At 38.2% G+C, this 144,179-nt stretch overlaps 1 protein-coding gene across 2 annotated transcripts; it reads right to left on the bottom strand.

The window, feature by feature from the left end:
• Positions 1 to 27,211: 27,211 nt before the first annotated feature.
• LOC149218835 (uncharacterized) lies at positions 27,212 to 111,154 on the bottom strand. Of its 2 annotated transcripts, none has more exons than XM_089384158.1 (4): positions 109,560 to 111,154; positions 51,863 to 53,358; positions 29,978 to 30,404; positions 27,212 to 29,679 (listed from the first exon to the last, which is right to left on the bottom strand). In XM_089384158.1, exons 1-4 carry the CDS (start codon positions 110,212 to 110,214, stop codon positions 27,665 to 27,667), a joined length of 4,593 nt encoding a protein of 1,530 aa, XP_089240284.1. In that variant the 5' UTR covers positions 110,215 to 111,154; the 3' UTR covers positions 27,212 to 27,664. The 2 variants fall into 2 exon arrangements, with proteins under 2 accessions (XP_089240284.1, XP_089240285.1); XM_089384159.1 differs by having other exon boundaries at positions 51,863 to 53,355.
• Positions 111,155 to 144,179: the final 33,025 nt, after the last annotated feature.

Below are 144,179 nucleotides of genomic sequence, written 5' to 3'. Positions count from 1 at the left end.
TTATATATATATAACAGAGTACCCGAGAGCTCGGAAGGAGTATTAGTAACATGAATACCTAATTATAGATAGATAAGGTAGCCTAGTTAACATGAATAGCACACCGCTGACATCAAAGATAATCTCTCTCACTCTTTGGCTCTTGTTGTGCATTTCATAAAAACTAAGCATCACATTTGTATTGAGGATGCTTCCATCCTTGCTAAGCTTTCTCATTATCATCATAGAAAGTTTAGAGAATCCATCGAGATAGAGAAGCGAGCCGCCAACAATCTTAATAGAGATAACGATTAGAAAATTAGTAGGAATTAAATCCCTGCTCTCTCCTCAAAAGATTCTTTTGCCTCCTAATTCCCTCCCTCTGCCTCCTTTATCCTCTAGTTTTTAGTTTTAATTTCCTTTAAGTTTGATTATTGTTTTTAATTATTTTTCTTCTTTCTTCTTTTTCCTAGCTAATTTTTCTATTAATTTTATTTAATAATATTGGTTATTTATAACCATTTTTTCTTTAATAATATTATCCTTTATTTTCTATTTTTTAACTTGATTTTATATTTTTATAATATTTTTTTATTTTTTTATAGTTTTATTTATTATCGCACTAGCTATTTAGTTTTAGTTTTATTTGCCTATTAAACCTTTATAATATTAATTATTTTTATTTATTTAGTCTTAATTCATTACCCGTCAATTATCCTTAATACAATTAAATAATTATTTATAATATTTATTTATTTTATTTTTACAATTATTTATTTTAAATTATTAATATTTATAATTTTTATGTGCCCATTATTATCCTTAATATTATTATTAATATTATAATAATTTTTCATTATTATAATTACTTGTATTTATTAATATTATTTATTGTTATAAATTGTTATTATTATAACATTAAACTCTTTAATAGGATCATTTATTATAATTACTTGTATTTATTAATATTATTTATCGTTATAAATTGTTATTATTATAGCATTAAACTCTTTAATATAATCATTTATATTTATTTATTGTTATTAATAATATTTATAATTATAGTTTTATCTTTAATACTATTTATAATTATAGTGTTTATTTATTGCTATTATTATATTTATTTATTTATTTTAATTAGTAATATTTTGTTTTTAACTATAAAGATTTATATTTTACGTTTCTCATTATTATTATTAATATTATAATATTTATTTACTATAATTACTTGTATTTATTAAATTTATTATTGTAAATTATTAATATTATTATAATTATTTATGGTTATTAATTGAATTTATTATTATTATTATTATTATTATTATTATTTTAATGATTAATATAGTTGACTTAAGATTTTGAATTATCTTTTAGCTCTTTGACTTTTTCCCTTTTTATACTATGGTTGCATCAAATTTTTTCATCTTATCATCTTGATGATGAACCACATTGGTTGGTTCGAAACGCGTCACCAATTAATACTTTCATGTGATCGATCCAAAGACAGATATCTAATTAATTAGTCGTAAAAAGTTTTGATGCCTAAAATTAAATTAAATAGATGTGCAGTATCAATCCTCGTCCAAACTATTGACAAGGTTGTCTCCATTCTTCATCACCAACTAATTACTAATAGACAATTATATACACATATAGAAATATAACACAACTACTGTAACATTCACTAACATTGTCGTCCAAATACAAACACACAAACCACTCAAAGCATCCAAACACATACATACAAATCATTCAAGGAAAGCAACAAACTAAATTAAAGAAGAGAATGATATGGTCATGTCAAGAAAAAAAACACAATGTAAATTTCAAAGTATGAAGTTTATCTCAAACATATAAATAATAATGATAATCTAAAAATGTGACATTGCTACCCTCAATTGAAACCAACCTAAATCCATCTAACTCCAAATCTATCATGCGTCGAGAGAGATCAAATCCCTCAAAGTGTAAACCTTTCCTCAAATTCTACACTCCAAGTAGAAGCCTTGCACCTCAAGGGATTTGATCCCTCTCAACGCATGATAGATTCGAAGTTAGATGAATCTAGGCTAATGTAGCTTCAATGAGGATGTTGCACTATATCTTAATTTTTAATAGTATAAGAATCTTTAATATTATTATGTTGTTTTTGTATGTACAAAAATTTGTGAATGATTATTATTTAATTTTAGAATATTGAAGGTATAAAATATTACATAAATTTAATGGTATTATTTATTATTTATATAGACTTTGTCTAGTTTTAAAGTAGGTTTTTTTTAAAGTGATATTTTTATTTGATGTTTAACTTAGTGAAGTACTTGGTATGTTGTAATTGATTTAACAAGCTAGGTAGAGGGTATCAGTTCCTAAAAGTGACCTTATTTAGTGTTTTATACTCGATACAAAGTTTCCAGGTCCCATGATCCTTTTTTGGCACTATAATGATAGGTGGCCCACAAGGTGAGGCACTTGGTCAAATTATTACCTATTCTAGTAGTTTTTGCAATGGTTTCTTTACTTAAACCATTTGTGGTATGAATTTTCTATATAATGCTATGTTTGGCAATGGGGAATCAAGTAACAATTAATCTCATGTTCCACTTCCCTCTTAGGTGAGCTCTTTAGACTTTTGGAACACTTCTCTATATACCAAGAATACCTCCTCCAATTAATGTTTATATGCTTTAGTACATCCCTCTAGAGATGCTTTTAACTTTAGCAATTCATTTCCTTGTTGATTTTGTCCTAAAAAGAGCAATAAAAAATTTCTAATTGAATTGATTAGAGTCTTGGTTTGATTAGCACTTATCAAAGATATCTTGAATTTACCTTTTTCTACATTAATAATGAAATATTTTCCATCCTTGATTAAGTGATATTGGTTTTCTCTCCTTGTGGATATCACACCCTTCATGCACATATAGGGGATTTTAAACACTACACCACATGTCAAGTGGAACAACAACAACCTTCAATTCATTCATATAATTTGCATTTACAGAAAATTTGATCTTACACTACTTAGTGGCCCTAAACATTACATTTGTATTTACCCGTGCCAATGGGTGTGGGTGAGGTTAGTCATGAGCTTCTAACCCAAGCATAGACACTAAGATCTAGATCATTATTACTCATCACCATGGTAGGGGTGAGGATGATAATGAACTTGCAATCCAAGCTTGGCATATTCTCTGCTACAAGATTGGCCTATGAACCAAAAAATCAAATAGAGCTTCCACCTTTCTCAGCTTGACCTAGATTTTGATATGTAAGAGTTTAGTCATATTTTTCACTTCCTTGGATGGAGGCTACTTATGTTCACCTCATTTTTCATTGTAGTGTAGAGAATATTTTCATCTATACAGTGTGTTGTGCTATACCCAAATTGCCTAAATCTGTGACTTATATGTTCTTTGTCTTGGTCTCCTAGTTCTTCAGATTTAATGCTAAATGTAGCCTCCAACAATTATCTTCCATATAACCATGAAAGTTACAATGGTTATAGTTGCTAATTAGATCATTGTATTGATGTACAATCATTTTCATCTTATCATTTCCTTTCCACTTTGTGTTTCCTTCCTTTGGAAGCTTTTTTGTTATCTTTATACTAATTAGAACCACTTGGTTGTCTTTCTTCTTCTTCATTTCTAGACATGGTGCTTGCACATAGCACTCATCAATGGTCTTAAGTTTAACATTAGGGGAATTTTGAGGTCAAAAAAGGGCCTCAAAACAAAAAATGTACTAACAAAATTTACTTTGAAAGAACCAATAGGATTCAAGAAAGTGATGTCATCCCCAGGGAAAATATTTTGGAGGGAAAAAAGAAAACTATTTTTTAATTCTATTTTTGACTTATCTTTTTGTAAATTCATTCAAATTTCAAAATTAGAAACCCATTGGATGCAGAATTAAATTTCACATCCAACAAACTATCTTTTAATTGTATTTTTGACTTATCTTTTTGTAAGTTCATTCAAATTTCAAAAGTAGACACCCATTGGATGCAGAATTAAATTTCACATCCAACAAGTGCCCACTTTGGATAGTTCCGAGTAGATCCACATCGAAAAAAATGAAAATACATGAAGTGCGATTTTTCCATGTATTTTCAATTTTTTTCAATGTGTATCTACTCAGAAGTAAGCATAGTGGGTACTCGTTGGATGTGGAATTTAATTCTGGATTGAACAGTTGTCTACTTTTGGAATTTGAATGAACTTATAAAAAGATAAGTTAAAAATACAATTAAAAAAGTAGTTATGTTAGGCTTTTTGTTTAAAAAATCATGTGTCTTGTTTTATTTTTTTAACTATTGATTTATTATTTTCCTTAGCATACCCATTTTAGACTTCAAAATTCCCCTAATGAAAGCATCACTTGCATCCTTAGACAAATAAGGAGACTTTCTAGATACTCGAGAATTACATCTAGGTGTTGGGTAGATAGTTCCAACATAATAGTTTGTTTTTAGATCTCAATGATGCACTTTTATACGCTTTGCCCATACTTGTACCAAAAATAATGCCAATGGATTAGACCATCGGTCATCTTCATACCCAATAGGGTAAAATTGGGACTTAGTGAGGATTTTAAACACCTTCCACTTAGTTATTAGTGGATCACCCTTTGGTGTGGTCATCTTCGTGTAGCTTTACCTCTAAGTTTATGCTAGGCCCTCTAAATATTACAACCATTGATCCAAGTTAACAACATTAATCTCACCACACTAATAGGGTTTGATGTCCATTTTTGCTTCTACTTTGAATAGAGTTTGAGAAGAGGCATTGTTGGAACTTGGTCCCTCTTTCTCCAGTGCCTTTTTTTACTCCACTTGATTCTTCCTTGTCTCAAAATTTCATGTCTAAGACAAGTTCTAAGGTGGAGATACCAAACTCCCCAAAAGGTCCAAACTTGCTCTCTAGTGTTGCCATGAGGATTGTCACGTTGTGAGATATGTTAGCTATTTGTGCTCTGAGCATTACACTGTTATTATACTTATCTGCCATGGTAAGGGTTTCAAGGAGCCAATTTATGGATCCTACAATTTCCCACAAAATCCCCAAAGAAAATTACTTGTACACCAATATGATCTATAAACTGTTATGGATCTTCCACTAGAACAAATCATTGCAACATATCTCACAAGTCTTTGCAAAAAAAAAAATCATGTAGTGTTTCACTTTATGTTTGGATTTATTATTACTAGTTTAACACGCAAAACATTGAAATAAAATCCAACATTGCAAATAAAATAAGTTAAAACAAATACCACAACATCCACATAATTAATACAAGATTTATTGTGGGAAACCCCATATGAGAAACATCACTGAATAGGTGAGGACTATGCCTTCCTTTCTTCTTAAACAAGACATATGAATATAAAGAAAGATGAACTCTCTATGGAGTTGATAATGATAGTGTAGCCTATATAGCTACCACAAGATCTTCTACTTACTTTATTTTTGCTCAAATGCCCCACTCCCTTACTTTACTCAATATGGATCGGTGAGCAATACAATTAGAATGGAACCCCTTCATTTCCTAGTAGCCTTGTGTTTAACATGTCATAATAGGCATTTAGGGTCTGGATTAGGGTTTTGGGATGCCTCGTCTCCCAACTAGGGTTAAGGTTTTAGAGCCTCTAAAATATTCTTGAAAGCCTATATCTCATTAGCTCCATATGTATGAGTATTAGGCATTGACATCCACTCCCTCAAATGGAAAGAAGCATGTAACTGCAAGGAGATCAAAACAAAGAAAAAGGCATGTTGTGGGCCCATGTAAGAAACTACACAAGAAAACTAATGCATAAGGATTTTATAAGACCAAGTGTATAACTTAAACAGAATTTTACTCCTTACAATGTTTAAGAAGTGTGTAACTAAAGGAGATCAAAGCAAAGAAAAAGCATATTGTGGACCCATGTAAGAAACTACAAAGAAAAACTAATACATAGGAATTTTACAAGACTAAGTATATAACTTAACTAAAATTTTGCTCCTTACATGTGTTGGTTGAACTAGCTAAACATTCAATACCTAATACATAAAAATTATAATTAAAATGAGAAGTCAACAATAATCACACCAAACTAAAACTCTAAATATACAAACAAAAACAAAATTAAAAAATATAAAAATACATATTATAAATCATTCGTTAAGTAATAAATAATAAAGTAACTTATTATATATTTAAATTATGTAGATTTCCGGAGGCATCATGTTAAACCAAAGTTTTTGCTTATTTTTTCAGGGTATTATTCCAAAAAAAAAATACAAAAATACAAAAATTAATATGATATTATGTAAATTTACATAATTTAAAAATATATATTTAAATATTTTTTATTTTTTTTATTTCAAAATAAATCAATATATACTAAATTTACATAGATATAGTTTAAAATTTTAAGATTTTGATATGCAGCCGAGACCCTGCCCACTACCCAGTTCAGTGACCATTCAACTTTTTGGTTTTTTTTTCATGTTTACGAAAGATCTAATTTTCTCTCTAGGGTGGTAAGATCGAGACAAAGGCACTGCGATAATGGCAATTCGAGCAGCATGTCCAAGATGAACATGTATTTCCTGCTATTTTTTTTAGGGCCGCCATTGTTGAGACATCCCTTGATAATCACTCACTCCAGCGGTATGGATCTCGTTGTTTTATATGATCTTAGGGCCGCCATTGTTGAGACATCCCTTGATAATCACTCACTCCAGCGGTATGGATCTCGTTGTTTTATATGATCAAGTCAAATAACTTATAATAGAGTAATCACACTACAGATATATTGAGTAAAGTACATTTCATATATATTTTCTTATTTAATAAACTTCCCTTACAGCATTGTTCAAGTTTTCTAATTGCAATATTGGCAATAACATAATTGAAGTTTTTGAACTTATGATGGTATATGTTTTTGAACTTATGATGGTATATAAGAAAAGATTTATTTATTTTTATACATTTGGTCCGGTGATTTTTATTAAAAATTAGAAGTATTATAATGCTTGTATTTTTATCTAGTGACTTCGTATTTTAGGAGACGAAATCTGAGAATAAGTTCACTCAAAAAGTCAAAATTACATCTGGTCTGTAGGACATCCCCTTATCCTTATCAGAAGCAATATTATATAGCTTTTCAATTATAGTCACCATTAACATAAGGAGTTACATAACCAGTGACTGACTAAAAAAGGAAAACAAGTAGAATGAACTTCAAAACAAGTTTTGGAACCCTGATGGAAATAGAAAGAAAAGTGGTTGTAGTGACTGTAAAAACAAAATTAGAGGCCCTTGAAGACCCAAGGCAAGACATGCTGGAATGTGGGAGTATTCGGCAAGAGCATACCATCACGACTAATCATAGAGGATGATCGGTGAGATTGGTGATGCATTTCCTTGAGAAGCGTTAGGAGTCGGTGGAACCCTGGTCAACGATGGAGCATAAATAACCGCAGGGGCATCATGGTTTGTAGTAGAGTAAGTGTCTGTTAATTTTAAGATAACAATGGTATGTTCTATGCTTAGAGAAATTTTACTTCAATTTCTTTATTAGCCCAATATCAATATCCAGTTCAGCAATCACATCATCATGATAGTAAAACGCAGATAGAACATAAACAATAATAGAAGAAGACAAGCCAACACAAGAGGACACAAGATATGGCAACAACGAGGGACAAACCCCAATGTGGGGAAACCCTTGATCAATTCTTCTTATAATTCTTCAAAAGTTCAGCAAAGAGAGAGAGTACAATTTACAATATTCACTTGCCCAATTTGATCAGTCAAAATAGCAGAAATAGAAAGCCCTAACCAGAAAGTCAACGTTGGTCAACAGGGCAGATTTATTCATCAATTCAACTTAGTCAAACCCAATCAACTTCGGCCTCCAATAGCAAGTCTAATCAGCCCAAAACAGTCCGAAAAAGTCCAATCAAAATTGGTCAACAAAAGTCAACCCTGTGGTTAGCCCTAGTACAGTCAACGCTAGTCAAACAAGAGGTCAGATTGCCTCGATTCTTGTGCCCATATCTGTGGCTTGCTGGGACATAATTCCTTCACCTAAAATTGCACCAAAAATAGGTCAACACTTGGCCGATGCAATAAAAAAAGCCTCTGAAATTTTCAGTCAAATTTGGTCAACACTGAAACAGAAAAACCCTTCCTTCCCTTCGCACATGTAGAGAGTAGCGTCTAATTTTCTCACCCAATCAAAGTAGGAGAGAGAAGATGAGTGAGTGAAGTGTGTCCAAATGAGAATGAGGCAACATGTATTCATAGGCTAACATTGAGGATGAATAGACGTGATTATTGGGCTTCAGAGCCTACATGAGTTTGTTGGTCAACCTTGATAGTTTGTCCAGAATCAAAATAAATCCATAACTTCATTTGTACATGTCAGAATGGGATGATCTTTAGATCAAACCTACACCTCTCGGGGAGAGGAGTCCAAAAAAAATATGAGATGCCTCATATGAGTTGTCCAATGTGAAGTTTGGCCCTAGTTGCCAAATTTAATACTCCCTCTCAACTAGAGAGAACTTCACCTGCGAAACTGTCTGACAACCTGTACCATCACGGTCTCTGCTCTTCTTTGCTCTACTATGTTGAACTATGAAAAAAGAAAAAATGATTGAGAATGTATAATACCATTCTCCATTGACCTGAAGTTAGTCTCCAATAATAGAGAGTGTGTCATTCCACTCTTAACCAACCCGAAGTCAGTTTCAATTGATCCCAGATCAATATCAACATCCTAGCATAGGGAGTACGATAGTACACAATGCGTCCATCAGTAGTACTATGGTCTCTATCCTCATTTCCCTACTCATTGGCCAAATGAGAAGTACTTCCCATGAGTCTCACACTACATGGGTAGGATGTATCAGCAGGAGAACGTGAACCACTCATCCTGCTCATATGCCATAGGAGAAGGTGAACCACTCATCCTGTGCATATCTCAACCATCATGGGGTATCACAGGGGAAGGTGAACCACTCATCATGTACATTGTGCACCACTAAGGGAAGGTGAACCACTCACCCTATGGTCGCTCATCGCTCCAAGAAGTGCCCCAAGCCCCCTGGAGCTCCTAGAGCTCAATATCCAAATCAAACAAGACCCTCATAAGAGGGTCTCTCCACGAATCCAAGTCGTTCACGGAAGGTTAATAATTTAACCTTCACCAGGGGCTTCGTAAGAATATCAGCGACCTGATCATCATTCCCAATGTGTTGGAGTCTTATTGCTCCTCGTTGTACCATATCCTAGATAAAGTGGTACCTAATATCAATATGCTTGGAGAGGTCATGAAACACGAGATCCTCCGAAAGACGAATCTCACTCTAGTTGTCGCAGAATATCATGCTAGTATCCAGAACATGTCCAAACATCTCACTAAAGATCTTCCTCAACCAAAACCTTCACAGGAGGCCAAACTAGCAGCAACGTATTCAGCCTTAGTGGTGCTCAAGGCAACTGACTCCTACTTCCTACTCATCCATGATATCGAAGCAGAACCTAGAGAGAAGCAACATCCAGATGTGCTTTTACGATCCACCACATTGCCAACACAGTCTGCATCAGAGTAACCATGGAGCCTCACATTCCTGGCAATGTATTTCAGTCCATAAGTGATTGTGCCTCGAAGATATCTCAAGAGATTCTTGGCAACAATCCAATGTATGTGATGAGGTTCGACCATAAACTAGCTCAATCTATTCACTGCAAAACATATGTCTTGACATAAGTTCACCAAGAACATCAGGGCCCCCACGAGTTAACGATACTCAGAAGGATTTCCCAAATTGGGCCCAACAGCACTTCTGCATAACTTCTTGAAGTTAAGTTCCATCGGAGTAGTCATGGACTTGCAGTCCACCATCCCAAACCTTTCAAGTGCCTTCACAATATATTTTCCTTGAGAAAGGAAAATCTCGCCTAGCTTTTAGTAGACCTCCAACCCTAGGAAGTAATGCATCAGTCCTAGGTCCTTCATTTCGAATTTGAAAGCCAACTCCCTCTTACATTGATGAATAAGAGGGTTTGCACCTGTCAGAAAGAGATCGTCCACATAGAATACCAAGATGAAAGGTATATCATTCTCAACCTTAAAATAAAGGTTCGGATCAGCTTCATTTCTTGTAAATCTCAACTTCATAAGATAGATATCAATCCTCTCATACCAAACCCGAGGTGCTTGCTTCAACCCATAGAGGGATTTTTTCAACCTGCATACATGTGACTGACGATATTGAACTTCGAACCCCTCAGGTTGTTCTCCATAGACTTCATCCTTAAGTGAACCATGCAAGAAGGCAATATTGACATCCATCTTATGAAGATTCCATCCTTGCGAGGCAGCAAGGGCTATAATCAAATGGATGGTGGTGTAGCGGGAAACCGGTGCAAATATCTCATCATAATCTACACTTTCCTTTTAAAAGAAGCCTCGAGCAACGAATCTGGCCTTGAACTTTTCAGTACTTCCATCAACTCCATGCTTGATCTTGAAGAGCCATTTCGAGGTGACAACGGATTTGTCCTTAGGTCTAGGGACCACTTCCTAGACATCATTCTTCATAATTGACTCATACTCTTCATTCATTGCATCCTTCCAAACCTCGTGTTTGGCAACTTCTTCGAATGTGCAAGGGTCAGATTGAACAATGGTGCTCATAGAAGTTAAGTACCCTTGGTACCTATTCGGCTTCTTACTTTCATGAAATGTCCCCCTAGGTGCAACATGTCTCTCGGCATTTTCGAGAGTCTCCCTAAGCCATGAGGGTCTTATTTTCAAGGAGGAGGGCTCATGAGGGGGTGGATCAATGGGATCCATTGGTCCTTCAGCATCGGGTATCTGTTCATCCTGCGGTTCTCCCTGCTTTACGGAATCTGCTTCTTTGTCCTTCCTTGGAAGAGGAAGGTTACTAATCTTCCCAAGGGCAGCATCCTCATCGAAAGTGACATCATGACTTATCTCCACTTCTCTTTGACCAGACACATAAATTCTATATAACTTGGAAGTTTCATTGTAGCCCACAAATGTTCCTTTCTTCCCAGAGGCATCGAATTTGCTTCTCTTTTCTTTCGGAACATGAAAATATATAGGGCTACCAAAAATTCTAAAGTGAGAAACATCAAGTTTCTTACCGATGAAAACTTCTTCGGGCTTTTTGGAGTCCAACGCTTGATGGGGACATCTATTTTGAACATACACAGCGGTGTTTGCAGCTTCGGCCCATAAGAACTTTGGAAGGATTTGATCATGAAGCATGGCACGAGTGGCTTCTACGATAGAACGGTTCTTCCTTTCAGCAACACCATTTTGCTCAGGAATATATGCGGTAGTAGTCTTGCTATCACTTGAGGGGAATGGTCCCCTTGTATGCTTTCTTTCAGCACACCCCTGACAAACACCTTCATGTTCAACTTTAACTTTGGGCATACCTGTCACCATCTTCCTTGAATCAGGTAGAGCCTTATAATGTAGATGAACAAACCTTCGATGCCATAATTCAGATTGAAGTGATGTCTCGCAAGACATAGATCCCAATGGGATTCATCTAACTTGATCTAGGCTATCAACCCTAAAGCCAAGTGTAAATGCATCTTTGAAATTTTTATTCCACACACATACCTTTCCATCGATGAATGCCACCTTGAATCCTTTGTCCTCCATCGCCAAGATAGATACAAGGTTCTTATTTAGATCAAGTACATATAGTACTTCTTGTAGATGAATGGTGTTACCTTGATTCAATTGAGGAGTAACATTCCCAACTCCCTTTACGGGATAGGTGATATTGTCTCCAAGAATAATTTCTAAATTTTTATCCCTTTCAATCAGATTTGAAAGAGCTTCTTTATACCCGATGAAGTGCCTTGAGGCACCACTATCAATCAACCAATTTCCCAGAGTGTCCGGAGGAGATGCAGTAGAAAGGGCAGATATAAGATAGAATTATTTTTGCTTGGTATCAACAACATTAGATTCATCCTACCTAGTGTTTCTTGATCTCTTGGGAGGGTGACCATTTCCTTGATCGGGAGCACGAGCATTCCTTTTTCCTTGGTTGTTGAATCTGCCATTCCTTTGATTGTTGTTGTCCCTGAAATTGTTGTTGTTGTGATTGTCATCATCATGAGGTGTATCCCTTCTATTGGGACATTCCCTGGGATAGTGACCAAACTTGTAGCAAATGAAGCATCTTCCCTTCCTTCCATTTTTGAAACTTGACCTTTCTTGAAATCGCCTCTTTAAACCTGCGTTGTTCTTCTTTTTAGCATGAGCGGAGAATGCAGTAGAATCATTCCTATTTGAAGGAATATCTAGTTCCATCATCCTTGTTTCTTCTTGAGAGCATCTAGTCAACAATTCTTCAAAACCTGGAATTTTGTCATTATTAAGAATAGTAGTGTTGAACACATGCCATTCTCCAGGGAGTCCTCGAAGGGCAATGAGGGTAAGCTCCCTATCAGCAATAGCTTCTCCAATTGAAAGAAGATCATTTTTTATCTCTATAATCCTCATGAAGTAGGATTGAATATCTTCATTTCTTCTTTTCTTTATATCCTTCAGCTTGTTCTTGAGGAAAAGAATTTGATTTACATTGCTAAATTTGAACATGCCCACCAACTTGTCATATATCTGCTTTGATGTGTTCAAATCGGAAATGTAAACAACTAAATGCTTATGAATAGAATCCCTGATGATTTTCTTGGCTTTGACTTCACCCTTCTTGTATTTGGTTTTAGCAGCAGTCGGTGCATTAGAAGGAGGTTCTGAAATCTTTCCCTGCACATAATCCATCACATCTTGTTCTTCTAATGTCAAATCAAGAGACATCTTCCATGCATGATAATCAAACTTATCATGAAGCTAATCATCAGACTTGAAGTAGGATGTGGAAGCCATCGAAACTTGTCTTTGATCAGTGATTGCTCCTCTTGGTGATTGCTCTTCTCACTCTTGCTTGGGCTTTGTCTTCACCTCAGCATTGATACCATGTTAATTTTAGGATAACAAGGTATGTTCTATGTTTAGAGCAATTTTTCTTCAATTTCTTTATTAGCGCAATATCAATATCTAGTTCGGCCATCACATCATCATGATAGTAAAATGCAGATAAAACATAAAAAATAACAGTACAAGACAAGCCAACACAAGAGGACATAAGATATGGCACTAGTTAGGGACAAACCCCAATGTGGGGAAACCCTTGATCAATTCTTCTTATAATTCTTCAAAAGTTCAACAGAGAGACAGTACAATTTACAATATTCACTTGCCCAATCTGTTAAATTGGCAACTAGGGCCAAACGCCATGTGGGTCAGCTTATTTATGGCAACTGATATTTTTATTGGATCCCTTTCGTCGAGAGGTGTTGGGTTGATCTAAAGATCATCCGATCCCGATAAGTATTTATGGAGATATGAATTTATTTTGATTATGAAATTATTATCATGCTGACCAGCGCTTGCGTAGGCTCAAGGAGACCAAACATCATGTCTATTCAACCTATACGTTTTAGTATAAATTGGCAAGGACTTTAAGTCATTTATATACACATTCTTCATGTGATCTCCTCTCCAAATCCTGGGTTTTTGGTGAAGGAGATACACTAATGAAGAATGCCCTAGCTGCAGTCACAGTCAACGTAATACCCTGATTCATGGAGATATATATACGTTGAAATTGCACAGCATGGAAATCTATATATACACACATCATTCAAGGGATTCATATGTGGTCATATGTGTGAACAACATGGAAAACGCAGATACGTTGTTTATGAAGAGACATCTACATGCTGTCACACAATTATGTTGATCATGACATTTATACGCAGGTCATAAACAATGAAAACAAATACGTTGGGTCATGAATCTGCAAGCAAATGAAGATACCCTATCCGCAGTTTAAGAGATACGTGGACTCATATATATACGCATCAACAAAAGACATATCGCAGGGACACAACGCAGCATCATGGCATTACACGTTGTCATGAACACGCAGGCATATAGTTAACGCAGGCACACAACGCAGCATCATGGCATTACACGCTGTCATACAACGCAGCAATATTACACACTGTACATGGATTACACGCACAACAATCAGCTCAATGCACAGTCAAGGTGACACACAATTCACACGTTGTCATGGAAAGATCTGATATGACGTTAATGATGACACGCAGCTCATACGCAGGAAACCTGATACGCTATGTTGAAACCCTACAAGGAAAACAGATGCGCTATTCATGGTGAAACCCTATAGCAGTAAAGGGTAACTATGAAGCCGCAGTCATAAACAGATCCACATTTCTATATGGGATAAATCTAGGATCTAGATCAGCCTCGGCATACCTGTAATAAAAGATGATGCCCTCGGATGGATAGAGAAGATAAGTCAGTCTTCACTATGACATACATAGACAACCTCAACAAGATGTATCGACATACATAAAGAAGGAGACTATATCATCACAACATGAGGTAGTCCCATCATACTTCGAGGAAGAGTGATAATGATCCTAGTCTAGATCATGACTGAAATTGATCATACATAGATGTGATCTCATTATCTCGAAAGAACTCAGGGCAGCATGATGATAGATGAGACAGCATGATGATGCAGCATAATGGGGATGAGCAGCATGATGATGAATAGGGCTGCATAATAATGGAAAATGCAGAATAATGGGCAGCATGATGATGAAGGCAGATGAGATGGTGCTCCATTGTAAGGTGCAGCTAATGGACGAAATGGATAGTTGAAGCCGTCACCTTGGAGAATCAGTTGAAGCAGAATGTCTTCAACTAATCTCATGTATCATTGTTATAGGAGATGATCTATGCTCTGATCTAGATAAGTCAAAGGGTTGACTTCTGTTGTAAATGTATTATCTATCTCTCTCTCTGTTGAACTTTGAAGAACATAAAAGAAGAATTGATCAAGGGTTTCCCCACACATTGTGGGGTTTGTCCCTGGCTAGCGCCACATCTTGTGTCCTCTTGTCTTGGCATGTCTTCTGCGATTTATACTTATGTTCTATCTGTAGTTTACTTTAACGCTGATGTAATTGCTCACTGTGAAAATTTTAATAAATTGCTCTAGCATAGAACATACCTAAAATTAACATGGTATCAGCGCTGAGGTGAAGACAATGCCCAAGCAAGAGTGAAAGAGCAATCACTGAAGACAGTTGGGACAAGACAGAAGGATCAATGGGTTCCTTATAATTCACCTAGAGTGAAGTTGAAGCAGAGAACGTTATCAGAATGACGCAGTGAAAGTTTCTGATGGCATACCTAAAGATCACTTCATTGGGAAGTTCGGATCTAAGTGTGGATGGAAAGGTAGATGTCTTGGTTATGAGTTCGGCCCTTATGCGATGGAGTGTCTGAATGACAAAGATGCAGGTCATCAAAGACACGGCTGACTTTTCAAGGAAGCAATGAACCCCAAGTAAAAAGAATCAAATATTGTTTCTGATAAAGAAGTGTTATCTTGTATTGGCCCTCTCCTTCAGATTCTTTGGGAATCTGGCATATTGATTGTAGTGCTTCAAGGCACTTCATCGGATAGAAGGGTGCACTCTCTAATTTGGTAGAGATGGAAACAATCGTGGTATTACACTTGGAGTCGATGCCACCTATCCCGAAAATGGAATGGAAGTCAAAGGTTTTATGGTGGCATTCGTCGATGGAAAGGTACGTGTTTGAAAATAGAATTTTCTAAAGATGCTTTTGAGTTCAGGGTTGTATTAAGTTATAGGAAATCCACGAGTAGGACCATGTGCATTGTCACATAGCACCGGAGGTCTGTGAATCAGATGGTGACAAGGAAGCCTGAATTCAAAAAGAGCATAAAACCACATGTTTGAGATGTACCGAAGGAAAATCTTACAAGGTGACCATTCCCCTCAAGTAGCAGGGCCACAGGTTTGAAACAACTCGTGGAGTTTTGAATGGGAATCTCATGTAGACAGGTGGAAGAAAGCCCTCTATGGCTTGAAGCAAATCACCCCAGGCATAGTATGAGAGAATCAACAACTGTCTGATGAAGCTGAGATTCACTAGGAGTGAAATCAATCCAAACCATTACTCGAAGGTTGTGGATGATAGACCTCTCATACCAGCACCTATGTCTGACAGGTGCAGACCCTCTCATTTGTAGGAGACAAAGGGAGTTGGATTCCGTATGTGTAATGATAAACTGCAAGCCTGTGACTACCTCAAGGATATTAACTTTCAGAAGCTATATGGTAGTGATGTCAGACCAGATTTGGGAAATGCCTCTGAGTTTCATAAACTCAATCACGTTGATGTTCTTGGTGAACTTCCGTCTGGACATATGTTTTGCAGTTAGCATGGTGAGCTCATATTTGGTTGAGCCTCACTGGATTGGTGCCAAGAATCCTCCGAGATATCTTCGGGGCACAACCTGTCATGGATTGAGATACACTGCCGAAAATATGAAAACTGCATGATTATTCGAACGCTGGGTAGGAAAGCATTGTGGAGGACAGGGAAAATTTTAAGAACCCCCCCTAAATTTATAAATATAATAAATGGGCGAATATCCATGGTATATAGGAAAAATGGAAGGCGATTTTATCAATAATATAATATGTATATATAATTTTTTGGCGAATCTCTCACTAGACATGGCGAATATTTTACTCAATTATAAAATCTTGTAAGATCTTGGCGAGTCTTTCACTGAATAATAAAACTTTGTAAAGTCCTAGTGAATCTTAGCATAGGCTACATGCTGGTTTAATTTCCCCATTTAAATAGGCTACATTCCAGGTGAATACCATGGGTCAATACCATGTGCCATTTTGGTGAATACCATGGGTCAATACCATGTGCCATTTTTATTTTTATTAGAATATTTTACTCAATTATAAAATCTTGTAAGATCTTGGCGAGTCTTTCACTAAATAATAAAACTTTGTAAAGTCCTAGTGAATCTTAGCATAGGCTACATGCTGGTTTAATTCCCCCATTTAAATAGGCTACATTCCAGGTGAATACCATGGGTCAATACCATGTGCCATTTTGGTGAATACCATGGGTCAATACCATGTGCCATTTTTATTTTTATTAGAATATTTTACTCAATTATAAAATCTTGTAAGATCTTGGCGAGTCTTTCACTAAATAATAAAACTTTGTAAAGTCCTAGTGAATCTTAGCATAGGCTACATGCTGGTTTAATTCCCCCATTTAAATAGGCTACATTCCAGGTGAATACCATGGGTCAATACCATGTGCCATTTTGGTGAATACCATGGGTCAATACCATGTGCCATTTTTATTTTTATTAATTCTAATATTAGGGTTAATAATGGTTTTTTGCATGGTATTAATAACAATCTAGTCCATGGTATTTGTCCCATAGTATTTTGGTCATAGGTTCACCTAAATATAACCTATTTTTTAGTGTTCGTAAATATAAGGTGACTTATGGAGTAAATATAAAAAAATGTTTTATTTGTTTACCATACCTCTAGTTTATTTATATTTTTATTAATTTACCATAACTCTTTTACAAATATGGTATTTGGCCCATAGGATTCGCTTAAATAAAACCTCTTTCTTGAGCCTTCATAAATAGAACGAGGGTTATGGACTAAATATAAAAAGAGGTTTTATTTATTTACGATACGTCTAGTTTATTTATATTTTTATTTATTTACCATACCTTTTGAGTAAGTATAAAAAGACGTTTTATTTATTTACCATACCTCCACTTTACTTATAGTTTTATTTGTTTACACCCTTACATTTATATAAGGTGACTTATGGAGTAAATATAAAAAATGTTTTATTTATTTACCATACTTCTCATTTATTTATATTTTTATTAATTTACCATACCTCTTTTATAAATATGGTATTTGGCCCATAGGATTCACTTAAATAAAACCTATTCTTGAAAATGGGCGAATGGATTCACTTAAATAAAACCTATTCTTGAAAATGGGCGAATGGAAGGTTGTAAGTCCTAATTTCAAGGGCTAAATTTAACTTTTTTACCCTCTCCCTTAAAATAAGGTGGGCTATTTGAGGTGATTTGTAAAAATGTACTATGATACAAAATATTCGCCCACTAAAAATTTAAAACCCCTTAATTTCGCCAAAGGGCGAACATTCGCCCCTAAAATTATCCTTGGTGGAGGATCACTAGAGCACTTCTCAGTGCTGGTTCTCTTTGAATTCTGCTTCGATATAATGGATGAGCAGGAAGCAGAAATCGGTTGTTATAAGTACTGTCGAGATCAGATACATAACTACGAGTATGACCTCATATGAAGTTCCCTGGCTGTGGAAACTCTTTAGTAAGTACACATGATGAATACCACTGTGATTCTATGTGACAACCAGAGGTGGGACTCGATTATTAAAGAATCTCGTATTCAATGATTTCTCTAGCAGATAGACATCAAATACTGCCTTATCTGGGATATGGTAAGTCGATGAGCAAGGAGGCTCCATCGCACTGAGATGATGTACAGGTCAGAGCCCCGGGGAAAGATCAAATTTGTGATTTTCCCGAACGACTTGGAGTCGTCAAGAGACCTTTGTAAAAGGGTCCTGCATGTTGCATACATTGAGCTCTGGGAGCTCTGGGGGGCTTGCGGTTCTTACTAGAGCAACATACGACCACAGGATGACTCACCCTCCCTTGGTGGTGCGCACTGGAACAAGATGATTCGTTCTCTTGTGGGACAGGATGATTCGCTCTCTTGTGGAACAGGATGATTCGCTCTCCTGTGTAGCAGGATGATTAGTTCCCTGTGAGGCCTGGATTGATGTGTTCTCCATGGCGATTGTAGCAGGATTGATGTGTCCTCCTGTGAGGCCTGGATTGATATGTTCTCCATGGCGATTGTAGCAGGATTGATGTGTTCTCCTGTGAGGCCTAGATTGATGTGTTCTCCATGGCGATTGTAGCAGGATTGATGTGTTCTCCTATGAGGCCTGGATTGATGTGTTCTCCATGGAAATTGTAGCAGGATTGATGTGTTCTCCTGTGAGGCCTGGATCGATGTGTTCTCCATGGCGACTGTGGCAGGATTGATGTGTTCTCCTGTGAGGCCTGGATCGATATGTTCTCCATGGCGATTGTAGCAAGATTGATGTGTTCTCTTGTGAGGACAGGATTGATTAGTTCTCCTGTCGAGGATCCTACCCATGCAGTCTGGGACTCACGGGAAGTACCTCTCATCTGATCAATGAGCAGGGAAATGAAGTTAGGGACCATAGTTGTACCAATGGACGCATCGTTGTATCTACCGTAGTCCCTACGCTAGGATGACCTCCATTGATCTGGGATCATTGATATTGGTCTCAAACCAGTGGTAGGAGTTGTACCATACTATGACGCTAACTTCGGTTCGGTTGAGACTGGTCTGGGACCAATGGTACATACTCTGAGACTTACTTCATGTCAGTGTAGGACTAGTCTGGGACCAGTGAGAGTGGTACACACTATGACGTTGACTTTGGGTCGGTTGAGACTGGTCTGGGACCAGTGGCACACTCTCTGAGCCTGTGACACTGGCTCAGGACTAGTGGTAGGATTTGTACCATACTATGACGCTAACTTCGGTTCGGTTGAAACTGGTCTGGGACCAGTGGTACATACTCTGAGACTGACTTCGTGTCAGTGTAGGACTGGTCTGGGACCAGTGAGAGTGGTACACACTATGACGTTGACTTTGGGTCGGTTGAGACTGGTTTGGGACCAGTGGTACACTCTCTGAGCCTGCGAAACTGGTCTGGGACCAATGGTAGGAGTAGTACCCACTATGACGCTGACTTCGGGTCAGTTGAGACTGGTTTGGGACCACTGGTACGCACTCTGAGACTGACTTCAGGTCAGTGGAGAATGGCATGAGACATTCTCGATCAATTCTTCTTCTTCATAGTTCAGCAGAGCTAGTAGAGCCAGCTGAGCTGAGCTGAGTAGAACAGAGCAGAGCTAGCAGAGTTGAGCAAAGCTAGCAGAGCCAGCAGAGTTGAGCAGAGCTGAGCAGAGTTGGGCAGAGCAGTGCAGGGCATTGATGGCAGAGATAGTACAGTCGGACTTATGGATCATCGGATGGAATTCTCCCTAGTTGAGAGGGAGTGTTAAATTGGAAACTAGGGCCAAACTCCATGTGGGTCAGCTTATTTATGGCAACTGATATTTTTATTGGATCCCTCTCGTCGAGAGGTGTAGGATTGATCTAAAGATCATCTGATTCCGATAAATATTTATGGAGATATGAATTTATTTTGATTATGAAATTATTATCAAGTTGACCAGCGCTTGCGTAGGCTCAAAAAGACCAAACGTCATGTCTATTCAACCAATACATTTTAGTATAAATTGGCAAGGACTTGAAGTCATTTATATACACATTCTTCATGTGATCTCCTCTCCACGTCCTGGGTTTTTGGTGAAGGAGATACACTGAAGAAGAATGCCCTCACTGCAGTGACAGTGAACGTAATACCCTGATTCATGGAGATATATATACGTTGAAATCGCACAGCATGGAAATCTATATATACACACAACATTCAAGGGATTCATATGAGGTCATATGTGTGAACAGCATGGAAAACGCAGATACGCTGTTTATGAAGAGACATCTACACGTTGTCACACAATTATGTTGATCATGACATTTATACACAGGTCATAAACAATGAAAACAAATACGTTGGGTCATGAATCTGCAAGCAAATCAAGATACCCTATCTGCAGTTTAAGAGATACATATAAGCATCAACAAGAGACATATTGCAAGGACACAACGCAGCATCATGGCATTACACGTTGTCATGAACACGTAGGCATATAATTAGGCACACAACGCAGCGTCATGGCATTACACGTTGTCATACAACGCAGCAATATTACACATTGTACATGGATTACACGCACAGCGATCAGCGCAATGCACAGTCAAGGTGACACACAATTCACACGTTGTCATGGAAAGATCGGATATGACGTTAATGATGACACGCAGCTCATACGCAAGAAACCTGATACGCTATCTTGAAACCCTACAAGGAAAATAGAGGCGCTATTCATGGTGAAACCCTGTAGGAATAAAGGGTAACTATGAAGCCGCGGTCATAAACAAATCCACATTTCTATATGGGATAAATCTAGGATCTAGATCAACGTCGGCATACCTGTAATAAAAGATGATGCCCTCGGATGGATAGAGAAGATAAGTCAGTGTTCACTATGACATACATAGACAACCTCAACAAGATGTATCGACATACATAAAGGAGACTATATCATCACAACATGAGGTAGTCCCATCATACTTCGAGGAAGAGTGATAATGATCCTAGTCTAGATCATCACTGAAATTGATCATACATAGATGTGATCTCATTATCTCGAAAGAACTCAGGGCAACATGATGATAAATGAGACAGCATGATGATGCAATGTAATGAGGATGAGCAGCATGATGATGAATAGCACTGCATAATAATGGAAAACGCAGAATAATGGGCAGCGTGATGATGAAGGCAGATGAGATGGTGCTCCACTGTAAGGTGCAGCTAATGGACGAAATGGATAGTTGAAGCCGTCACCTTGGAGAATCAGTTGAAGCAAAATGTCTTCAACTGATCTCATGTATCATTGTTATAGGAGATGATCTATGCTCTGATCTAGATAAGTCAAAGGGTTGGCTTATGTTGTAAATGTACTATCTCTCTCTCTTTCTCTGCTGAACTTTGAAGAACATAAAAGAAGAATTGATCAAGGGTTTCCCCACACATTGTGGGGTTTGTCCCTGGCTAGCGCCACATCTTGTGTCCTCTTGTCTTGGCATGTCTTCTGCGATTTATACTTATGTTCTATCTGCAGTTTACTTTAATGCTGATGTGATTGCTAACTGTGAAAATTTAAATAAATTGCTCTAGCATAGAACATACCTAAAATTAACACAATCTAATCAATCAAAACAACAGAAACAAAAGCCCTAACCAGAAAGTCAACGTTGGTCAACAAGGCATATTTATTCCTCAATTCATCTCGGTCAAACCCAGTCAACTTCGGCCTCCAACAGCGAGTCTAATCAGCGCAAAACAGTGCGAAAAAGTCCAATCAAAATCAGTGAACAAAAGTCAAACCTGCGGCCAACCCTAGTACAGTGAACGTTGGTCAAACAAGAGGTCATATTGCCTCGGTTCTTGTGCCCAGATCTACAGCCTACTGGGACAATTTCTCCACCCAAAATCACACCAAAAACAAGTCAACGCAGTCAAAATGGCCTTTAAAATTTTCGGTCAAATCTGGTCAACGCTGAAACAAAAAAAACCCTTCCTTCCCTTCGCAAGTTGGAGAGTAGTGTCTGATTTTCGCACCCAATCAAAGTAAGAGAGAGAAGATGAGCGAGTGAAGTGTGTCCAAATGAGGATGAGGCATCATGTATTTATAGGCTAACGTTGAGGATGAATAGATGTGACTATTGGGCTTCATAGCCTACATGAGTTTGTTGGCCGACCATGACAGTTTGTCCATAATCAAAATAAATTCATAATTTCATTTGTACATGTCAAAATGGGATGATCTTTAGATCAATCCTACACCTCTCAGAGATAGGAGTCCAAGAAAAATATGAGTTGCCTCATATGAGTTGTCCAGTGTGAAGTTTGGCCCTAGTTTCCAAATTTAACAGTGTCTGATCCAGATACCACAACTTTCTCCACTCGTGCAAGTCTAGTTTCAATGTCATCTAAGCTTAAGTGAAGGTTGCGAAGAATCCTTTTGATATATTCCTAGCTTGCAAATAGTTTATAATTGTGGACATGTTATTCCCAAAGGACCATCTAGAGTAAGTGTCCGACTATTGATGCAAAGTTATAAAATGAAGGAAATAAAGACGATGTTTTCTGAAACGCTGCGGATCCGGAATCCACTTTAATTGATCACCTATAGCTTCAGAGTCTGAAAAATAGTACCTTTCACCAAATTCCTTCAACTCCAGCAGGAGAATCTCTCTCCTGACGTCTCGAAGGATAGAATTGAAGTAATTCACCATAGATTCCCAACTAAAGAGTTGACGTCGAGAGGAAGAAGAACATGACTTGGCATGCATTACCTAGGAGCCATTAAAGCCAAAGTATATACAGTAAAGGGACAAAGGAAATTACCCAAGACCAAATTCTTTTTAAGGTAAGGAAGACCGAGACCCCAAATACGAGTGAACCATTAAAAGAAGTACGACAGAATGGATAATTAATCACTGAGATATAAAAGTCAACTGAGGACGGCAAGAACCCTCAATACACACCACCTCCACAAACGGTATGAGTAATTCAATGAAATTTTGATAGTTTAAGACGTCAAAAGCAATGAGTGAAAACTAGAATCCACGACGATAAATAGCGGACTCACCCTATTATAGAGCCAAGTCACCCTGTCAAAACCAGATAGAAAACGAGCCAGAGTACCATACCCCACATACCAAGACTAAACAGTGGAAGGATATACCAACAGGTTCAGACCCCTTGGAGCGACGACGAAGACAGGACTGCCACCAATTCAAAGAAAGGCCATGTTTTGATGTTATGAAGAAAAAGCACAAAGAACATTGACCCTCCCAAAGATATGTGGAGCCAACAATTAGGGTCCCAAAGAGAAAGCGTGATACCTACAGAAAGCCGAAAACCCAAAGACTTGGCATAAACGAGCCAAATACGAAGTGAAATAATGTGAGGGAAAGACATATACCAAAGGTCACAGGGGTTGGCGAGACCCACTTCATCACCCCAACAGACATAACCACTTTGCCACCCGCACGTGATCTTCATGCAGCTATAAGGGTCTAGAGATAATACAAATAACATCGCCAGAGGAATAAGACCAATGATTACGGGGTCACCAGAAGGACATATGGCATGCCTCGCACACCCTTGAAGATCTCCAAACCACCCAACCATCACGTCCTCATCAATGGGCTCAAAGATTTTGATGTCAAGGGTTTCAAGACAATCCTCCAATCGATCCAACAAGCTAAAATTCATTACATCTGCGTGAGTACCAGTGAGGCAAAACGTGCTATAGTACATCCCCATAACACCTACCATAGGTATGGATTTATAGTGACGGAACTCATTAGTGAAGTCTGGGAACTGAATTTCCGACACATACCACGCATTGTAGTTTAAAGGCCAAGCGGCAAGGCTAAACCTGCTATCTATGTTAGCCGACCCTCGTGCCAATCTCTATTCTAAACATAACAATAATACCCGTTGTCAATAATATTCCAAAGAAAATCACCCCATCAAAAATATCATATAAGAAAATAATTAAAAATATATTAAAGTTAAATTTGAAAAAATTACATTTACCAAAAAGCTTGTATGCCTTGACAAATGACTAATTATAAAAAGGTGTAGGGAATTTAAAGAAATAATATGAAAAAATTATTCCTTCAAAGTTGCAAAGATACAAAGTAGTATTATTTTTTAATTAATCACTCTGTTTAAATGAATTTAGTTAAAGTTCCTTTGGCACGTCCCTTTACCTTTATATTTATAATTAGAAATAGATCTTTAAAAATATATATATTTCTTTTTACAACTCACCTTTGTTTTAAATAAATTTAGTTAAAATTCATTCAGAAAGTCTCTTTACCTTTATATTTATAATTAAAAATAAATATTTATCCACTAATAATAGTATTATTAAATTAAAAATAAATTTAAAAATAAAAAATAAATATTAATAGTATTATTAATCTTAATAAATATTTTGTAAGTAAAAATAATAATAATAAATCATGTATTTATAAAATAGAAAACTGATATATAAATATCTTAACCAAAATTTATATAAGTTTTAAAGAGTTAAATGGAAACCAGAACCATATAAATTCATTTTAAATAAAAAGCACTCAATGGATGGACAGGGCGTTGCAGATCTCATGAATAGTTATTTTGCATCCAGGTGATTTTATGATATTCTCAAACCACAGTTCAGGCCTTAATCTGTTGTACCGCCAGTTCAAGGATTGGCCGTAGTCTGTTGTACATTTGCTATGAGAGCATTTCTCTGTTTCATTATACATTGGAAATCAGTTTCATGCATTGCAGTCACTTTTCTATATTTTAATATTTGCATATGCTGATTTTAATGCTCAATTGGGGTCTAAGGTTATCATATGCATTGAAAAGTACCGGGCTGGGAGAACAAACACAGTAATTAAAGTGCATCTGCCTACCTCGCTGGATAGTCAAACCCTGTATAGGTCAGAATCCAGCAGACCAAAATCTGTGTCCTTCAAGTTGCCATGGCAACGATTTGGGTCAGACTAGCAAGGACTGAGATCACAATCTACATTGCTCAAATTGTTGTTAAAACGATTTGGGTGCCTTGGGAGATATGTCATAAAGGTTATCATATGCATTAAAAAGTACTGGGAGAACAACACAGTAATTAAAGTGCATCTGCCTACCTCGCTGGATAGTCAAACCCTGTCTAGGTCAGAATCCAGCAGACCAAAATCTGCATCCTTCAAGTTGCCATGGCAACGATTTGGGTCAGACTAGCAAGGACCGAGATCAGAATCTGCATTGCTCAAATTGTCATTAAAATGATTTGGGTGCTTTGGGAGATGTCATAAGGTTATCATATGCATTGAAAAGTACTGGGAGAACAAACACAGTAATTAAAGTGCATCTGCCTACCTCGATGGATAGTCAAAACCTGTATAGGTCGAATCCATCAGACCAAAATCTGCGTCCTTCAAGTTGCCATGGCAATGATTTGGGTCAGACTAGCAAGGACTGAGATCACAGTCTGCATTGCTCAAATTGTCGTTAAAACAATTTGGGTGCCTTGGGAGATGTCATAAGGTTAGCATATGCATTGAAAAGTACTGGGAGAACAAACACAGTAATTAAAGTGCATCTGCCTACCTTGCTGGATAGTCAAACCCTGTATAGGTCAGAATCCAGCAGACCAAAATCTGCGTCCTTCAAGTTGCCATGGCAACGATTTGGGACGGACTAGCAAGGACTGAGATCACAATCTGCATTGCTCAAATTGCCGTTAAAACGATTTGGGTGCCTTGGGAGATGTCATATTACTTTGATATCACAGTTTACAAATGTTGATATTACAGATTCCAATCATTCAAATTTTTATGGTGGAATTCAGCTCAAGTTTCTGTGAGAAATTTAAAAATTTAACATATATAGATGGATACATATATCGCTAACAAACGAACAAACAAACTGCCAGAATAAGGGGCAATCTCAATACCATTTATCTCACCTCCATTTTCTCTGATCAAAAAAGAAGAGTTTGTTCCCTAGCAATAAACGTAGGCCACAACGTAGACATGCAAGTGGAAGGGGAAATTCTGATTCCCGTGGCAGGCAAGTTGGTTAATGCATAAGAGCCGGTCTTCAAAGGGAACAACCACGGAAAATAGTTGCTAGATTCCCATAATATAAGATTATTTTTTCATTGCAACGCATAAGTTTTGCAAGTTGTGTACCAAAGTGAAAAGATTCAAGCTGCTAAAGATCAAACAAGCTTCACAACACTATGCTACAAGGTAGTTTAAATTTGAGCGCTGGGCAACTGTTGGACGCCATTAGTTTCCAAACAATGCTACGAAATCACATGATCTGAATAAGTTTTTTCATTAACACGTATAAATTTTGCAAGTTGTGCACCGGAGTGAAAAGATTCAAGCTGCTAAAGAACAAACAAGCTTCACAACACTATGTTACAACTTACAAGGTAGTTTAAATTTGAGCTCTGGACAACTGTTGGACGCCACAAGTTTCCAAACAATGTTACGAAATCACATGATCTGTATAATGAATTCAGAATAGTGTTCCAACTGGCCAATAACGGAAATCCAACTTATTTCTCCACCAAGTTTGAACTTCGAAGCAATATGAACATAAATAAACTCTCTAGGCAAACTAAATGGTTGACAATTGTGTGAGAACATAACATCAGAACCACTTTATCACATCAGATCATGACAAGAAACATTACAAACTACGGCAAACCAGGAACAAAGGACAAATGGTAGCAGGGAATCGTAGAAAATAAATTTGACTATATGTTTCTCAACAACCCCCACAAATAAGTTTCATATAATACGTGTCTCTTGGTGTCAAACCTTGCCTGAAAAAAGGAAAGAGAAGGTGAACGGAAATGACGATTAAATTTGATGACTTATTACATAGACACAGCAAACTAGTATTATATACATATAAATGTCATTCAAGTGTCTCCAACCAGCTATACTTCACAAAGAATACAAATATTCAAATGCTTCGCCCTCTTGTAGATCACAAAGATATACAAAATATTTCAAATAGTTCAGCTACCCTTGCATACATTGATATAACCCAATTTTAAAAGAAACAACTGATAAAGATGAACATTTATGTTATGTTGCAGAAGAATTGTGACCAAAGATGAACTTCATCTTCATTAAGAATCACGGTGTCTGCCACATTTTCCCTGACTATCAATATCCTTCTTAAGAATCACGGTTTTGCGACATTTCCCCTGGCTATTAAAATCCTTCTTGAGATCCAGGCATCTACTTTACAACTTTGAAAATTGAATATTCATCATGGAAATATATGTAGTCAGAAATCTTGCTCATTTACTTGTTCCCAACTAGATTCTGATTCAGAAGTAGTCTCCCCTGACATGGGCATGGAAATAGCATTTTCAAGCTCATTTTGACAACATACGAATTCATGATCCTTGGGGTTTTCAACCTTTGAACCATTGTCAAGGAGAATGTTACTAGTTTGACCCTCAGTATCCATGAAAAAATTGTTTTCTTTAGAAACTAGCATCTCAATTTCTGCATACTTTGAAGACAAAGCTTCATTTAGATCCTCCACATGTGCACACTTTTCTCTTTCTATCTGAAAATTGTCGGCCAAAGAAGAAGAAATGCTTCCAGTTCGTGGAAGTAAATACTTGACCTCATCATCTGAAGGCTTCCACGTATCACTGATATCAGTACCCATGAATATTGAACTTGAAAAATCACATGGACCAACACTTTTACTGCTTTTCAATTGATTTTTTCCTAAGGAAAAGCCTCCACTCTCACACTCTTGTAATGGGTACGGAGGTCCCCGTTTTCCAAACAGGTTAACATAACCATCAGCATAGTCAGCCTCATTCTTTACCCATCCAAAAGCATGGCTCCTTAACATTGAATAAGCTTCTCCATCTAAAAATGAACTTTGATCAGTGTATTGCCATTGTCCTCCAAAAGAATCAATTCTAAGGCCCATATTCAGCTTGCGACTTAAAGCATCTGATTCATCAATTGGTTTCTTTTCCAGAATATCATTGACTTGAGGTTTGGACAGATTTGGTTTCTTCAAATCAAAGCTACTACCATATTCTTCTAAAATTCCCAATTCAGTCAGAATACCCTCCATGTGCTTAGCATCTTTCCTTGCATGTGGTTTCCATGTATTTTGATCAGAAATGGTAAAGCTACTATTTGGAATAGCTGCCCCATGACTTTTGTCCTCTGAAAGAAGAATGACTCCATGCTTCTCAGTTATTCCATTTTTATCCATCTCCAATGCATCATCCATAACTGGATTTAAATTTAAATCAGCCGACCCACTTTTCCCCTTCCAAGTATGTATGGCAGTGTGGTCACTTTTGTTCTTTGAAAAAACCATGCCTCCATGCTTCTGAATTGTTTCATTTGAATCTGTCTCCAATGCATTATCCATGATTGGATTTAAATTTAAATCAGCCAACCATATTTTTTCCTTCAAAGTATGCACAGCAGCGTGGTCATTTTTGCTCTTTGAAAGAAGCATACCTCCATGCTTCTGAATTATTCCATTTGCATCTGTTCCCAATGCATTACCCAAGACTGGATCTATGTTTATTTCAGCCGACCAACATCTCTCCTTTGAAGTTTGTAAAGCAGTGGAGTAAATTGTGTTCTTTGAAAGATGCATGCCTCTGTGATTCTGAATTATTCCATTAGTATCCGTCTCCAATGCATTATGCATGACTGGACTTAAATTTAAATCAGCCAAGCTATTTTTCTCCTTCAAAGTTTGTACAGCAGTGTGATCACTTCTGCTCTCTGAAAGATAGATGCCTCCATGCTTCTGCATTATTCCATTTGCATCTGTCTCTAATGCATTATCCACTTCTGGAATTAAATTTAAATCAGCCAACCCATCTTGCTCCTTTGAAGTTTGTACAGCAGTGTGGTCACTTTTGTTCATTGCAAATAGCATGCCTCCATGCTTCAGATGTATTCCATTTGCATCTGTCTCAAATGCATTATCCATGAGTGGAGTTAAATTTAAATCAGCCAACCCATTTTCCTCCTTCAAAGCTTGTACAGCAGTGTGATCACTTCTGTTCGTTGAAAGAAGCATACCACCCTGCTTATGAATTATTCCATTTGCATCTGTCTCTGATGCACTATCTATGACTGGATTTAAATTTAAATCAGCCAACCCTTTTTTCTCTTCCAATGTTTGTGTGGCAGTATAGTCAATGTGATTTCCTTTTTTATCTAAATTCACTGGCACACAATTCCCAGAACTTGCAGCCTCTCTGTTTGCAGAAGTTTCACTCTCTCTATTGCTAAATTCCAGCGTACCTGTCCAAGTATTGGAAATCATCAAATAAATGAGGAAATATACTATGATATCCAAACAGAGATACAAGTGAAAATTGGACACAGAATGCAAGTGATTTAGGATCTCTAATTCTCAATAAGCAACAAAGATCTAAATGGTGGAGCAGATCGAAACTAGCAGATGCAGACCTGGAGATCAATTACCTGTAATGAAGATTCTTGGTCAATTTTCAAGTGCATTTAAAATATTATCAGTGCAAAAGAGGAAAAAACCAAATTGTAAAGTAAGTAGATAAACACATTTGGAGAAAGTTGTCACCTCTGTTTCTCATCTTTAGCTTCTCCATTTCAAACTCCATTTTGATCAGTTTCATCTCAAACAACATGGAATCCACTGCTGCTTCAGCATCACTCCACAGACTCTTGTAGAGACAAATCCTTTCATCCCTTTCCTTCAGTTCAGACCTAAAATCTTGTTTCAAATTCTCCAAGAAGTTTTGCAGCTTATTGTGCATCATCTCAGAACACTTTACTTGTTCAGATTGAGAAAATCTCATGGATGTCAAACCTTTTTCTGCAGTGTCTGCCATATGAGACGACACAGATTCTGAGGAAACTTGAGTGTTTGTTTTTCCAACAGAAATTCCCTTGCAACTAGAAGCAGAGCATGCTTCAACTTTTGTTGATTCTTTCCTTGAAAAATCCACATCCATTTTACAACTGCTGCATCTATCCGACTTGCAAACCTGAAAATCAACTTTCAATTTAATCACTAGAAAGAAATGCAGAAAGATTTTAGAGAAGATCCGCAGAAGCATAATTTGATGGAAAACACCAAAAAGGAAAAAAATAATAATATTTTATCTTAAAAGATGCTTACTTGTTATTGTGAGCCCCACAAATGAGAAAATAGCAATGTTACATTTATTGTTATCAGGAATTTATCACCGAGGGTCCAAAATTTAAATTATTGGCAATATCAAGGAAAATATCAGAAATTGTATTATTATTATTATTATTAGTATTAGTATTATCCAATTTTAAGGTCACGCCCAGGCCAGACACCAAATTGGTGTATGAGAGCGCCTTGTTTGTGGGGCAAGGGACCCACCTCCGCACAGCGATTTGACTGCTAAGTCTACGAAGGCATACATACTCTACCTGCCTCTAGTTTTGAACCTGAGACTTCTTAGGAGGAAACACATACTCTTAACCATTAGGCCCACTCAAGCTGTATGGAAACTTTAAAAGAATTCAAAAATAATCATTTTTTCCAATTTTGTTAACTTCTAAAGCAACATCAACATCAAACAAACACATTGCCAAATAAATATGAAAACAAAACTGATAGATAAGATGTATCAGATGTCAAATGGTACATCAAATATCGATACTGAATATGACATCTGTCCAAAGTCATAAGTTTTAATAGGATGATACAAAATCACATCAAAACAAGATTAAACATATCTCATGAGATGAATCATGTAGATGAAAACAACATATTTCCCCTTGTTTGGTTGATCAAAAATGGTCATAGCACTCTCAACAATGTTATCAGAATTGGATTGGCCAACCCCACAAAGTTGATCTGAACCAGAACCAGAAAAAACTTGACTAAAAGAATAGTCGACCAAAAAATACATAAAATATTCAAATTTTGAAAATAAAAATTTATATTCATGTGCATCCATATGAATCCAAACCCTCAAGTTTCTAATGTACATAGCAAGGGTGCATGTACATAGCAAGGGTGCATATAACCAAAATAGCACCAAATGCAGTCCATCTCTGAAACAAAATCCATCAACAAAGAGGCTCTAAATGACTCTAGAGTCCAAAAATTAGCATGCTACAACAAGTAGCTATGTAACATCAAAATCATTGCCTATATTAGGATACGCATCATCAATATCACCCTTTAAATATTAAAAAAAGATAGAAAAAGCTTAAGCCCTTTGGGGGTAGCTCACTTGGCAAAGCATGTAACCGAGTTATGTAAAATATTATGAGGTCCTTGGTTTGACCTCCCCCCGCCTATTAACCTGTGTCCACATTAGGGGCATGCGTGGTGCACCTAGTGGTTATAGGGGTAACGGATGGAATCGACCCTACAACTACAAGACTGCCCCAGTTGTCAATTCCACTAGTCAAAATAACAACAACAACAAAAACTTAACATGCCTAACCAGTGATTTTGCTTGAGTGAAAGGTACAATTTTTACTAGGGTCATGACAAAGGAGTTCAACTCAATGCCACCAACATCGAGGTACATAGAGGACTTGGTACTCTTGATTAAATATTAGTTCCATACCCTCATACAAGACAACATCAAATGGAAACATTGTCATCTCGCCAATCTTGGAACACTGAAAATTATTAAGTCGGTAGAATTTTGAATGGGATTTACATTTCTACTTTCTCCATAGAACCACTCTCAAACATTCTGAAACAATTAATGGTAATGGACAAAATTTAAGTAAAAGGATGTCTTTTTACATTAAGAATTTAATATTACCATTCACTACTAGGGTACATATCTCATGAGATGAATCATAAGAAATGAAAACAATAGATTTCCTCTTGTTTGCTTGATCGAAAATGGTCAATGTATCCTTAGAACGCAATTCTCTAACACATTTTAAAGAAATGGGGGTTAAATGACCAAAAATTTGGTTGGATAATATTGACAAAGACAGAGCAATAGTAGTTTCAAATTATCGCAATAATTAACAAAATTATCGTAGTAATTTGAAAGGGGGAAAATACCATGATAAATATTGCAGATATTATCACAATAAGTGCAACATTGGAAAATAGCAAGAAAATAAGAATGAATTTGCTAAGGTTCCAATCTAGAAATTGATTTGACAATATAAACAGACAAGATGGAAAGGACGTTTAGCCATTAAACTTAAGTCCCACAAAAAACTAGCAAAAAGAATCTATTACTTTGAACCAATGGGGCATTTGAAGATAGAATTTTGTCAGTATTTGTTCATTATGTAGCTCGAGCAAATACCTCTGCATGGGCCTTGTGTCTAGGCATGTAGAAGTCGCCTTAGTGAATAAATTTTAATCTTAGTCGTTGATCTCAAGTGAGGGGAGATCTAATCTCAACTGTCAATCACTTTGAGATTAGGGCTATGATTAGGGTTTTGGCTCAATGTAAAGTTATAAAAGAGGAGATAGACACACAACAATAGTACAAGATTGAGAGCAGCATCTCAGTGAGTGGTGTGGTGGGTCCGAGGGAGTGTAGAGGGGCTAGAGATTTAGATTTGTAGGAGAGATCAAGCAACAATCTGTTGGATCATATCCACATTATTGTATCTGTATTTTCTTAGGTGGGTCATTATCCTAGGACAAGAGCCCACGTAAATGTGGATTTCTTAATAAAAACTTGTTGGGAAAAAAAATTGTGTATCATTGGGATTGAGATTGTTATTTGCTTCCGATGAATATTTTGTTAGGAACATAGTTGTGTTTATTAAATAAGTTTTGCTAGGAATTAAATAGCATGTGTTTGGTTCAAGGAAATCTAACATGGCATCAGAGTTGGAACTCTAAAGAAAACCGATCTCAGAGTCACAAGTGCCAAGTCCATACTAGATCATTGGGCCAGGTTCGGCAATGGTCATACGAGCGAAACAAAAACAAAAATAATAAATAAATAAATAACAAAACAAATTAGGGCTGAAGAGAAAAAATTTTAAAGGTTGAGAAGTTTTTCTAAGGCACAATTCATAGGAGAAAAAAAGAAAAAGGGGCACGACGTTGTTATTAAAAATAAAAAAAGGAAATCGAGGGGGGGGGGTTCGATAGCCCTATTGGTCCACCGAGTCGATCACACGGGACAAAACACAATCGTCACGGCTCGCTGCAAGGGATTGTTGATGCAAGATAAAGTCAGTGGCCAATTGGGCAAGGCTACACGTCCACAAATGAGCCGAGGGTGAGCCTTTGAATTCGTGGAACAAGACGCAAAGACACAGAGGTCATGGAATGAGATGCGGAGAGACCCAACAGATATTTGTCAAGCAAAGCGCTCAACAACGACAAAAAAACAACACAAACGGACTCAAATTCCACTATAATAGAAGCATAGGCAACACAGTGGTGAAGGGAGGGGTAACGCCGCCAGTCGCCAAAGTGTGGACAGAGTGCGGGCAAGGTTGCCAACGGTTGAGATTCTAGCAACAACATCATAGGACCTTGTGGGGCAATAGTTCAAGCCAAAAAGGACAATAGAAAAGTCAGTGTTCGTCGTGGGTGTTGTAGTCGACAGAAGATTTGTCGAAAGGTCAAGGCACAAGACCCACAGGTACAACAAAAAAACTCATGGGCAAAATTGTTGCCCGTTGATGCAAGGCAAGTCGTAGAAATTAGCTAGCAGGGGCAGCACAGCGTGTGAGAGCGAGTTGGGTTGGGCAGAGTGCCAAGTGTTTAGTTGGGTCGCTAAGCAGAGGAAAGAAGAGTCAGGACTGTCGAACAGCCACCAAAAAGCCAAGTAGTAGTAGTTGCAAATCCAAACAACAGGCTAGAGGCATGGTCGAGGCCCACAAGAATTTGAAAGCAATACCAATGATTGTCAGAGGTCAACCTTCAAAGGAATAAAGGAAGACCATACCAATCAACAGCCAGAAATTTTCAGTGATTTTCCAATTTTGGGATGGCAACTAGTCTCCAGTTTTAAGATCACTTGGATAGGTTCTCTAACTACAACATCCAAAAGGAGAGGATTGCATTGGTGTTAGAGGAAAATAAAATATAGGATTTTGTACAACAAACTCAAATTCATCCTACCAATGCAACACTTCTCGTCCCCCATAACAAGAACAACGTGAAAGCTAGAAGGATTATCCCAGACAGAGGGAAGGACCACATTATTCCGCAAATAGCTGAGAAGAAAACCGCTAGATAAATGTGGGAGGCATTGACTAAGTTATACCAAAGCAACAACCAGAACTGAAAAATGGTGGTGAGAGAGAAACTGAAGGACACCAAGATGTCCAAGAATGAGGTTGTTTCCTCTCATCTCACTCAAATTTCTCAAGTACAAGATGAGCTTGTTGCTGTAGGCGAGATAGTTTCAGACTTAGAACTAGTAAGGAGTCAAGACAGCGCCGAATGGATTCATAGAGCAATGGGATACCTTGGTCAGAGGAGTCGTGGCATGGGAGAATCTCCCAACTTGGGATAGGTTGTGGGATGACTTCACCAAGAGGAGACTCGTGAGGAGGCTCTTCATGGCAACTAGGTAAAAGATGAAAGGGATGAGGAGAACGTTGCTCTTTCAAGTCATGTAAGAAAGGGAAAGGGCATTGCTAAACTGAAGAAAGGCAAGAGAGGATCCTTTCAAGATAGGAAGAAGAAAGACATGACCAAATCAAGTGCTTTGCATGTCACAAACCAAGACATTATGCGAGCCAATGTCCAGACAGAAAGAAGGGCAAGGGAAAGACAGCCACTACACAGATGGACGAGTTGGATAAGAAGTTCGAGAGGAACTTTGCCTTGGTGCCATGCCTCTCTATAACTATCATGAGAGATGCATGGTTTGTATATAATGGAGCGTCTCGCCATATGACGAGAAAGAGGGAGGTGTTCCTTAGTGTTTCAAAGATGAATTCAGACATGCATGTGAAAGTTGGTATGAGTACCATACATGCGAGGAAAGGGGTTGGAACAATCTTATCCCAACTAGAATTAGGAGGATCTCTAGAAGTGGAAGAGGTGTTATATGTCCTAGAGCTAAAGATGAACTTGCTTTCATTCTTAGTTATGGAGGACGAAGGGTATGATGTTGAGTTCCAGAAAGGACAAGTATTAATCCATTCAGAGGGAGGAGCTACCAAGGACACAACAATCAAGCTTGGTTTCGGGAAGGGTAAGATGTATCGCTTGCAAGGCCAGTCTACAAGCAGATTCAAGGGGATCTTGGATCAAGGATCAATGTTAGTGTCAGAGATTGAGCAAGAGGCTATGAAGTCTGAGTTAAGACCAAGGACTCAATTTTCTAATATGGAAGATGGGTAGGAGGCCTCTTCCAAATCTATCAAGATCAGCTAGTATGAGCTAACATTGATGGATGCTCAGTAGCAGCCTCCTAGGAGCATGGCTGGGAAAAATAGGTCGTTAGATCAAATTCCAAAGTAGGTAGTAGGGAAGGCTACCAGTTCAGAGGGAGCGGCTACAGTAGCAGATGATGTGGTGGGATTGAAGACAAATCCAGGTGGAGGAAGTTCTTCCAAACGTACCTCCCTCGCTAAGAGGGAGTGTTGATTTTGTAGCTCGAACAAGTACTTCTGCATAGGCCTTGTGTCTATGAAATTTTTGAACTTTGTTGCGATTATGTTTTATTCAATAATCGCCGCAAGTATTTTGCAAATAATCAAAATAGATAGGCAAATAATAACCAGTAATTGTAACAGTATTTAAAATTTCACATGGTATCAGAGCGGATCCGAGGGCAGAAGGAGAATCTGTGCAAAACACAGGAAGAGAAAGCGAGTATTTCTACCCACCTTGAATTCTTCAATTTATTTGAGTTCACTGAATTTCCAGATTTTCCACAGATGCCCGCAACAGGATTGAGAGGTCAGGACAGGTTGGATGGAGCCTCCAACTTTCGTGTTTGGAAAGCCAGGATGTCGTTCTTACTGGACAAGTATGGTCTGAAGGAGTTTGCAAAGAACATTGTTGTCGTTCCAACAGATCCACAACCACTAGCTACCTACAAGAAGCAGAATGCCAAAGCAAAGAGAATGATTCTTTGATGGAGTCAAGGATCATATTGTTCCACATATCGCAGAGAAATGGACAGCAAAGGAAATGTGGGATGTGTCATAAAACTGTACCGAGATCCTACAAAAAATACGAAGTTGATTCTCAGAGAGAGGTTGAGGACCGTCAAGATGCACAAGGGTGAAGACGTAACTTCATATCTCACTAGAGTTCCACTTGCCAGAGATGAGCTTACTGCAATAAGTGATAAACCCAATGATGAGGAGGTGGTGCAAATAGCACTCAATGGATTTACCAAGGAGGGGTGTTTCTATCCAAGTAATCAATGGACGAGATAAACTTCCAGATTGGGAACAACTTTGGAGCGACTTCACCTAGGATGTGCTTAGGCTTAGCTTGGTTAGTGGGAGTAGTAGCAGTGACAAGACATTGAAGGTTGAGAGGGAGCAAGAAAACAATGCCCTAGCAGGAAAGGGGAAAACGAAGAAGGGGTCCAGTAAGGGACAAGGATCGAAAGGAGAGAAGAAGAAGAAGGACCTTCCAAAGGTCAAGTGCTATGGTTGTCGCGAGTTTGGCCATTATGTCAGCAATTGTCCTCTCAGGAAAAAAAAGGGCAAGAATCAAGTTGCAGCTTCAGTAGATGCAGATGAGCTCTCCAACAAGATGGAGAAGGAGTTTGCATTGATCGCTTGCCTGACTAGCTTGACCTTCACAGGGTGTCTAGTACATAGACAGTGGATCATCATTTCATATGACAGGGGATAGAGAGTACTTCTCCAATTACAAGGAGGAGGACGTCAGGTTCCATATCCAGATGGGGAACAATTCCAAGTGCAACCCAGTTGTCAGAAGGATTGTTCTATTTCATAGGGAGAACGACAAGTAGATACCTGTCCATGATGTGTTGCATGTGTCAGGCTTAGGGATGAATTTGATCTTCATATCAGTCCTTCAGGATAATGGACACAGTCTCATCTTCAGAGGGGCTACATTGTTGTTATAGCACAAGGATTTGAGGTCACCTATAGCAGTTGGGGTGAGGATCGATTGGTTATACAAGTTGCAAATGGACACACCCAAGGCATTAGTTAGCAGCGGTAGTCCAAGGGACCAGAGTGAGCTATGGCATAGGAGGATGGGCCATATTTATCATGGAGCACTCTGGTTGCTTCGTGAGATGGTGACAAGTGTTTCGTAGGTGAGCACAGAGCATGATGATGTTTGCAGAGGATGTGTGTTAGGGAAGTTTGTGAAAGCATCTTTTCCAAGGAGTGACAGTAGATCGCAGGGGATTCTAAACCTTGTGCATTAAGACATGTGGGTTGATGTCGACGAAGTCTCTCAGAGGGTATCAGTACTTTTGTACTTTTATTGACAATTTCTCTAGGAAAGACCTGGATCTATTTCTTGAAGACCAAGGATGAGGTCTTCAGTTGCTTTCAAGAGATCAAGGCTCTAGTGGAGAATGTGACAGGCAAAAAGATCCGGACTCTTTGGTCAGACAATGGAGGTGAGTACACCAGCAAGGAATTCTAAGAGTTTTGTACTGAGGCAGGAATCAGGTGAGAATGAGCAGTTCCTAACAACCTGCAGCAAAATGGGGTTGTTGAGAGGAAGAACCAGTCTATTTTAGAGGCAGCAAGAGCAACGTTCTATGACCAAGATCTCCCACGCTATCTATGTGTAGAGGCATGCAATACAATAGTTTATATTCAGAACACGGTCCCACATGGAGCGCTTGGCAAAATGACTCCCGAGGAGGCTTTCACCGGGAAAAGGCCAGATGTCAATCACTCTAGGATATTTGGTTGCCTAGCGTATTGTCACATTTTAGGTAAAACATGTTTGAAGTTGGATCAAATAGCAGAACAAGGTTACTTTGTTGGCTACAGCAAAACCTCAAAGGCATACAAGATCTTGATCCTATGGTGCAGGAGGATTATAGTCAGGCGGGATGTCAAGTTCATGGAGGACAAGGCGTACAAAAGGTCCAGAGAGTTGCCAGTAGCTGAAGAACACAGTGAGCAACCAGCAGAAGCTCCCGGAATAGAGCAACAAAATCAGGGGCAACAACGGAGCATGAGTACAGTGACTATTTCGAGCACGCGTTCAGGTGCGAGTGCTCTTAAGGCTTCACAAAGCTTGGAGCAGCAGATGCAACAGATCCGAGAGATGCATTAGGAGGATATGGAGGTGGATATTCCTAACTCCATTGTTGGCAAGAGAAATCGTGAGGTTCAGGTTACACTTAGGAATACTCAAGAATTTGTGGGGACTCCTAAGACGAGCAAGAGAGAGCGGAGACAACCAGAGCATTGGATAACAAGCCGTCCAGCTATCAAGAGGCTGCACGGTAGCAAGTGTGGCAAGATGCTATGGTTGAGGAGTACTCCTCAATCATGCAGAACAGTGTGTGGGAGGTTGTACCGAGACCGACAGACAGGGCGGTGGTTGGCTCACGCTGGATTTATAAGATCAAGCACAGTGCAAATGGTAGCATCAAGAAATATAAAGCTAGGTTCGTGGCCAGGGGTTTTCTCAAAAGGAGGGAATAGATTACGAGGAGACATTTTCTCCTGTGGCCAGGGACACTTACATACAAGACGTGATCTCATTAGCAACATAGATGGAATGGTAGATTCATCAGATGGATGTCAAAACAGTGTTCTTGAATAGTGAACTAGAGGAGGAAGTGTACATAGAACAACCAGAGGGCTTTGTGGCACACAGTTGAAAGAGCCATGTTTGCAAGTTGAAGAGAGCTTTGTATGAGCTCAAGCAAGCTCTCAAGGCATCGTACGAACGCATCAACAGATACTTGCAGAGCATGGGCTTTGTGAAGAGTGAGGCGGATTCAAACCTCTACTACTTAGTGGTTGGGGGAGATGTTCTCATTCTTGTCCTATATGTGGACGACTTGTTCTTGACAAGTTCATTGGGGCTCATCGAGGAGTGCAAGAGGGACCTTGCAGTAGAGTTTGAGATAAAATATTTGGGGCTCGTGCACTATTTTCTAGGCATGGAGGTGTGGCAAACGAATGGCAAGATTTTCCTTGGTCAAGAAAAATACTGCATAGAGATCCTGAGGAGATTTGGGATGGAGGATTGCAGGGCCATGTCCACTCCCATGATCACGAATTGGAGGAAGATAGATGCATCTAGGGAAAAAGAGGTTGACCCCACCTTGTACAGGTAGTTGATAGGCTCTCTCATGTATCTGGTCAACACCAGGCTAGACATATCCTATGCAGTAAACTCTCTCAGTTAGTTCATGGTGGAGCCAAAGAGAGTGCATTGGATGACAACAAAACATGTGTTGAGGTATTTGTGTGGCACATTCGTGTATGAGATCAAATATGCTCAAGGTGATGGCGTCAGGTTGGTGGGCTATACTGATGCAGACTAGGCAGGGAACATAGTGGATCAGAAAAGCACTTTCAGGTGTTGCTTCAACATGGGATCAAGAGTTGTTTCCTGGTACAACAGGAAGTAGAAGTTTGTGGCATTGAGTTCAGTAGAGGCAGAGTACATAGCAGCAAGCATGGCTACATGTGAGGCCATTTGGCTTCCAAAGTTGTTGGTAGCCTTGTTTGGTCAAAGAATAAAGACGACGGTGATACACTATAACAATCAAGTTGCATCAGGTTGTCAGAGAATCCGGTGTTTCACGACAGGTCCAAGCAAATAGACATCAAACACCACTTCATCAAAGATTGTGTGAAGCTCAAGATTGTCCAGCTACATTATATACCTACAGATAAGCAGGTAACACTAGCAGATATTCTGACAAAGGCTTTGGGGAAGGCGAAGTTCATCTTCTTCAAAGACAAGTTGGGTGTTATGTATAACACCTTCCTCACTAAGAGGGAGTGTTAGTTGGTACAGCTCGGATAGGGGTTCTAGTCTCAAATTGTGTTTATGAGGTTAGGGAACACATTTTCTCCAATACCCAGAAAAGGTTTCGCAAGAAAAGGCCTTGATTAGATTTAATTAAGCAGTTAATTAATTTTCCTAAGTCTAACTTAGGGAAATAAGCTTAATTAATCAGTATTAATTGCGGTAAATCGATTTTCCTCTAGAGACTTCCAGAAAAGTCACTTAATGGGGTCAAGATGATCTTAGCCATCAATTGTGATTAGATCATGGTCGTTAATTTGTCAATGAGAGATTATAAGAGGAAATCGACGGGCATTTGGAAAACGCAATCAAGACACAGAGCTACAATGATAGCAAGGGCGCAGAAGCAGCACAAGGACATCAGCAGCAAGGGTTTTAGTAGAGATTTCCAGAGAGATTATTCACAGAGATTTCCAGTGAGAGTGGGAGATCAATTTTTCTACAAAGAGAGATCGATTTTCCAATGGTGCGAGTTTCTCTAGCAAGGGGTGTGAATTTACCCTAGCAGGGGGTGTGAATTGCTCAAGAAGGGAGAAATTTTGGAGCAATAAAAATTCACATAAGAGATCGATTTGCACAGGAGGATCGATTTTCCAATTGAGGTCGTGATTTTCCAGAGGGGGCCGAGTTAATTTTCCCAGCTAGTGTGAGTTGCCAGGAGGACCGAGTTTATCTGCCAAGCCGCACGTGTGAGCCAGAACCAGCTTCATAGGGAGGCCGAATTTGTTCTGGTGGGTCAAATAGCTTCTAGGGGGTCAGGGAGACTTGCAGAAGTGATCAGAATAATTTTCCAAAGGTTTACCATCTTACGACAACCAATTGTTTATTTTTGCTAAAGAATTTTATTAATTAAAACCATCATCTGCACACTGGGTTTCCCTTAGAGGTTTTTCGAGGGACATTTGTCCGAAAATATTGGTGTCCATTATTTTTGTGTGCACGCATAATTTTTCCCCATTCCTGTGGTTATTTATTTTCAATGAAGTTGCAGTTGTGTTTTATTCAGTATTTGTCACAAGTATTTTGTAAATAATCTAAATAGATAGGCAAATAATAACAACCAGTAACTGCAACATTATTTAGAATTTCACAATCTAGGCATGCAAAAGTCACTCATATCCCCTTAGAACACTTGCTCTAGGTTGAACAAGTTGTTAATGTAACTTACCCTAAGTCTAACTTAGAAAAAAGGACATATTAATATGTTGGCTTATTTAGCTAATAGAAACTTAGGAAAGGTGAAGTAATTTACTAGTAAGTTTTAATTTTAGTCGTTAATCTCAAGTAAGGCGAAATCTAATCTCAACCGTCAATCACTCTGAGATTAGGGTTAGGATTGGGGTTTTGGTTCAATGTAAAATTATAAAAGCAAGGTTGAGGAGAGGAGATAGACACACAACAGCAGCGCAAGATTGAGAGCAACATCTTAGTGAACGATGTGTCGGGTCTAAGGGAGTGCAAAGGGGTTGGAGGTCTAAATATGCAAGAGAGGTCGAGCAACGATCTAAGGCAGATATGTTGGATCAATCCACATTATTGTATCTGTATTTTGTTAGGTGGGTCATTATCCCAGGACAAGAGCTCACATAAGTTTGGATTTCTTATTGAAACACTTGTTGGGAAGAAATATGTGTGTATCATTGTGATTGAAATCGTTATTTGCTTCTATTTAATATTTTGTTAGGAACCTAGTTATGTCTTTATTTAGTGAGTTTTGCTAGGAATTAAATATCAAGTTTTGGGTTCAAGGAAATCTAATATTATTCACGGTACTAGTTGTGTTTCTTAGAGCCTGTGCAGCAAGGTTGTGTAATAAGATAAGATCATTTTATCATTGTCTAACAAATCACCAAAAAAGTAGGTCAATGTGACTACGATGGACACTTAACGACAAAGATATGTGGGAGTGCACTAGGCTACTTTGAAAGTATAAAGTAAGCTAACAAAGATGAATAAAATCAATTTTTCACATTTACAATTCATCCACCCATAAAATTGTGCACACAACATTTCCTCCTTTAATAGTGAGGTATTTACAACTGGTTTTATCTCATTGAACTACTTTAGAATTTTCGAATATGACTCAAGGTGGTTATCCCTGCTCATTTTCAGCCTGTATGAGAAATAAGCACTGAGAGCCATGGCAACAGAGCAAGTCAACAATTTCATTTTGAAAGCATAATACAAAGCAATTCTCCAAACCTTATCCAAAAATTCATCATGTTGTTCATGATAATCCTTTAAATAATTTTGCCAATTTTCAGAAAGATAGAACTTTGTCGTGTCTCCCAAAATCACTCCATAACCACCTATATGGAATAGCATGTGAAAAATCAAATGCATGGCCCTATAGAAGAGATTGAGAGTGGGCTTTTGGAAAGCTCTGGGCAATACCAAGAAATTTATGGCTTGATCCAAAAGCAGAGACCTTTAGCACACATTGTTACCCCTAGTTCTCAAAAAGATATAACTTTGTCGTGTCTCCCTAAATCACTCCATAACCGCCTATATGGAATAGCATATGAAAAATCAAATGCATGGCACTATAGAAGAGATTGAGAGTGGGCTTTTGGAAATCTTTGGACAATACCAAGAAATTTATGGCTTGCTTCAAAAGCAGAGACCTCTAGCACACATTGTTACCCCTAGATGGTGTTGATGTTTGTAGCTCGAGTAGGAACTTCTACATAGGTCTAAGTCTCTAGATGTGCAAAAGTCACCTAATACACCCTTATACCTTAAGCACTATAGTAATTTATTTTTATAGAATATAGTGACTTGATAAATTAAATGCAAAGGTTTTTGCATTAATGAATTAGATGTAATCTAGACCATTAATCTAAAGTAATGTTGAGATCTAATCTCAATTGTCAATCACTTTAGAAATTAGGGTTAGGGATTCAGTCATAACTCAAGCTTATAAAAGAAAGGTTAGGATAAGGTAGAAGACACACAAAAATAGTGACTCCCTCAACCCTCAAACAATAGCAGTACGGTCCTGTCAAGGTATTGGAAAAGGTGGGCGATAATGCCTACAATCAATCTTCCCCCATACATGCACATTTACTTAGTAGTGAATGTGGATAATTTCAAACTCTATGAACCTTCAATGTTGGATTAGGGGGAGGGAGAGGGTCTAACCTTCCATAGAGGACTTAGCACCAAATGCTCGGGCAATGTTGGCAGAGGGCATAGTTTTGCAGAAGACGTCCAAAACTACAAAACAAGGGTAGCATGACCTTCAAAAGATTTGGTTTAAAGGACACCTTCCAAGCAAAGGAAAGTGGTACTCCAATGAAAAAGTAGAGGAAAAAATTCCTCACCTCATTCAGTAAAGCTTTTGGGGACTAAAAACCTCCCTAAATGGGGAGATATGATCTGAATTGAATCATTATATTATTTATCATCTATCTCAATGCTTTCAGAGTGGAAACAAATGGAGGAATCAACTTGCAGGGACATTTTTAACGAGTACCAATTTGGAAAATTGGGGTGTTATAGGTCATTTTGTCACATTTGGCCAATAGACCTAAAAACTGGATCAATCAACATCTATGAACATGTTGTCATCATCCCCTCACAAAGCCCTAAGCATGACCTTTCCAAAAAGTCTGAGTTTCTGGGATTAATTGCTCAAAATCAATGTTTTTTGCCCCAACACAACATGTCCCTTTAGCCACCTGCGTTCAGCATCGGTTACTCCCTTCTACACTAGCGTTGATCAGCACTTGTTGCTCTCCTTTGCAGGTGCGTTGATTCTAGAAATTCAAGAAAATTAAAAAATATTTCGAAGCTTCCTCTTCCAGAAGATTCCAAGGGTTGTTTTAACTATTTGCCATGGATATGAGCTCGAATCCTATATGATCCTACCTTGGAGACTTCACCTCTTATCCCTTGAGTTCATCCTCCCATCATAAGTGGATCTCATGCTCATTATGGTAAATCCTAAACTACCATCCCTCTCCTATAAATTTACAGCCATCCATAGCATCAGGGTTGGCTTTTGGAGACTGATCATGCCCTCATGTTGCTACCTTGAATCTAAAGGAGTCATAATCTTCATGCATTATGGTTGATATTGAGGTGTGTTTTGTGGTAAGGAAGGACAAGTCAACTTGGGGAGACTTCTACAAGATCATCTATTATTTATGGTTGTAAACTCTCTCCTATTTCTATTAATACAAAGAGTATCTTGTTTTCCTATATGTGTTGTATTATGTTTACACTCATGTATTTCAATGCCTTGTTGATTCATTGAATAGAGATGTTAGATTATGCTACTTGGTTGTTGTAGATCCTTTGCTTGTTTCAATTGTGTGTGCAGGTTCTAATTATAGCACTTGGAGCTATAATTGGAGCTTACAAGCGAGGAGGAAAGAGAAGCTTGCTACAGATTCGAAGTAGGCCTCTTTCCCATTCCCTAACTTCTCTAAGGAAGATTCTATAACATGGGGTTTAAAACCTTTGGAGCCATTTTGAAGCATTAAATGATGTTTTTGGAGGTTAAAAAAATCTCACATGCGCCAATCCCCCTAGCGTTGTTCTACACTCAAAGATCTTTCCAACAATGTAAGAATCGCATCAATCGAAGTTCATACCATGGTACAAGAGGATGCCACATCAACCCCCATTGCTCGTGCATGTTGGGTAGCCACGTGTAGACAACTTTCAAAACTCTAGAAGGTCTAAACCAATAACCCTAGGTGAGGGTTGAGGGAGTCAAACCTTACCCCTAATTGGCTATTTAGTTTATGCTAAATACCAAGCCGCTAAGAGGAGTTCCTCAATCATAGTCAACCACCTCATTCTTCATACGACATATTATGTTGATTTCATCTGGTGAATGTGTGACCATGCATTCTTGCATTCCTTCGAGGGAGGAGATCCTTCCTTTTGATTATGCTCTCAAGATAAAGCATTGATCCATGTTACTTGCAACCATATGACATGACTCTTTAATATTGAATATAAGCATACATACCTCATTTTCCTTTGGGTCATCCAGACTTTCTGTAGCAGCTCCCTTGATTGAAAAAGCTTCAATCCATTGCTCTGCCTCTTTTATGTCATCATACCATCATCCCATGAATTCCACAAGTTGGGAATTCTTGATGAAATGCTTGCTTCCCCTCATGATAGGTGAACCTTTCAATGAAGATTCCATCAGAGAATCTTGAGGATATAAAGTATCGCCATAAGCAGATGCTTCCTTTTGACAGATGTATGATGAGCCTTGTACTAGATGACCTTGCCACTTATGTTTCCAATGAGATTCCCAAGAGCTATATCCTTGACTTCCATAGATTCTAACCATCATTCATGCTTCTTTATGATGATGTCCTAATCTCTTGCTTTCAATGTTTCTATGATGCCATGATGCATCCTATCATGTTCATACTTTACAATAAGAAAACTTAGAAACAGAAACTATAAAAGAACTAGGTAAGGAAGACTATCTCAATAGTGGAGATCTATTACTTCCTCCTTCTTGGACTTCTTCATTTCAGCTTCCTCCACTTCCTTGGTGATGTGGGCTTCTTCTCTTCCTCTATTGTTATTGTCCTTCTTGAGCTTAGGACAATCTTTCCTATAATGCCCATATCCTTGACACCCATAGCATTGTATTTTAGCCATGTTCTTCTTTTTCTGAGGACCAAATTTTCCAAATTTTCCCTTTCTTTTTGTCATTAGAGCATATGCTTGATTCTACTCACCTAATCCCACATTAGATTTGGCCTTTAGTCTAGATTCTTCAATCTTGCATAGTGACCATAGATCCTGGAATGGAGTCTCTTCTTTCTTCCCATAAATACTTGAAGTAAAGTTACCCCACTCCTCCGGTAGTGCATTTAGTACAACTATAGTCATTTCTCTATCAGACATTATTTCTCCCAAATCTTGTAGTTGATCCCAGATTTCAGATAGCCTCATGAAGTATGAGGCTATTCCATCTTCCCTTGACATCTTCAGCTTGTAGAGTTCTTGTCTTAATGAGATGACTTCTCCGGCAGTGCTTACGGAATACAACTCTACCAATTTGTCATAGATTTCTTTTGAAGTTTCGAGTTTAGATACATGTGGGATGAAAGGATCCTTGGATTCTATGAGAATCCTTTGAGCTTGAGCATCTTCCTCTCCTGGTTTACCATAACCTCATTTTCAATGAGATTCAGATCTGTCCTCTTCTTCCATGCAAGATAGTTTGAAGCCCCAACCAATTTGTTGCTTTCCTTGCAAAAATACATTTTGACAGATTCAGATATGGACATAAATATACTTACTTGATAGGATGCTCCTTCTCCTTGTTGCTTCCTTGATGTTGATGATGATATAGAGAATAGAAAACTTCTCCTTGATGAAGGTAGTTTTCTTCAAGAGTGATCCTTGATCCCATAGAGAGTGAGATCTCTTTGGATCCTTTGATGAAGATCAATGATGACTTCTTGGTGATGTCTTCAATGGTAAGGACCTTGATTCGTAGATCTCTTCAACTTGGCCTTCTTTTTCTTGATGATGATCCCAATACTTCTTTGTAGACTTCTTTGATCTAAGGTTATGATGCTTCCATTGACTTCAAGATGATCTTAGCTTTGATGCCTTCTTTGAGATTTGATCCATGAGTTTCCCTTGATAAGATGCCCTTCCTTGACTTAGTCACCTTACGTCTGATACCATGTTGAGAAATCTAGGGCATAGAGATTAAGCGATTTCTCTTTGATTAGTAAATGCTTGTGAATGCTTTTTACTTTCTTAGATTAGGATCTTCCTTTAATTAGATTATTAGTGTTCTTTTTCATCAAACAGCTACCAATGCATTAACCATAAAGAGACAAGAGACATAGCATATAGACTATCAACCAAGGCCAAAACCCCTCCTTCTTGAGAGGAAAACCCGAACAAATTCTTCTTCTTACAAAGATTCCAATTGAAGAATACGAAGACCAAGACTCTTGACCTATTTTCCACTCCAAGACCAAGACACAAGTTCCCTTGATGAGATCCTTAGTCAACGATAGTCAACCTTTTGTTGCTTCCTTCCTCTCGGCTCCTCTTCAGCTTCGGCTTCCTTCTGCTTCATAATTTTGGCCTCCTTGAATTAGGTCTACAATTGTTGACCCTAATTCATTCATAAGACCTTCCCTTTATGACTTGATTCCCTTCGCTTTAGAGGGAGTTCATTTCCTTGGTAACTCGGCTAGAGATACACCCTTGTCTTCTCTTGATTTGTCCTCAAATCTGACTGTTAGACTTCGGCTTCTTTCTACAGTTTGGACAACAGAGATTCCTTGCACGTATGGATAACTTCAACCCTCAAAACAGACCCAAAACAATGCTAGGTACTTCGATCTTTCTTCCCTTCTTTTCGCTGACCATAAGACTCCCTTTCGCTGATCTTCGCACTACTTACTGACTTCAGAACTTGACCAAATTTCTTCTCTGAAATGTGGACATGCTGCCCTATTTATAGTTGTTGTAGCCTCATAATAAGCCAACTTGAGAGAGGGTGAGCCGACATGTCCTTTAGTGAAGATCTTTTATTCCATCTTGAAGCCGACTTGAAGAAGATACTTTTGCTTGGTCTTGGAGGGCTTTCTAACTTATTTAAGGACTTATATAAATATGTAACATGCCCAAGAAGGGTCCATACATGACAGACTCAAATTGACTTTTATGACTAGAGGACAAATCCTAAAGGCTCACAATGGGAGCCATCACTAAAATAAAATCCCTTGCTCATGGAACCCATGAGAAAAGCATTACAATAACAATTTTATTTTTCTTCTTTCCATCAATTACATGTCATTATGAAGACCAAACCTAGTTACACTTTTCAACACGGGTTCCATTCTGTGCTATTGTATTTTGTTCCATACTTGAGTAGAGAAATTGGGAGTGGGACATTAAAGAGCATAACAAAGGGGGTTAAAGTCCTGTAGTAGCCTTACAAGCCACAAGTCTCAAGTAACTCCATAGAGACTACCTCATCCTTTGTACTTGCATATTTCCATATCATAGAAAAGGGAGCAATGCAGCCTCACATTCTAGTTGGGCTTTCTCCCATGAGGGTTTGCCAAGGAAAAGATTATGTCTATTATTGATGGCGTGTGTGTATTTCTTTCAATTCTTTATTTCTCGCTTTTCAACTATTTAATTTATTTAAGCTGAAAATAAGCTATAAAAGAATCTGAAATCTATTGTGACAAACTGTTCCAATGGAATATCCACAGCAGTTTGCAGATCATTATCAAGTTATCCAACAATCAAGGGAGACAATGACATTCACTTATTGCGGGTCTTGAATATGAAAGCACATTGAATGTTGAGGTTATCAAAGAAAGGTTTGTCGATGAATGTGAAATTGTATTCAACAGGTCTCATTTTGCATACATAGAATACATAATAGAATCCACTGATGATGAGCCTAGAGAATAAAGTTCATCCAACTGCGAGATGCTTACAACAACCTTGATGGATAAAGATTAAACACAAGTCAATGGGGTCTTGGTTGATGGTAAAGAGGAGAGTGATAATACACCTCCCTCCCCCCCAATCACCCCCTCCCAACCCAAACCAATGTTCAAGTTCCAAAGACATGTTTTTCCCCTCATGGACCCTCTGACTCATGCAAGTTGTCATTTCTTCTTGGTCGGGCCCAAGTAACAGTGCTGGATGCCCACGACATTTATGTCAAATGGATCTCAAGTGTTGTAAGTCAACTACACTCCATTGTAATATTCCTAGATTGCCAAGTGAAAGCCCCAGGCACCCATGGCTACTCTATCAGATCTCTCTAGAGTGTTGTAAATCAACAACATGCCATTGTAAGGGAATCATTGCATAGTGAAAGCATTCAATGATTTTTTTAAATAAATATACTTTCGTCGAATCTCAAGAAGACATGAATTTAATCAACCACGCAATTCCCTAAATATACTTTCATCGAATCTCAAGACGACGTGAATTTAATCAACCACACAATTCCTTTTATAAAATTAAGATTCATATTTTTTTAAACATTAACAGTATTATATATATAGCCCCAACTGTTAGCTCAATCAACTGAATCATCCACCCAAGAAATGTTGCCAACAAAGAAGACATAGATCACAAGCTCAAATCAGGTTGAGCCCCTCGAAGTTACCAGTGAGTCGGATGACTATTGTGGTTGGTGATTGAGCTTCCCTCCATCCAAACATTTTAGAGAAGAGGAGGGATCCTGCAAAGTTGATCCCTCAAGCCCCTCTATCAGATCTCTCTAGAGTGTTGTAAATCAACAACAAGCCATTGTAATGCTCCTAGATTGGGGAATCATTGCATAGTGAAAGCATTCAATGATTTTTTTAAATAAATAAACTTTCGTCCAATCTCAAGAAGATGTGAATTTAATCAGCCACACAATTCCTTTTATAAAATTAAGATTCATATTTTTTTAAACATTAACAGTATTATATATATAGCCCCAACTGTTAGCTCAATCAACTGAATCATCCACCCAAGAAATGTTGCCAACCAAGAAGCCATAGGACACAAGTTCAAATCAGGTTGATCCCCTCAAAGTTACCAGTGACTATTGTGGTCGGTGATTGGGCTTCCCTCCATCCAAACATTTTAGAGAAGAGGAGGGATCCTGCAAAGCCGATCCCTCAAGCCCCTCTATTCTATGCTTCACTCAATGTCCCTACCAAATCAAGTGTCATAATACTAGGCACCATCCACAAAATGCAGGGTATGACAAGGTTTTAGGAATCTTCCTTCACCCATAACTTGAATCTATGCAGCCCCTTATGCCTCCCTCAAGCATACATAGAAAATATAAGAATCAATAATGTCTGTATGGACAAGGCCCGATAAATACCTGTGTGCATAAACATGAAAACATGCATAAGCATAACATCCATGCCGCATGCCCATGGTAATGTAATTAATAGATTCTTAGAGAGAATGTTCATTGGTATGCGAGGCCTTACACTCCTTAATACAGGGGAAAGACTCCTGTTACCAACATAAGTCATTTACTTATGTACAACACATATTCACCAAATCTACGATTACTCAATGCATTACCCAGTTGCTACAATAGAATGGGAAATCTCTGTCTTATAAAATGCATTAAAATCTGCCATAGATACAATGCAGGAAAATGACAAGTGATCACATTCATGTGCCATATATAGTAACGTGCAATTTACACCTTTTTCAGACTTTAGCTGAAAGCCAACAAGGATTTATATCAGCAGCAAATTCAATTCATTTGCAGGAAGGCCACGTAGAAAACAGTTAGAGAAATCAACAAGCAATCCTCTTGCTGCAAGCTGAAATATGGAGTTGTAACAACAGCAATCAACTGGGTTTAATTAATGGCTGCAAAAAAATGAGGTTTCTCCCTCCAAGCGGCCCAGTCACTTCACCTCCAAACTCTTCAATTCCTATTTCAAACTTTAATGATCTTATCTGGGGTGCTCTTTATTTTGTCCTTATCAGGCTTTGGAAACTTGGGTATTCTGTCCTTGTTAGGGTTTGGAAAAGGGAGGTCCTTTTCTTTTTATAATATATTTTTTGTGGATTGAATAGGCCTCTCTTCATTGTGCTCCTTAAGGCTATGAGAATGTTTTTTTCTCAAGTGCAAGCACGCACTTATAACCTTAAGTATGACGTGCGTAATGACAGGGTCTAAAAGAGAATCTCTTCTTTATATTTAAAATTCTAAAAACTCCTCACAGGACTTTTGCATAATGGAAAATGATTAATTGAAATTCGTATACGAGTTCATTTTACATGCTCCTGAACTGCCTAACACATAGCTAACATTTTTTGGCTTATACTATAATTGATTAGAACACCTGTTCATGTACTTCCCTTTTGATTACTCGCTTTTATTAGCAAATGGACTTTATGATGTTACTTTTGATAGAAAAATAAATACATGACTCCGGAAAAATGAAAAAATGCCTATACCAAAAGCATGAACTAAACATTCATTGAAGTCAAATCACACCCAGAAACAACTTCCCAACAAAAATATCATACAATCTGATAAATACAAATTACTCCATATGAGAATGTTTTTTTCTCAAGTGCAAGCACACACTTATAACCTTAAGTATGACGTGCGTAATGACAGGGTCTAAAAGAGAATCTCTTCTTTATATTTAAAATTCTAAAAACTCCTCAAAGGACTTTTGCATAATGGAAAATGATTAATTAAAATTCGTATACGAGTTCATTTTACATGCTCCTGAACTGCCTAACACATAGCTAACACTTTTTGGCTTATACTATAATTGATTAGAACACCTGTTCATGTACTTCCCTTTTGATTACTCGCTTTTGTTAGCAAATGGACTTTATGATGTTACTTTTGATAGAAAAATAAATACATGACTCCGGAAAAATGAAAAAATGCCTATACCAAAAGCATGAACTAAGCATTCATTGAAGTCAAAGCACACCCACCACACCCAGAAACAACTTCCCAACAAAAATATCATACAATCTGATAAATACAAATTACTCCATAAATCATCAACATATATTACTAAATGAGAAACGAAGTCAAACCTTTTGAGTGCTCCTTAAATTGCCAGAAATAGAGGACATCTCAGGCTTTGATGCATCTCCAACATTTGATATAGGAAACTCCATCTTTTTTACAAGATACTCTGATAGATTGCAGATTACAGATTGAAGAGCTTGAATATCAGGATCCCTTAAATTGTCTGAACAAAGACTGGCAAGTAATGTCACTGATATATTGTGCATGGTTTGAACAAGTTTGTCACAATCCTTCCTAGAGTCTGCAACAGCAGTCTCAGAAAAAACAGATTCACCATTTGTTATTATTGTGCTTTCTGAAAGGGAACCATCATCAGTCGCATCAGAACTTTGAGAACATTCAACTGCTGCAGTTTCATTGAAATAGAGAGTTGGTAACTGACAACCCTCTAACTTCTGATATTCTGTCGAATCTTTTAAAAACTCTGGCTCAGAAACTGTAAAATCCATTAAAGAGGGATGAAGCAGTGAGTTTGATCCTAAATTAGTAAGTCTTGTTGATCTTTTTACAAGCTGTGCATTTGAAACAACAGGCGTATTCTCCCTTGAAGACAAAGGAAATAGTCTTTTCGGTGTAGGCGGGTGGTAGTCCGAAGATAAAATATCCAAAACTGGAATAAATTGGCTATGATTGGCTGCAGTATCTTGAACTGAATAATCCGAACCCCATTCATTTGATTTTGGTATTTTTATGGGATCATCTTGGCCTTTCAAAAGATTTTCTTCCCTAGAACTTACCAGTCCTTGAGAATGGTGGACTGTTTCCAGAAAGCAGGAAATATCATCAGATAACAGGCCATCCACTGTTGAAGGCAAACCCACTGAGTCATTCATAGCCTTGCTAGGATCATTCCAATAGCTAATTGTAGAAGAAGATAAAGGATTTGTGTCACAACCCAAGATATGATTGGATGAATCTGTGCTTGCTGGATAATGAACTGCTTTCTCTGCTCTACTGCTGCTGCATACAGTTGACGGCTCCGGATATTTTGTACATGAACCTTCAACAGTTAAGTGTTTAGTGCTTGTAGTTCCCATATTCAGAGATGGAGAGTCTATACATTTATTAACTTGAGTCTTGCAATCTGATTCATGTAGATTGGCTGACGGTATCTCAATAAACACCGGTGGAGACAAAACTGTTGGGTTTCTTGATTCATGAAAATCGTTAATAAAAGTTGGTGAATGATAACTTAGGAGAGAATCAATGCCTAGACTTATTGGGTTGGCAGTGGAAATATACGCTTGTGAATTAGCTGGACAAGATGCCGTTTGTCCAGATTTTGGATCCGCTAATTCAACTGATTGTTGCAGTTGGCTAGAAGGAGGCCCATACGCTTTTGACTCCAAGTCTTTTTGAAAAGAGAGAGTTGAGGTATCTTCAAAATTCAAACAAGTGGGTACAGTAGGTGAATGCTCCATTCCAATGATTGTGCTAAATTTATCTTTCCAAGAGCTGTACACTTGTTCAAACCCCATCATACCTTGTGTCGATTTGCCTGCTGCATCAACAAAAAGGAAAGAATACATTTAGCTAACAAAGTGGACAGGAAAGTTTTAGACCTCAAGCACAATTACTTTCAACTCAAAACGGACATGCCAAGTAATATTAACTAAACCATAAACTATATGTTCAATATTCTGTGAGAAATCATCATAATTATTATTGAACTGAAGTGAACTCAGACATAAGCAAATTTCATCCCATCAGATTTGTCTCTGTTTTAGAAATGGAGATATTTATCTCTACAACAAGCACTAAATATCAATGCAACATTTGATTATTTAAAAAATACAGCAATTAAGTTCAGTTTGAGGACCAAGTGTCTACTAGCTTGCATACTAAGATATAATAACCTGTTCCAGTGAAATAAGGTTGTGTATATGCATCGACCTAAGTTGCACAAAACATTGAAACATCTGGAAGTTTCTGAAATGGAAACACCTGGAAACATGAACCCCAAAATGGAAAAGTCCGGCGAAACATCATGTGTGTGTGTGTGTGTGTGTTTGCCATTCTTTTACAGATACACATTATCTTGCAAGAAAAAAAAATGATACACAAAAACATTTTAGAAAGAAACCTGTCTCTATATTAACTCCCATAGAATATTACATGATGCGAAGTCTAAAATTAGCCTTTATAGATGAGGTTATACATTCAAGATGCATAAATCAGCCTTTATACATGAACATTGAAGATATACATCCAAAATCAACCTTTATACAATGGCCATATGTGCTGAAAATGAAATAAAACATGAACTAAAGACAAGTACAATTACATATTCTAATAATCCTCATCCTCATTAACAGAAATAGAACAAGGTGCTTGTTCAGCAAAACTAGAGAATGGATTGATTAGAGATAAATTAGTTTGAGTGATTAAATATAAATTTTGGTGGTAGATTAAGATTTATTTGGCCATAGAAGGGCCCAACGCCATTCTTGGGGGGTTGAGTGGGCCCACACAAGCAAAAACAGCTATAGAAAAGAGATGATTCGCACCAAAATGCTACCAGCCATATTGTATGGCATTTCCAAATCGTGAAATGTCATATGGTACAATTGGCAGCACTTCAGTGGTGTTTCAGTGGCTTTCTAGCATTTCTAGGTTTCCCGCGGTTGAAAATAAGTAAAACAGCAACAAAAGCCCTGGACATCAACCCTGACTAATGGCTGAAAATATGCACAAAAATTGATATTTATGTCTTTCCAATTTAGTATGTGCAAAGCATAACCATAATACGATAAGGTCCAAGGTAATTTATGCTATTAAACGCAGATTTTGTCGTAACCTAACCCTATTTTGCCATAGAAAACATAAAAATAAAATTTAGGGTCTTCAACTTTATAGTTTCAAAAGATTGACACAACAATTGACTAGTGTCTTTCCCAATCAAGGGGCAAATGGAGTCTTAAGGCATGGTTTGTGAAAGAAGACCAAAGGAATGATTTATGACAAGGAAAAAGCTACAATGAGGTTTTCTACTCCACAAACCCTAGCAATTTTAAATCAAATTAAAGGAAATGTAAGGAAGTTATACTAAGGTTCCTTTATAGAACCTTGATGATAATCTTGTAAAGGAGATGTTATAGCCATAAAAGATTCAATATACTTGATGAAAAATTCAATGAAACCCTAATTCTATAGCAAATACAAGATGGGAGAATCTACTAACAATAAATTTGCACAAATCACCATAGATTCACAACTCATCAACCAAGAGAAAATCACATCCAATCGCAATATCCTTCCCAAGACAATTTGCACATTAATCCATAGCGACCAAAAAAAAAAGAGACAAACTAGTGTGCACTCCCTCGAGTGAATAACGAGTGTGTGTGACAGCGATCCAATATTAAATCAACTTCCCTCTATTTATATGAAGGCAACCAAGTCAATTTAGTCCAATAATTGACTAAAAACCGTAAATTAATAAAATATGTAAGTAGGTCACAAGCCAACCTCAAAGATAGCCAGTTCAATGATAAAACATATAAATAAGCCTCTTTTTACCACATGGGTGAGTAAAGAAGCCTCCAAAGGTGATGTCATCCTCTAAAAATGCATTCCTCCATCAAAATGTGTTATGGATAAAGTGCTTCTCACTCAAAACATATCCTCATCAAAAGGTGTCCAATCAACAAGCAAACACTCCCTCCATAAGGCACCATCATCAACTAAGCCCATATCCTCAGTCCAAACCACATGAAGGGAGCGTCATAAGGCTAGGGCATCTCTGTTAATTTTTTACAACTCAGTGAAAAATTCCAACCATGGGGCGAGATTCTTCTTTCCGAGAGGACCAATTTCGACTATTGAAGTGCTCAAATTGGACAAGGGAAAGTGTATTTTTTAAGAAAAGCCCACATGTGCACATATGGACAGGTCGGCCCGAACAGGAAAATGAACACCCCTGGAAGTCTATAAATACAAGTGACCTCAAGCTCATTTGGATAACAGCAAGTATCTTCTTTTTCTTCTCTTCATTGATTGGTTCGCACAGGTCTGAGGCTGGGTCGAGAAATTTGGTTCGTACAGGTCCAAGATTACAAGATCTGAAGCTCACATGTGTTCTAGGGTTTTGGGTCACAACCGTAGGCTTGACACATGCAATTTTCGACTACAACCGCAAGATCGTCCGTGTAGTTGGAAGGTCCATTGTTCGTTTTCAATCTTAACTTTTGATTCTTGACTCTAGATATTGATGACCTTAGGCCAAGTCTTTAACTCATCCTTTTTTACTATTTTTGTGTTTGAATAATTTCAATTTAATATTCCAATTAGTATATACTATTTTGCTTAGTACTAATCAGATTCTATAATAATAAATGATGAATTTAAATCAATGTATACAATATTACTATTTCTATTTCATTGAATCATTTATGATGTATGAATCAAGGTATTTCATTATTGAATTTGAATTTGAATCATGTTCATAGTGTGTGTGTGTGCACACACCTCAACGTCTCTCTGTCCCCCCTAAATTTCCGTAAAATTTGGGTGTGCTTCCACACGTTTTGCTTATGTGTCTCCTCATTCCCAGATTACCCCATCCCAAAACTTGGTGGAACATTGAAGTATACCATATTCAATGCGAAAGCCATTAAAGTACTTCACACAAGCGTCGTCTTCAAATGACTTTCTAGCTTATGAATTGTAAACAAGTTACCATGCTTAGATATGGGAGGGTTATCACAAGGCCCTACTAAGTGTTTTCAACCCTAAGGGGAGGAATAGTTCCTAGACCAAACATCAATCAACAGATGCAAGTGTTTAATGACATGGTAGACGTTCACTTCATGGAGGATGCCATAGTTTTTGTACCACTTATGAAATTCCATCATCCTTGAGTGTTATGATGTGAAGAGGGACAAATCGTAGAACGAAGTTACCCATTTTCATGGTCTATTTTTACCACCCTTCTTGTGCACTTTTTTTTTCATTTATTTTTTGTTATTTTGCAAATTTAGCTTGTGTTACAAGTGTTGGGCCTCACAATTGTCATGATTCCCTTATCTTATTCCTTAGTTTTAATGTTGTTTTCTTGTCTTTTTCTTATATTTACATAATATTAACCCATACAACATAGGCTTTCAAAGGAGTTAATTTACTTTTACTATTTCACTTTTTTGATGAACTATTTTGATTGCAAAAGCGTTATTTATTCACAGTTGAATCTTTACTATGAACAGGGGTTTTGCGACAGTTGGCACTCAATGTTGCTTCTTGCGTTGTTCGTGATAGAATCGGGATAGTGTGATGTTGTCTCAACCAACTATAGCAGATCAAGCGAGGTTGATTCTTATCTGAGTAAATATGTTAGGGACAAAGCCCTTGGTTTTCTCATTTGGGCAATATTAAGACTCTTTGTAACTAAAAATGAGCATCCTTCGAATCTTTCGATTCTCAAGATTGCTCTTTGTTAAGATAATTATTGTTTTTTATCTCCCTCAATTGTGGTATAAAGATAGGGGCTTGTGTCTCGAAAGAGAGCTTTTTGTGTAATGTTTCATACATTTGATAGACTCGCTGAAAGTGTTGACTGTAATCATTCATTCATAATATAATGCAAGTTTCTGTTGTTGAGAGTTAATTGACTATTCCGATCTTTTCTACAGGGCAGTTTGACTCCAATAGTTCCGGCTCGCTCCTGGATGAGGCGATGTCTTCATTTGTATCACTAGATCCGCATTTTATCTCTTTATGTCAATCATCCATCTAATAGATTAATTGCAAGTCGTGTGCTTTATTTTGAGTAGGGATAGTATCAATAGTCGTGATATTGACTTGCAAGGATTGCTCTTTAGATAGTTCATTTATAATTGTTGTTTCTTTACTATTGTTTCCTTAAGGTTATCTCTTGATCGTTGGTGCTTTTGTACTAGTTTCGCTTCACTTCTTGTTGTTTGTTCTTTTCTATTTCACAAAGTATAGTTTCCCAGTGTTGTTCTTCCAATTCTGTAATTGTTGTTTCCTAAATAACAGCATAGCATTCAATAGCTTTCTTTGTTGTTCCCTATGAAGAGTAATTAGAATTTGATATTTTTGAATGGTTTCTAGAGAATATAGTTTATCTGAAAGATAGATCTTTTGAATGCGTATCTCAAGTTAGGAATTAATTCTTTTGTTATAGTTAATTTGCTTGTTGATAGAGAATTAGTTATTGTTAGTTTTAGGGCCATCTTTTGCATATACTTTGCAGACAACCTTGCAAGAACCAGACGAAACCTCGGGTTGAAATTTAATGTGTGGTAGATAGTTGATTCAATGGAGAAGTCAAATAATGATCACATACCTACAACCGCAGTGCATAACAACATTCCTGTTGAGATTGAACCAGGCAAAACAATGAATATTAATGCTAGTCTTGATGACCTTCAACGTGAGAAACTGATCCAAATCCTTCAAAAATACAAACAAGCCTTTTCCTGGGATTATGCAGACATGAAAGGCATTGATCCATAGCTATGTACGCATAACATTTACATTGAAAAATATGCTAGAGATATTCATTAACCACAAGGAGATTGAATTCACATCTTAGGGACACAGTGAAGCAAGAACTCCAGAAACTACTCGATGTCAACTTTATATACCCTATATTTGATAGCCAATAGGTTTCACCATTGGTGGTAGCCCCAAAAAAAGAATGGAAAATGGAGGATTTGCGTAGATTACAAAGAACAAAATAAGGCCACATAGAAAGATCATTTTCATCTCTCGTTTATAGACCAATTCCTTGATAAACTCGTTGGGAAGAAATACTTTTCCTTCCTAGATGGATTTAGTGGATATAATCAAATTCAATTGTTCCCGAGGATCAAGACAAAACTGTGTTCCCTTGTCCATGGGAAACATTTTTATATAGGGTTTTACCATTTGGGTTGTGTAATGCACCAACCACCTCTCAGAAGGCAATTCTGAGTATATTTTCTAATTTAATCAATGATGGACTTGAGCTTTATATGGATGATTTTACTCCTTATGGTAATGAATTTGATGAAGCTTTGGATAATTTGGAAAAGGTTCTTGTACGATGTATAGCTACCAGACTATGCCTCAGTAATGAGAAATGCCATATGCTGATGACAGAGGGTGTTGTCCTGGAACTCCTAAAATCGAGGTACTCCTTAAACTCCTTGTCCCTCGTACACCAATAGAGGCACGTAGTTTCTTTGGTTATGTTGGATACAATCATTGTTTCTTAACACATTTTTCAAAAATTGCAGTGTCGTTGTATGCATTAACTCAACATGTGGAGTTCGGATGGACTAATAAGTGTGATAGTGCTTTTGCAGAGTTGAAGAAGTTGGTCTCAACAACACCTGTGCTGCAGGGAACAGAGTAGAGTCTGCCATTCCATATATCTTTAGATGCATGTGATATGGCAATAGCGACAATTCTGGGACAGGAAAAGGATAAGAAACCTTATGCAATTTATTATATCAGCAAAAACTTGACATTTACAGAATTAAACTATACTGTGACTGAAAAAGAATTTTTTGTTGTTGTCTATGCTATAAACAAATTTCATCATTATATAACAGGGTATCCAGTTTTCTTGTATATTGATCATTTTGCTATTCAATATTTAGCCAATAAACTTGTTACCAATGGCAAAATAACTCACTGGTTGCTATTGTTATAGGAATTCGACATCACTATAAAGGACCAGACAGGAAAGGAGAACCATGTTGCACCGTTCTTGTCAAGAATTTCACCTGCAGTCGATCTTCACCAGTGGAAGACCCATTCTTAGATGAGGATTTGTTTGTCGTGACTGTCAAAACATCGTGGTAAGATGACATTGCAAACTATTTGGCAGCTGGAAAACTACCATCACATTTGTTACCCTGGGAAAAGAAGCACATTATTCAGCGTAGTGCTCGATTCTCATGGATAGACAATTATCTCTTCCATACAGGGACAGATTTCCAAGTTCGCAGATGCATTAGAGAGGATGAGATCTACGATGTCCTCAAGGCCTGCCACGATGAACCCTGTGGAGGTCATTTTTTCGACCACAAGACTGGGCATAAAGTATTGCAAATGGGGAAGTTTTGGCCTATGATATTCAAAGATGCCAAACGATATGCCCAAAGCTGCAATAGCTGTCAAAGGATGGGTCATCCCGTTCAGGCCAACGAAATGCCTCTCCAGCCACATCTTGTATTGGAACCATTCGAGAGATGGGCGATGAACTTTGTGGGTCCCATTACCCCGCGTTCAAACCAAAAATCATACATTCTAGTATGCACAGACTATGTAACAAAATGGGTGGAGGTAGTAGCAATCTCGAAAAACACAGAAGAGGTTGTCATCAACTTTTTATTTGAATTGTTTATCCGATATGGTTTGCCTCAAAAACTTGTAACTAACGAAGGATCACAGTTTACGGCCCATACAATCCCTGCCACCCCGCAAAAGTATCACATTAAGCATAGAATCACTTCCCCTAACCATCCACAAGCAAATGGTCAAGTGGAAAGCACAAAGAAAACCTTGGAAGGGATCTTAACCAAGATAGTATCTACAAATCGTCGATATTGGGCCTTTAAACTATCTGAAGCCTTATGGGCTTATCGGACGACCTAGCGTAATACTACTAGCTTTTCACTTTATCAGCTTGCCTTTGGTAAGGAGCCTATTTTTCCGATTTAATTTGAAGTTAAGACTCTTAACACTGCTCAGTAAGTCGGTTTGGACCTTTCAAAAGCACGAAAACAGTGCCTGCAACAACTCAACGAAATGGATGAAATGCACCTTGTCGCTCTCCAACGTACAGCTATAATTCAACAACAAAGAGCTAGGTGGCACGATCGTTTGATTAAAAAGAAGACCTTTTAGAAGGGGGATTGGGTGTTGTTATACGATTCCAGATTCTAAGACTTTCCAGCCAGTTACAGGAGAGTCCTTTCTTCATGAAATCAATAATGATACAAACTTGCAGGTTGTAGCAAAGCGGGGGAATATCCCCTCGGTCACGATCAGGTAAATTTTCTTCAAAAAATCCCTTATTGTCATGTACACAATGTAAATAGATTTTATTTTCTCATGGTGTGTATATTTTCTTTATTTTGGGAAAACATCGCAAACATTTTCTTATAAAAAACGTTATTGTTACGATGTTACTACAATCGTTGTGCTCAAGTCATAATGTTGTTTCTTCAGTGGTCATTTCCTTATTCATAGCATCGTTACCACAGTTGTCATTTCCTTAGTCACAACATCATTATCACAGATGTTGTTTCCTTAGTCACAACATCGTTATCATAGTGGTTGTTTCCTTAATCACAGCATAATTATCAGAGTTGTTGTTTCCTTAGTCACGGCATCGTTACCACAGTTGGTGTTTCCTTAGTCACAATTGTCGTTTCCTTAGACACCATCACTATTTCCCTAGATGCAGTTATTATTTATGATTTGTTTGCCAATATCTTTGTTTTTCTCGGGATAAGGAACATTTTAAGCCATTTTTCAATATGATGGTTGGATAACTAGTTTGTATCTTTATCACATGAGAATTTACTTTTAAAAGGAGAACAACTTTTAAAAGACAATTTTATTATATGGATTTTTTGAATCTCCTAAAATGCTTAATTCCTTGGTTTTGTAAGAAATTCATAAAGTACTCATTATACGTTCCTTCTACGATTCTTTTGAAGAAATTGATTTTTGGGAACAAGATTAGCTAGCTAAAAAGTAGTTATTATAAAAAAAAATTACGCCTGTTAATTTTTGGAAGCTTGATAACAAATTCCAACCATGGGACTAGATTCCTCTTTTCGAAAGGACAAATTTTGACTTTTGAAGCACTTGATTTGGACAAGGGAAAGTGGATTTTTGAAGTGAAGCCCACAGTTGCACAAATTGTCAAGTCAGCCTAGAGAGACTAATTAGCCCTCCTCCAACGCCTATAAATACAAGTGACCTCCAACTCATTTGGACACACATCAACTCACAACTTCTCATCTCTCCTCTCCTCATTGGTTCGTACAAATTGCAGGGTCTCTTCACACGTGTGGGCTGGAAAAGAAGGACGAAATTTCAGGTGGACGAAATCTGAAGCAGACTGCAACTTTGACCAGCGTTGACTTTGACTTTCCAGGCTAAATTTTGGTTCGATCCTTTGAGGGCATTTCTGACTTGGCAAGCCACAATTTTTGGCACAAAAATCAAGGAAGTCTGGACACTTTGACCACAGACCTATTGCTGACTTTGACCGCAGGAAATTGCAGATTTTGACCATAATTTGACCGAGTTTGCCTTCATGTTTGGACTTGATTTGAGTGGGAAAATTTCTTTTTTCAGTAGCCGACTTGATTAGCACTAAGGCTGAGAAAATCTAGGCAGTTTGACCAAGTGTTGGCCGCAGACTTTGACCACAGAAAATTGCAGACTGTGACAATGGCTTCTCACTCTCTCCTTTGACTGATTTTGACAGAGATATCTTTGACGTTTTGGGCTAAACTTGACCAGCATTTATTGTTGCTTTTGGCCAAGTTAATTGGAGGGTTGACCGTTCACTGTTGTGGACTGGTTAGGGCAAAATTTGACTACTATTGACTTGGACAAAATTGCAGATTTGAGACAATTGACCAGATTTGACTTTTCATCATTGGTATATTGGATTTATGGTTGGTTGACCTGGTTGATAGTCAAAGCCTTTGACTTTGACTCTTGTTGATAGATATTGCTCAGTGTACTTTCTGTTGAACAATTTATGACAATCTAATAGAAAAAGAATTACAAATGATTTTCCCCCTTGTGGTGTTTTTCCCTGGTCTTTGACCAAACCTGTGTCTCTTGTTGATGTGTTGATCGTCTCCTATTTGTCATTGCATTTATTGTTCTATCTTCAATCATTGTTAATGAATGAAAGAATTAATTACTATTGAAAAGATTGCTAATTGAAGAATTGAATTAGGCTAAAGTAATTGATACATAATAGAGCAGTGTAAAAATTAACAACACCATTCCTAACTCTTAAGGAGTTGATGTGCCACCCCATTTATTAACTAATATTTTATGATTAACAAAAATCATGGCAGAAAAAATAATAAAAATAAAATGGAGAAGGATAGGAGGTCTCATCACGAGCCGGCCTACCATGATCATAAAACCTAGTGAAGTAGCATTACCACTTCTGGTCACCAAGCCAAGGTAATGGCGTTCGTTCTTAAGGCCAAAGGACTCATCACGAACCAGCTTGTTCACTTTATTAGCTCCCGTGAATGGCATTGTTATTTATTAGTTACCACGCCAGAACAATGGCCTTTTGTAAACATTTAACAAAATTTAAATAAACTTACAGCTATGAATTTATTTCTAATAGATGGGACACTAACATCTCAATGGGTTAAAAGGCGACCCTATCGAGGCTATGGACACCTGCTGGTAGCAGTGGACATTCCAGTGGTATTAAAGTTAATTTAAATACTTCAATCCAGTTAGCTATCTTGTCTCCTCGAAACCAATAACTAACAAATGAAAACCATTAAATTTGTTAAAACATGCTATGGAGTACTATTAAAATACCCCATATAAAGTGATGATGTTGATTGTTAATGAGAACTAATAATAATTCTACATGTCAAGGATAAAGATGGTGGGACATTCGGAAACCTAGCATTTTTATCGTCCATATTTGTTAATTCCCTCTATTTTTTCTTTTTCTATGTGGTATTTCTTAATCAAACATAGTTTCCAACCATCCATTATTTCTAAATCATCATCTCCCCATGTCTTTATTCCTTTTGACATCAAAGTTTTGGTTATCGAGATGATTTTAGTCATTATTGCACTTTATGATTGATGATCGACCTAATGATTATTTGGTGTTATAAACATACCTCGTCCTTCGCCACCATTTTTTATAGTTGTTGCATGTTATGTTCGTTGAATTTCCAAGAAGGTGTTGTTACATGTTATGTTTATTGAATTCCCATATTCTGCACAATATTGTTACCATATTATACTCTGAACTCCATCGTTTCGATTTGCAAATCATTTATGATTGATGATCGACCTAATGATTATTTGGTGTTATAAACATACCTCATCCTTTGCCACCATTTTTTATGGTTGTTGCATGTTATGTTCGTTGAATTTCCAAGAAGGTGTTGTTACATTTTATGTTTGTTGAATTCCCATATTCTGCGCAATATTGTTACCATATTATACTCTGAACTCCATCGTTTCGATTTGCAAATCATTCCTTGTTGAACAATTAATGATGGGAGGTCATTCAGTATGCCATGAACCAACCCAATTGCAGGCCAAGAAGGAGGCCCGTAGTATTTTTGTTAAAATTGGCAACTAGGGCCAAACTCCACCTTGGGACAGCTCATTTGATGGAGATGATGATTGCATTGGATTCCTCTTTTCGAGAGGTCCAAGATTGATATAAAGTTCATCTCATTCGAACAAGCAGAAGTGTGATTTTGAATTTATGCCCACAGATGTGCAAATTGTTCAAGTCAGCTTCATCATTATGTAGGCTCAAGAAGCCCAATCAATGTGTCTCTTCACCCACAACGAATCGTATAAATAGAAGAGACCTCACACCTAATTTGGGCATCCATCACTCACACATTCTTCTCTCTCTCTCTTCATCAAATTGGTTTGTACACCTTGGATAGCTTCTCAGACATTATGACGCAGGTTTGGCGCTATGACACAGGTGTTGTCCTTGATGGTAACTCACTCAGATGACAGATCACAGTTCAGGCTCTCAGAATGAAGGAAAAAGGGATATACGCAGGTTCCCCTTAACCAAGCCGCGTATACACACAAATTCGCCGACCAAAAGGCGCGTATGCGTATACACGCACTTTCACGCAAGGAAAGGCGCATACATGTTGGAGAATTTGGTTTTGGTCCGTGGTATTTGGACCATGGTATTTTGACCCATGGTATTGGTCCAAGGTATCTTGTCCGAAGTGTTGACCCCAGGTATTTGGTCCAAGATATGGATTCTAAGTGGTTTTGGACCATGGTATTGAGTAAGGCCTAAGACTATAAAATGAGGAGGAGATCATTATGCAAGAGCACTCAAGCATTGAACATCTAATGCAGAGCAAGATCTAGAACACTGGTCATTGGGTTATGGTGCATAGCTAGATCTGAATCAAGGAGGAACCTGAGCGCTTGAAGAAGGATAAGTTCTATTGATGGGTCAAGATCTTAAGGCTTGAAGAGAAGTATCTTTGTGTGAATTTGATCTTTTATAATTGGCGCATGTCGTAATCTGTAAATCTGATGATCTCGGTATAACTGATGTCTGAATAGTTGTAAAGGTTAAATCATCTTTTACAAATCTGTACGCAGGTTCAATATAGCAAAGGCGCGTATACACGCTGGTTCAGCATCTCAAAACAGAGTATACGCAGGTTTGCCTTCATATAATAGTGTATGAACGCAAGTTCGACACATTAAAGTAGTGTACGTCTCATAAAATATGTTTTAGCTACTTTTGTTTGTTGTTGCAGTGTTCTGGGTTCTGGCTTGGGTTTTGGTACTGTTACTGTAATCTGGTTACAGCATTCAGAGAAGTGATTATTTGATTCAGTTTTGACTGGTGCAAAGGAGATTGATTGATGCAAATATATTTTGATGTTTGATTGATGTTATTGATAGATCGAGTCTGAAAATTTATGAAACGTGGTCCTTGGAAGAAAAGAGAAGGTTGTAGCCTTCTGTAGGTCAGCACCTACGTACTAGTACATCAGCTAGGTAGCTCCCTTCCAAGAGAAGCTGGAGAACAAAGAAGGTTGTAGCCTTCTGCAGGTAGAAGCCTGCGTACTGGTATAAGACTGCACCAGTACAAAAATATTTTAAAAAGAAGTTTCTTATTAAAAGAAGATAGAAACGAATTGCAGCAGGTGGTTTTCACCCACATTGGGTTTCCACCTTATATCTTGTGTTCTTGTGTGTGATTGTTTGCTCTGTTTTACTATACCTGGTTACTGTTATATGGTTCTGATGCACAGATTAAAGATCAACATCTGATGAATTAACTAAATTATAAGTCTGCAGGATATACGCTAGTTTCCTTAACTACAGTTGCATATATACGCAATTTTCATTAACTGAAGTAGCGTATACAAATATTATTCTGAAAAAAAATATTATTGACTTGCTAATACTGATTCACCCCCACCCTCTCAGTATTATTTCCAACAAAGGCCCGTAGTATTTTTGTTAAAATTGGCAACTAGAGCCAAATTCCACCTTGGGACAACTCATTTGATGGAGATGATGATAGCATTGGATTCCTCTTTTCGAGAGGTACAAGATTGATATAAAGATCATCTCATTCGAACAAGCAGAAGTGTGATTTTGAATTTATGCCCACACATGTGCAAATTGTTCAAGTCAGCTTCATCATTATGTAGGCTCAAGAAGCCCAATCAATGTGTCTCTTCACCCACAACGAAGTGTATAAATAGAAGAGAAATCACACCTAATTTGGGCATCCAACACTCACGCATTCTTCTCTCTCTCTTCATCAAATTAGTTCATACACCTTGGGCAGCTTCTCTCTCTCTCACACACATGCGGCTAAGAGTACAGAATTTATGGGCTAAATCGCAGAACCAAAATTGCAGAATTCATCATCTCCCCATGTCTTTATTCCTTTTGACATCAATGTTTTGGTTATCGAGATGATTTTAGTCTTTGTTGCACTTTATGATCGATGATCGACCTAATGATTATTTGGTGTTATAAATATACCTCGTCCTTCGCCACCATTTCTTATGGTTGTTGCATGTTATGTTCGCTGAATTTCCAAGAAGGTGTTGTTACATGTTATGTTTGTTGAATTCCCATATTCTACGCAATATTGTTACCATATTATACTCTGAACTCCATCGTTTCGTATTGCAAATCGTTTATGATTGATGATCAACCTAATGATTATTTGGTGTTATTAACATACCTCATCCTTCGCCACCATTTTTTATGGTTGTTGCATGTTATGTTCGCTGAATTTCCAAGAAGGTGTTGTTACATGTTATGTTTGTTGAATTCCCATATTCTGCGCAATTACCATATTATACTCTGCACTCCATCGTTTCGATTTGCAAATCGTTCCTTGTTGAACAGTTAATGATGGGAGGTCATTCAGTATGCCATGAACCAACCCAATTGCAGGCCAAGGAGGAGGCACGTAGTATTTTTGTTAAAATTGGCAACTAGGGCCAAATTCCACCTTGGGACAGCTCATTTGATGGAGATGATGATTGCATTGGATTCCCCTTTTCGAGAGGTCCAAGATTGATATAAAGATCATCTCATTCGAACAAGCAGAAGTGCGATTTTGAATTTATGCCCACACATGTGCAAATTGTTCAAGTCAGCTTCATCATTATGTAGGCTCAAGAAGCCCAATCAATGTGTCTCTTCACCCACAACGAGTGTATAAATAGAAGAGACTTCACACCTAATTTGGGCATCCATCACTCACATTCTTCTCTCTCTCTTCATCAAATTAGTTCGTACACCTAGGGCAGCTTCTCTCTCTCTCACACATGCGGCTAGGAGTACAAAATTTATGGGGCTAAATCACAGAACCGAAATTGCAGAATTTCAGATAATTTGACCAGTGTTGACCGAGGTTGTTTTGACCAATTTTGACTGCAGTTTTGAGGGCAGAATTTCGTTTTTCTTAGGCCGCATTGACTAGCACAAAAATCAAGGTTTCTTGGGTTGTTTGACCTGCATTGACCGAGTTTGACCAGAGTTTTTGTGACTATTATGGGTTGACTTTGACCATTGTTGGAGGCCGAATTTGACTGCCTTTAACCGAGCTTCAAAGGAGATGTTTGACTAGCATTGACTTTTTGGTTAGGGCTGAAGTTTGACTGTTGTTTTGACCAACGTTGACTTTTTGGTTAGCGGTGAAGTTTGACTGCAGAATTTGACAGCGCTGATTAGACTTTGTATTGGGCTAATCAATTTGATTACTCTCTCTCTCTGCTAAAACTATTGAATAATAATAAAAAGATTTGATCAAAGGGTTTTCCCCACATTGGGGTCTTTCCCTGGCATCAGCCAAAACCAGTTCTCTTGTCTTGGCTTGTCTTCTACAATTTTGTTTTACATTCTATTTGCATTTACTGTCAATGTGATTAATGGTTAATGTGATTGCTACTAGAAATAATTGGAAATTGTTATTGGGCTACTAAACGAACATTGAAGTAAATTGTGCTAAGCATAGAACATACCATTGTTAACTAAAATTGACATGGTATCAGAGCCCAAGTGAAGACAAAGCCCAAGCAAGAGTGAGAAAAGCAATCACTAAGGAAAGTTGTTGGACAAGAATTTTGAGCTAGCTTCAATGACTACATCATACTTCAAATATGAGGACCAGCTTAAGGGCAAATCCGACTATCATGCTTGGACGATGTCTCTGGATTTGACTTTGAAAGACAATGATGCTATGGACTATGTAAAAGGAAGAGTAGTGGAGCCTCCTTCAATGCACCCACAAATGCAAAAACAAAGTACAAGAAAGATGAGGTCAAAGCTAAGAAAATTATTGTGGATTCCATTCGCAAGCCTTTGGTTGCCTGTTTTTCTAATTTGGAAACATCTAAGGAGATGTATGACACGCTGGTTGGGATGTTCAAAGTAAACAATGCAAACCAAGTCCTCTTTTTCAAGAACAAGTTGAAAGACATCAAGATGGATAGAGGAGAGTCCATTCAATCCTACTTCATGAGGATTACCGAAATCAAGAATGATCTTCTATCTATTGGAGAAGTTGTTGGTGACAAGGAGCTCACTCTTATTGCACTTGGAGGTCTTACAAGAGAATGGGATGTGTTTAACACCACCATCCTCAACAATGACAGGATTTCGGGTTTTGATGAATTATTGGCTAGATGCACTCAAGAAGAAATAAAGATGATGGGAACAGATAAGCCCTCAAATCGAAATAATCCAAAACTTTCTCTGCTCATGCTAAAAGGAAGAAAAATGTTGGTCCAAGAAGGCAAGGTCAAGGATTTAAATCGGGATTTAAAGAAGGAAGAAAAGGAAGATGCTTCAATTGCAACAGGTTTGGCCACTATGCTAGAGAGTGTCCTCACAAGAAGGATACTCCAAGGGATGATGACAACAACAACCACAACAACTTCAAAGGCAATGGCAATCAAAGGAACAACAAGTTCAACAACAAAGGAAAGAGGAATGCTCCCGTTGCTCGATATGGAAATGGTCGTCCTCCCAAAATATCAAGAAACTCCAGGTATGAGGAAACTAATGTTGTAGATAAGCAAAAAGCATTTGATCTTAATTCTACCCTCACCACTGCCTCTCCTCCGGATGCTTTGGATAATTGGTTGATTGATAATGGTGTCCCAAGGCAATTCACCGGATACAAGGAGGCCCTCTCAAATTTGGTTGAAAAGAAGACAAATTTGGAGATCATACTTGGGGACAATGCCACCTACCCCGTGAAAGGGATTGGGATTGTCACTCTTCACTTGAATCAAGGTCAAATCCTTCATCTACAAGTATTGTATGTACCTGATTTGAAAAAAAACTCGGTATCTATTTCTGCGATGGAAGATAAAGGCTTCAAGGTAACATTCGTTGATGGGAATGTGTTTGGCAAAAGAACCCGAAAGATGCATTCACACTTGGTTTTAGGGTTGAAGGTCTCTATCAAGTTGGAGGAAGTCCTTTGAGAGCTATGGCTTGCGATACTTCTCTTCAATCTGAATTATGGCACCAAAGATTTGCTCACCTTCATTACAAAGCCTTACCTGATGTAAGAAAGATGGTCACAGGTATCCCCGAATTCAACATAGGTCATGAAGAAGTTTGGCAGGGTTGTGCAATTGGAAAACATACAAGGGGATCATTCCCTTCAAGTGAAAGTCAAACCACTGACATTCTTCAATTGGTCCATTTTGATCTATCTGGTATGTTGCCCGTAACATCTTTGGGAGGATACTTGTACTATGCAATTTTTGTGGATGACTTCTCTCGCAAAACATGGATCTATTTTTTGAAGAAGGACGAAGTGTTCAAATGGTTCTACTCTTTCAAATCCTTGGTCGAAAATCAAACAGGGAAGAAGATCAAAATATTCAGGACCGATAATGGAACAAAATATGAGTCAAATGAATTCAATGACTATTGTAGAGAAGCAGACATTAAGAGGGAGACCACTACTGCATATACTCTTGAGCAAAATGGAGTTGCCGAGAGGAAGAATCGAACAATCATAGAAGCTAACCGTGTTATGCTTCATGACCAAGGCCTAACAAAGTTCTTATGGGGAGAAGTTGCCAACACTATTGTATATGTTCAAAATAGGTGCCCGCATCAAGCATTGAACTTCAAGACACCCGAAGAAGTTTTCACCCACAAGAAACCTGATGTTTCTCATTTTAGAATTTTTGGTTGTCCCATATATTTTCATGTGCCGAAAGAGAAAAGAAACAAAGCGATGCATCTAGGAAGAAATGAACTTTTGTGGGCTACAGTGAAACTTCGAAGGCATATAGAATCTATGTGCCCGGTCAAAGAGAAGTGGAAATAAGTCATGATATCACCTTCGATGAAGATTTTGCCATTGGGAAAGTCGGAGATCTTCCTATCCCTAGGAAGGACAATGATGATGATGAAGGAAAGAAGGATGAATCTTCATCAAATGATTCAATGCCCAATGTTGAAGGCCCGATGGATCCCATTGATCCACCTCTTTGTGATCCCTCTTCTTCAAGAAAAAGACCTTTGTGGCTCAAAGATACTCTCGAAGATGTTGAAAGACATGTTGCACCAAGGGGGACATTTCGTAAAAGCAAAAACCCACACAGGTACCAAGGGTACTTAGTTGCTATGAGTACCATTGTTCAATCTAAGCCATGTACGTTCGAAGAAGTCATGAAGCATCAAGCATGCAAGGATGCAATGAATGAGGATTATGAATCAATCATGAAGAATGATGTATGGTATGTGGTTCCTAGACCTAAGGACAAGTCAGTGGTCACTTCAAAATGGCTTTATAAAATCAAACATGGAGCTGATGGGAGTGCTGAAAAGTTCAAGGCCAGGTTCGTTGCTCGAGGCTTCTCTCAAAAGGAAGGAGTGGACTATGACGAGATATTTGCACCGGTTGCCCGATATACCACTATCCATTCGATTATAGCTCTTGTTGCCTCTCAAGGATGGAGCCTACACCAAATGAATGTCAAAATTGATTTCTTGCATGGCTCGCTTAAGGAGGAAATCTATGTAGAACAACCTAAGGGGTTCAAAGTTCAAGATCGAAAGACACATGTATGCAAGTTGAAGAAAGCCCTCTATGGGTTGAAGCAAGCCCCTAGGGCTTGGTATGAGAGGATTGATAGTTATCTTATGAAGCCAGGGTTTACAAGGAGTGAAGTCGACCCGAACCTATACTTCAAGGTTGAAAAGAACAAGCCTCTCATTCTAGTTCTTTATGTCGATGATCTTTTTCTAACAGGTGCAGACTCTCTCATTCAATGCAAGGGGGAGTTGGCTTCCGAATTCAAGATGAAGGACCTAGGTTTGATGCACTACTTCCTAGGCTTTGAGGTATGGCAAAAGCCAGGTGAGAATTTCCTTTCTCAAGGAAAATACATTGTGAAGCTACTCGAGAGACGTGGGATGGTGGAATGCAAGTTTGTTTCTACTACAATGGAACTCAACTTCAAGAAGCTATGTGGAAGTGTTGCTAGGCCCGAATTGGAAAATCCTTCCGAGTATAGACAACTTGTGGGGGGGCCTAATGTTCTTAGTAAACTCTCATCTGGACATATGCTTTGTTGTGAATACATTGAGTCAATTTATGGTCGAGCCTCATCACATGCATTGGATCGCTGCCAAGAATCTCTCGAGATATCTCTATGGCACAATCAACTATGGTTTGAGATACACTGTCGAGAATTTGAGGCTACATGGATATACTGATGCTGATTAGGTTGGCAGTGTGGTGGATCGTAAGAGCACCTCTGGATGTTGCTTCACATTGGGGTCTACTTCAATATCTTGGATGAGCAGGAAGTAAAAATTTGTTGCACTAAGCACCGTCGAGGCCGAATACATTGTTGCTAGTATGGCATGTTGTGAAGTTGTTTGGTTGAGGAAGCTCTTTAGTGAGCTATTTGAGCACGTGTTGGATACCACTGTGATCTTCTGCGACAACCAAAGTGCGATTCGCCTTTCAAAGAATCCCATGTTCCACGACCGCTCCAAGCACACTGATATCAGGTACCACTTTATCAGGGATATGGTACAATAGGAAGCAATAAGGCTCCAACAAATTAGGACGAAGAACAGACATTCTCATGAAGCCTTTAGGGAAGGTCAAATTCTTAACCTTCCGAGAGAGACTTGGAGTCGTGGAAAGACCCTCCTATGAGGGTCCTGCATGAGTTGGACACTGAGCTCTAGGAGCTCCTGGGGGCTTGGGGTACTTCTTGGAGCTATGAGCGACCATAGGGTGAGTGGTTCACCTTCCCCTAGTGGTGCGCTATGTACAGGGTGAGTGGTTCACCTTCCCCTGTGATACCCCATGATGGTTGACATGTGTGTAGGGTGAGTGGTTCACCTTCCCCTATGATTGCAGACACATGTATGTAGGGTGAGTGGTTCACCTTCCCCTACGATTGACATATGCATAGGATGAGTGGTTCACCTTCTCCTATGGCATATGAGCAGGATGAGTGGTTCACCTTCTCTTGTTGATGCCCCAGCATACATCCTACCCATGTAGTCCGGGACTCATGGGAAGTACCTCTCATTTGGCCAATGATGTTGGAAATACTGAAAGGGGGGTGAATCAATATTTCTTTTCAAGTGTTACTTTTACCAGTTAGATCATTTATATTTAGAACACAAAATGAACAATAAGAATAAATGCTTTTATTAATTTCTTTTTCACAATAAATCAAGTACAATGTATATAGGGCTCCAACCCTAGATGAAGACACCGATCTTCAATCTCCCAGGCTCCAACCTGTTGCCAAGCACCAACTTGGACTTTAGTGAGCCTCCGACCTCTAGGGCTTCGATCCTATCTTATCCAAGGCACCAACCTTGAGTTTAGGAGCACCAACTCCAAGGACACCAATCCTATAGCTTTGCTTTGTCAAGATATGTTTGGTTGTACTTCACGGCTCCCAAAGTCTTCTTCACTAAGCCTTGTCAATCTTCAGCTATCCCCTCACTTAATCATCACATCACATCATCAATGACAACCTTGTCATGCAAAAAGTGTCACCATTGTTCTTCATAATACCCAATCAATCTCTTCAAGTTACCTCATCATGACATCAACATTGCATTATGATCTTCAATACAACACTTCAATGTGTCTTCAATGAACTGCACCAAGTTCTGCACCAGCTCTAATAATAATTTTTCACCTTCTTCAAATTTGGTCCAAGGTCAGTCCCAAAGATTACTTCAAGTTACCTCCAAAGGTCTGCACCAAGGTTTGCACCAGCTCTTCTGCACTGCACCTGTTAGACCCCTATACTACTAGTGTAACCCCTTATTGTTATTAGTACAACCCACTTATTATATTGATGTACCCATGTAGTGCCCATATTGTTACTATTCTGCCCCATAGAAGCCCACTATTGTTATTATTGTGCCCTTACATTATTATTGTTATGTCGGCTCTGATTATGTTATGACCCCTTAGACTCCTATATATAGAAAGGAGGTCTTTTCATTTGTATCATTCAAAGAATTGTTCATTTATGTAATGTAAAGGAGGTTGCCCCCTCGAAGAGGCTGTATTCTAAGGCGTTGATCTATCTTTTCTATCTTTTCTTGAGCTGGTTTCATAACATTTGGTATCAGAGCTTTGGATTCTAGGGTTTTGCTGCTCCAAACAAGTCATCATGGCATTTTCGCTATAACTTTTTTTCTGCAATGTTTCAGAAGCTAACAAGAAAACCCATTTGATAAGAATTCGCGCTGAATCTCGGGTCCGAATTTCAGAGCTTTTCACACTATATTTATGGAGATATGATCTGAGGAACTTGGTCTTTTTGCAGACTCCTGAATTACATTCCAAACAGGTGACCTGGAGAAAATCGTCATAACTTTCTCTCTAAGCATCAGATTGAAATTTCGTAAGAAGGTACAAAAAGAGGACGGACTGTAGTTTCTTGTATATATTTTTTAGAGCCAAAGGTCGAAACAGTGACACGTGACACTTCATACAAGTTCGCTCTTCTGGAAAGGTCTATAATCAGGTCATCTTGGGAGATTGTGCATAACTCTTTCTTGGAAAATCTAATTTGGATCAGACTGGTGGCATTGGAAAGAGGACACAGAGAGCTACCACAGGTCGCAATTTCAGAACTTAAAGATCTGAAAGTACAGAGTTACAGTCGTTTCAAGATCGAGCTCCTAAAATCAAGAAAAAACAAAATGAGAAAGTTTGATGGCAAGGATCCAGTAAATTGGATACTTCAGATGGAGCAATATTTTGATCTACATGGTGTACCACTGTTACAAAAGGTATGTATTGCATCTTCATATTTAGAACCAGATTAATTTTTATGGTATGAAGGGCTTTGTTCTCGTAAACAACTTGTTACGTGGTCAATTTTCACAGAGGAAATGATAGCACATTATGAAGATACAAAGAACAACACCTTCTTTAGAGCAACACCACAACAATTGGAAAGAGTAAAAGGGCTTTGTGACATAGTGGAAAGCAAAATTATGGAAACCAGGAAGCATACCCCTCACAACTATAAAGATGGAAGTGTTGTTTCTCCTAGCCTTCCACAACCTACAAGGGTTACACCACAACAATTGGAAGAAAAAAGAGAAAAGGGGCTTTGTTACAATTGTGATAGAAAATGCACTAAAGGTCATAAGTGTGCTGAGAAGAAATTATTTTACATAGAATATGAAGAGGAGGAAGAAAAGGATCAAGAAATATCAAAAGAAGAATATATACGCCAAGACCCCACCCCAGAGAAAGAAGAAATGAATCAGACGATATCTTGTAAAGCATTGGCAAGAATTACCACTCCTCAAACTCTCAAGATAGAAGGACATATCAAGAAGAAAAAGGTGCAAGAAGTGAAAGATCACATCGAGAAAGAAGAAATGAATCCAACCATATCTTGTAATTCATTGGTCGAAATTACCACTCCTCAAACTATCAAGATAGAAGGACATATCAAGAAGAAAAATGTTCAAGAAGTGAAAGATCACATCGAACATCAAGAAATGAATCCGACCATATCTTGTAAAGGATTGGAAGAAATTACCACTCTTCAAACCCTAGAGATAGAAGGACATCTCAAGAAGAAAAAGGTTCAAGTAGTGAAAGATCAAATCGAGGATCAACAACAAGTTCTCCAACTTTTAAAGGATAACGCCACTTCGGTGCAAAATCAAACGAAACAACAGGTAGATCAACATTGTAGTGAAAAATGTTTTGATGTAGGTGATTGGGTATTTTTACTGCTACATCTCAAGCAAGCTATTTATGAGAAGGAAATGTTGGCAATACTACATGCACTTAAAAAATGGTGACCTTATCGAATGGGAAGACTCTTCAAGGATAAGGATGGGGAAGCATTGTTTTGTGCTATTTCTATTATCCAACCAGATTAGATAAACGAAGCAAGGGATGAATGGAAGAAGGACAAAGAAGTATGACCACTTATTCAAAATTTGCAAAAGATCCCAATTCAAACAATATTGCCAAAAATTGAAGAGGAAGGAAAAATCATATTGGAACCTGGAGCAGTCACAGAAACAAGAACCCGACAGCTATGAAATCGATCAATTCCAGAGTATCTCATCAAGTGGAAAAACTTACCCGTTGAAGATTCCAAATGGGAGGACAAGAATTTTATACAGAAGCATCAAGAACTACTCAAGCATTGAGGACAATGCTTTTTGAAGGAGAGGGGCATGTTAGGCCCCTATACTACTAGTGTAAACCCTTATTGTTATTAGTACAACCCACTTATTATATTGATGTACCCATGTAGTGCCCATATTGTTACTATTGTGCCCCATAGAAGCCCACTATTGTTATTATTGTGCCCTTACATTATTATTGTTATGCCGGCTCTGATTATGTTATGACCCCTTAGACTCCTATATATAGAAAGGAGGTATTTTCATTTGTATCATTCAAAGAATTGTTCATTTATGTAATGTAAAGGAGGTTGCCCCCTCGAAGAGGCTGAATTCTAAGGCGTTGATCTATCTTTTCTATCTTTTCTTGAGCTTGTTTCATAACAGCACCAATACCAGATTATCTCAAGACTACTGGACCACTGTTGCACCAAGACTTCAGCACTAGATTGTGACAATTCTTCTTTACAAATGTCCTTGCACCACACTGCACCAGACCACTGTTCAAACTGTTCCAATACTTCTACACAAGGATTTATACACTATACTGCACCATCTATTATGCACCACACTTCATCAATTATGCACCAATGTTCTTGCACTAAGACTTCAACACTGCATCAATCACTAGATTATCTCAAGACAACTTAAACACTATTGCACCAAGATTTACTGAAGTTATTAGTTCAAGAATGCTTCATTTCACTAATCTGCGCCAAACCGCACCATCTCCACTTCTTTTATCAATACTGCACCATAGACATCACTGCTACAGTCTTAGTTTATAGTCCAGCTATGTCACAAAAATCAACCCACTGCACGCTACTATCCAAGGCATTGTCTCATTCTCAATCCACTGTCTAAATGATGCCACTGTCCGATCACTTGATTTTTAGGCACAGTCAATCCATGTCACAATGCTTTTACCATACACCAAATTGTTTCACACAGTCTGAGGTATCTTCACCTCAATCTGAGTTATCTGTGAGAGTCCACCAAACTGGGCTAAACACCAATCCGAGAAGTAGTCCACTACACTGTGTCAAGAGAGTCCACTGCACTGTTTTTAATGCTTTAAAAATATTGTTGTCCGAGAGGTATTTTCCTTTAATCAAGCTGCACTTGTATGCTTCTAAAGATTAACACCCTACCACAGTCATAAGCTATGACTGCACTTAGTCCGAGAACAGAGAGGCGCATCAAGCGAAGGTACAATTCTATTCTTGAAGCCCGAGGTCCAGAAGTATAACCTGAGATCTTTAATCCTCCTTAATTTTAGACAAGTCTGAGCATTAGTAGGACTGCACTAATACCGAGGTCTGCAATGCAGTTTGATGAGATTTTTAAGCCCAAACAAAATATCTAAAGGTTCCTTCTCCTGTATGCTTTTAAGTTCACGAGATGTGAACTAAATATCTCATGTATTGTGCTTGATGACCGAGTGATTGACGATAAGTGAAAACTGAAATGTGTATATATATAGTTTTTTTTAGGAAGATGAATAGACACGTCTCTGGAATAGGCACGTCTCTAGAGTAGGCCGACATAAGTAGGCCAAAGTAAGGTCGGCTCATAAGTGAATATATATCTTCCAACTTAAAAATTCAATATCTCACAAACTACTAGGAGTTTGGAGGCATGTGAGGGCTTGTTAGAAAGACAAAATTATGCTCTAAAAGATGGCATAGGAATCACATTGAGAGGCTGCCTCTAAGGTAGTGAAAATTAATTTTCTTTGTGACTATCCTTAAATTTCTTTGCATAAAATATTTGGAACAGTTTTGGGGTAGTGTGGCTTCTCCATTGTTTTGCACCAATAATATCATCATGATAGTATCCAGCATCATGATGAATGTATAGCATCATGTACTCAATGATAGTGCAGTAATACGTCATAGTGCAACCTTCATTAATTTGTCAAAGACACCAAAGTAGTCTTCCAATTATGTCAAACTGTGGTCATTCTTTAAAGAGTATGACATCATCAAGTGTATGACTCCATATGTCATCAAGGGTTAAGGTCTAGATCATCAAGGCACATGCAACATTATAGTTAGTTCAAGGGCTCCTTAGGACTTCTTCATTAATGGTTTGACATCTTCGTGGCTTGACATCTTCATTGATGGTATCCTTGTCAAACAAGAGTCCTGACATCATCATCTAGGACTAGGCATCTCAAGAATATTGACATCTCGGTCAATACCATATTGACATCAATGACAACCTTGATTAACAAATGAGTGGGGAAACATGGTTAGGGACCATAACACTATTGATGGACGCATCGTGTATTGTCGTACTCCCTATGTCTAGGATGCATGGTGTTCAAAAACTTGATCTGTGATCATTTGAGGTTCTACCTTTGGACTGACTTTTGTGGTAACGTCTTGTGACTCACTCTCGATCAATTCTTCTTCATTATTACTTCATGGTTCAGCAGAGCATATAGCAGAGATGACCGAGATGGTACATGACGACAAATGGATTGGTAGGTGGAATTCTCCCTAGTTGAGAGGGAGTGTTAAAATTCGCAACTAGGGCCAAATTCCACCTTAGGACAGCTCATTTGATGGAGATGATGATTGCATTGGATTCCTCTTTTTGAGGGGTCCAAGGTTGATATAAAGATCATCTCATTCGGACAAGCAAAAGTGTGATTTTGAATTTATGCCCACACATGTGCAAATTGTTCGGGTTGGCTTCATCATTATGTATGCTCTAGAAGCCCAATGGATGTGTCTCTTCACCCACAACGAAGTGTATAAAAAGAAGAGACCCCACACCTCATTTGGACATCCATCCTTCACACATTCTTCTCTCTCTCTTCATCAAATTGGTTCGTACAGCTTGGGCAGCTTCTCTCTCTCTCTCACGTGTTGCGGCTAGGAGGACAAAATTTTTGGGCTAAATCACAAATCCAAAATTGCAGAATTTCAAACAGTTGATCGAGGTTGTTTTGACCAGTTTTGACTGCGGTTTTGAGGGCAAAATTTCATTTTTCTTAGGCCATATTGACTAGCACAAAAATCAAGGTTTTTTGGGTTGTTTGAACTGGGTTGACCGCATGTTGGCCGAGTTTGACCAAAGTTCTTGTGACTGTTTGGGTTGACTTTAACCACTGTTGCAGGTCAAATTTGACTACCTTTAACTAAGCTTCAAAGGAGGAGTGTGACTATTGTTTTGACCAGTGTTGACTTTCTAGTTAGGGATGAAGTTTGACTGCAAAAATTGACAAGGCTGATTTGACTTTGTATTGGGCTAATCAATTTGACTTTTGTACTCCCTCTCTCTGCTAAAACTATTGAATAATAAGAAGAAGATTTAATCAAAGGGTTTTCCCCACATTGGGGTTTTTCCCTAGCATCCGCCAAATCCGATGTTCTCTTGTCTTGGCTTGTCTTTTGCAATTTTGTTTTATGTTCTATCTGCATTTACTGTCAATGTGATTGCTACTAGAAATAATTGGAAATTGTTATTGGGTTGCTAAAGGAACATTGAAGTAAATTGTGTTAAGCATAGAACATATCATTGTTAACTAAAATTAACAATTTTGAATCGAGCAAGACGGCTAGATTATTTTAGACGATTGCAAAGATTCGACAATGAAGTTGCACTTGAATTCATGCAGAATTTGAATGTAGGGGTAGCAATGGTAATGAATGTGCAGATACAAATAAATGAAGAAATAATAGCAAATGTAACAAGCCTCCCGTCAGAAGAGGAGAAATGGTACAAAGTACATACCTCGCTAAAAAATCACTAAGACAAAATCACCTATGTTATCACAAGGTTAGTGGAACAAGCTTTAAAACAGAAATCTTTGTGTTGGAAATCAAAGGTTAGTTGAACAAGCTCTAAAACGGAAAGTCTCTTGCTATGTGTTCAATTTTCTGAGGCAAAGTTGCAAAAACCGTTCCCCCCCACATGCACTGAACCCTGGCATCACACACTGTGTGCAACCGTGGCTAGATCGTCCCCAGAACCGCACTTCCAAAAAGTGGAATTGTGCTTTGAGCTTAATTTGTACAGTTCCAGGAACTTTGGAACCACCACACGCTAAATCGTGGTCCCACGTGCCAAACCATGCTTCTTGGACGCTCCCTAGACACTTCCTAAATGTTGCCTCATGGTAATGTTAAATTCTTAAACTAAAAGTTCCATCATCCTTTTACTTTAAATTTTTATTTCAAAATGTTTGAGAGTGGTTCCAACCTCATCGAACTTCATATGGAGAAAACATATCCCATTCAAAAGTCAGTAGACTTAACAATTTTCAAGGTTTCGGGATCAATGAGATTGCGGCATTTCATTAAATTCTATCACGTATGAGGGTATGTGATTGGCATTTAATCAAAAGCACCAAGCCCTATATGTACCCAAGTGTTGGTGGTGTTGATTATTGAACTCTTTTGTCATGGCCTTAGCAAAAATGTACCCTTCACTTCAAAATCATTGATCAAGCGTGTTAAGCTTTTTCTACCATATTTTAAGGCTTGGATTAGGCAATTTTATCAAAATTGAGCAATCTTGACTTGTCCCTAGAGAATCAAAGTAGAGACAAAGTGTTAAATTTAGGTAACATGTTCTTTTCTTAGGATAGTTACTTTAATATTCCATCTTAGCTCATTCATCAGACCACTTAATTCCATTTGTAATCACATGAGTCATTATTACATTAACAGTAACTAATGAAAGAACAAAGATATGGCTCAAGCCAAGGAAAAACCCCATGATGGGGAAAACCCTTGAACAATTCTTCTTATTATTCTAATCAAATGTTCAGTAAAGAGAGAGAGAGAATACAATAAGGAGTCCAGATCGACTTGCCAATAGCACTGTCCAAATACTAAGGAGATGACACAGTCAAGTCTAAACTTCAGTCTTCTACGCTAACCAGAGATCAATGATGGTCAAAGTAGCTGCAAAATTGACTTCAAAAAGGAACCTGATCCTAAATCAATAAATGCGGCCTTCTGAGCTAAAGATAAAACACCCAAAACAGTTTGAATCTAGGCAGAATTATAGTTCTGGTTAGGGCACATACCAGCCCTAACTTACAACAGCAAACCCATGAGAACATCCTCAAAATACTTCGCACTTTCTTGTTGTAGGTGCGGTCCCGGCTAGGCTAACATTTAGGCTTCATATTCTTCATTTAACATATGTTCAATCCTGTAATCTTCATAGAGGAACTACAACCTGCAAGAGAAATAGATGTGACCCAGAATAGCCCTTCAACACATATTACTTAAGCCCATACTTCCTCTAAACAACCGCGGCCTCCTGCCTGAGGAACTCGGCTCGTGAAAAAGACTAAACAGGTCACAAACTTGCCCTTGATACCTTCGTTAGAGATCTTCCTCTTCTGCGATCCAATTTAGAGAGAATAAAGAGAAGTGGATGTCTAATGAGAATGGAGGACACCTATATATATAGCAATTTGTCCTTATGGAGGTGAAGTCAACCTTGACATTTGGAGGCAAATTTGAATTTCAAATTTTCAATTTTCCCGCCTTAATAAGGTCATGATTTGTAGAATTTCTTTTAGGTAAATAAATATTTTTCCTTATCCAAATTTGGCAATCTTAAGGTCGATTTTGGACCTCTCGAAAAGAGGAATTCAATGCCACAATAATCTTCCTCAAAGGAGCATACCAAAGTGGAATTTGGCCCTAGTTGCCAATTTTAACACTCCCTCTCAACTAGGGAGAATTCCACCTGTCAAACCATCAGCCACTGTCATTGATCATAATGCCATCCTATCACCATGAATCATCTCTGAATCTCATTTCTGCTTTACTGAACACTGATGTAATAATGAAGAAGAATTGATCGAGAGTGAGTCACAAGACCTTACCACTCTCCACTGAAAAAAGTCAGTGCAGAGGTAAAACCTCAATTAGAATTGATCCTAGATCAAGTTGAAGAACACCATGCATCCTAGTCATAGGGAGTACGGCAGTACCCAATGCATCCATCGGTAGTACTTGGCCAGATGAGAGGTACTTCCCTTGTGTTCCGAACTACATGGGTAGGATGATATTGAATCAATAGCAAAGGAAAGAATTTATCACATCTTGCTCACAACCACACGTAGGGAAAGGACAAACCACATCCTACAATCACACATCACAATCACACGTAGGGAAAGGATGAACCACATCCTACATATGCAAATCACCACAAGGCACAACTATAATCATAGGAAGGATCCTACACGTGGGGAAAGGATGAACCACATCCCACTAACATGTCAACCAATAATCGTAGAGAATGAGCATCCTATATGTGGGGAAACGATGAACCACATCCCATTGACATGTCAACAGATGCATATATGCTTCTCTCACTGGGGTATCCGCGGGAGAAGGTGAACCACTCATCCTATGCATATGTCATCAACAGTAGGGGAAGGTGAACCACTCACCCTACACACATATCCGCAATCGTAGGGGAAGGTAAACCACTCACCCTACACACATGCCAACCACCATGGGGTATCACAGGGGAAGGTGAACCACTCACCCTGTACACAGCGCACCAATAGGGGAAGGTGAACCACTCACCCTATGGTCGCTCATAGCTCAATAAGTACCCCAAGCCCCCAGGAGCTCCCAGAGCTCAATGTTCAATCTTAACCAAGGATCCCTTCATATAGGGAATAGTGCCAAGCTGCTTTCTGAAAGTCAAGACTAGATCTTGAAGATGATATTGATGATCGGATTGTCAAATGAAAGCCTCATAGCTCCCAGCAGCATACAGCTTTCAAACATACTGATTTACAGCAGAGATCTTAGCAGCACTTGGCTATCCTCTGCTTCTAGCATATCTTGATGAAGGAAATATTTAACTGATCTTACTCCCTCTTACTCAGGAAGACCACAAGCCTACGCTTATCTGTCCAGAGTGCAAAGTGTCCAGCTGGCAGCCTGCTTATCATAAGATCCATTCTCTTTGTAATTAAACATGCCATAATCCTGGTGGTGTTCTTCCATAAACAGGAAAGTCCCTTGTTGTACCATATAAAGTGGTATCTGTTGTTAATATGTAAGGTACAGGATTTTCTGAATCCTACTCTGAAATATACAACAATGTGTGCACAAATGGCTACTGTGGAGTTTACTTAGATGTCCATGTTGGCTGTTTTATTCATTCAGCAGACTTCAGTCTTTGATTTATTTACGAAGTAAATTCAAAGGATTATAGCACCTAAATGTGCACTTTCCATTCACCTTACTGCCAGGCAAGAAATTCTCAGCAGTTGACTTGAGGCTTCTCAGAGTTTTCGTGGCAAGTTGGCTATAACGGAGCAGCTTCAAACATCAAATCTCCCTCTGAGTATTGGGAAAGTACCCTTGCCCAAAACATAACAATTTAGCTATCTGCATCCTGTTATTGATCCTTTGGAGTCTGGACTATGAGCCAAAGTCATTTAGTCGCAATTATGTGACTTCTGAAGAAACAAAGATATATCGAATCGTTATTGGAGTCATCATACCCAGCTTGCCTTTATCAACGATCTTTGACATGATTTTTCTTTTGTAGAAATCATCGAGCAAGAAGAGCTCCTTCTGAAGTCTTACTTTAATCTGCTCCTGAATCAGCAAACTTTCAAACATATGCACATGAAGTCTTTCTGGCATGCTCTGCTCAATCAACACCAACTCTGAACAACAGCGTATTCAACTGATAATCCTCAACAGATTTTAGCATTGGAATGATCTGATCTGATCCTTTTAAATGTCTGCTTCAAATCTGATTACGCCAAGGAATCTATATACAATACTAATTCAAAGTTCTGGTCCTTATCAGAACTGCTCTTAACATCTTCTTTAGAATTCTAGATATTCCAGAGAGAACCTTAGAAATAGATCAAATTATGTCAAATTATTTCTCAGAGACAAATTTGAAAATTTAGAGCATGATATCATGGGCTAGATTCATGAGGACATTGATATAATGGATATATATAACTGTTGATGTACTAGAAAAAATCAATGTTGCTACAAAAGAATGCACTTAGAAGTGTTGATGAAAAACTGACTTCTTCCCTCATGATTATGATACTGGGCATTTAATGGATACTAGCTGAAGCCCTGGAGAGCAATACAATTTGACTTTGATTCTCAAGCCAATTTAGGTTATTTGTATGATGAGCAAGAGAAGAGATCTTAACCTTATAAAATATTAGAGCCATCTTAAGCTCATGATGCAAGGATATCCGACTGCTTCATCAAGTCCTCGAGACTGGCGATGTGCTATTGTAATCCCTGAAGATGACTACTGATGCCTCTGGTATATCTGAAGATGTCAGCCAATTATTTCATTGACAACCTAAACACAGCTAAACAGGCCTGAGATGATCCACATTTCTTTTGAAGAGCCCTCAAGGTCTTTTCACACTTGATTGAGAGGATATGCTTTAATCAGCCAAAAACTATCCTCAATCTCATGCAGAGATTCTATGCCACAGACCTTAATATGATTTTGCAATATAAGTCGATCTTCAATTTTAATGGCTGTCATACCTTTGGGAGATGAGGCGTTTCTTTGATAACAGGAGTACCTGAAAATTCTTTTGATAAACTCTCAATAATATAGTGACGTGCCAAGTATCTAGCCTTTTCAGTAATTAGAGTCTCAAGGAAGCAACAAGATTCATCAATGGCTGTAAAAGTCTGATATATATTCCTTAGAGTCTAGACAGAATGCAATCAAGGAGTGTCAAATTTATGTACTAGTAACTACCTTCTGATTATCGACATATATGCTTCACCTCAGGTCATAAATATGATCAAGGAGAGCAGCTGATATACTCTTAGATCTTCCTAAAAATTCCACTTGAAAACTTGTGTGACAATTACTGAGATAGACCCAAATCTGCGTAGGAGTGACCTTGTAGGAACATTATACATGTCTGCTCACAAAATTGGATTATTCCTTTGACAAAAAATACCTTAGAACTGTTACTAAAACTGCACACAAAAAAAATCTGTTAGAAGGCATTAAAATAGGTCTCCACGTGTGCCCAAATTTGAGCTCTAAGAGGCCACAAGGCTTCCCTGGAGAAAATGTCACATCTGTGAAATGACTTCACCTTAAAATTTTAAACAATGCTTCCAAATTGTCACAGACATATGGACAAGGAGGACCGAACCATTCTCAATAATTACTCCAACGAATAAACATATCCAAGCAAAAGAAATGACTTCCAAACTCAACTTCTTATCTCAGGTTTATGCATAGGGTTGTTCAGAGAAATACCTATTTACCAGAGAGTAGCCATGACCAGAAATTAAGGGAAAGAAGAGGTGCTAATTCGAGTCACCCAAAAAGGAAATTTTCATTGTTCCACAGGGCTGAAATTAGGTCTTGCAAAAACTCCATTGAGCAGTCTCAGATCTCATGAAAAATCTCTCATAAAAGTTGTACCCACGAGCTGCCACAGGAATAAAAAAAAAAAACTTCAGTACCCAAACAAAACAAATCGTCAAGATACCTTCCAGATTCGACCTCCATCTTTGGATCCGCAAATCTACTCCTTGGTCGTAGAAAAATCACAGAACTAACTTGCCAATTTGTTAGATCTTCAACAAGACAGAAAACTGAAATCAAAACCTTGCCAGGCAGCCTGTAATTAAGAATGATCTTCCAAGACAAACTATATCCTTACAGAAGTGCAGCGATAGTAGCCCAGGGATACCGAAAGTTTCAGAACTGGCTTCTTAAGAATTTCATGTGGGCTATTTGATTAGCTCCTTGGTCTTCCAAATCAGGGTTTATATGCCCCTTATCTTTCTTCACTTTTCTTGGTAAAGATTTCGGCCTAGGCACAGGGATTCAACCCAGAACTTGACTAAGGGCTCGGACTATGAAACCTTGAATATAGGTCAACAGAGAATTTTCAACAAACCTTTCAGTGATTACTTTTACTCTTGCTTGGGCTTGACCTCTCCTGTGCTCTGATACCATGTTAAATTTAGGTAACATGTTCTTTGCTTAGGATAGTTACTTTAATGTTCCATCTTAGCCCATTCATCAGACCACTTAATTCCATTTGCAATCACATGAGTCATTATTACATTAACAGTAACTAATGAAAGAACATAACTGATAGATGCAGAAGACAAGCCAAGACAAGAGAACACAAAGATATGGCTCAAGCCAAGGAAAAACCCCATGATGGGGAAAACCCTTGAACAATTCTTCTTATTATTCTAATCAAATGTTCAGCACAGAGAGAGAGAGAGAGAGTACAATAAGGAGTCAAGATCGACTTGCCAATACCACTGTCCAAATACTAAGGAGATAGACCAGTCAAGTCTGCACTTCAGTCTTCTGCCCTAACCAGAGATCAATGATGGTCAAAGCAGCTACAAAATTGACTTCAAAAAGGAACCCGATCCTGGATCAATAAATGTGGCCTTCTGAGCTGAAGATAAAACACCCAAAACAGTTTGAATCTAGGCAGAATTACAGTTCTGGTTAGGGCACATATCAGCCCTAACTTACAGCAGCAAACCCATGAGAACATCCTCAAAATACTTCGCTCTTTCTTGTTGTAGGTGCGGTCCTGGATAGGCTAACATTTAGGCTTCATATCCTTCATTTAACATATGTTCAATCCCTGTAATCTTCATAGAGGAACTACGGCCTGCAAGAGAAATAGACATAGCCCAGAATAGCCCTTAAACACATATTACTTAAGCCCAGACTTCCTCTAAACAAACTCAGGCCTCCTGCCTAAGGAACTCAGCTCGTGAAGAAAATTAAACAGATCACAAACTTGCCCTTGATACCTTTGCTAGAGATCTTCCTCTTCTGCAGCCCAATTCAGAGAGAATAAAGAGAAATGGATGTGTCTAATGAGAATGGAGGACACCTATATATATATATAGCAATGTGTCCTTACGGAGGTGAAACCAACCTTGACCTTTGGAGACAAATTTGAATTTCAAATTTTCAATTTTCCTGCCTTAATAAGGTCATGACTTATAGTTTTAGGTAAATAAATATTTTCCCTTATCCAAATTTGGTGATCTTAAGGTCGATTTTGGACCTCCCAAAAAGAGAAATTCAATGCCACAATAATCTTCCTCAAAGGAGCAGACCAAAGTGGAATTTGGCCCTAGTTGCCAATTTTAACACAAAGGCTAGACAAGAGGAGAAGAACGATACTAGTGATGGAGATCTTGATATAAGTGATGGTTCAACATTGTGTGTTAAGGAGTGGTAGAACATACATCGTGGTGCTACCTCGTAGCTACAACATTTGGCAACATGGGCGCTTTCACAATTGGTGAAAACTTCTATAGAGAGGTGTTTAGCAGCTACCTAAGTTCGATGTTTTGGACCTTTTGGCCTTCATATTTCGGTGTGTAGATGGCTTATTTTGCAAACATAACTAATTGGTCATGTTATTGTTGATAGTTGTTAGATAACCTATTTCATTCCATAAGTTAATGGTCTACTTTCTATTATATGACTTTAAAAATTGTATGTTTGTTTGTCATTAATCGAATCTAGATTCTATGAAAATTCCTTGAATGCAACAATTGGATATTTATCCTCTAATTGTTAGCAATTTGTTTGTCTTCTAAATTAATATTCGGCAAATACCAATAAATGCACTATTGCATTCATCAAAATAAAAACGTTGTAGAATATAAAAATACGGAGCTAGATGCACGCACACAATAAAATTGACACCATTGTTTTTGGACAACTGTCCCTAGAAAAACCCCAAAGGGAAAACCAGTGCAACAAATGAGGGTTTTATTATTATCTTCAGCAAACCAGAGAATTACAACCGCTTGCCTTTCTGGCAAAGCTTCGGCAATTTATCTCACTGGAAAATAATCTGGGAAATTACTTTCCCCCTGGCAAATTGATCTGGCCTCCTCAAGGCTACTTGCACTCCTTCTCGGCACTCGCGCTCCGACTCAGAAATGCGCACTGCAACCACTAGATAATTCGCACAACCTTCGGAACCCTTCCCTACAAGTCAACTTGCCTCCCTCAACCTCCTGGAACTATTGACTCTTCCATCCAACACCTATTCCGGCAACTAGAAACAAATTGTTGCTCCTGCAACTCGCACTGGGGAAATTAGCTTCTCACATTGTTCTTTTCAACCTATGTTGGTAAATTCAACCTCCTATCCTAACTCTAGATCACTAGAAAACCTCCTGAGAATTTCTCCAGAAATTCTCATTAATGAAACCCCGCTACTGACTCTTCCCTAGCTTCAACTACGCCCTTGCTGAATACCTGCAACTAGGTAGTCGAACTGCTCAACTCATGAACCGTGTCCTCTCCAATCCCTTCGACCTGCTCTTATAATCTCTCATTGGAGTCTCAACGGCCATGATTACATCTCAACCAACGGCTAAGATCAATTTGACTTCACCAATAGAAGCCTCTAGAGCAAAATCAAGCTTCCTTAATTAATTCTTTTTAATTAACCAATTTCCCTAAGTTAGACTTAGGAACTTTTTAATTATTGACTAATTAATTTAATTAAGACGTCTCCAACTTTTCTCTCGAAACCTTTTCTGGGTTTTGAAGATCTCGTGTTCCTTAGCCTCTTAAACACAATCCAAGACTAGAACACGTGTACGTTGCTACCATATCCAAAAACTAACAGATTCTAGATGGTTGATGCTCAAATAATTAATCATTAATGTACTATGGAAGTCATTTATATCTTAATTTATGTACAAATATCCATGTTTTCATATATTCTGCAACTAATTTGGCAATCTGGATGCCTTTTGTTAAAATAGATGCCATACATATATATACACTTCACTTCAAAGAATTTTTGGAAAATGTTGGTTCCAACGCTTCACATCTCAAAACTCACCCACTTCGTGCAACATTGGTCTGAGGGAATGTTGGAAAAGGTCTAGTTAATGGATATGGTAGTTTGTTAGTGGAATCTGTGGGAAGTGGAAGGGGGACTTTTGAATGGACCACCTGCACTCTAGGAGATCCCCATCATGTGAAACCACTAATATTCACAGCGTTCTCGGGAGATGAAAAGATCTTATTACAGATAATAGGAATTTGATTTTCTCTATTACTAGTAGGAAGCATTCTCAGGAAGAAAATACAAATAATGAATATGACTTCATCCTGGAAACCTTGCTTTTCGACAAATGGTTGTGAATCTAATCAAAAGTCTAACTTCAGTTGTGTTGTCGCACAAAGTGTCTAGGCACCGCGACAATGCTCAGAGTAAGGGTTGTCACTCTTGATCCTTACTCACTCCATTTAGACTCTCTCCTAGGCAAGTCAATGGGGGGTAGTCCCTAAAGTAAATGGATGAAAAATCATGTGGAACACGGGCTCTAGGAGATTTTAATGATGGACAACTTAACGAATTTAAATGAATCTCGATTAGCTCAGATAAATAGATTAAACACTAATGTAACCAAGACACGGCCACCAACTAGATATAATTATAGACCAGTGCCTTTAATTTGAATTAACCATAGATTAAGCATAGTTTTAAAAACCGCTCAGAAAAACCGGTAACCGGTCAAACCGGCCGGTTAGCTAGCTGGCCGGTCCGAACCGGCCTAAAAACCCAGTCAGACCCTTCATTTGCCTGATTTTTGGCCCTAACCGGTGAAAACCGGCCGGTTTAGGACAAAACCGGCCGGTTTGTTACAAACCGGCCGGTTTTGTCCTAAACCGGCCGGTTTTAGGCACAACCACCATAAAGTTAAAAAAACATGTTTTTGACTGTGTTTGAGAGGTTTTGGGGGGGGGACTAAGGGTGTTTCAACCCTAACAATGTTGGCAATTAATGGTAATGTTAAATTCTTAAAGTAAAAGTGACATTTCCTTTAATTTTCATTTTCATCCTTTTACTTAAATTTTTAACATTACCATGAAATGACTCAGGATGTTTGAGAGTGGTTTCGACCTCATTGGATTTCATATGGAGAAACTAGAATTTTAGATTTCACTCAAAATTCAGCAGACTTAATGGTTTTCAGGATTTCATGGTTTGGGGGTAAACAATAAATGCAATTAGAGCTCCAAATGATAAGAAAAACTCCTGATCTAGATCCCATTGTGTTGGACGATATTGATCCAACATCAGAATGGGTGGAGACTGAAAAACCTGTGTTTGAGGCTGATTTTGATATCGACATGGCTTTGGCGGGGGATGAAGCAGATTATGTGGTGGCATCAGAACCAGGATCAATAGCGGCATCAAGGAAAGGCAAGGAACCAATGGACGGCACTAGTCATGCAAGTCGACAAACTCGTGCTTCCATTAGGTCCACTTCTATTGTCATTGGTGGCATTGATACTGAGGTTGCAGATCAGGCTGAGGCATCCTCAGACTCTGAACCAGATGATGTCTATGTAGCTCCTGATGATGATCTTGTGTCTACTACTAGTAGTGGTAATGAACTTGATGATTGATCATGTGTATACTGTAGACTTGTAGTAGGCCAATGGCCTCATAGCTTGCAGCAATGTTTTTGGACTTTATAGGCCATTTAGAGCCTCATTTGTTATGTATTTTGCTATTTTGTTGATGATATGTATTGCAATCGGTGCCATTTTGATGTATTCACCTTTACATGATATATAAATGAGCAAACTTTGCATATTTTGTCTCTATTGGCTTGGAATCATGGTTTTACATCTTAAAAATAGTTTTGTTTCATTAAAAATTAATTATTTAATGTATTTTTTTAAAACTGGTTCGTTTAGACCAAACCAGTGCCGGTTAGACCGGTTCCGGTCGGTAAACCGGTTCATTAGGTGGACCGGTCCGGTCACCGGTTCCGGTTTTAAAAACACTGAGATTAAGTAAGAAAACAAGTCATTCAGAGTACTTTTCCAAATATGTGACGAACAGTGACAATCATGAATGATTAATATAAATGCCCAAAATTGTATCACGCAAGATATTCCAGATTTAAAGAAAGAAAGAAAATAAAAATAAAAATAAAAAAAAAAAAATAATAATAATAATAAAATTATTTAATGGCCCAAATCTAGAACATTTAACTTTCTCTTACAACCAGTATAATTTAAAACAGTTATAGCATCTTGACCATAGAGAAATATAAAAAATGCATTTAATCACCAAATAATACTAAGGAACTTTAGGTTTAAATTTTAATTATTCTTTAGGCAATAACTTCAATGTGATAAATAAATAAATCGAAGTGAATCAAAGGATTAAACAAATTAAAATTTTAATGGGCCATAGGCCACATAAAAAAATTTAATGTGAAAGAAAATCCCTTTAATTTATTTCTTTTAATTCAATTCCTAAAAATATATATTTTTAAAAATTTTAATGATTTTTTTAATTTTGAGAATTTTAAATTTTTTAAGATTTTTAAATGTTTAGGATTTTTTAGGATTTTTTTAGAAAATAAAATAAAACAAAAAGGTAACAAAAAAAAAAAAATTAAATCAAATGTCACCAAGAAAAGAAAGAAAATTTAAAAAACTTTTTTTTTAGATTTTAGTTTTTTTTTAATTTTGTAATTTTTAAATATTTTAGGATTTTTAGATTTTTTTAAGATTTTAGATTTTTTTAAGTTTATAACCTTACATCAAAAAAAATAATAATAATAAAAAAAATCATAGGTTACAAAATAAAAGTGAAATGAAAACAAATCAGGTTAAAAGACAAAATCAAAAATTTTAAAAAATTGAAAGGGCCTAACCAGTATATACAAATGAAACTAAAAAATATATACACCCTAACCTAAAACCAACGCATATATCACAATAAAGATAAACCAACCCTAACCGGTGTACATAAAATGAGAAAGTCGAAATGTTTTGTTGTTTGCAAGTGCTTGAACAGGCAACGAAGGAGGAGCAGCTCTCGCAGATAGCAAATTTCGTTGAAGGCCTCACGTAGATGCAAAAGGGCAGCACGCAGAAGGCAGTGTGAGCACTAATCTGCGGGTAAGGAAGGGAGAGATGATGGACCGAGGGAGCAAAAGCGAGTTGGAGCCGCAAGGGGTTTCCAAGAGAATAGCAGTAGACAACGAGGGAGTAGAGCACACAAGTGGCAGCGATGGATAGAGATGAGGGCAGAGGGATTGAAGAAGACTGCAAGGCAGCGGATTCGATGAGAAAGGACAGCGAAGAGGTAATGAGCAGCAGGGATGAGTACCTACACGACAGCAGCAAGGAGAGGGTGCGGAATGGCGCATGGGCAAACAACGAGGACTGTGTGAGGGTTAGATGTTGGCAGCAAATGAAACGTGTGAGGGAAAAGCTTTAGGCAGTACGCAAATGCAGAAAAGAGCTGAGTATAGACAGCGCTTGAGGCTTAAAAGACAGCAAAGAACAATCTTGCTTACGGATCTGCAAAGGGAAGAAAAGAAAGGGTTTCTAAAAAAAACATTCAAAATTTTACAGCAAACCCAGAAACTCCAAGCAGCAGACAGGTGGCCCAGAAACCCTTAAAAAAAATCGAAAAATTTAATTAAAATATCGAATCTAATTGCTTCAGATTTGTTAATGAAACCCTCACAAAATTTCCAGATCTGAAAATAAATAAATTTAAACCCTTGGACTGCAAAATTTGGATATGATCCTTACAAAAAAATGATGCTAATGAAACCCAGAGATCCAGATCTTACCCTCCAGGGCCTAAATCTGGACTCTATGCAGAGTTTTCTTCTTCAGATCTGTAGCTGCAAGACAACAGGAAAACACCCAAACGATATATACAATGACCCAAAAAACTAAAACCCAAAAAACCCAAGTCAAAAAACTGAAAATAATTACAAATCTATATGCATGAATGGCAGATTTATTAGATCTAGGGAGTTTGAGTCCAACTCCGCTCCCAGATCTGATAATATGAAGCTCTAAACAACCAAATCTATCGATTTAGCACAGAAAAAATTAAATTTTTCAAATTTCAAATGAAGTACTGAGCTTAAAACCCTTCAAGCATCACCCATTTACAACAAAAAAAAAAAAACTTATGATAAACCCGGGATCAAATCAAGTTGGGCTCTTCAGAAAACACGGATCGAGAGTTGACTAATTCAGCCGAGAACTTCCCTGAATGCCCGGTGATCTCAAAATCAAAACTTTCTTGCACAACTTAATTCAACCATCAACATAGAGCGAGAAAACGATAATAAAATTCAGATAAATAGAGATACCTGCTATTATATTCAAAACTTAAATTATCATTCAAACCCTAGCAACTGAGCAAGATACATGTACTCAAATCACTCTTCAAAAAGCTATCATCGATGGTTAAAAATAAATCTATGCATGAAAATGACACATCTTACAGTATTTCCATGAAGAGTAACACCAACAGAAATTTAACCCCAAAGTCTTTCTTTATTACTCATAAAAAGATTACAAGAGAGTTTTTCACTTAATACACGATCAAAAGATCGGATGAACTCACTGACAAATGACCTCATATTTAAAAATAAATCCTCCAACGGCTAGTTCGAGTGATCCTCATCAAAGAAATCTCGACCGTTGATGAGAATCAAAATTTCTTTTGATCTTATCCGTCGAAATTTTAAATTATTGAGAAAATTCAAATTTTTCAATTTAATGCATTTTAATTAATTCAAAAATGAAAATTTTTAATTAATTTCCTCAAAATTTTGACTTTGACTTTAACCCCAGGGACCAAAGGCTTAAAATTTAGCAAAATAATTAATTTACCTTAGTCCTTGGACCTCTTAAAATTTAATTTTTAAGGGCCGACAAATTTTGCCTTAGAAGAATTTAAATTTACTTAGGACCTAGAATTAATTAAATTTCTGGCTTTGGATTTTAATTAATTTTGGCCAAAAAAATTAATTAATTAACCTATGAGGGAATAAATTATTTTTCCAACCCTCAAGACACTTTACATCATGATTTTCACATTTTTTACATTTCAATGGGGAAATCCCATTTGCAAAAGACCCTTATAGACTACCCAATTCTGCAACGCAAATATAATCCAGCAAACCAAGCAATTTGTAATAAAATAACCTAACCAAATAGTTAGAATTATTCCCAAATCACTTTTACATAGACTCGATCTATAACACTAGGACTCCCCTAAGATCCCAGTGACAAAATCCATTCCGGCTTTGGGGTAAGGCTGAAGGAAAACTCTGTCGACCATCCGAGAATGAATCGGTGAGACAAAAAACCTCCCAGATTGTAGATCGTCACCAGAAAAATAGGTTTACCTAGGTGATTACATACACAACACGGATCTACTGAGATTATTTACATTATACACATATAGAATGGGTTTACATTATAAGATGATGATCAAGCTGATGATGATAGCTGGACGGCACGAACACGTCGACCGGGCGCTATCCCTTTTGCGAAAAAAGGGGGTGTACTGCTATGGGTCATTGACACGTAGTGGTCAACAAGCTGCTCCAAATACCAAACTGTCTATTGGGTCTGTTGACCACTAGAGTGGTACCTGATGATTATATGAAAACTCCATGCCCAAGGATGATCCAGAGGACATTTGTACCATCAGATATCGTCAGTCAACAGAGTTTTTTAACTCTATTTCTATCTTCTCATCATCTTTTTTGTACCCAGATTCCACACCCTACGGGGAATTGTAATAAGTGATACTAGTAATGATGGGTTTTGAGTCTATAACAGGCCTAGGATGTTGGGACTCTATCAACAAACAAGTACACCTTGGAGTGTTTTTTTATCTGATTAATTATCCCTTCTTTTTCAGAGGCGGATATTTTTCTATGTTTTTACACTCACGTTTTACCCCAAATTCGGGGTGACGGTTTGAAGGTTGAACCCCCAACACATCTTAGTGTCTAGAGTCGATGTATATTACCATACTAAATCACACAAAAAAATTCGTGGAATTTGGTTAGGTCTAGATAGTCATTTTTTTAATTTTTTAGATTTCCCGCAGGTCAAAAATTGCAAATAAAAATGTATTTAAATTGTAATAAGTGTAGTCTAGAGAAGTTGTATGGGATATGAGTAATCAAAATTACACCTTTCACCCTCAACTTTCTACTATGACACACTTTGAGGGGTTAATAATGTGTTTTGGACCCTCAAAACCCATTTTTCCTAAGTTTAGTGGGAAATCTGGTAATTAATTAAGCCAAAAATTAAATAAATAGAGAAAAATAAATATACACACATGCTAAATGTTGTGAAAATGAGGTGAAAAATTATGGGGGAGTTAAAGTGAAGTCCCAAGGTGATGTGGACTCCTAAAATCAAGGAAAGGACATGTGCTCAAATAAAATAGAATTTCTGGCATTAAATGAAAAAACTGCTTGGAAAATTGAATTTGTGAAATTAATATACATTTGGGAGGATTTGAGAGAATATTTGGTGGAGATTTTTGTGGAAAATTGTCCCCACATGGGTTACCATCCATATACACTTGTTATTCCACCATAAAATTCGAATTTGGCACATAAGGGATGAAGAAAATGATGTCCACTTGCCAGAATTCGATTTTTACACTTGGCATTGGAGCTCCATTCAACAAATTCGAATTTCTTTTTGGGATTGTCACCCCATGCCACTTGTTTAATCACTTCTACATTGGGATTGGCTCCAATGCCATTTGTCATTGTCATTCTTCATTGGAATTTGTTCCCAACTCTCTATATAATAAAGCCATGGGCTCTCACATTGGATCATACTGTTACTAGCTATTTTGCTTGCAGAAGCACTGCTGCCTTGTACACTTTCAAAAATATCAATAAAGACTTTGGGGTTTCATTCATGAGGTGTTCCTCCTTTTCCAGTGTGATGAATTGTTGAGCATTGGTATAATTCCTTTTACTCATGCTTTGATCTAATTTGCTTCCATATGCTCTTGTAGATTTGTTATTGTAGAGCTAACTTGCATTGACATTTGATTTAGAAGTATGCTTTAGGTATAGAATGCTCTAGTTGGTTTTAAATAAATTTCTAGAGTTTCTTATCATTGTTTATTGCTAAATCTATATGAAACTAATTCTTGATTGAAGTTTTGTAGAGAGAACAATTTTGTTGGGATTACAAAATCAAGCGTGAGGGGAAGTCTTTGGAAAAACCAACCCACTCTTGATACATTCTTAAAGGAACTCTCATTTGTTCTTTGAACCTTCATAGTCTTATCTTACAAAGTGGTTTTGCAGGGATTTCGGCACATAGCTTGTACACAAGCCGAGAACTTCTAAATTGAAATCTCTTTTAAAACAAACATTGTACTTCATTTCTTTCATTTGCTATCTAAGAGCTTGAAGATGGCTTAAGCAAAGACAAGAGTTTACTCTCACTCTTTAGCTTAGCCTTTTGTAAATTATAATTGTACATATACATTTTATCTTGCTGATTTTTCCATTAATACTTAAACTTATTTTGCAGCCATTGTTTGGATTGTTTGCTAACTCTTGTGTGGCAGATTTTGAAGAGCAAATTCTCGCAACATCTAACAAGTGTTTGCAGTTCCTTTGGCAAGTGTTGGGGGTTCAATTTCCAAGGATGTCGTGAGCCCTTTTGAGGCTTATTTTGGCCAAGTCGAATTCACTAGAGGGCTGCCCATTTTCCTCTTTAAGTCATAGGCATTTGGAGGAAACTCACACCTTGTTTCCCTTGCATAAGTTTTGTGAGATCTTGTCGCTACTTTCTCAAGAAAGGAGGTCTAGTGTCCAAGTTTCAAGCAATTATTGTGAGGACTCTCTTTCAAGTTTAGTTGAGTACTGTTAAATTTGGACAACTAGGTCCAAACTCCATGTTCTGATGCTCAGATTAAGAGGCTAATATTTTTGTTGGATTCCTCTTTCTGAGAGATGTAAAATCCATATAAAAATAGTCTTAATCCGATGAGCAGAACTTATATTTTGAATTTATTATTCTTAATAAATTATATGTGCAAGGTCAGCCAGTTTTGTAATGTAGGCTCACATGCCCAACAGATGTGTCACACACCCTCTTTGATGGATATATATACAGGAAAAGTTGGAGAGAACTTGCATATAACACAACTCACATCTTCCTCTCTCATCCATAAGTACGAGCAATCTGGAGAACGAATTTCAGCCTCACGTGGGAAGGACGACTAGGGTTTCTGCTGCTAGGGTTTCGCAGAAGTTCTACTGGTTGGAGGGTTGTTGTGACACATGCTGGGCTGGCTGACCAAAGGAGACTTTGCTGGTTGAAGCATCCTGTTGACCGCCGAAACGAACACATACATTTTTCTTGTTTCTGATTTGTCTTCTGTAAGATCTGCTTATATGTTCTATCTGCATTTTGCTTATCTACTTGCTGTGAGAAAAGTGAAATTGCTCTTAGCATAGAACATCTACAAAACTTTACATGGTATCAGAGCTGAGGTGAAGACAAACTCTATCTATAGCAATCATCATCGAAGGATTAAAGGTCTTGCTCTGATTTCTAAGAGGAGGATGACGCAGTTCAAATGCGTACATCCTATGCGCAGTTCAGGGTTGAAGGCGCACAGGTTAATCTTGGAATTCAGACGAGGTCGAAGAGGCGAGTTGTATCGGAATGGAGCAGTAGTTCGAATATATGGTTGCGCAGCATTTTAGATGATCGTTCTAAGATCGATGCGCGGAGGATCATATGAGAACAGCGCTGTCCAGGGGTCGATAAATCAGCCGAACAGTATAAAGACTGTCTTGAAAGTCTTCGGTTAATCATAGGTGGATTGCCGTGTTTCAGTTGGATGATTAACTGAAGAAACAGAGCTGCGCAGGTCTACGATAGGTAGACACGTGGTCAAGTATTTACTACCATCACAGGAGCGTTAGTGGACGAACGCGTGGGCCGGGATATATGTTTACAGGTTTATACATATACGTCAGGACGTGGAAGTAGACAGCGCGGGAGAACGCGCAGGTCTGCCAAGCCAACACGTAGACTGTGGTATATATGTACAGGTTTATATATCTAAGTGTGGACACGTGGAGAAATATCGGCAACGACTGCGGGCTTGTTGATAAATGGACACGTGGACCAGTACACGCGCAGGTTTGCATACGCTGATACGTTTGGAGTAACAGCAGAGAAGACTGTGCGGAGTTGCTGAGACAAACAGTGAACAGTCGGGTTTTGAGGACGACGCGTGGTCAGAGAGATATGGCACAGAAGTGTTGATGGTCTGACGCGTGGGCAGTTAGATATACACGCGGGGTTGTAGATATAAAACGCCGTATGATCAGTTGCGGATTTATATTTATAAGCTGGTGTGTTAAGGTGAGCAGCAAAGGAAGTGCGTGGGTCGACCGAGACTGCACAAGAGATTATACGCGTAGGCTGGATAAGTGCTGAGCACTTAGGACAGTAACGCGTAAGTAATAGACGCGTGGGCAAAAACAACTACAGAACAGTTGACAGACACGTGGACGGTGATATATGTATACAGGTCGTGCTGTATATATGTGACAAGGCGTTTGGAGCAGGCAGCGAAGAAAATCGCGCAGGATTGCAGAAACAACGTGTGGACTGTTAGACGTGTACGCAGGTTCCGGTGAAGGCACGGAATAATTACTTGGAGTTTGATCGAATTTGGGAGGGGTTCTATAAACATATATAACACAGGTTATATAAGTATTGAGAACGCGTACAGAATTTCACCAAAGAAGCTGATACGTGGCAGGGATATATGGTGGCCTTGCGCAGGACTGCCAAGGATCCGGCACGTGGACAGCATTATCTATATATATACAGTTTTATATGCTGATGCGTTTGGGAACAAACAACGAAGGAGATTGCGCCGGTTTGCAGAGGTAACGCGTGGACAGTGTATATGCAGTTCTATGTGAGTGTTGAGACTCACTAGTAAATGCGCAGATGTACAATACACAGCCGGCTGGAAGTTTATTAGACTGCCACGTGGTAGCAGGAACTCAGGTCAGCGGCTAGGCATATCGCTGTGCATGTTTATGCAGCGTAGGACGCCTGAATAAACGGTGCAGCAAATTATTGTGGAGCCGTCACGTGGACAGTCCAAAGGACTACGTGGATGGTAAGATATATACGCAGGTATATATAGATTTATATGCCAGTGCGGGAGTGGAAGACGTGTCAAACCTCGGTTGATGAACTCGGACAGCACTACAACATACAAACGCGCAGCAGACAGAGTTTGTATGTGGTTACAGGTTTGTCGAGTTCTGAAAATGCAGTAAGCATATGTGGAGTTTTTATAATGATACTCTGTCTTGTTATATATAGTATGGTCGATGGTAATCATGATCTTGGTCAGATTCTTGATGAAAATCTCTGTATAGATCTCTGAAATTTTGAGGCAGAAAATGTTATGCGAAGAAGCAGTGCTGATTTGGATGAATGTGCAGCAGCTTAGTAGTGATAACATCGATGATACAGGTCGTGATGATATCAGTGATGCAATAACAGGGACCTCAGTGTAGTAGCAATAATGATGATGGTCTCAGCAGTGTCTGAGAAAGGGATTGATGATCTTGGTCTTGGAGTGGCAGAATCAGTCTGTATCATGATCTCGGTCTAGTATTGATTATGAGAAGATCTTGAGATCTCAGTGTTATAGCTATGGCTTCGGTAAAAGCACAGAGATTATCTCAGTAAAAGAACAGTAAAGTTCTCAGTGAGAATGTTACAGTAAAACAAGCAGTCATGATCTTATTCTGTTATGAAGACAAGGTCCTGAGCATGATCCTGGCTATGATAAAGGTAAGGTCCTGATCCCTATCTAGGTGTAGCTATCATAAAGACCTCATTGTTTTAAAGGTTTGGTACTCAAACAAAACAATTTAGTATAGCTAAGACTCAATGCTATGGGAAGGTTATGAAGAAGAATTCATATCATCTGAAGGATAGAGGAATCTTAAGGAAAGAGGGAGTAATAAATCTCCAGTATGAATGAGATGGTATCCCTTTCGATAGGATCCTATCAGAAGTCCTTGCAGATATGATCATGATAAGAAGATGCATCATAGCATCATGGAAACAAGAGCTCGTATTGGAATCATGAAGAACATAGCTCTTGGGAATCTCATTGAACATTAAAGGAAAGGAAGAAGTCATCCAAGACAAAGGGGAACATTCCGAGAAAGCAAGAAGCCGTGTAGATACCAAGGGTATCTAGCTGCCATGAGTACTATTATACAATCTGAACCTGGATCTTTTGAGGAAGCCATCAAGCATCAAGTCTGGAAGGATGCTATGCATGAAGAATATGAGGCTATTATGAAGAATGATGTCTGGGATGTGGTCCCGAGACCGAAGGACAAATCTGTTGTCACCGCTAAATGGCTCTACAAGATTAAACATGGATCTGATGGGAGCGCTGAAAAGTTTAAGGCAAGATTTGTTGCCCGTGGCTTCTCTCAAAAGAAAGGAATTGACTATGACGATATATTTACACCTGTGGCTCGATATACCACCATCCGATCCATCATAGCCCTTGCTGCTACGCAAGGATGGAGTCTTCATCAGATGGATGTCAAGACCGCTTTTCTGCATGGTGCAATAAAGAAAGAGGTGTATGTAGAACAACCTCTGGGATTTGAAGTTCAAGATCGAGACACTTATGTCTGCAGGTTGAAGAAAGCCCTCTATGGGTTAAAGCAAGCACCCAGAGCTTGGTATGAGAGGATGGATAGTTACTTGATGAAGCTGGGCTTCACTCGAAGCAATGCTGATCCAAACCTTTACTTTAAGGTTGTGGAAGGAAAGCCTCTCATTCTAGTGTTGTATGTGGATGACCTCTTCCTGACAGGTGATGACCCTCTCATTCATCAATGTAAGAGGGAGCTTGCTGCTGAGTTCGAGATGAAAGACCTAGGACTGATGCACTATTTCCTAGGCCTGGAGGTCTGGCAGAGACCTGGAGAGATTTTCCTTTCTCAAGGAAAGTATATTGTGAAGCTTCTGGAAAGATTTGGGATGGTGGACTGTAAGTCCGTGTCGACACCAATGGAACTCAACTTTAAGAAGATTGAGTGGCAGCGCTGCAGGGCCTATCTTGGCCAATCCTACTGAGTATCGTCAACTCATAGGAGCTTTGATGTTCTTAGCGAACACCCGTCCGGACATATGTTTTGCAGTGAATACTTTGAGTCAACAGATGGTTGAGCCTCATAAATTTCACTGGGTTAGTGCCAAGAATCTTTTGAGATATCTTCGGGGCACGATAAACCATGGGCTGAGATACACTGTCGGGAGTGTGATACTCCGGGGATATACTGATGCCGATTGCGCTGGCAGTGTGGTGGATCGTAAGAGCACATCTGGATGCTGTTTCAATCTTGGTTCTGCTTCGATCTCATAGATGAGCAGGAAGCAGAAGTCGGTGGCTTTGAGCACCGCGGAGGCCGAATACATTGCTGCTAGTATGGCCTGTTGTGAAGCAGTTTGGTTGAGGAAGCTCTTTAGTGAGCTGTTCCAACATGTGCTAGATACCACTGTATTACTCTGTGATAATCAGAGTGGGATTCGTATGACTGAGAATCCTGTGTTCCACGACCGATCCAAGCATATTGATATCAGGTACCACTTTATCCGGGATATGGTACAACGAGGCGCCGTAAGGCTCGATCATATAGGAACTGATGAGCAGGTCGCGGATATTCTCACTAAGCCCCTGGGGAAGGTCAAGTTCCTAACCTTCCGTGAGAATCTTGGGGTCGTGGAAAGACCCTATAATGTGGGTCCTGTTGGACGATGAGCTCTGGGAGCTCTGGGGGGCTTTGGGGATAGCTTCTCGGAGCTATAAGCACTCATAATGCTTCTGCCCCACCCTTGTGATTATTGAGCTGGTTCGCCACTCATTTAATCTGTGCCCCGTATGCATCCTACCCATTGAGTTCAGGGCTCATGGGAAGTACCTCTCATTTGGCCAATGAGGTGTGGAAAAGCTAGAGACTATTAGCAAAGACTGATGGACGCATCAGAGATTGCCGTACTCTCTATCTAGGATGGCATGGTCCAACCACTTGATTTGGGATCAAGATTTGTGAGGTCTGGGACCTCTGAACTGATTATGTCAGTCAGGGAATGATGTCTTTGTGACTACCCACTTCTGTTCTGAAATAAAGAAGCCAGCAAAGCAAGTTTCGGCGGGATGACTCACGATGTTAATTGCACTAATAGATGGAGTTCTCCCTAGTTGAGAGGGAGTGTTAAATTTGGACAACTAGGTCCAAACTCCATGTTCTGATGCTCAGATTAAGAGGCTAATATTTTTGTTGGATTCCTCTTTCTGAGAGGTGTAAAATCCATATAAAAATAGTCTTAATCCGATGAGCAGAACTTATATTTTGAATTTATTATTCTTAATAAATTATATGTGCAAGGTCAGCCAGTTTTGTAATGTAGGCTCACATGCCCAACAGATGTGTCACACACCCTCTTTGATGGATATATATACAGGAAAAGTTGGAGAGAACTTGCATATAACACAACTCACATCTTCCTCTCTCATCCATAAGTACGAGCTATCTGGAGAACGAATTTCAGCCTCACGTGGGAAGGACGACTAGGGTTTCTGCTGCTAGGGTTTCGCAGAAGTTCTACTGGTTGGAGGGTTGTTGTGACACATGCTGGGCTGGCTGACCAAAGGAGACTTTGCTGGTTGAAGCATCCTGTTGACCGCCGAAACGAACACATACATTTTTCTTGTTTCTGATTTGTCTTCTGTAAGATCTGCTTATATGTTCTATCTGCATTTTGCTTATCTACTTGCTGTGAGAAAAGTGAAATTGTTCTTAGCATAGAACATCTACAAAACTTTACAAATACTTTGAAGGACCCTCTTCTCTTTGTAATATTAATAAAAGATCTAATTTTCTTGTGGGAGCTTGGAATTTCTCCCATGGTATTCTATCTCCCCATTTAAAGGGAGGCTTCTCTTGGGTGGATTGAAATTTGCATGGTTTAAGCTTTCATACTTCATTCACTTACATGCATATGTTTTAATTGGGAATTAACACAACCTCACTATCACAATTCATTAAGTTAAAGTTTGTTTCAATTTCATTTGAGCTTTGCATTTTTTTTCTCATTGTTGCTTACAAGCTTACACTTTACTTTGAGCAATTCATCATTTACATGCAAGCATTTTATATTCTTAACAAACTTTGATTCGTTTCCATTTGCCTTGGTAAATTGTTTCATGAGCACTTGAATGCATGCTTCAATTTTATGCTACATTGTTATCTTGAATATTGGAGCAATTTATTGTCATTGTCTATTTGAAACAAATTTTACTTTCAAGCAAATTACTTGTATCATTTTAATTCATTGATGAAACACATGCAACACTTGTAAGCTAATTTTATTCTTCCAATGAATCCAATCGAAGTTATAATTGCAACTTATGTTGAACACACTTTCATTTTCAAGCATTGCAAATCAATCTCTTTGAAACATTTACATGTATCAGTATTTTAATTTGGGGAATTAACACAATTTGCATTTCATCTAAGCATTTTAGTGTAGGAAGGCCCCAAGCCTCATTAAAATTTTACCTCCAACATAAGTTGGTTGAAGTAGACATCTTAGAGATCCTCTACTCCTCTATTGACTCTTCACTATGAGATCCATATCATTGGGTAAGGGTGAAGTCTGAGGATTGAAGAGTTAAATTGTAATCTTCTTGTAGAGCTAATTAATAAAATTAACCAAGAGCACTTTCCATTACATTTACTTTACTTGTTTCTTGATGGTTTGAGTTTTCATATGCAAAGTCTATTCCAAAAGCAAGTATTATAATCATTTCAAACAAGTGTTTTATTTTCATGTTTCAAGTCTAATTGCATATTGATGTCTTGGTTTAGCACTTCCTTTCTTTTACATTTCCAAGTTAATTACTAATTTTTGGGTTTTGGCAAGATATGTTTCACATGTTTTGATTTATAAAGTTGATTATCTCAAAAGCATTTTGTATCTTATATATTTTGTGCTAACAATTCTTATTTACATTTCAGGGTTACTTTGTTTTCTCTTTTGAGAGGCGAGCATTGCATTTTACTTTGAGAAAATATATTTTTAAATTGTTGAGCAAATTCCTCATAAGGCACTAGTTTTATGGTTTTTAATCATATTAATGATTGGCATTGTTATTTCAAGCTGTTCACTTCATATTTGCCCATAAATCTTTAAAAGTAATCCATTTTCACTATAACACTCTCCTAGAAACTCACATCTTTTAACTTAACATTTCATTAGGGACCACCCCCCTTAGCTAACTTAGAAGATAGTTCAAACGGAGAGAGTCGGGATTAGTGTGACAGCCCCTTCTCTGAATTCCCTGCCACCAACCACACCTTGTGGGGTTGAAGGCTTTTCTCACTGACTTGTAGGTACGTGTAGGCGGCAGGGTCAACAGGGTCAATAATTGAGGAGGTCAAGAAAGACAAGACTATGCAACAGCAACAGGATGACGTGGAAATGATGGGTGCAGACCAGAATTTTAAGGCCATCACAGGAAACCAGAACAAAGCCTACAGCCATCATGCCTATATCCAGTGCTAGTGTTTAATGTTTTGCAAATTTCTTTTAATCTTCAGTGTATTTTATAGAATTTACATTTTATACCTGTAGTATCTTTTCAAAATCCTCTGTGCAAGATTGCTATATTTCTTTACACAGTAAACTCCAAGTTTTGAACAAGTTCCAGAATTTCCTTCTGGAAGAGTGCATATTGTTGTATTAATGTGCTAACCAGTGTGGCTGAAGCAACTTCTAATGCAAAATATACTCATTCTTGTTATAAATAAATAAATAAATAAAAATAGTGCTAACGTTGTGTTATTTACACCCAGTGAATAGAGGGAAGGTGGGTGCTGCCTGTCTTTACTGTATTTTGTAAAAAATAATGCCAAGGATAGAACAGGTAGGCACTGCTGTTTTGATGTCCAATACAGCTTCAGATCCACTGCTTTTGGGGTAATTTTAGCATATTTTTGCCACCTGAATGATGACAAAAAGCACATCACAAATTTAATCCGGACCTTTCAAATTTGGAGCATATAGCCAGGCAATAAAAGGAAGAAAGAAGGGCCTTCAGAGTTCTTCCATCTTCTTCACCATCTAGTCTTCATCTCGTCTTCCTATCTTATTGTCTTATAGTCTGAGTCTAAAAGCAGCAGTTTGATAGCTTCATGACTCATGAGTCAACAAAGTTCTCAGTTGTGACAGTTCACTCAAGTCCTTTTGGTTCCTTGGAACAAGTCTTAGCAAGGAATTATTTCAGAATATGTATGATTCCATCTCTGACTAATAAAAACAGATTTCTCTGATTTATTAAGTTGTTTACAGGTGAGAATTTTTTCATGGTTCTCTTTGCTTTATGATTTCAACTTCTAAGCTTTTAATATGAAAAGCTAATCTTTAATCACTTCCCTGATTTTCTTCACTTTCAAGTTTCAACTTCTCATCGCCCAATGGGCTAGGCACCAGTCACTATTGAAAATCAGAATTCAAAGTTTACAAAAAAAACAACTTAGAGCTACTGCCCCCTGGACACTGCTCAAAACTCTAATGAGAAATCTGAAAAAACCTTGAACCAATGTCTACAAGTTGCTCTCTCTGAGCTTTCTCTCAACAATAAAGAGGCCTGAGAATTGAACCTCTCCCTAGAGGTGCTTAAGATCGACCTAGACTCAACAAAAATAATGAAGACATCCATGAACAATTTGTGGACCATTATAAACAGGTTTTCACTGCTCAAACCTCTAATGACAAACCTGAAGAAGCCTTGAACTAATGCACGCAAGTTGCTCCCTCTGGGCTTTTCTCAATGACAAAGAGACCTGAGAATTGAACCTCTCACTAGAGGTGCTTAAGATAAGTTGCTCCCTCTGAGTTTTTCTCGACGACAAAGAGGCCTGAGAACTGAACCTCTCCCTAGAGGTGCTTAAGATCAACCTAGACTCAACAAAAATAATGAAGACATTCTTGAACAATTTGTGGACCATTATAAACAGGTTTTCACTGTTCAAACCTCTAATTACAAACCTGAAGAAGACTTGAACTAATGTATGCAAGTTGCTCCCTCTGAGCTTTTCTCTCACTAATAATTGAACCTCTCACTAGAGGTGCTTAAGATTGACCTAGACTCAACAAAAATGATGAAGACATTCTTGAACATATTGTGGACCATTACAAACAGATTTTCACTGCTCAAACCTCTAAAGAGAAACCTGAAGAAGCCTTGAACTAATGTATGCAAGTTGCTCCCTCCGAGCCTTTCTCTCAAGGATAGAGAGGCCTGTGAGTTGAACCTCTCCCTTGAAGTGCTTAAATTGGACCTCAACAGTACAGCTAATGCAAATCCCTAGAGATACATAGGCTGCACTGTGAACTCTACAAAGCAACTTGAGATTTCACTGGTCCAATCCTTTTGATGGTTTACCAAAAAACCTTGAAAAAATAAATAAGCTTGGCAGCACAATTAACCAAGTAAAATATCATGGGTATTCCCAAAAATAATGATTCTGAGATAATGTATGAATCATGATTAGAGACCAATCACCCTGTTGATGGTGGTTTACAAAATCTTAGGCACAGCTCTTGCCAGAAGATTTCAATTTATCTTCAAAGGGGTTGTCAAACCTGAGACAATAGGTTTTATAAGACATTCTACATAATATTACAGCTATTTGGGAAGGCATGATGATTGAATGAGTTAAAGCTTGAGGGCAAGATTTTATTCAAGATTTGAGAAAACCTATAACAGAGGGGATGGCACTTCATTATGGCCCAATGGGGTTGTTCCCTAGTTTATGAGAGCAGCGTCAGGGCATGATTTTATTCAAGAAAAATAATTTTGAGAAAGTCTATAACAGAGTGGGATGGCACTTCATTATGGCCCAATGGGTTTGTTCCCTAGTTTACGAGAGCAGCATCAACCATATTCTCTGATGCTTCAAACAGAATTACCATCAACAAGGCCAACTCTAAGCCCTCTGCTCCATTTAAGTCTTCAGGCAAGGCTGAGCCCGAGTCCTAGTCTTGTATATGCTGGTTGTTGATGCATTTCTATCTCTTGTTGAACATAAGGCCAGTCTTGGGCTCATCAGGGGCAACTCTCTACCCCAAATGGTCAACAGCTTATCAATAGCACAATTCAAATATTCTATGATCCTTCTGCCTCCCGGATTCAAAGTAGGAAAACATGTTGCAATGCTCATACTCCATAAACCCTGTACCCTTGGCTTTTAAGTTTTGGCCACCAACAGTCATGGATAGAGACTTTCCCTTTAACTTTCAAGCCTCTATTACAGACACGTGGAATCATGTTCTAGCCAGAATGGCCAGAAAGATGGACTACTGGTAGACTAAGTGTATGACTGTTCTAAAATATTAGTAGCAACTCATGCATTTTATTCTTCTTGTTGGTGCCCCTTCAAAGAATATCTCCAGCCTGCTGACCAGCTTATCTAAAAGTTTCCTATGGCCACCTAGAGAAGGGTAAAAAGGCCTTCCCAGAGTTAAATGGGACATTTATTGCCCAAGGAAGAATATGGGAGGCCTTAGCTTGACTAGTACTGCAAAGCAAGGTGTGACCATTTATGCAAAGGCAGATTGTGAAGAGAATTCAAGTAAATGAAACTTGGAAAATACTTGTAAGACATAACATTGCCAAATTTTCTCCTAAGTGTGGCAGCGCCACCTTTATTCCCACTTAAACTGGTAGCCTCTCCTTTATTCCCACTTAAACCGGTGACAGCTCCATTAGGAGATCCCCCAAGGATACCCAAAAAATGAGCTGGATCAACTAGCAGACAATCCGCAGTGGCAAGGCCAGAGCCAAGGAGCACATAATAGGATGGACCACCTCTTTTGAATAAGGAGGCATGTAGGCAAAGACGCTAGTTGGGACACAAACATTGGGTGGAGCTTCTGGGACAGGGCGGCATATAGAACCACGGAATATGGAAACCCCAGGATCTTATTGGTTTTTTAAGTAGTTCTCAGTTTATTTTAGGAGTACTAACTCCAGGCTCAGTGGCCTCTTTTTCTCTCTTTTTGAAATTAATGTACCATATGCAGGGCTACTTTAGTTTGTTTTAAATTTAAATAGATTTAGGATATTGACCATGACACTATTCCCTTGTGGTATCGAAGGTGTAGACCAGGCCGGGTATGATCCCCGAGTGATTTTGACAGCTTAGATGCCCCTGGGTTGTAACTACTGCAGCCACAGGTTAGGCGTGCCAATCATCTCAAGACTGACATAACCTAGCAATCAAAAAATATATCCCTTAAAGAGGCCAAAGTTAATTTTAATATGTCTAACTAGGTCAAGGAAAAAACAATCAACCCAGAAGCAATATTCATCAGTTTCTAAAGGTTATAATATTTACCACCAATATAATAAAAGACACAAACCAGTCTTCAAGAGCTCAAAATATTGGATGGTTTTGTACCCATTTCCCTTAAGTTTAGATGGAGCATGGGCAACATAGCAACCTGTAACATGATATTTGAGAAACAGAAGCAACACTAAGCTAAGATAGGCCCAAGGGGGCTTGTTTCAGTGGGAGTGTTTCTCAGCTTGTGAAAAAATTGTTTAAGAGCACAAGAAAATTTAAGGTTTGCCATCTACATTTTTTTTGCATTAGGATTGATTATCAGTCAAAGTTCATTCATTTAAAAGTTGTCAGAAGCAATTTTAAGCATGAGAATATGAGACTCATAGATTATATAATTCAACAAACACAGACACCCAATCAATTCGATTTCATTGCCACCCACTACAGCTTTTCATATCTGCAATCCCAAGAATTGGAGTCTGTCACTTAAATGCTAGTTGTGAGAATACACCAGATCAAATACAAGTTCAAATCCTAACAAGAGTTTGCAATGCAATTTTATCTTGATCCAAATTTAATATTATGAGGCAGGCAGCAAAGATTGCAGGCGTGCTAAATGACATTTGATAAAATAGCAGCTATCCCTCTTTACATCATTAGCACCACAATCCAAAGACATTTTGCAATCAATTCTTTCATTCTTTGGGGTGTAGATGAAGAGCACATAAAAATTTCAAATACTCACAAGGTCATACGAGGCTAGAATTGCCACCCATACCTAGTGGCAATATTCACTACTACCCTCCTGAGTCCTAACTCTAGAAACATGAGGATTTACATTAGCATTTCAGAAATAATTTAGAATAGTTCAAAATCTAATATCACCTTCTTAAGCAATTGCCCTGTCAAACATGAAATATTGCCAATTATATGAAAAAAGCATTGACATTAAAATTGTGGAAAATCGAAACAGATAGAAATGGTATTTAACTTAGAGTCTTAGACCCACTCAGGTGTGATAAAGGTTGCATTCTTTCTGTTGGTTCTAGATTACTAATGGTAAGGAAACAATTGAAATGTTCTGATAGGAATGATTATAGCAGTAAGACAGGATGGAGATGGTACCCACACAAATCGTATACCTTAGCCTGCAGCTTCTTATGCGAAAGCTATAAGCATCCTAATTGGAATAAAAAAAGGTGAAAAAATCAAAGATACCATCGAACCATTCCTTCCATGCTCTCCCTCCACAACCACTTATTCCAAATATACACACATTTTATTCAAAGTAATGTACAACTAGTGAAGGTCATTAAAGCAGTGGCGCTACAATCAAGCCTAGGAAACTCACATCTTTTACATTTTAAATCTTATTGAAAAATACCAAGCAATTTTCTAAGGGTTAGTCTTACAGCATACTATCGATTCAAAAGGCCTATTATCACAGAAAATTGTAAATTACAACTAGCCTTCAAATCTAGTCTTCATGAACATAGCTCTCATGCAGAGATCCAAAACAAGATACCTGTCTGTTGCCCAGAATCTGGATGTCCATGTTCAGAAAGGGCGGTATTGACCTTGTCTTCAAACGGCTTCTCCTGTGTGTGCTCGCTTTGACACCATGTATAGAAATTGGAACTGTCACTCTGAATTGGACAATAAAGGCTACTTGTGTTATCAGTATTTGGAGAATGGGAAGTTGAAGCCAAGGACCAATCCTCCTGAGAAGTAATACAAGTGGTTGAAGATACTGGATCTTGCACATATGGAGATAAATAACAATAAGGACTGAGATCACTAGTAACAGGCGGGTAATATGAGCTTGACGGAGCTTCAATCCCCAAGTACCACGGTTGACTATGAGATGGCAGAGGATTATGATACCAATCACCACTGTAGTCAGAAGTATTTACATGAGAAGATGAAACAGAATGCTCAGGTAAGTAAGGGACGTAATAACAAGAAGGATCATAGTAATATTCATTTGGACCCATTGAATCGTATTGCTCAGAGCCACTTTCTGGATATGTATATGGCAGGGCAGAGGCTCGGAGCTCTGAATTAGTTGAGGATTGCATGGGGTATGACATACAAGAATAAGAGCTGCTTCCGTATTCGTTGTTCATTCTAAACATTGATGATGATGGTGGTGGAACCAGCTGTTCAAGATGCCCAAGCATGGGTCAAACTTTGAGAAATGGGCTTGCAGGAAGATTTTAGGAACAATTCTCTTCCTCAGATCTTACCTGCTATATTCAGCCTATGAACTTGCTATATGTTGGGAAATTAGTATAACCTACATGGGTTTTGGGATATGCTTTGTGGGGATGAACACCCTACCTCTTTTGATTCAAACCCTAAGACTTTGATTTCCAGAGGTGAACTAATGAATTATTCCAGTTCAAACCCTTTACCTGTTTGATCCGAGCCAATGCTTAAGGCTTAGCTTTGCAAGTATGAAGCAATGAGCTTTTCCTATTCAACCCTCCAGAGGCGAACTAATGAACTTTTCCAGTTCAAACCCTTTAGCTCTTGGATCTGAGCCAATGCTTAAGGCTTAGCTTTGCAAGTATGAAGCAATGAGCTTTTCCTATTCAACCCTCTTTCTCCTTCGAGTAGACAATTAAAGCTTGGGTTTCCAGAGGTGAATTAATGGTCTTTTCAGGTGGTACGCCCTTCAGATTAGATTCCCAGAGGTGAATTAATGAGCTTTCCAGTGCAACCCCTCACCCTTTTAAGCCAATTACTAGAGCTTAGATTTCAAGATGTGAAAAAACTGCCTTTTCCAGTTCAACCCTTGAAACTAACAACTGAGACTTCGATTTCCAGAGATGATCCAATGGTATTTCCCCGGTCAACCCCTTTCTCTTCTCTGAGTAACTCTGATGGATCCAAAAACACATTGAACACCTCCCACTTTGTGAGAAATTCTGATGAATCCCTTTCGGTTGGAATGACACACTGTAGCAAAGCTAGTGAAAAGGCATGAAGCTTGTGCAGTGTTATGTAATTGAGAAGATGATAATAGGTGAGCTTGACAGATTCAAAACCTTAAAAAACAGAAAAAACCACACAACCCTTAGTGTAGAATAAAATTGCAGCAGACGAAATTTGCCCTTTAAGCAGACTCGTTTTTGGTAAAGTTGGTAAGTTGGAGTGAAGTAGACGTAACAGTTTGAAATCCAATACATGAATTGATTGCGTGCAAACACGTGCTCCACGACTCCCCCACAGTCTACAGACCACATTAGATACAACGTTGTGTTAATTACAACTTTAGGAACTTTATCCCATTTTATCTATTGTTAAGATTATTATATCTTTGCATGAACTTAAAAGAAGATCGCTATCTATTTTTAAGAGAAAATTAATATTATTGAATACTGTTAAGATTACTATATTTTCCAGGGTCAAGTAGTTAACTACGGTTTATTAAAATATTAAGAGAAAATTAATATTATTGAATACTGTTAAGATTACTATATTTTCCAGGGTCATGTAGTTAACTACGGTTTATCAAAATAAATTAAGATTATCAGATGTTGTGCCAATTATTATTTTAATAATGGTCTCGTTTTTGCTTAATCTCAAACTTTGCCGGTTCAGATTATCGGATGTTGTGCCTGTTATTATTTTAATTTTTCGTTAGTTTTTGGGGTAAACTTGAACTTTGCCAATTTTTGATGGTTGTCTCTCAGAGTAATCAAGACCAAGTTTGTTTTTTTTTGTTTTTTTTTTTTTAACTTTGCCAATTTTAGATGGTTGACGATGAGTAATAAGAACAAAGTGTGTCGTAAAAAGAGACGGTTTGAGGTTTTTTATTTTAGTAATATTTTTATTTGTATACAAGTAGTTTAAATATTTGAACGGAAGTTTTGTGAATAGAGTTAGTGAAAGATCTGTTTTTCCGAAATGTTTTGGAGTGTGCATGTGTTTAGATATTTTTTTAGATGGTGAGAAAACTGATTATAATTCAGTTGTCAAACGGTCAAACTAACAACAGTGAGATAGTAGTTCTTATGACAAATACAGATTAACTCATCGTTATTATTGAAAGAAAACCAAATTAACTATTAATGATGTTTAAGAGAAAGACTTAAATATTTTAAAAATATATTTTTTTATTTATATAATTTTAGGTTAAACTATTTTGACAAAAAGTATTTATTTTTCTAAATTTAGGATTAGTTATTTTAAAAAGATGTATTTATATTTTATAGATTTATATTAAGTTATTTTTGGAAAATATATTTGTCTTGCGACTTTTTCGAGAAGAGAAAAGAATGGTTTTTTACGCACGATTTTGAGAAATTCAGAGTAATTTTTTGGAAATCCAAATTACAGTGGTCAAGTTTAAAATTTTACGTGCTTCATAGGTTCTCGAGGGTGTTGAATCCATTTCGACCATTAAAAAATGATTCAAACACTCCTAATTTCATATTTCTTTATAAAAAATGTCTCTTAGTAATTTTTTGGAAATCCAAGTTACAGTTGTCAAGTTTAAAATTTTAGGTGCTCCAGGGTTCTTGAGGGTGATGAATCCATTTCGACCATTAAAAAATGATTCAAACACTCCTAAAGGTGCTCCAAGGGTTCTTGAGCAAAGAATATTTTTTTGGAAATCCAAGTTACAGTTGTCAAGTTTAAAATTTTAGGTGGTCCACGGGTTCTTGAGGGTGTTGAATCCATTTCGACCATTAAAAAATGATTCAAACACTCCTAATTTCATATTTCTTTAAAAAATAAAAATAAAAACCTCCTAATCTCATATTTCTTTTAAAAAAATTCAATGAGCGAAATTGTGGACAACTTAGAGAAGTCTCATCTCATATTGTTAAAAAAAAAATCATAAAAACTAATTAAATTATAACTTTATTTTAAGTTAGTGTTGTTGTTGTTGTTAATTGTAAGATTCTTAACCATGGAGGATAGGCTTTGTTACAAATACCATTGGTTAATACCATAGTTCATTAATACCACGTGCCCAAAAAACCATAATTCACTTCATATGGCACTTGTTTATATGACAATCTTTTTTATGGTAAAAGGACATAACTACTTTGGAGATAAATTTCAACTTGTATTTGTGTATAATGTTCTAGAATATTCCATGAAGACTAAAGCCCTACCATTCATCTAATAATTATTGATAATTAACTTAAAATTCAAGAAAACGCTATTCCAAAATAAGCAAAGCCTCTCATTGTAATAAAATAAAATGGAAATATTGTTAATTGGATTTATTTAAAGTGAGTGATAGGAATGATTATTTTCTTTGCACTCAAATTGCATTTCCAACACATAACATATTAATTTGATGATGAATATATTATTATAACGCTTAGTCTAACTAATAGATGAATTGGCCCTTTTTTATATATATAAATTTTAACCAAAATAAGGGAGAGATTGTAAAAAAACTTGAGTTTAAGTTGTTTAAATTGTAGAATTCCACTGCCTAAAGGGTTTTCAGTTGAATCCATTTATGCATTCAAAAATGTATTTTAAACAACAAAAAATCAAAATCTTGCTTGAAATTGTATCACCCCATTATGTGAAAAAGGTTATTTAGACTACTCATTATAATAATTTTAAAACCTTGTTATTGAATTTTTATTTGATATATTTAAAACCGTATATATTTTAAGGTGTAGTGTTAACTATTAGATGTATTGACTTTTTTTGTTCAAGAACCCATTGTGGGGTCCTCAAAGCATTTTTAAAATTTCCACATAATTCCAGAACATAAAAATAATAGCATATTTCAACACAATAATTTTTTTATAATAACATATAAAAAATATGTAACTGAATTGATTTACAACAATATACATAATTTAAACAACGACAGGAAGAATACCTGGTTAGGTGGCTCAATTGTGGTGCTCCTGCTGGGACAACTCAACTGAATATGCCACCCTTCCAACCAGGTAGTCTATCTAACTTCCTAGCCCAGGGAACCTCTATAGGTTCCTTAGCCCTCCAAGCCCAAATCCAATCGCAATCATAGTGTATCTGAGCTCTCAATCGAGAACCCTCCCAACTACAAACTCCATTGTCCAAGTCCAAGTCCAAGTTCTCCCTATCCTGGTTTCCACCTTCCTATCAATTCTCCCTCTCCCATTTCATTTATGTCACCAACTCTCCCCCCACCATGCTTCTCCTAAAACCCCTCCCACTTTCTCTTATCCACAAATCAACTCAAGGGAACAACCATGTCAAAGCCTCGAAGTGATAAATAATTAAATAATAATAATAATAATAAATATTAATATTTTACCATGTTAGTCAAAATTATGGATTCACAAGAACCTTCTCAATTTAAATATTAATTAATCATGTTAAAATATAATTTATTGGCTATAAGTCGGACTTAAGCATTAATCAAACTTAATTATTAAGCAAGCTTAAGATTAACCATAAGCTTTATCATGAATCAAATTTAAGGTTGATCGTACATTATTCACTAATCAAGTTTAACCGTGAATCAATCTTCTAGCATAATATTCTATGGGATACTAACACTAATTAGGTTTAACTGTTAATCAATCTTCTAGCATAATATTCTATTGGGATACTAACACTAATCAGGTTTAACTGTTAATCAATCTTCTAGCATAATATGCTATGGGATACTAACATATTCATGTGAGGTGTGTATATGTAGCTAGCATACAGGTATATTAATAATACTTATAAGAGCGAGTGATAGAAGTCAATCATTTGGCAAGTAGGTTAATGACTTAATATAAGGTAATAATATCAGGGCACTGACATTACATCCCATGCATATTTCTTTATCGATTGTGTCCAAATCCAGCGTGGTTTAGAATGGTAAATTTGAGTTCTATAATCTATACAATTTGATTGCTCCAGGGATTTTTTAGGACATTGAATCCATTTATGCATTCAAAAATGCATTTTAACTAATAAAATTCTCTTGCGAAAAAAAAAAAATAATAATAATAATAATAACAAAAACAAAAAAAATTGTTAAATTCCTACAAAAAAAAGAAGGTAAAAACACCTAATGGATAGACCACTCCTATTTTTTTTATGATAGAGATGTGAAGAAAAAAAAAAAATTGTTAAATTCCTACCAAAAAAAAGGTAAAAACACCTAATGGATAGACCACTTCTATTTTTTTTTATGATAGGGATGTGAAAAAAATGTCTTTCCAATTCAATACCTTCTACCTTGAAACTAATGACTAAGCCTTGAATTTCCAAAGATGATCAAATGGGATTTCCTTACTCAACCTCCTTCTCTTCTTTAAGAAATTTTGATGGATTTAAAAGCCCATTCAAGACCTCCCACTTTCACATATGATACTTTCATGTATGAAAACAACAACTTGGAGGAATTTCTTTTATATAAAAATCTTGAAAACAATATTTATCACAAGCTCAATTGGAATTATAACATTGAAAAAAGGATAAAGGGAGGATGAAAATCTTATTATGGGCTTCAAAACAATTGCAAGTTAGTGAATCTTTGGATATGGGATTAAAAAACTCCTCTACAAGACTCTCGTCACTCTTATTACTTTATATGGACATGAGGATTGGGGTTGCAGCATCTCCATAGTCATGGAGGAAGATAAAGCAAATCCAAAAGTAGTTTATCACCTACAATCTCAAGATTAAGGAAAAACTCTCCATCCTATCCTCCTAATTGAAGTAAGCCTTTCCCCCATTGAAACCTTGGTTATGATTAAGTATCTTATGTATAAGAAGAAGTTAAAAAGGCGAGGAAGCTAAGAGGTTTTTGTAGAAAATGTGTATATAGGTTAACCCGATAATGCAATATAAATCAAAGCATAATACTATAACCTACTTCTACTATCAATTTGCAGAAGCTTAAAGATCAAGTTGAACAATATAACCAGAAGAAGAAGAATCAATGGCACAATACACATGAAAATGCTTTGGGGAAAGCCTCAGCTAAAAACCCCACTATTTGTATTATCATACAAGGTGGAAATACATAGGAATTATACAAAGCCTTAGCTCTCACAGCTAGCCAGCTCTCAGTACAATCCTCACAGATGCTCACAGACAATCCTGGCTATTGTTCAGCCTTCCTCTCTGCCATCCAAGCTCCTATTTCCTTGCGTTGTTCCTCTGGGATGATTCACCTTCAACCAAGTGGAACACTCTGATCTCACACACTATCAGAACTATGCAATCCTCAAGGAATGATTCCTTGACTGCATGCATGAGTTTTCTTTATAAGAAAACACATGCAATTGATAGTACATTGTCCTTGACTTTAATCTCAACTGGGTCTTTCTCATAATAGACATGCATGAGTTTCTGATGAGGGAATCTTCAGTTAACTGGAGTACACTAGTTGAGTGCATGCATGCATCCACTGACTGTTAACTCTCTATTAGTTCCTCAAACAGTTTGGAACTAATTTAACTGGACTTAACTCAGTAAACTGAACTAATTACAACGCAAATATAACTCAATCTTATCTCCTTAATTTAAGGGATAACTGTTGCATGACTTCAGAAAGACTTATAACTTGAATTTCTCCAACTAATTAATTCAAAATGAATTAATCAATTATTTCCAAGTAGCTATTAACACTAAATTCGATTTTAATTCACAATTTAATTCAAGGACAAATTAAATTGGAATATTCTTGTTGTCGCATTTCAACACTCCCTCTCAACAAGAAAGAGATTATCTGCCAACCTGATCCTGTCTCTATGGAACTTGAATTTACACTTTGATAATGCTTTTGTCAAAATGCCAGCATCTTGTTCCTTTGTCGAAATATACTACAACAACATGATCCTCCCATCATCATGGACTAAAGAAAGCCATCGATCTGAAGGTAGAGACATTTCTCAAGGAAATTGGTGACTCAAAGGTGGTCACTCGTCAGGTATGGGATACTATGCATTGTGTTTCACCGAATCTTAAAAACTACCAGCAGGAGGTATGGTGATTAATTAATTATTTTAATATTTTAATATTATTTATGTTCCTAGGCTTAGAAATGTTGCAGCAAGTGCATTATCAAATGCAACCACTAGGATGTCGCCATTGAGAAATGGTTTTTTTGTTGAAATTATATATAAACCATATGTGACTGATAACGTTACTAATTTTCGTGTTTTTAATGATGGCCAACAGATACTGCATTTTATGGCTAATGCAACCATGTTTAAAGATGTTGCCATAGAAGAGGATGAGCACGACAAGGCTTTGCAGGAGGCATCTAATGCAATGAAAGGAAACACTATGCCTAAAGGTGTAGTGTCCCTAGAAAAATTTTATGACCTACAAAACTAGGTCAGAGGACCAACCAATACCAAGGCTCAGAGATTGAAGTTATCATTGAACGAGTCAATTTGGGAACTCAAGAAGATCCGAAGTATGTAAACCTCAGTACATGTTGTTCTCCACAAGAATGAAAAGCATTCATCCACTTATTCAAATAGTACCATGATGTGTTTGCATGGACATATGATGACTTAAAGGCATATGATACTCATATATCCAACATGCCATTCCCATCAAATAAGGGGTAAAACCTTTTCAATAAAAACTAAGGAAAGTTCATCCAACGCTGGAGCCCCTGATCCAAAAAGAATTGAGAAAGTTGTCAGATGCTTGGGTCATTTTCAAAGTTAGACATTCCACTTGGGTTTCAAATTTGGTCCCAGTCAGAAAGAAGTTCGGTGAGATAAGGTTATGCATCGATTTTCATAATCTCAACCAAGCATCTAATAAAAATAATTACCTAGTGCCATCCATGGAACAAATCCTCCAAACAATATCTGAGTTTGAGATGTTCTTGCTACTAGATGGGTTTTTTGGTTACAATCAAGTGCTAGTGGTGGAACCAGATCATTTGAAAACCACCTTCAGAACCAAATGGGGAACATTCTCTTTTAAGAGAATGCCATTAGGGATTATCAATTCCAGTGTTATATTTAATAGAGCATTAGACATCGCTTTATGTGGCCTGATTAGTCAGAGTGTAGTTGTTTATTTGGATGATGTTATTGTTTTCCAGAAGAAGATCAGATCATGTATGTCATCTGAAACAAATATTTGAGCAGTGTCATAAATATGGGATTTCTCTCAATCCCAAGAAAATCATATTTGGTGTGTCATAAGGAACTCTCTTAGGGCACATCATTGCAAAGAGTGGAATTAAAGTTGATCCCAAGAGGGTAAATGATATTACTCGGAACTCGTTCCCAGTGAATAAGAAGGCTATGCAGTCTTTCTTAGGGAAGATTAATTTCTCACGAAAATTCATCTCTGATTATGCTCAAATAGGTAAGCCTTTACAAGAGATGATTAAGAAAGATGCAACTTATAAAAGGGACAAGCAGGAAAATAATACTTTCGCTCAAATTAAACAGGCTATTGTTGATGCACCTATGTTATTGAGACCTGATTATGGCAAATATTTCCTTCTTTATACATTTGTTTCAAATTCGTCTATTGTGGTCGTACTGACTCAACAGGATACTAAAGGAAACGAACAACCTATTTCTTTCATAAGTGATGGCTTATAGGGGTCAGAACTAAATTATCCTGCCATCGACAAATAAGTGTATGTTGTATATAAGGCAGTCAAATATTTTAGGTCCTATCTTCTAAAATCTCATACGATCATTTTGTGCCTTATTCAATGATCAAAACACTCTTTGTGTTGCAAACGTTGGGTGCGAAGAGGGAAAATTGGATGACCTGCTTACAAGAATATGATCTAGAATTTAAACTAGTTCATATCATCAAGGGTCATGGTCTATGTCTACTTGTAACCAAAGAGAGAGATGCTCCCGAGCAAGATATTTTAGGTTGGGAGCATGGAATAGAGATGTACGATGTTGAACATGTTCCCCAGAACAAATCCACAATTCCATGGTATTATGGCATATGGAAATTTCTAGAGCACAACTCCTATCCTGCACATATATCGAATAAACAAAAAAGGGCAATTCGCCTCAAATATCTATCCTACCAGCTTGCTCATGGAGTGCTTTTCAGAAAGCACCATAAGAATTTCTTGTTAAGATGCCTTGAGCCCCGAGATACAGAGAAGGTATTGAAAGACTTACATGATGGACCGGTAGGTGGTCACTATGGGGCTTAGATGTCATCAGAGAAATCTTTCCACACTTGTTAAAGCAACACCGATATATTTTGACAGCTGCAAATAATTTTACTTGGTGGACAGAAGTAGTTCCCTTAAGACAAGTAAATGACCAAGAAGTCATCCACTTCGTGAAGCAAAATATTATTACCGATTTTGGTGTTTTGACGACTCTTGTCTTTGATAATGTGACTTATTATTCATCATTGAAACTTTATGAATTTACATTAGAAAATGGGATTGTATTAAAGCATGCATCTAATTAGTACCCATAGGGAAATGGTTTGGCTAAATCGACAAATAAAAATAATTTTTGCATCATTAATAAAACCATTTTCTCTAAGAAAAGGAACTGGCACAATTCTTTGACAAATGCATTATGGGCTGACCATGTAACTCCTAAGCCTTTCATTAAAACCTTGTCGTACTTTATGGTTTATGGTAAATAAGTTATCTTACCCCTAAACCTGTATCTCCCAACCTCCCGAGAGTCCCAAGGTACACCTTGCCTTCTGGTTCAAAGCAGGATAAATACTTTACTCAAACTTGAGGAAGAAAGGCTCAAGGACAAAGAGAGATTTGTCATTTATCAAAACCGTGTTATGCACTGGTTTGATAATAAATCTGCAGGGTTTAAGAGTTTGAATGTTGGTGGCCTAGTACTAAAGTGGGATAAAACCCATGAAGAGAAAGGCAAAGACACAAAGTTCCAACCTGTGTGGATAGGCTCGTTTACCATCGAAGAGAAGCTCAGTCATAATACCTTCAAGCTAAAATCCTTAGACGGGAGGATTGACCCCCTTCTCATAAATGGCCGATATTTGAAGCATTATTTTCAATAGCTACTACGAGTTTCACTTCTTGTATAGTTTGTCCTTTTTCCTTTCATGAATTTGAGTCACATGTGTGTCATGTTAGTCTTGTCCTCTTTTCTTTTATGTCTTGGTCATTTTATATAAATAATACCTTGTGTGAAAAGTGCATGGCTTAAAAGGACTTTATGGTGGAATGAAAGACAAAATGTGACAACCACAATGCTTGGCTTTCTGTTTGTTCTTCTTCTTTGATTGGGAAGAGTTATAGGTTGAGCTAAGTCTAGATGGAAAATATGATACATCCAAAAAGAAAAGCTTGAGGGAACCTACTAGACCTATACCTATGCTAGTATCCAAACTACTCAACTTGGTATAAATCTAATTTTATGTTAACGCTTGTCCAATCTAGTAAAGAAAGGATAAGGAAAAAATCTAAAGCGAGAAAACCAATAACAGAGGTTCTAAAATACTTCTCCGAAGGGGAAAACTCCTATGCTCTCAATAAGTCGGGATCCCCCTACCGCCCGTTGAAAATAATAAGTCTCAAAGCACAATCCTATTAAATAAATAATAAAGGGTGAAAGAAGAGAAAGGATTCTTGCGTAGGGAGGTGAAGCAAGTGAATTCGCCAGGGTATTGTCCAGGTCTGCTAGTAGCGAAGCAAATTTTGTGCCCCTGAAGTGACTATGTCAGGGTATTTTCTAGGCTTGATGGCAGCAAAGCAACACCAAAGATGAAAACTTATACTCTTAATATCCTAAACTTGTCGCTCACATTACCCTTTCTTGGATTGAAACAATTGTGATATGACATATCTTTCGTGTGTTGAACCAAGTGAAATAAAGTGAGGTACTACGTATATAGCCAAGTCAAAAGGGGGAATTCAAGGAAATCTAATTGGTGAATCAATACTTCCTAGAAGGTTGAACCTTTAACTGAAAATCTATTGCTAGATAGAGAAGTTGAAGTTCGCACAGTGTGTCGCCAAGTGTTGTTGTTGCTACAATACCCTCCAAAATTTCACTACATTCAAATTCTAGAGCCTACTTCACCATCGTATCTAGTGTCTCCTTGGTCGTCAAGTGTCATTTCAGGTTATTTTATATGTTTCAAGTGTACTTGATCATCCTTATGTGTTGTCGCATTGATTATAACACATTTTAATGCATATCATGGTCATAACAACTTTGTTGTTGTAAAACGAAACATTTTGGTCACAGTTGCACAGACTTTGTCATTTGCATTTGGGGAATGTATGTAAAGTGGCATTTTTATGTCTAGTTATCATTGTCCAGGCTTGTCTAAGTTTTCTTGATGAGTTGGTATGTGTCACAAATGGTTCTATGCCTAAACTCATTATGTTTGCCCCTTGTTCTATCCTCCAGACTTAGACAAATTTTGGTTGAAAAGTGAATCCGTCGAGGCTAGGAGCGCAAAACTGCACTCTCAAGCGTCGAGCGGGAATTCTTTCATTATTCGGAAGTGTGCTCTATGCCCCCAAAGAGTGCATAATGCATTCCTTAAGCATCTTTCTACTTCCCTGTTCTGAACTATGCCCTTGAGAAACCAAGTCTTCCTTTGAGCGCACTCCTTCGACTCAAAGAAGTGCCCCCTCCTTCAACTCGAAGAAGTGCACCCTCCTTGAGCGCACCTCAAAGGCTTGAAGCTCAACTCCTTTAGCCTTTAGTAATTTACCCTGCGCCCTCCTTGACCTTTGAGCGCACTATGAAGCCCTGAAGCTTCATTCTTTATCCTTTGATAGTGTGCCATGCACCCTTCTTTGCCTTCTTGAGTGCATGAGTGCACCTTGAAGCCTTAAATCCTCTCCCTTTAGCCTTTAGCTTTACGTCATGCACCCTCCTTGTCTCCCTTGAGTGAAAAGTGCACTTGGGAAGCCCAAAGCCTCCTCCTTCATCCTTTGAACATGTGCCCTACGCTCTCCCTGAATGCCTCTCTCTCTTGAGTGCATGAACACATCTAAAATCCTTGAAGCTTCTTCTCTTCAACCCTTCAACCTTTCGAAGTGCACCCTTGCAACCAGAAACTCTCCTTGCTTTCCCAAGCACATTATTAAGGCATGAATAGAAAAAATTCTTGAAACGGGTTAGAATAGGAGATTTTTAGGTGGATGGTTTCTTGTCATGAGTGATTGTAGTTACATGTATTTCAGGAACAACATGGAAAACATGTATGAAGAATTTCGAGTAAAGAAGGCAGATAAAGGAAGCATTAAAGAACAAAAAACACATTGAAGTCTTGATGATCAAAGCATCATGGAGACTCCATAAGATCAAAGATCCTTTGGAGGGTAAAGACATTAATGATCAGAAGATGCATTCATAACGAAGATATGAGTGGCAAACAAGTCACCCATTGAAGACATTCCATGTCATCGGTCACTATGAGTCCCAAACATCAACGATAGTGACTTGTCATGTCTTATCACATGATTATGTGGAAGTTATGATGTAATGATGTAATCATTGTAAAGACAAACAAGTGGAAGTCCAAGAGTCATGTATGGACAAAAGAGCCATAAAAGTCCAAAAGACATGTAATACAAAGAGTCATATGTAATTCCATAAGTCATTTGGAAGTCCAAAGGTTGTGGAAGTCCAAAGGTCATTAGGAATGGGAAAGTTAAGATTCACGAGGATGTGAAAGGTCATGCCTAAAGTTATAAAAGGATCCTCATTACTAATGCGAAACTTTTAATCTTGGCTTCTCCCACAAGGCATTAAAGAGAAAAATTTAGTACTTTTTGAGAGCAAGTAGTGGCTCTAACGCTCCATTAATGGAGCTAGCGATGTTCATTGTACTTATGTACCTTGGAAAGTTTGCTTAATACTTGAAGCCTTTTGGCCAACACATTTTCATACATGGACTATGGACGTTTTAAGACTAATCTTTGAATGTTTATGATTCATGTTTCACTTTCACATGTGTTGAAGTAATTGAAATATTTCAGTGACTTTGGTGCTTAACTTATTGGAAATGTGTTGTAATGATTGTAACAATAATCACATCTATGTGAACTATTTCACTTGATGTTCGACAAGCCTTTCTCATCTATGTGTGTCTCCATTAGGGTAGTACTATTACTTCCCTTTTATAGAGTCACTTGATTTCCCCTCTGTAGTGAAAGAACCTTGATACATCTACAATTGAACATTCACTAGGCACACTCTCTTGTTCATTCAAAAACACATGTGCACTTCTCTCTCGTGCTAACTTCTAAAGCCAAGGCATATCTTTAAGTAAACGGTAGTTGGGTCATATTCCGAGTGGGACTCTTACACCAAAAGGTGTGAGGTCTAATTGGGACCTCATATAAGGGAGATCCCCTGTATGTTGGTGGTATCCAGTAAGTCTTGAATTTCCAATGGTTATCGAATGGGATTCCCTAGTCAACCTCCTCTTCTTTGATTAAATTTGATTGATCTAAAAGCACATTCAGCACCTCCCACGTTCAGATATAATACTTTCATATATGAAAACAACATGGACGAAGTTCTTAAAAAACAAAAACAAAAAACTTGGAATCAAGCTAAGTGGGCTTGATTGTGGGGAAAACTCCATAGTTAAGCGCGCTTGAGCCAGAGGCGATCTGGGATGGGTGACCTCACGAGAAGTCCTGGTTACTGGGTGCAAACCACGGAAGTGATGATTGACGCTATGTGATTTATTTCACCAGTTTCAATCCCACTTCTTCACCCCTGTAAGCATCACCAGATGCAATAAGTGCTAAGTGAACTATTCAAATCATGAGAAATTAGTCACTTACGACTACCTCTCATGGAAATGGTCATACGTGAATGACTTACTTAACGCAGTTGAATCCCAAAAATGATATCTAATATAATGCACTGCGTAAACCCCTATACTTAAACTTGGAATCAATATCCACCACAAGCTTAATTAGAAATATAACAATGAGAAGAGGATAAATAGAGGATGGAAAGTTCATTGTTGGATTGAAAACAATTGTAATCCAACAAATCTTTGGATATCAAATTAAAAAAACTCCTATAAGAGACTCTCATTATTCCTGTTACTTTATATGGATGTGAGGATTGGGGTTGCAATATCTCCATAGTAATGGAGGAAGATAAAATAGATCCAAAAGTAATTTATAACCTACAATCTCAAGATTAAGGAAATACTCCCTATCATATCGTCGTGATTGAAGTAGGCCTTTCCCCCATTGAAAGCATGACTATGATTATATATCTTATAAGGAGAAATTAAATGACATGGAAGCCAAGAGGTTTCCTAAAATTACTTCTAAATATGGCCAAAACCCTCACCTTCGGTGCAAGTAGGGATGACGTAAAGATGCTTAGTATTGGTTAAACCATTGGGGGATAAAGGATGATATCATTTTGTAAAATAAGGATAATACTAAAAATATTCCCAAAAGACTAGGGGATGAAAATAGTCCTTCATCTTTGTGACATTAAGAGGGCTGAAAATGAAAAACCTTTTCTCTTAAATTGTTTATTTTCACTCACATTTGTTCTAATTTTCAAAATATTTGTCACATGACCAATCTTCTTTACATTTTAAGTCAACAAAACTATGGTGGTCTTCGAACACTTCTCTTAATAATTTTCGAGCATAGAAATAAGATGTTAAAGAACACCTAGTAATATGTTAGTTTATTAAGTTCTATTAGATTTACCAAACATTAATCATCATCATCATCATCATATTAGTATGAAATGAAAAAAATCAAATATTTTAAACTTATTACATTTTATGGGGACAACCACACTTCTCATTATGGAAACATTTCATGAAGAAATCTCCTTTTTTCTTTTTTACCACAACCATTCATAAAATGTGTAAATGTGTAACATATAATTATATATGTTAACTAGTTTTATATTTAATTTAATTTATAATTTACTTTGAAATACTTCTTATTTTTAAAATTCCCTAAGGTGGGTGTGTATATGGATGGGCAACCTCCATGAGTTGAAATGAGTGCAACCCATTCAACGTGGGGAGCAAAGTGGCCACCAAATGACACTCTACATGGAGTAAGGTACACTTGCATCTGTAATTCAATTTGGTTTATCATGGGAGAGGTTAGAGATGAAGGTTCTTGATGTGTGGGAGTCCAAAGAAGCACAACCTGTCCTACACTTAGTCATAAGGAGTCGCCGAGCAACAATTATGGTAAAAGCAGGGAGGTTGATGGCATATCATAAAAGAGATTCATCCAAGGATATAGAGAGAGGGCGACTTGAAGTTTATATAGTTGTTTATTGCATTCGACACACTCGGTTCATGTGGGCAATTTCTAGATTGTGCAAACATACTATTCCTAGAGACAAAAAGTGTATAAAACGAAAAGAGCCAATATGGGGATGGAGATAACACTACATGCAGTAGTAGAAGTAGTCTTCAACTAGAAACTAGTCAGCTCAGAATGCACTGATTTTGGTTCATCGAAAATTCGAAGGAAAAGTATCATTTTGACAATAATTTTCATCTATGTCCTGAACTTTTCTTCATTGGTGGATACTCTATTATCAATGTTCTTTAAGAAATGTGGTATCATTGGGACTATTAACCTTGGAAGGACTTTGTTATATGGTTTACTAAAATTGACTCCAGATTTACTTGCAGTTGCCTTTCCCTCTTGTTACTCTCTTAGATTGTACCTTCCCAGTTTTAATCGTGTTCATGCTCTTGAGTTTAATTCTCTTGCTTGTGGTTTCTCCCCTAGCCTTATTCTCACTCCTCCTTAAATATCCCTTTCCGTTGTTTTGGTATGTGCTTATCCACCTCCCCTTATGATACCTTTCTCAAGTTAGGCTACTCCTGCTCGCTCAACCACGTGGCAAGACGTCACCTTTCTTCCTCACAATGTGGAGGGAGAAGAGGGCGACCGAGTCCATCCCTTTCCTATAACTCTCTTTCTCCATTTACAAGTCTATCTTGATCCTAAATAACTACCCTAGATGCCATGGATAGGTAGAAAAAAAATTCCTAAAGTGGTTCAAAGAACAAACTCTGAAGTGGAAGACTAGGTCTGACAGAGTAGAAGGTTTATCCCTGACAAACAAGTGGACAAAGACTAGTGAATGGATTCTTAATGTAGGAAGCTATACTAAGGCATGCTCCTCAACTTACATGTAGACTATCAACCTTTACTAGCATATTAAAACTCACATCGCGAGAGTGATTACAAGCTGAGTTGAGACCCAACAAGAACTGTAAATCGACATGGATGAAATCATAAATAAAGTTGATAAGCTTAACAATAAAGTCTCAAGGCTAGCAAAGAAACTGACAAACTATGACTTCTCCTCTTTTGACAATGATAGTGAAAAACAACTACCTATCCAGGTGGACTCCCCTCCTAAATGATGATCAAGCAAGTCAAATCTCTTATGAAAAACATAGTATATAGACTCAGCTATGTTCATGCTCATTAGTTTATGTTGTGTGTTATTTTCTAATTATAATTTCAGTTTGAAAAACAATATGATTGTCCATGAAATATTTAGCAAAAATTTTTTAACCTATACTAGTAATCTGGTTTCCCAAACGACAAACTAGTAACTAACAATATTTTGTTGTATATATTTAATTGTAACATAAAAACTTGACTTAACCTAAAAATATATTAAATAATTTATTTTTAATAAAATCATTTTGATATTAATTTATTTTATAATAAAAATTTATAAAATAAATAAAAGTTAACCATCTTGATGATCATGACTCATTGACAGTCAACCCTTTGATATTAATTTATTTTATAATAAAAATTTATAAAATAAATAAAAGTTAACAATCTTGATGATCATGACTCATTGACAGTCAACCCTTTAGTTGTTTTACTTTATGAGAATGAAAGTTTTAGAAAAGAATATCACCGACTCATTTAAATAAATAACTAATCAAGCATACAATACCTATAGTGAAACCGAACCAAATAATAAACAAACCATCATTTTATAGGGAAAAGATAAAGTTGTGGTAATTTGAAAAGCCACTACTCAATATACAAGCTTACAAGAATTATAATCGTATAAAAAATCTGAAGAGTCCCTTTCAATTTAATGTATTCATTGTATGCATTCGTTCCCTTGATTTCTTTTGAATGATACTTACTTTAAAATTGAAAAGTAAGGCATTAATCAAATAGGTCAAATCTAGAAGGAAACTCAAATGGTTTAAAATTAAAAGAGAATTATTTCTATGCATTTTAAGAGATACAAAATAATAAGCCATATTTAAATTTGTAATTAAAATAAAATTTGATTTCAAATGAATTGTAATTTAATTATGTTTTTGATTTTATAACATATTATTATTATTATTATTATTATTTTTTATTTTTTTTGGATCGAGACTTGGAGCGCTAGTGCAGACCATGAAGACCTAGTCTTTTGCCTGCGCTTTGACGCCTCTGCGCCCTTGATCCCCCTGCCCTGCGGCCCCATGGCCCTGGGCCCTCTGCCCTGCTGCGTTGTTCCTGAGCTCCTTTTTTGAGAGCCTGCGCTTATGTGTGGCTCGTTTGCTGCTGGGAGGGGCTTGTAAGCTAGGGTTTGCCCCCATGGAGGTCCTGGGCTCACCCCAGGTAGGCCCTCCCCCCCGCCTTCATCTATTGAAACCTTCTCTCGGCTCTTGGCCGGTTTGCCGCAGAAGAGAAAGAGTGAAGCAGCCAAGTTTGTTAAGAGGCTCGAAGACATTCCTGAAATCTCCCTGCCGCCAAAGACCCCGATTCAAGTCGCCTCGTCCTTGGCTGAGCGGGCCCTTTTTGGTTAGTTCACCGAACTATGGCCTTCTCCTAAGTCCATTGAAACTTGGGTCAACAAGAACTGGGCTCCTCTGATCAAGAATAGCATCACTTCTTATTTCTTAGGACGAGGGTTTTTCCTCTTCGAATTCACCTTTAAGGATGACAAGGATCTGACCTTCCAGAATGGCTCCTATTTCATGGGCCCCTAGGGCCTTTATCTCAACAGATGAATGCCAGATTTCGATCCTATAGTTGACGTTCCATGGCTCTCCTGGTGTGGGCCAGACTTCTAAACCTCCCAATGCATTGTTGGAACTGAGACTCATTGAAGTACATCGGTAGTGCCCTTGGGAAATTCATAGATCGAGCAAACAACAAAGATCAATATGACTATGCCCAAATATGCGTAGAAGTAGATCTAGAGGTGGGACTTCCGAAAGCCATCAAAATCAAAGTAGGAAGCTGGACTCACTTGCAGAAGCGAGATTATGAGCAATTGCCTTTCAAATGCCGAAAATGCCATGTCTACAGTCACTTCACCAGAGGATGCCCATCCAATGTTGAATTATATAAGGGTAAAGAAGAAGGTTGGAACCAGGTCAAGAATGCCAAGAAAACCCAAAAGCATGTTGGTCCAAACAGAAGAGGTCCCCAACAGGCCCCTCCTCAGCAACCCCCTTCCAGAATGGAGCAAGAAAATAAATTCACCCCTCTAAGCTCGCAAATAGAGGAAACACAGGAAGCAGACAATCAAAAATCAACCCCCCTCGCAAAAGGTACCCCCTCTTCTCCCAAGGGGGCAAGTCTTGCTGAGAGTTCCAAAGGAAACACTATCGAAGTCGAGGAAGTTGAGCAAGAATCTGATGGCTCGGAGGAAGAAGGCGAAATAGGAGAATCCCAAGCTTCGATAAGGAGATCCACAAGAGGCCACAAAACAGATCGGGAAAAAAGAGAGCAGGAAACTTTCAAAGATAAGCTCCAAGGCAGCCAGCCAACCCTTGAGAAGCTATTAGCGTCAAAACCAAAGATGGCGAGAAACCAGCCCCAAGGCTCCAAGGGAGCCAACCAGAAATACAAATGATGAAGATTGTCTCCTGGAACTGTAGAGGTATGGGGAGCAGAACCAAAGAAGAAGCCATCAAAAGTCTAATAAGAACAGAAGCTCCTGACATACTCCTCATCCAGGAGACCAAACTGGAGGACTCCGTCTTCCTTCAAGCAAGTAAGAAACTCTGGAATAAATGTGAGGCGAAAGCAATCTCAGCCCGAGGGGCTTTTGGTGGGTTGGGCACTCTCTGGAACACTAGCAAATTCTCAATCATTTCTGAGACCCTTGACACTCACTGGCTGTTCTTAAAATTGCAACATTTAGACTCAAAAGAGATTTTTAGTCTCTTCAACGTGTATGTCCCTATGAATGATGGGGAAAAAAGGCCTGCTGGGAATCCATAAGAAACCAAGCAGACCTCGTTAATCTTGAGAATACCATCATTGCCGGAGATCTAAATCTCACTCTCTTATCAACAAACAAGAGAGCAGACAACATTGTTCACGATCCGACAAGGGAATGGGCAGAGGACCTTATGCAAGACTGGGATCTGTTGGACATCAAGCCAATCTCTGGTAAGTACACTTGGACTAATAAAAGAATTGGTCCTGGCCACATTGCTGCCAGGTTGGACAGATTCTTTCTTCAAAGCTCTTTTCTTCTGCTTGGATTAGAGGCTAGAGTCCACATTCTCCCATGCAGTACTTCTGACCATAAACCCATCAAGCTGGAACTGGTGTCCCAGCTTGATCTCCAACCAATTCCCTTCAGATTTAGCCTGCTCTGGGCTAAGGAATCGGACTTCATGCAATTAGTTAAGGGCATTTGGTTGTAGCCAGTCAAAGGCTCCCCCTTTTTCGTTTGGGAGGAGAAGCTCAGAAGAGTGAAAAGGGCTTTGAAAAGCTGGGCCAAATCTCTGCCCAATCCAGCCAACGAAAGGAAAAAAATTCAACGCACTCTGGAAATTCATCACCTCCAAGCTGAAACAACTGACATAACAAAAGAGATTCTAGATAAAGAAGCCCAGCTCTAGCAAAACTATCACAAGGCTTATCTAGCTGAGGAAGAGGACTGGAGACTTAAGTCACTTAGTCTTTGGCTTAAAACAGGGGACAAGAACTCTTCCTTCTTTCACAAACAAGCTCAGGTAAGGAAATGTACAAACTCCATTTCCGAAATCAAAGATGGCACTACCATTCACAAGGATAATGCAAACATAAAAAAAGTAGCCTCCCTTCACTTTAAAAGCCTGTATAGTGAAGATATAAATCTGGACCAAAACTCTTATATGATGGACGTGGTCCCTTCCTTGATTATTGCTGAAATGAACCACCTCCTTGAAGCTAAAATCACCAAGAACGAAGTCAAGGATGCCCTTTTTTCCATGGACCCAAACAAAGCCCCTAGGCTGGATGGATTCTCGGCCAGATTCCTCCAAACTTGTTGGTCGATTGTGGAAAAAGATCTTTACAAAATGGTTCTAAAAACCCAAGTTTTCCAGAAAATCGAAGGCAGCACAAACTCCGCTTTTCTTTCTCTCATCCCAAAAGAGAAAGGAGCCAACTCCTTCAATAGGTTTCGCCCGATTTCACTTTGTAGTATTGGTTACAAATTGATTACCAAAGTCATCGCTAATAGACTAAAGCTCATCCTCCCAAAAATCATACCGGAAAGCCAAGGAGGATTCATTCAAGGTAGACAGATTGTGGACAATTTCATTTTGGTCCAAGAGGCAATCCACTCAAGCCTGAGTCACAATGAAAAAGGTATGGTTGTCAAACTTGATTTAGCAAATGCATTCGATAGAGTTAGGCATAGTTTTCTGCTGAAAGTCTTACATAAGCTTGGATTTGGTGAGAAATTTATAAATTGGATTCGGGCTTGCATTTCGGAGCCTTGGATTGCCCCATTAGTAAATGGCAGAGTTGCTGATTTTTTCAAAGCCACGAGAGGGCTCAGGCAGGGGTGCCCTCTCTCACCACTTCTATTTGTTCTTCAAGCCTCTGTCCTCAGTTTTTATTTAGACAAAAAAATGATGGATCAGGAAATCGCTGGGCTCTGCATAGCAAGAGGTGTTAAAAACATAAATCACGCCCTCTTTGCGGATGAAACCTTGTTACTGGGCGCTGCTTCTATGCTTATGGCCTCCATATTTAAAGGAGCTCTGGATGAGTTTTGTATGGTTTCAAGAAGCATTCTAAACAATGGCAAATGCTACATCTATTGCTGGAACACCACTCTCAGCTTGCTCAATTCCATTTCCAGAACCTTTGGTTTCACCGCCTCCTCAAATTGGACTTCCTTCAAGTACTTGGGCCTCCTTGTTTTTCTCAAAAGAGCCTACAACAGAGATTGGCTCCCCCAATTGGAGAAATTCAAGAACAAGTTGCTTGCCTGGGGCTTTTCCTGGCTTAACATTGCTGGTAAGTCTGTCCTCATCAAATCTGTTCTTAACAGTCTTCCCTTATTTTAGTTCTTTGTCCTTCTTGCTCCCACTGGCATTCTAAGAAAAATGGAGGAGATCATTCAGAATTTTTTTTGGAAGGGGGGCAAGCAGAATGAGAAAAAGATTCCGCTAGTCAACTGGGAATCCATCTCCAAACCTCTGTTGGAAGGAGGTTTGAATTTTAAAAATCTTGGCAACCACAATATTGCAATGGGAGCTAAATTAATCTGGAGAATTATTGCGCCTAACCCTGGCTGGGTGCAATTGGCTCTTTGGAAAAAATATTTCAAAGGCCAGCGCTCCCGCTGCCTAGACCATCCTTTGACGCACCCAAATACGCCCTTCCTGAAGCTTTGTATTAAAGATTGTCCTCTCATCAAGGCCCATGCCTACTAGATTCCTAGTAATGGAAAACTGATCAATTTCTGGATAGATAGGATAATGAATAATGAGCCGTTGGGGGACTGCCATTCACTTTAAGCGCTGCGCAGATGGATGATTGAGGCTGGAATGCGTTCCCTATGGGACATTTCCGCCTGGCAGGATTCACATTGGGCTGGCTAGAACATTCAAACGCCCCCAGATTTGTTTATGGAGCGCAAGATCCTGTTATCCAAGCTTCATGGCTTGGCTCCAATGTTGGAATGAAACCGGGACTCAAGAGGATGGGGTGCGTAGGTTGGTGGAGACACCGTAGCTCAAGGCTACACCAAGCTATGTGAGCGCCCTCATGTGGCCACGAACCCAGAGCCGTGGAAAGGGATATCGCATCATCCCTCCTTGCCAAAAATAGACTTCTTCAACTGGCTGCATTGCCACTCCAAAATTCTGACTGATGATAATCTTCAGAAGCGAGGATTCCTCGGCCCTTCAAGGTGCAGCCTCTGCAAGGAAAACCAGGAAAGCTTAACTCACCTGATGTTAGATTGCAGCTTCACGAAGCACATTTGGACCGAGCTGCTGGGATCATTGAGCTCCAGCTTCACTTTGCCTTCCTCCATTCCTGATCTTTTTGCTAATTGGCTGAAAAGGTATCCTGGTCCCCCTCCAAAAAACAAAACTATCAGAGTTGCTTGGTCTACTCTCCCTAAAATAATCTATTGGCAGATTTGGCTTGAGCGAAATAAAAGGATCTTCAGAAATCACGAACAGGATGCCAAGCTTGTGGCAATTAAGATTAAATTCCAGTTAAAATAGTGCCTGAGAGAGCATAAAGACGATTTAAGTCTAAGTCAGCAAGACATAAATTGGGGCTCTTCTCTTGATCTTCAGTTCCAAAAAATTGCAAAAAGTATCTCCCTCCCCAAAGATTGGCAAATAAGGGCTACAACAAAAGAGTTCCAGGGATGGATTACAAATCATCTAAGACACTCTCTATTTTTTGATGGGGCTGCAAAGGGCAACCCTGGAAGAGCTGGCGCTGGAGGTGTCATATTAAATCCAGATGGCATAAGGATCCACAGTTTCGCTTGGGGTTTGGGCATCGCTTCTAGCATTCAAGCTGAGGCTTTGGCTCTTTTCCAAGGTCTCAAGCTTTTGAAAGTGCTGAACATCAGGGAGGCTAATGTAATTGGAGATTCTTAGGTTATCATTAACACTATGGTGACACATTCTAAGCCAACGGACCTAAGACTTGCAAGGCTGATCTTCAGAATAGCAGATCTTGGAGACTCATTCCAGAATTTGAATTTCTACCACGTGTTGAGAGCTAATGATAAAGAGGTGGACATTGAAGCCAACAAAGCAACCCTTCTTACGGCTGGAGCTTTGCTCAGAGGCGGACAGGAAACATGGGAACCAATTCTTTAATTTAGAGAGCTGTCATGTTGTACTGCCTATTGTTAAATTAGTATGTATGTATTCATAAACTTGGGAAAATCTCTTAAATTTACCACATAGTAGCAACTAAAAAGAGATGTGAACTAAGCACAAATGACATTGCCTTGCTAGGTTGTGCGACACTTGTGGAATTAGGCTCTCCTTTCGTAATCTGCTTTTTAGCATTAAGGCCAAGTATCTAATATATCCACTATCCGTTTTTGTATATATATATATATATATATATATATATATATAATTTTCTTTAAAATTTAATTAGAATTTATTAAAATGGTAAGTTTGAGTTTATATAATTTAAGTGTTTTATAAATTTTAAGAAAGTTAATTTCTTTTATACATTTTAAAAGATAATTTAAGTAATAAAAAATAATGATTTTATCAAAATTGGTAACATTAAATTTAATGAAAAACCAAAACTTAAAACATTCATAAATTTATTTATGTATTTAAAAATGCAATTTATTTATATTATGAAAAATTACCATTTCACCAAAAGTTATATCACCAAATTTTAATAATAATAATAATAATAATAATTATTATAATTAAAAAGATTAAATTCTACCTAAAAATAAAATAAAAAAGGACAATTGGACCTAGAGTATGCCATAAAAGTGTTTCTATTTGGCTAAGAACTTGTCTTCCTTGGACGTAAGTATACAGGTTAGTGGCCCAAGACCCAAAGACATGTGACAGGAGTGAAAGCTTACTCCCTTACTAACCACAAGTGGGTACTCCTGCTAGCATGATTTTCCTTAAATAACAGTGACGAGTCACCTTGCATTTGGGGATAACAACTAGTGATGGTTATGCCCACCACTGGTTTGAAAATCGAGTTGTGATAGGTATTCCCACTATTTAAAAATAAAATAAAATGAAAGGTATGATCTTTAGTGAAGACATTTAAAATTTAAAAATATCTTATAGACAATCTAATAAAAAACGTAGTTTTTCTTAAATAATTTGCAAACAAAGAGAAAAACCTAGGTAGCAAATTAATTTGAATATTTAATTGTAATTTTAGATGATCTTAGTTCGAGTGGTTTGACGAACAATTTGTTTCGTAACTACTTGGATTTAAGTTTGTGAAAACATGTTGTAACTAACCCATTTGTGACATTTATGAAATAGCGGTATCTCGAGTAATACTTGCAAATATTTTGAAGTCATCCATTCTCTGTAAATTCTAGTTTAAAAAAACCACCCAAAAAATAAACAAAAACAAAAACAAATTTTGGTAGATTGTATAGGTCACGTGTAAATTATTTATATTATTTAATCTTTAATTTAAGAGATAAATATTTTTATATTAAAATTTATAAAATTTAAAAAAATAATAAATTTATTTAATTTGATTATAATATTTTTATATTAAATTTATAAAAGTCTTATAAATATATTTTATTGATTTTTTTTAATATTATTAATAATTTTTGTAATTGATTATCTATCTAAATAGTTTTTAGAAAAAAATAAAACAAACAAAAATTTAAATGAAAAAAAAATAAATTATAAATATGACTTTATATTACTTGGAAGATGATGCTTCCATGCTGAGTTTGGAATTGGTTTGAGATTTGTAGGAGATATTTGAGAGATTTTCTCAACACTTATCTTAAAGGTTCGAAGCAGTTGGATCTAAGTTCAACTATATATATGTAATGTAATTGAATGAAGTGTGTAATAGAAAATAAATTATTGTGTGTGCATGCAACTCTAGTTTCTTTCTTGGTATCAGGGCCATCTCTCACTTAACTCCATCACAAGAGGGCCAAGAAGATGTGAAAGGTATTTTTTGTGCTCTAAGAGTAGGTAGGAGTAGGTTATTGTAGTTTACTTGGTGTGTGTTTTGTAAAACTCTATGTAAATCTTGGGTGTTAAGGATCTTACGACCTGCATGGAGTCTGTGGAGATCATTATTCCTTCGTATGCCTTTGCTAACTAGAGCAGTGTCAATAATAAATAGATGGAATTTATCCGAGATGATTAACAGAGAGGCATGCCATTGCCCTAAGCAAGGTCATGAGTTTGATATGGTTATGGCTTAGGTTGATTGATCGGTGGCCTCATAGTATTGAGGCCAATCCTTTGAAGACATTATATTGAGGGGCCAAAACTCATTGACTTCGATCTTGATTTCCTATGTAAGGAGGTGTTACACTAAAAAATGTCACCTTGACTACTTACAGTTAGTATGGCTCAAATCAACAGTCATGCTACCCTCTTAGGCAAGTCTCATGCCTCTGTTATCCATCTCAAACTCAAAGAAGAGAGAAAGTCTTGTAAAAATTATGTTTATCTCTGGGGTCGCAGGTTCTCTCTAGTCTTACCTGCGGGGACGCGGACCTTGTTCACAAAATCTGCGTCCATGGACGCTCTGTATGTAAAGGGACAGGTGCGTCCCTCTGTAAAAGGCAAAATGCGCGAGTTTTATCTTGAAAAAGTTACTTGTGGTTACTTCTAGAACATTCTAGAGGTCGGTTTGATGAAATGGATGCGCCTCCAGTTGGTTCATGTATCTCTATTAAGGGGGAACTTATCCCATCAATGAGGGAGCTATCCCACCCATAGAGGGGGATGATCCCATTGATAGTGGACCTGAATAACCTCTTTACAGCACTATAAATAAAGGCATTGAGCCAGAAGGAGAGGAGGTTGGAGCTATACATTTTCTTTGGGTAAATGCTGCAGGATTTAGGTCTTCCATTAGAGCCTTTGTGAGGAGAGATTGTCTTCACTTGATTCTACTTGGGAGAGGGTGAGCTTTGTCAAAGTAGAGGAAAACCCTTGATGGACCCTGGGAGGAACTTGCACAACACCAAGGCCAGGTTGTAAGAGTTTCTTTGTTTCGTTATTAATACAAACTGGTTTATTTTTCTCAATAGCTTGTGTTAATGAGTTATTTCATGTGTTCCTTGGTCTGCATGTTGGATATATGTTTTATTATATGAAATGCAAGTGCTTGGTAATTGTTTGATTGTTTGTGGTTGCAGGAATTGACTTGAAGGAGGAGCTCATCCGGATCGTCAAGAACGGACTTCAACAACAGCGTTTTGGAATAAGGTAAGCCTAAACACTTGTAGTTTTCATGTTGTAAAAGGTGTATTTAGAGAAAGATCACTCCTTTTTGTCTTGTTTGTCATTAGAATGTCTTAGACTTCTAGGAAGGTCAGTCGTGTCCGCACCCTTGACAGATTCCGTGTGACAAATTGGCGACTCCGCTGGGGAATCCATTAATGAGAGAGTCTTTTCCTTTATATGAACTTTGCTTTGAGAAAATCATTTTTATTTTCTGGTTTTTGACTGTGAGAATTAGTATTTGGGTGGCTTAGCTTTAGATTTAGTTAGATTTGGTTTTTCTTCATTTTTCCAGACGGACGCACCCTCTTAGTACTGCACAGTGCGTCTTTGGACGCGCTGTTGCCGTCTGCACAGAGCGGGGCCGCACCTGTGACAACGGGTTGCCTGCGTCTTCCTGTAAAACTTAAGAAAATTCCATTTTTGCTTTAAATTGCTTTTAGATTTTGTTTTTCCTTAGTGTTTTCTGCCCAGATCCTTTAGTACCCTGTCAAGAATTTTCACCTGAACTAGTTTTGTGAGCTTTGAGTGTTTTAGTGGTTTTCAACGAAGTTTAGACCTAGGGTTTGATTTTTGGAAAGGCTTTGTAGTGACTTTGATAGTAGAAAGTTGTCCAGCCTTAGATCTCTCTGGTTAGTCAACCTTCTTAGAAGTCGGGCCTGTCGTAAAGTCTCCTTTTGTGAGCAACTTGCCATTTGAGTTGTTTTGGGTCAAATTTCGAATTACTTGTTTATAAAGTATTGATTTCCATTTTACAAAAAGAACAAAAAGATTAGAGTTTTGTTTTGGCTAGTTTTTGATTCTGCAATAAGCTAGTCCTTGATTTGATTGTGATCAAGTAAAACACCTTAGAAATAATCATTGTTAGTTTTGGCCTCGTTAAGATTGCTTAGAGTAAATTTACCTTTAGTTTGCTTATGAGTGCATTTTCATAGATTTTAAGAGTTGTTAAGATTGATTTTTTGTTTACATTAGATTTACTTGTTTTATTAAAAGAAAAATACAAAAACATCTTCTTAAAAAGTCTTGTTTCAAGTAGCTTTTGGTTTTCGAAAGAAGAAAAGAGTTTTTTCGTGCATGTAAAGAGAGGTTATGTTTTTATGATTGGAAAAGAAAAACGAATTGTTTCTTTGATTGTCTTCAATTAAGAAGTTGTTTTTATAAAGATTGCATTCTCTCAACTTTTTAGTTAAGCAATTCATCGAAAAAGTAAAGTAGTGGATAAATCATTCTAGGTGCATTTTGTAGTGGTTTCGAGTCGAGTCAACACACCACTAGTTTCACTTCCATCACCTTTTGACTTAAGAAACAACCTTAAAAGTAACGCTTAAATTAAAATCAATCTAGTAATCTTTATTTTTCTAGGGCTCTGAAGCACCAACATAGCTTAGGCTAGGGTCTTGGAGTAGGTGAGTACTTAACTCTCCAAGACTACAAAACCAAACAGATAGTCTATCTTGAGTAGAACAAATCCAATTGTTTCAGTTACATTCTGGGAAAGCTCCTCTTAAAGGAGAAACACGAGCTCGTGTCCGAACCAGTGAGGGGATCATTCCTCCCTCGTTGGGAACGACGCCAGGCAGTACGTATTACAAACGGTAAACCTCGGATTAACCATTGTCGAGGAGCCAGGGGTCACTTATCGGTAAACCTTGGATTGTTGTCAAGGAGCCGGTAAGGGGATTGGAGCTTGCTACTCTGCCCTTGCGTGCTGTCGGAGTTTAGACTGTTCCCCCAGGTGTAATTGTTGTGATTGGTAACCTTAGTGGCCATAATATCTAGGATTCTACCCAAGGTGACGGTGGAGGGAAGGTCCCACTGTACCTGGAGCAGACGTCGGTTATACTCACTTGGATTTTCTGGGGGGTTCGCTTCACTTCGAGACGGTTAAAGTGGAGGAACTTGGTCCAGTCTATTCATTAAGCAGGTTGCCGGGGTAACTGTTCCACCCACTATTTCTGTACTGAATCCTGCGAGGTTGGGCCTAATCACCAACTAGCGTTTTTGGTCCGGAAGACTACTGTTTGTGTGTGGTTTGACGCTCTAGATTATTTAGGCGTGTGCTTCAAATTTGATTGGTTCTTTAGAAGACTTTAGGTGGTTTGATTTGAAATTTTTTACTTTGTTTTCGTGTGTTGTAGTTAAAATCTTTAATTGTGGCGGAATTACCGAGAAGGTCCCGTCGAATTGCGGGCCAGTCTCCTGAAGTTGTTTCTGTGGCCGAATTGTTGAGAAGATCCCGTAGACTTAGGGGATCCCCTCCTCGAGACGACCCAGGTAATTTAGAAGGGTTAAAGGTCCTTGTAACTCCTCCTAGTGGCAGTAGAGTAGGATCACCTGAAGAAGGAGAATCTTCCTTGGTAGTCCATCCAGATTACCAAAGTTTAGAAACAGGTTACAATCCCGAAGCTGTTACAGTTTCCGAGCTTGCTGGTAGTTTTTCATCTGCCAGTGAAACAGGCGAAGAACCTGAAATTTCAGAACCTGTTACTCCAACTCCTAGTGTTCCTGATTCACCAAGAATAGAAAGAATTATCACCGAAAATCTTCCTGTTGGATTAATTGCTATAGAAGAACTTGTTCCAGAGGAAGAAATAGGCGTTTCTGATTCTGAAGATCTAATTACCCTTGATCTAAGGGAGCGTGAATCCATCTTTTACAGTCCTCCTAGAAGTGAATCTTGGTACCTTGCATTAACCAATTTTTTAGACAACTCAGTAGGTTTTTCTACACCTCGTACTCCGGTTCCACCTAGAGGAATTCATTCTCCTGTAAATATGTCTGGTCAGTCATCTGTGTTTTCACAAAGTCCTGAATCATTTTTACATGGCGGTCCTTCTGTTCCTACTGGGTATCAATCACTTTCTGGTACCTTTGCGGGAGCATCTCCTCAACCTGTTGATCATGGGTTATTAGTTGGAAACAGTGGTAATGTACCATTGAGTATAGGTGACGTTTATATGATGTCAGGTTCAACTCCCATTAACCAACCTCAAGGTGGCCAATTACCGCCTGGGGGGCAACCTTCGTTAATGCCTGGGGGGCAACCTCAAGGTACTTCATTCGTGACTGGGGGGCAACCTCAAGGGTATCAACCCCAAGGGTATCAACCCCAGCCTCAATATGTACCCCAAAGTCAACCTCAGTATCAGTATCAACCTCAAGGATGGCAACCTCAAGGATGGCAACCCCAAGGGTATCAACCCCAAGGGTATCAACCTCAAGGATACCAACCTCAAGGTCAAGGTCAACCCCAGTATTCGTATTTACCTCAAGGTTATCAACCTACGGGTCAATACCCTGGTCAAGGTTATCAACCACCTCAAGGGCAATCATATGGGACTGCACCTTACAGTTATCAACCCTATCCTCAATACGGCTATGGATCTCAGTATCCTCAACCTGTTACGAGTCAATACCCTGGAATGTTAACATGGGATCCGTCACAGGGTCAACAGATGTCGCAACCAAGTATACAGTCGGTACCTCAAGCAGGACAACCTGCAGTTCCTGGTCCACCCCAGCAACCGCAACCTGTCCAGTCAAGTGTTCAGACCCCTGTAACTTCTGTAGTTACTCAGCCGCCAATTGCACCTGGTACTCCACCTCACACGGCTGCAGCAACTACCGCTTCATCTACCATGCTTACTTCTGGAGTATCGGCAGCTCCGGTTTCTACTGTCCCTGTAACCACTCCTCAGACATCTGTACCGTTGTCTGGACCCACGGTTCAAACCACAGTCCAGATGCCTGTAGGCCAACCTGGTACAAGTACGGTTGTTACTACTCAACCTCAATTTGTTCAACCTCCGTACCAGGGACAGTATCAACCTGGGCAAGCTGCCCAACAACCGGTTTACCAGTATCAACCGTATCCTGGGTACACTTATCAACCACCTCAACAACCCCAGTACGGTCCGGTTAATCCTGGTTTTCCAGGAGGATATAATATCCCCAATGCGACTCCTGTTCCTAGTTATCCTGGATATCCTCCTCCTGGGGCTGGTATTGTGACTCAGAGTTTTAGAGATCCTAACCGGCAGTTACCATTTATTGCGACTTTAGATTTACCCGACTTGACGCGCCTAACGAACGATCCAATTCAATATCTTCCGTTCTGGCCGCCAATGCCAAATAAGTTGCCCAGCGATATACCCAAGTTCGAAGGTAAGTCTGGAGAGGATCCGTCTAATCACGTGATGACTTACCACCTCTGGTGTGCATCAAATTCCATCTCAGATGATTCCATCCGCTTACGTCTTTTCCAGCGTACACTCATTGGTCTCGCAGCCAAGTGGTACATTGAGTTACCACGGGCCTCTTTTTACAACTTTAGCCAGTTAGCTACCTCGTTCTTAACTCATTTTCAGTTACCAGTCAGATACGATAATGGTACAGAATTATTAACTTCGCTAAAACAATCGACATCCACGTACATTTCTGATCACATCCATGAGTGGAGACGTCGAAGAAGATTAGTGAAAGTTTTTATCCCGGACCAAATCTTAGCTGAATGGTTTGTCAAATCATTATTACCAAGAATTACTGAAGATGTAGCTAAGGCCGGAGTAGTTACTGAGGAGCAAGTCATTGCTCAGGCACAATACCTTGACTTAGTTTACACTCAGTCGGGTACGTTACATGAGAAAATTCCGGATCTTCCAAAGTCAAACCAAATCGCTGCTGCTCCTTCGGGATCTCATGCCGCTGATGGTATGATCGGTATCGTGACTACGAAGAGTAAGAAGAAGTCTTCCAAGGCCTCCAATACTCCAATTATCACTTTGCCTGATTCTCCGACAGGAGAGTCTTCTCCTCCTGAACTTACCGCCGACATTCACGCTGTAGAGTCATCTACGGCCAAATCCAAAAACGGTGGAAAGAAGAAAGGAAAGAAGAAGGCTAAAGCAGACAAGGCTCCAAAGGAGAAAACGGAAAAGTCGGAAACCAATGACGAAAAGCGCAAACCTCGCTATCCTTGTCTTATTTGTGAAGAAGATCATTTTACGAGAGACTGCCCTCATCGGGCCGAGGTAGTGAAAATAGTCAAAGGTTCTCCGACTCCTGCTGTGTTAAAAAATCCATTTCCAGAGCAGGAGAATAAGATGATAGGTTCTTCTTCGAATGCCAGTGAAGAACCCATTTTGATGATGTCTCATGTCAGGATTGCGACTCGATCGCAAGATTATGGTAGTAAGGCTCCTGTTGATGGTAAAGAAGCAGAATCTTCTCACTCTAACCCATCAACCTCAGCTCCTGGTTCCGATCCACTACAGATCGAAAAACCTAACCCAGACTTAGTGATTAAGCCGCCCGCCAAGGGTGTACTTCGAAGGTCTGCTTTCAATCCACATGCGAGAGCAGCCCAGAATTACAACATTGTTGAAGACTTAGCTGTTTCACCTTCAGCAATGTCGGCACTCGAAGTGCTGCAATCATGTCCAGCGCAACGAAAATTGCTTTTGTCGGCTATTGGAGCTGTCGATGTTCAGGACCCGAACCTAATGATCTTTGATCTAGAAAGTAGTACACCACGTCTCCCCCATCAAATGGCTTTCCAAATTCCAGTGATAGTCAAAAACAGGCCTATTCATCGGACTGTGATTGATGAGGGAGCTTCTACGTGTATTATGTCGATTCAATGTTGGAGATCGCTTGGTTCTCCTTCGTTGAACCAATCCCCCACCATCCTTAAGGCCTTTGATGGCCGTGGGTTCCGTCCGTTTGGTATTCTACAAGAATTGCCTATAGGGGTCGAAGGTAAAACCGTTAGTCTGGATGTGGAAGTGGTTGATGCCCCTCTAGACTACAACCTTCTTTTGGGTCGAAGTTGGTCATATGCTATGACAGCGGTCGTTTCATCGGTCTTCAGAGTCATTAAGTTTCCACATAACGGTAAGATCGTGACTATTGATCAGCTGACATACTTTTCATCCGACCCAACCTCTTTAGAAACTATCCAGCATGTTGGTAAAACGACAATCCCTTATAGGGACATTGGTGTAGGTTTAGTTAAGGATTCCGGTTTACTGGGAACTTTTCCTCTCCCTCCACTCAATGCAGACCCTTCGTTCGCAACAATTCATATGATCACGTCAGAAAACATTATTTATGATGATCCTTGGTATGTTCCCTCTGACTCTGAGCTAGACTCACTCGGTGATGTTATGCCGTTGAGTCCGTATGAGATTGCTTATGAAGCTCTTATGTCTTTTACCGACTTTCATTCAACCGACCAAATGAATGTGGTCAGTGAAGAGTCACTTTTCACCTCACCCTTAGAACGGATAACGTTTCCCGAAGAAGTGTCATCTGACGAACAACTTCGCGAAATCCTAAGTGTAGATGATCTACCATGGGAAGATCTCCATCACAGATCTTCGTTTTTACCTAAGGATGATGCATTTGAAAATGATTTTTCATCTATCTTTACCGCTGAATATGTCAAAGACGCTCAGGATCCAACGAAACATTCTGATTCAGAGCTGAATTTAGGGAATATTTCTCGTACTATTCCCATTGATATTTCAGTGAAGCCCGGAATCGAGGAGAACATTCATATAGGTGCCGCATGTACTGAAAAGAAATCCAAACTTACAAGGCCCTATTCCAAGAATTCCGCGACGTGTTTGCCTGGTCTTACGAGGAAATGCCGGGAATTGATCCTGCCATTGTTGTTCATGAAATCAAAACCTACCCGGATGCTAAACCCATTCGGCAACGGTTGCGTCAGATTCACCCTCGAAAAGCGGCTGCAATTAAAGCAGAAGTCGAAAAGCTGTTGAAAGCAGGTTTCATTTATCCGATCCCGTTAACGGATTGGGTATCGAATATTGTTCCCGTCAATAAAAAACAAGGAACAATAAGAATCTGTATCGACTATAGGGATATCAATCGAGCTTGTCCAAAAGACAACTATCCTACGCCTTATATCGATCAAATCATTGATGATTGTGCCGGAAGTGAGATGTTTTCCTTCATGGATGGTTTCTCAGGCTATAATCAAATCAATATTCTACCTGCCGATCAACCAAAAACGGCATTCATTTGTCCATGGGGGACATTTGCTTATTGCAAATTACCTTTTGGACTTAAGAATGCCGGGGCCACTTTTCAACGGGCGATGTCTTATGCATTTCATGACATCAAGCACATTGTGCAACCCTATCTCGATGATTTGCCTGCTCATTCTTTACAACGAGCTGATCACCTTGTCCACCTACGAGCAATCTTTATGAGGTGTAGGCATTATCGAATTCGGTTGAATCCCCACAAGTGTGTTTTCTGTATAGAAACAGGTCGATTGCTGGGATTTGTTGTTTCAAAAACCGGCATTCGCGTCGATCCCTCGAAAGTCGAGGCTATCATCAAATTGCCTCCTCCTTCGAGTTTACGCCAACTCCAAAGTTTGCAAGGGAAAGCAAACTTTTTACGCCGATTCATCCCAAACTACGCCGAGGTCACTAAAGGTTTTACACGGTTGTTGAAACAGAACGCACAATTCTTTTGGGACGAGATTGCCCAACAATCTTTTGATGCACTAAAACACGCGTTGACCCATGCACCGTTATTGCATCCTCCCAACTACAACCAGGACTACTTCTTATACCTCGCAGCTTCGCATTCCACCATTGGAATGGTGTTAGTTCAAGAAGATGAATTCAAAGCAGAGCATGTGATATATTATCTTAGTAGAACCTTAAATCCACTGAGTTAAAATATTCGCATGTGGAGAAATTGGCCCTGGCAGCCGTTCAAGCTGTCCAGCGTTTTCGTCACTACATTCTTCTCCGCAAGACTACAGTTATTTCGGATTGCAACCCTATGATTTATATTTTGACAAAACAACTGCTAGGGGGCAAGTACTCTAAATGGATTGTTATCCTGCAAGAGTTCGACTTGGAGTTCGAGAAGTCCAAGTCTAAGAAATCTTTAGTTTTTGCGGAATTGATGTGTGATTTCCCGAGTGCTGACACAGAGACTGTGGCAGAGGAGTCCATTGTGGACGAATCTTTGTTTCTTATTAGCACTTTAG

Source organism: Pinus tabuliformis, chromosome Q, assembly GCF_031772625.1.
Source record: "Pinus tabuliformis cultivar Carrire ecotype Pingquan chromosome Q, CPIR1, whole genome shotgun sequence".
NCBI classification, from domain to species: Eukaryota; Viridiplantae; Streptophyta; class Pinopsida; order Pinales; family Pinaceae; genus Pinus; species Pinus tabuliformis.
This window is presented reverse-complemented; position numbering and strand designations above follow the sequence as displayed.

What these genes read in the sequence shown, in the direction of transcription:
- LOC149218835 (XM_089384158.1), bottom strand. Translation starts at nt 110,214, where the DNA reads ATGCTTGGGCATCTTGAACAGCTGGTTCCACCACCATCATCATCAATG. An exon ending in ATTTAAGGAGCACTCAAAAG is followed by an intron (nt 30,405 to 51,862) that starts GTTTGACTTCGT and finishes GTTGATTTTCAG; the next exon opens with GTTTGCAAGTCGGATAGATG. An exon ending in GCTAAAGATGAGAAACAGAG is followed by an intron (nt 29,680 to 29,977) that starts GTGACAACTTTC and finishes ATACTTGGACAG; the next exon opens with GTACGCTGGAATTTAGCAAT.